Below are 127,865 nucleotides of genomic sequence, written 5' to 3' on the forward strand. Positions count from 1 at the left end.
GACGCAGCGTTTGTTCGAGTCTCCAGAAGAGAAATTGACATGCTGCGGTCTGCAGCATGTCAATTCACAGTGATCAAAATATAAAAAATTGTAAATAAAAAAAACCTTTATCCCTCCCCTTAGTTAGGGAAAAATAATAAAATAAAAATATATATTTATTTCCATTAGGGTTAGGCCGGCCTCACACTCAGCGTATAAAAATACGGTCCGTTTATTACGGCCGTAATACGCAGAAAAGTTCGTAAAATAGTGGTCCGTATGTCATCCGTAGGCAGGGTGTGTCAGCGTATTTTGCGCATGGCATCCTCCATATGTAATCCGTATGGCATCCGTACTGCGATATTTTCTCGCAGGCTTGCAAAACCGACATCTAATGGATTTATGTGCTCAAATGTTCATTAAAACATATATACAGTATATATATATATATATATATATATATATATCAGTGAGACACATATATATTCTGTATTTATATTTAATTCAGCGCGATATATGTGAAAAGCCGGTAATTCAATTGCCGGCTTTTAATTTCTCCTTCCCAAACCCGACATGATATGAGACATGGTTTACATACAGTAAACCATCTCATATCCCTTTTTTTTTGCATATTCCACACTACTAATGTTAGTAGCGTGTTTGTGCAAAATTTGGGCACTGTAGCTGCTAAAATAAAGGGTTAAATGGCGGAAAAAAACTGGCGTGGGCTCCCGCGCAATTTTCTCCGCCAGAGTGGTAAAGCCAGAGAAGAGAGTGGCCAAGTGCCAGAATAGACGCATCTTCCAGATGTGCCTTTTCTGGGGTGGCTGGGGGCAGATGTTTTTAGCCAGGGGGGCCAGTACGACGCTAGTGTGAAAGTAGCCTTATATTGATCCCCCAAAGTCACTTCAAATGTGAGGTACTCCCTAAAAAAATGGTTTTGTAAATTTTGTTGGAAAAATTAGAAATTGCTGGTCAACTTTTAAGTATTAAGTATTTTAATAATAATAATAATAATAATAATTTTATTTATATAGCGCCAACATATTCCGCAGCGCTTTACAACTTATAGAGGGGACTTATACAGACAACAGACATTACAGCATAACAGAAATCACAGTTCAAAACAGATACCAGGAGGAATGAGGGCCCTGCTGCTCGCAAGCTTACAATCTATGAGGAAAAGGGGAGACACAAGAGGTGGATGGTAACAATTGCTTTAGTTATTTGAACCAGCCATAGTGTAAGGCTCGGGTGTTCATGTAAAGCTGCATGAACCAGTTAACTGCCTAAGTATGTAACAGTACAGACACAGAGGCTATTAACTGCATAAAGTGTATGAGAACATGATGGAGGAACGTGATTATGTTGTTGTTTTTTATTAATAGGCCACACAGGGATAATTAGGTTAATGCGTTGAGGCGGTAGGCCAATCTGAACAAATGAGTTTTTAGTGCACGCTTAAAACTGTGGGGATTGGGGATTAATCGTATTAACCTAGGTAGTGCATTCCAAAGAATCGGCGCCGCACGTGTAAAGTCTTGGAGACGGGAGTGGGAGGTTCTGATTATTGAGGATGCTAACCTGAGGTCATTAGCAGAGCGGAGGGCACGGGTAGGTTGGTAGACTGAGACCAGAGAGGAGATGTAGGGTGGTGCTGAGCCATGGAATGCTTTGTGGATGAGGGTAGTAGTTTTGTACTGGATTCTGGATTGGATGGGTAGCCAGTGTAATGACTGGCACAAGGTAGAGGCATCGGTGTAACGGTTGGCGAGGAATATGATCCTGGCAGCAGCATTCAGGACAGATTGGAGCGGGGAGAGTCTGGTAAAAGGTAGGCCAATTAGTAGAGAGTTACAATAGTCCAGACGAGAATGAATAAGTGAGACAGTAAGAGTTTTTGCAGAGTCGAAAGTAAGACACCACTTGTGTGTGTGTGTGTGTGACACCACTCTCTGATTTAAGGGCATAAAAATTCAAAGTTTGAAAATTGCTAAATTTTCAAAATTTGCCATATTTCCATTTTTTTCATAAACAAACGCAAGTTATATTGAAGAAATTTTACCACTAACATAAAGTACAACATGTGATGAAAAAACATTCTCCGAATCAGTGGGATACATTGAAGCATTCCAGAGTTAAAACCACATAAATTAACAGTGGTCAGAAATGTAAAAATTGGCTTGGTCATTAAGCACAAAATTGGCTCTGTCACTAAGGGGTTAAGGCTCTTAGCTGAACCATGTCGGTTTGTCTCCTATGGATATCTTTTGGTGACCAGTGTCCATGATTTTTTAATCAACTTAAGGTTACTATCAGTATTTGGTCAGTTTTTCACATTAGTATTTGTTAGCCAAAACCAGGAGTGGGTGATAAATACAGACTTGGTGATGTGTTTCTATTATAGCTTTCCCCTCTGTTTGTTCCACTCCTGGTTTTGGCTTACAAATACTGATGTAAAATACTGACCACTAGGGTTGAGCGACTTTCATTTTTTTAAGATCGAGTCGGGTTTTGCGAAACCCGACTTTGTCCAAAGTCGAGTCGAGTGCAGTCGGCCAATTATCGCGAAAAGTCGGGGATCGACCGAAACACGAAACCCAATGCAAGTCAATGGGGAAGCATAGTCGGCAGTGAGTGGAGGCCAGGAAAACACCTACAGTGCCCATTTTAATGCCAAAAACATCCATTCTTGTTTCTGAAGCTTGTCAATCTTAATTAACTTTATAATAATAGTTGGGCATTGGAAATTGGGGGTCATTTGGCAAAAGTTGTGGGAGGTAGGGCTGGTTCAAGGTTTTAGTGGGCCCAGGAAACGTGGACTACGTCACGGCGGTGGAGCAGGGAGAGATAAGTATTTCAACGTTGCAAGTGCTGTGATCCTGAGCAAGCAGGGGGGGCCCACTCGTTCGCATTGGCACTGGCACAGGGCCCCTCAAAGTACAGCGGTGTGTTTGCACGGCGGGGGCGCCTCCCACCGGCAGCGACACTTTTGCGTACTCCGAGGGGCCCTGTGCCTGTGACGTCGCCAATGAGTATGCCCCCTACCTGTTAAAGAAACCTGCACTTTCATCTGCACCTTCCTCTTTGTCCCTGTGTAAGGTGGTATAGTATGCGGGAAGGGGAACGTGACTTTCAGCAGGGTCAGATTGTGGCTGTGTAGCGTGCAAGGGGAATGTAGTGGTCTGGGTCAAAGTACCACAAGACTCATGTAGCACCGGCTGGGCAATGGGCAGGATGAGGAGGAAACACTGATATAGGGCCAAATAATAAAGTGGGCTAAATGCAATTCAAAATTGGTAACAGGACTAACCAGGCAGCATTGCTTAGTTCAGTGGAGGACAACTGTAATGAGAGGCAGACACAGTTAGTAGGCCCAAATAATAAAGTGGTCAAAATAAAGTTCAAAATTGGTAACAGGAGTAAACAGGCGGCACTGCTTTGTTCAGTGGAGGAGAACACCTTTGAGCGGCAGACACCGTTAGTAGGCCCAACCCAACTAGTAGGCCCTATGCAGTTTAATATTACAAATGAAGGCCGAAAGCCTGAAGATTAAAGGTCAGGAAAATAACACAGGACAACACCAAGGTACGGCACACACCGTTAGTAGGCCCCAACCACCAAATTTTTAAAAAACAGCACTTAATGAGAGCCAGAAGGTTGAAGCTCAGATTTATACAGTGGAGGACAACACCAGGGAGCGGCAGACACCGTTAGTATGCCCCAACCACCAAATTTTTGTTAAAAAGCACTTAATGAGAGCCAGAAGGTTGAAGCTCAGATTTATACAGTGGAGGACAACACCAGGGAGCGGCAGACACCGTTAGTAGGCCCCAACCACCAAATTTTTGTTAAAAAGCACTTAATGAGAGCCAGAAGGTTGAAGCTCAGATTTATACAGTGGAGGACAACACCAGGGAGCGGCAGACACCGTTAGTAGGCCCCAACCACCAAATTTTTAAAAAACAGCACTTAATGAGAGCCAGAAGGTTGAAGCTCAGATTTATACAGTGGAGGACAACACCAGGGAGCGGCAGACACCGTTAGTATGCCCCAACCACCAAATTTTTGTTAAAAAGCACTTAATGAGAGCCAGAAGGTTGAAGCTCAGATTTATACAGTGGAGGACACCAGGGAGCGGCAGACACCGTTAGTAGGCCCCAACCACCAAATTTTAAAAAAACAGCACTTAATGAGAGCCAGAAGGTTGAAGCTCAGATTTATACAGCGGAGGACAACACCAGGGAGCGGCAGACACCGTTAGTATGCCCCAACCACCAAATTTTTGTTAAAAAGCACTTAATGAGAGCCAGAAGGTTGAAGCTCAGATTTATACAGTGGAGGACAACACCAGGGAGTGGCAGACACCGTTAGTAGGCCCCAACCACCAAATTTTTAAAAAACAGCACTTAATGAGAGCCAGAAGGTTGAAGCTCAGATTTATACAGTGGAGGACAATTTGAATTAGGGACTGCAGACAGACTTAGTAGGCTGTCCCCTGTGGACCATGCATCCACCACATTAACCCATTGCGCCGTAATGGACACGTAACCTTCCGTGGCCATGCCTACAGGTCCATGCGTCTGTTGTCAGGTGCACCTTTGTACTCACAGATTGCCAGAGTGCATGGACAATGCGGTCTTTTACATGCTGGTGGAGGGTTGGGATGGCTTTTCTCGCAAAAGAAGTGTCGACTGGTTAGCTTGTAGCGTGGTACAGCGTAGTCCATCATGGCTTTATTAATATTAAATAAAATATATAAATAGGCTCTATGAACTTTTAAATAGGTTCCAGGGGTACACGGGCAGCATTGGTGTGGTCAGCGGAGGACGATTGCAAGGAGGGACCGCAGACAGGCTTACTAGGCCTAAAATAAATAAAAATAGGCTCTATGCAGTTTTAAATAGGTTACATGGGTACACAGGCAGCATTGTTGTGGTCAGTGGAGGAGGATTGCAAGGAGGGACCGCAGACAGGCTTACTAGGCCTAAAATAAATAAAAATAGGCTCTATGCAGTTTTAAATAGGTTACATGGGTACACAGGCAGCATTGTTGTGGTCAGTGGAGGAGGATTGCAAGGAGGGACCGCAGACAGGCTTACTAGGCCTAAAATAACTAAAAATAGGCTCTATGCAGTTTTAAATAGGTTACATGGGTACACAGGCAGCATTGTTGTGGTCAGTGGAGGAGGATTGCAAGGAGGGACCGCAGACAGGCTTACTAGGCCTAAAATAAATAAAAATAGGCTCTATGCCATTTTAAATAGGTTACATGGGTACACAGGCAGCATTGTTGTGGTCAGTGGAGGAGGATTGCAAGGAGGGACCGCAGACAGGCTTACTAGGCCTAAAATAACTAAAAATAGGCTCAATGCAGTTTTAAATAGGTTACATGGGTACACAGGCAGCATTGTTGTGGTCAGTGGAGGAGGATTGCAAGGAGGGACCGCAGACAGGCTTACTAGGCCTAAAATAAATATAAATAGGCTCTATGCAGTTTTAAATAGGTTACATGGGTACACAGGCAGCATTGTTGTGGTCAGTGGAGGAGGATTGCAAGGAGGGACCGCAGACAGGCTTACTAGGCCTAAAATAAATAAAAAGAGGCTCAAGGCACTTAGAGTTATCTCGCAGGGGTACACAGGCAGCATTGGTGTGGTCAGCGGAGGACAATTGCAAGGAGTGTCTGACACAGTTAGTACTCACAAAAAATAAATAGATGTTAATGTCTCGCAAAACAACAACAACAAAAAAAAAAAAGTGTGGCATACTTAGGTACAGGGGTGGGCTCATCTGCTGAGTTTCTGACATAGTAATTTGGCAGTAAGTATTTACTGGTGTCAATATAGGACACTGACCCAGACTACTTTAACTAGCATCATAGATGTCAACAAATTGGTATTGTCAGTGCCAGGCATTGAATGATGTCAGCGCATAGACTAAACATTGGTGGAGCTGTGAGAGATAATTTTGCACGTGGTAGAGCAGTTTGAGCTGGGGGGGGGGGTGAACTCTCTTGTGGCCGGCGGTGCCGTCCCAGGGCCCCTCATGTTATAACGGTGTGTCTGACGATGGGTGCGCGCCACCACCGCCAGAGACACTTTATTGTACTATGAGGGACCCAGTGGCAGTGCCGTCGACCAAAAGCGGGCACACCCACCTCTTCAGACAAACGGCACTCTAACGGGTGCTTGCGCCAAGTGGCGAGACCACGGCCCCGTGGGGGGAGTTTTCCCATTGAGGGAGGTGTAAACATGTCGTATGCTGGACAAACAGCTGCTGCAAATTAAGAGATTGGAACACTCAGTAAGACCAGTCCACAAGCAAGACCTTTTTATAGGAAAGCTAGGTGTCAGCCGGGAAAGGTGGGGCAAAATAATTTGAAATCCAGGAGTGGTTCATTTTAATGAAGGTTAGATCATCCACATTTTGGGTAGCCAGACGAGTCCTTTTTTTGGTTAATATTGAACCAGCAGCACTGAATACTCTTTCTGATAGCACACTAGCTGCTGGGCAAGCAAGCTCCTGCAATGCATATTCTGCCAATTCAGGCCAGGTGTCTAATTTGGATGCCCAGTAATCAAATGGGAATGACGGTTGAGGGAGAACATCGATAAGGGATGAAAAATAGTTAGTAACCATACTGGACAAATGTTGTCTCCTATCACTTTGAATAGATGCTGCAGTACCTGTCCTGTCTGCGGTCATTGCGAAATCACTCCACAACCTGGTCAGAAAACCCCTCTGTCCAACGCCACTTCTGATTTGTGCACCTCTAACACCTCTGCCCTGTAGCCCCCTGCAGCTCGTGTGAGAACCATCACCGGCGCTGTGTGCTGGGAATGCCTGAATCAAACGGTCTACAAGAGTTGCTTGTTTGGTTGCTAATATTTGTTCGAGGTTCTCATGTGGCATAATATTTTGCAATTTGCCTTTATAGCGAGGGTCAAGGATGCAGGCCAACCAGTAATCGTCATCGCTCATCATTTTAATAATGCGTGGGTCCCTTTTGAGGATACGTAAGGCATAATCCGCCATTTGGGCCAAAGTTCCAGTTGTCAAATCTGCGGTTGTGCTGGTTTGAGGGGCAGTTACAGGCAAATCTACGTCACTTGTCTCCCTTAAAAAACCAGAACCCTGCCTTGCAACGCCACTAATTTCTGTTGGCCCAGGAGAAGCTTCCTCATTAAAAAAGTACTCATCCCCATCATCCTCCTCGTCCTCCTCATCCTCTTCGCCCGCTACCGCGTCCTCTACACGGCCCTGACCAGACAATGGCTGACTGTCATCAAGGCTTTCCTCTTCCTCGGCTGCAGACGCCTGCTCCTTTATGCGCGTCAAACTTTGCATCAGCAGACACATTAGGGGGATGCTCATGCTTATTATGGCGTTGTCTGCACTAACCAGCCGTGTGCATTCCTCAAAACACTGAAGGACTTGACACAGGTCTTGTAGCTTCGACCACTGCACACCTGACAACTCCATGTCTGCCATCCAACTGCCTGCCCGTGTATCCTCCCACAAATACATAACAGCACGCCTCTGTTCGCACAGTCTCTGAAGCATGTGCAGTGTGGAGTTCCACCTTGTTGCAACGTCGATGATTAGGCGATGCTGGGGAAGGTTCAAAGACCGCTGATAGTTCTGCATACGGCTGGAGTGTACGGGCGAACGGCGGATATGCGAGCAAAGTCTGCGCACTTTGAGGAGCAGGTCGGGTAACCCCGGATAACTTTTCAGGAAGCACTGCACCACCAGGTTTAAGGTGTGAGCCAGGCAAGGAATGTGTTTCAGTTGGGAAAGGGCTATGGCAGCCATGAAATTCCTTCCGTTATCACTCACTACCTTGCCTGCCTCAAGATGTACAGTGCGCAGTCATGACTGAGTTTCTTTCTGCAAGAACTCGGACAGAACTTCCGCGGTGTGTCTGTTGTCGCCCAAACACTTCATTGCCAATACAGCCTGCTGACGCTTGCCACTAGCTGTCCCATAATGGCACACCTGGTGTGCAACAGTGGCAGCTGCGGATGGAGTGGATGTGCGACTGCGGTCTGTGGACGAGCTCTCGCTTCTGCAGGAGGACGAGGAAGAGGAGGAGGGGGGGCAAACGCCTACAGCCAACTCTTTCCTTGACCGTGGGCTAGGCAGAACTGTCCCAATATTGCTGGCCCCTGTGGACCCTGCATCCACCACATTCACCCAGTGTGCCGTGATGGACACGTAACGTCCCTGGCCATGCCTACTGGTCCATGCATCTGTTGTCAGGTGCACCTTTGTAGTCACAGACTGCATGAGTGCATGGACGATGTGGTCTTTAACATGCTGTTGGAGGGCTGGGATGGCTTTTCTAGAAAAGAAGTGTCGACTGGGTAGCTCGTAGCGTGGTACAGAGTAGTCCATCAGCGCTTTGAAAGCTTCGCTTTCAACTAACCGGTAGGGCATCATCTCTAATGAGATTAGTCTAGCAATGTGGGCGTTCAAACCCTGTGTACGCGGATGCGAGGATGAGTACTTCCTTTTCCTATCAAGAGTCTCATGTAGGGTGAGCTGGACTGGAGAGCTGGAGATCGTGGAACTAGCGGTGGTGCCGGTGGACATGGCAGACTGAGAGAGGGTTGGAGATGGTATTCTTGCCGGTGCCCTACATGCAGTGTTTCCTACTACGAACCTGGTGATTCCCTGACTGCTTTGGCCTGGAGACAAAAGCTGCACAGATACTGCAGGTGTTGCGGGAAATGGTGGGCTTACAGTGAGGGAAGGGATGTAGCGTTGCTGACTACCTTCATTGGCCGAGGGTGCTGCAACCTTTAGGCACGTTTGGTAGTTAGTCCAGGCTTGCAAATGCATGGTGGATAAATGTCTATGCATGCAACTTGTATTTAGACTTTTAAGATTCTGACCTCTGCTTAAGGTAGTTGAACATTTTTGACAGATGACTTTGCGCTGATCATTTGGATGTTGTTTAAAAAAATGCCAGACTGCACTCTTTCTACTATCGGATACCTTTTCAGGCATTGCAAACTGAGCTTCTTTAACCGGATGGCCACGCTGTCCTCCAACTGGTTTTGGTTTTGCCACGCGTTTTTAGCCAGATACGGGCCCGGCAGATGGAACCTGTTGTGATGTTGATGCCTGCTGCGGTTCCTCCTCCTCCTCCACTTCAGAACTACTGCCGCCTGCACCCTGTTCTCCCAATGGCTGCCAATCGGGGTCAACAACTGGGTCATCTATGACCTCCTCTTCTATCTCGTGTGCAACTTCGTCTGTGTCACCGTGTAAGCCGGTGGTATAGCGTTCGTGACGGGGCACCATAGTCTCAGCTGGGTTTGATTCTGGCTCAGTACACTGCGAGGGCAATGTTCTGGTCTGAGTCAAAGGAACAGCATAGTAATCTGGCTGTGGCTGTGCATCAGTGCACTCCATGTCCGATTCAACTTCTAATGGGCATGGCCTGTTAACTGTTTCACTGTCTAACCCAGGAACGGTATGTGTAAAGAGCTCCATGGAGTAACCCGCTGTGTCTTCTGACGCATCCTTCTCTCTTGTTCTGGGTGAAGAAGACAAGGAAGCGACTTGTCCCTGACCATGAACATCCACTAGCGACGCGCTGCTTTTACATTTTGCACTTTCAGAAGAGGAGGCAAAAGAGCTAGAGGCTGAGTCAGCAAGGAAAGCCAAAAATTATTCTTGCTGCTCCGGCTTTAAAAGCGGTTTTCCTACTCCCAGAAAAGGGAGCGTTCGAGGCCTTTGGTAGCCAGACGACGAACCTGGCTCAACAACTCGAGACTTAGGTGCTGTACTGCTTTTACCACGACCACCTGATGCTCCACCACCACTACCATCATTACCAGCTGACAATGACCGCCCACGGCCACGACCTCTTCCACCAGACTTCCTCATTGTTTGCAAAACGTAACCAAAGTAACGGTATTTGTTACTGTAAAACAACTTATAAGGTGAACTCTAACTTCTGTAGGATTTATATACACCTTTATAGGTGGCTGACACTGAAAGGAAAACCAGGCCCAATGTTACACACTAGGTTTTCTGTGCCCCAATAATTTGAGACAGATGGCACACACACGACCGGCACTCAAGCAGAAATGCCAATCTTAAACTCCCACTATTTTTTTTTTTTTTCAGGGAGAATTAAAAAAAAAAAAAAAATGGCCCAGTATTACACACTAGGTTTTCTGTGGCACACAATGAGAGACAGATGCCACACACAGCACTGGCACAGAGGCAGACTTGCCAATCTTTATCTCCCACTATTTATTTATTTTCAGGGAGTATTTACAAAAAAAAAAAAAATGGCCCAGTATTACACACTGGTTTTCTGTGGCACACAATGAGAGACAGATGCCACACACAGCAATGACACAGAGGCAGACTTGCCAATCTTTATCTCCCACTATTTATTTTTTTTTTTTTCAGGGTGAATTTACAAAACAAAAAAAAATGGCCCAGTATTACACACTGGTTTTCTGTGGCACACAATGAGAGACAGATGCCACACACAGCAATGGCACAGAGGCAGACTTGCCAATCTTTATCTCCCTGCAGTAATCTCAGAAAAGTATGGCAGGCAGCTATAAAAAGGACTGCTGCACACAAAAGTGTGGACAAACAAACAAGATAGCTGTGCAGAAAGGAAGGAACAACAGGATTTGTGCTTTGAAAAAAGCAGTTGGTTTGCACAGCGGCGTACACACACAGCAACGCAGCTATCACGGAGCCTTCTAGGGCAGCCCAATGAGCTACAGCGCTGAGGAAAAAAAAATCTAGCCTCCACTGTCCCTGCAAACAAAAGGTGGTGTTGGACAGTGGAAATCGCTACAGCACAAGCGGTTTGGGGGTGAATGTACCCTGCCTAACACTATCCCTGCTTCTGACGAAGCGGCAGCAACCTCTCCCTACGCTCAGATCAGCAGCAGTAAGATGGCGGTCGGCGGGAACGCCCCTTTATAGCCCCTGTGACGCCGCAGAAAGCAAGCCAATCACTGCAATGCCCTTCTCTAAGATGGTGGGGACTGAGATCTATGTCATCACGCTGCCCACACTCTGCGTCCACCTTCATTGGCTGAGAAATGGCGCTTTTAGCGTCATTGAAACGCGACTTTGGCGCGAAAGTCGCGTACCGCATGGCCGACCCCACACAGGGATCGGGTCGGGTTTCATGAGACGCCGACTTTGCCAAAAGTCGGCGACTTATGAAAATGACCGATCCGTTTCGCTCAACCCTACTGACCACATACTGATAGTGTGACCGTAGCCTAATAAAGAACAAACTTTTTTAATACTACTTACCTTTAGGCTATGTACGCACATTGACTATTTGCTTGCAGAAATTTCTGCAAGGTTTCTGCATCTCTTGGCAGTAAAAACGTGTTTTTGCCGCTTTTTTTGTATGACTTTTTACATGCATTTTTGTACAGCAATGAAGGCTTTTTGAGCTAAATAAAGATATTTGAAAAAAAAGTTTTGTGATGTAAATTCTTGGTTCAACACCACCTTTTTCATGCTGATGCAGTGGCATCAGGGTAAAGGGATTAGGGCTTGGTGTCAGCAGCTGTAATTGAGACCAATCCCTAGGGTTATTAATAAAAAGGTGTCAGCCTCACCCTCATTAGTAAGTTGGTAAGTAAACACAAACACTGTAACCAACCTATGTTGTTAACAGAACAAACGTACATAGACTGTAACTAAACAGCAAATGTTAATTATAAAGAGAAAAAAAAAAGAAAAAAAAAAAAAACATTTCATGGGCTCCTGCATAATTTTCTAAAAAAAGCAAAGGGAAAGCAGAAGGCTGATGTTAAAAGAATCTGTCACCCCAAAAATTGTATATGAGATAAGGCCATGCTTATCTACAGCATTCTGTAATGCTGTAGATAAGCCCCTGATGTAACGTGAAAGGTAAGAAAAACAGGTTATATTATACCCGGGTCGGTCCCGCTGCGGTCCGGGTCCGATGGGCGTTGCAGTCCGTGTCCAGCACCTCCCATCTTTATGCGATGACGTCCTCTTCTTGTCTTCCTGCCGTGGCTCCGGCGCAGGCGTACTTTGTCTGCCCTGTTGAGGGCATAGCAAAGTACTGCAGTGCGCAGGCGCCGAGCCTCTTTGACCATTCCAAGCGCATAGGGCCCCCCTATAAAATGTAACCAGCAAAGGTTAGGCAGACAGCTGCAAGCTGATATTAATAGCCTAAGAAGGGGCCATGGATATTGGTTCCCTCCTAGAATAAAAATATCATCTCTCAGCCATAAGATGCGCCAAATCTGGTGCTTAGCCTAGCTCTTCCCACTTGCCCTGTAGCAGTGGCAAGTGGGGTTCATATTTGTGTGTGGGGTTGATGTCACCTTTGTATTATCAGGTGACATCAAGCCCACAGGCTAGTAATGGAGAGGCATCAATAAGACACCTATCCATTTATAACCCCATAGTGATATTGCATAAAAACACAGACACCCAGAATAAAGTCCTTCATTTGAAATAATGACACAGACTCCTTTAATAAATCTTAATTAACCCCTTCCCGACATCTGACGGTATAGTACGTCACATGTCGGGACCCCCGCTTTGATGTGTGCTCCGGCGGTGAGCGCACATCAAAGCCGGGACATGTCAGCTGTTTTGAACAGCTGACATGTGCCCGCAATAGGCGCGAGCAGAATCGCGATCTGCGCGCGCCTATTAACTAGTTAAATGCCGCTGTCAAACGCAGACAGCGCCATTTAACTACCGCATCCGGCCGTGCGGCCGGATATGAGCGCATCACCCGTCACATGATCGGGGGTCGGCGATGCTCCTCCATTGTAACCATAGAGGTCCTTGAGACCTCTATGGTTACTGATTGCCGGTGGCTGTGAGCGCCCCCCTGTGGTCGGCGCTCACAGCACACCTGCAAATCTGCTGTGTAGCAGCGATCTTATGATCACTGCTGCATAGCAGAGCCGATCGGGCTGTGCCTGCTTCTAGCCTCCCATGGAGGCTATAGAAGCATGGCAAAAGTAAAAAAAAAAAGTTTTTAAAAATGTGAAAAAAATAAAAAAAAATATAAAAGTTTAAATCACCCCCCTTTCGCCCCAATCAAAATAAATCAATTAAAAAAAACCCCAACCTACACACATTTGGTATCGCCGCGTTCAGAATCGCCCGATCTATCAATAAAAAAAAGCATTAACCTGATCGCTAAATGGCGTAATGAGAAAAAAATTCGAAACGCCAGATTTACGTTTTTTTGGTCGCCACGACATTGCATTAAAATGCAATAACGGGCGATCAAAAGAACGTATCTGCACCAAAATGCTATCATTAAAAACGCCAGCTCGGCACGCAAAAAATAAGCCCTCACCTGACCCCAGATCACGAAAAATGGAGACGCTACGAGTATCGGAAAATGGCGCAATTTTGTTTTGTTTTGTTTTTTGCAAAGTTTGGAATTTTTTTTCACCACTTAGGTGAAAAATAACCTAGTCATGTTAGGTGTCTATGAACTCGCAGTGACCTGGAGAATCATAATGGCAGGTCAGTTTTAGCATTTAGTGAACCTAGCAAAATAGGCAAGCAAAAAACAAGTGTGGGATTGCACTTTTTTTGCAATTTCACTGCACTTGGAATTTTTTTCCCGTTTTCTAGTACACGACATGCTAAAACCAATGATGTCGTTCAAAAGTACAACTCGTCCCGCAAAAAATAAGCCCTCACATGGCCAAATTGTCTGAAAAATAAAAAAATTATGGCTCTGGGAAGGAGGGGAGCGAAAAACGAAAACGGAAAAAGTGAAAAAGCTCCGGGGGTGAAGGGGTTAAACCATACTCACTGAATGCCTAATCCACTGACGCCAGCATCTCCTGCAACAAAAATAAAATAAACCACAATATTCCTCACCTGTCCGCCGAGAAGATAATCCATAATGCCCGAAGCTGATCAGCTGATGAACTCCGGTGAACTCTCTCACGGCAGCTCAGTTATACACTCGGGAGCGATTACCTTCTGTGGCCGGCGTCACACTCAGCGTATGAAAATACGGTCCGTATTTTACGGCCGTAATACGCAGAAATGTTCCCAAAATAGTGATCCGTATGTCATCCATAGGCAGGGTGTGGCAGCGTATTTTGCACATGGCATCCTCCGTATGTAATCCGTATGGCATCCGTACTGCGATATTTTCTCGCAGGCTTGCAAAACCGACATCTAATGGATTTTTCGGCTCAAATGTTAGTTAAAATATATATACAGTGTGTATATATATATATATATATATATATATATATATATATATATATATATATATAGCATTGAGACACACACACACACATTATATATATATATATATATATATATATATATATATATATATATATATATATATATATATATATATATATATATATATATATTATATGTGTGTGTGTGTGTGTGTGTGTGTGTCTCAATGATATATATATATATATATATATATATATACTGTATTTATATTTAATTCAGCGCTAGATATCCTAAAAGCCGGTAATTCAGATGTCCTCATATGAACTCGAGCCTGGGAAAAGTTCCCACGCTCGAGTTCATATGAGGACATCCAGCAGAGGGCGCATCACCACGAATCAAGGTAACTACAGGACATTCCCCCGCTCTCCATTCATTCACAACATTTTACAGACAGGAGCGGGTGCATTAGCACAGCTCCTGGCTGTAAAATGATTTAACCCCTTCAGATGGATTTACATCGTGGGACTGACGGAACGACGTAAGGTATGTAATATTGTTTTTTTGGTTTTTTTTTACTGTATTTCAGGTGACAAGGGTCTTCAGGTGGATTACCAGTATAATAAAATATTAAAACACCATGTGTCTTTATTTCATTAAAATACTTTTAAATAATGTGTGTGTGTTTTATTAACCATTTCGTACCATTGGATTAATAATGGATAGGTGTCATAATTGACGCCTCTCCATTATTAATCTGGCTTAATGTCGCCTTACAATAGCAAGGTGACATTAACCCTTCATTACCCCATATCCCGCCGCTACACGGGAGTGGGAAGAGAGTGGCCAAGTGCCAGAATAGGCGCATCTTCCAGATGTGCCTTTTCTGGGGTGGCTGGGGGCAGATGTTTTTAGCCAGGGGGGCCAGTAACCATGGTCCCTCTCTAGGCTATTAATATCTGCTCTCAGTCACTGGCTTTACCACTCTGGCGGAGAAAATTGCGCAGGAGCACACGCCAATTTTTTCCGCGATTTAACCCTTTATTTTACAAGCTACAGCGCCCAAATTTTGCACATACACACTACTAACATTAGTAGTGTGGAATATGCAAAAAAAAAAAGGGATATGAGATCTTTAAAGAGTCCATAATAACAGGGTCTGTACCACAGGACTGGCGTATAGCAAATGTGGTGCCAATATTTAAAAAGGGGACAAAAACTGAACTCGGAAATTATAGGCCAGTAAGCTTAACCTCTACTGTGGGTAAAATCCTGGAGGGCATTCTAAGGGATGCTATACTGGAGTATCTGAAGAGGAATAACCTCATGACCCAGTATCAGCACGGGTTTACTAGGGACCGTTCATGTCAGACTAATTTGATCAGCTTCTATGAAGAGGTAAGTTCCGGACTGGACCGAGGGAGCCCAGTGGATGTAGTGTATATGGACTTTTCAAAAGCTTTTGATACAGTGCCACACAAAAGGTTGATACATAAAATGAGAATAATGGGGATAGGGGAAAATATGTGCAAGTGGGTTGAGAGCTGGCTCAGGGATAGGAAACAAAGGGTGGTTATTAATGGAGCACACTCGGACTGGGTCGCGGTTAGCAGTGGGGTACCACAGGGGTCAGTATTGGGCCCTCTTCTTTTTAACATATTTATTAATGACCTTGTAGGGGGCATTCAGAGTAGAATTTCAATATTTGCAGATGACACTAAACTCTGCAGGGTAATCAAGACAGAGGAGGACAATTTTGTATTACAGGATGATTTATGTAAACTAGAACTGATAAATGGCAAATGAGCTTTAATGGGGATAAATGTAAGGTCATGCACTTGGGTAGAAGTAATAAGATGTATAACTATGTGCTTAATTCTAAAACTCTGGGTAAAACTGTCAATGAAAAGGACCTGGGTGTATGGGTGGATGACAAACTCATATTCAGTGGCCAGTGTCAGGCAGCTGCTACAAAGGCAAATAAAATAATGGGATGTATTAAAAGAGGCATAGATGCTCATGAGGAGAACATAATTTTACCTCTATACAAGTCACTAGTGCGACCACACTTAGAATACTGTGCACAGTTCTGGTCTCCGGTGTATAAGAAAGACATAGCTGAACTAGAGCGGGTGCAGAGAAGAGCGATCAAGGTTATTAGAGGACTGGGAGGTCTGCAATACCAAGATAGGTTATTACACTTGGGGCTATTTAGTTTGGAAAAACGAAGGCTAAGGGGTGATCTTATGTTAATGTATAAATATATGAGGGGACAGTACAAAGACCTTTCTGATGATCTTTTTAATCATAGACCGGTGACAGGGACAAGGGGGCATCCTCTACGTCTGGAGGAAAAAAGGTTTAAGCATAATAACAGACGCGGGTTCTTTACTGTAAGAGCAGTGAGACTATGGAACTCTCTGCCGTATGATGTTGTAATGAGTGATTAATTACTTAAATTTAAGAGGGGACTGGATACCTTTCTGGAAAAGTATAATGTTACAGGGTATATACACTAGATTCCTTGATAGGGCGTTGATCCAGGGAACTAGTCTGATTGCCGTATGTGGGGTCGGGAAGGAATTTTTTTCCCCATGGTGGAGCTTACTCTTACCACATGGGTTTTTTTTGCCTTCCCCTGGATCAACATGTTAGGGCATGTTAGCTTAGGCTATGGGTTGAACTAGATGGACTTAAAGTCTTCCTTCAACCTTAGTAACTATGTAACTATAGTTTACTGTATGTAAACCATGTCTCATATCATGTCAGGTTTGTGAAGGAGAAATGAAAAGCCGGCAATTGAATTACCGCCTATTCTATAGAACACCGCTGCGTATTTCTCGCAAGTCACACTGCTAGTCTGTGTGTAATCCGTATTTTTCTCGCCCCCATAGACTTTCATTGGCGATTTTTTTGTGCAATACGGTGACAAACGCAGCATGCTGCGATTTTCTACGGCTGTAGAAGACCGTATAATACGGATCCGTAAAATACGGCTGATAGGAGCTGGGCCATAGAGAATCATTGGGCCGTGTGTTATGCGTATTTTACGGATGTATTTTGTGCGCTCATACGTCCGTAAAACTCGCTAGTGTGACGCCGGCCTGTCAGTGTATCGTCGGTGGCTGGGTAGAGCAGTCACGTCTACCGATTTGACTGTTCTGTACGTGAGATCGCCGTGGGACACTCGGGATTATATGGACTACGGCGGACAGGTGAGTATATAGTGGCTTATTATTTTACATTTTTTCTAGGAGACGAGGGCATCGGGGATTTGGTGTTAGGTGAGTATGTTTTTTTTATTTGAATATGTATGTAATTATTTTTTTATTTTTTTTTAACTGTGAGCACAGGCGCCGGCTGATGAAACTATATCTCCCATCAGTGGCTCCCACCATCACTGTTATCAATGACAGCAGACGTAGCCCGATGGGAGCAGTAGTCTTATCAGCCCACGCCTGCTGACCTACGGTAAGCATTTTACCGCAGGTCACAGCTGCAGGTCACAGTATCTCTGCGGGGTCATGCTGACAACTGACAGCATGACCCTGCAGCGCTCTGACAGTCTCACTGGCGGTAGCATTACCGTGGGTCACAGTCTCACAGCTGCAGGGTCACGTTGACATCTGAGAGCATGACCCGCAAGGTTCTGACCGACGGTCTTACCAGCGGTAGCGTTACTGCCGGTAAAAACTACCACGCCAGTATTTCCCACGCTGTCACACATATGACAACGTAGGAAACACCATAGGAAATACGTGAAAAGGCAAATGAAAACTCAGCAAATCCACAAACATTTTTATACCTGCATTTTTGCTGTGGATTTTACTGACTCAATTGAAGTCAACGGGTGAAAAACGCTGCAGAGACACAAAATGAATTGTCATTCTACAGAAAAAAAACGCACTGCAAATGCTCAAAGAAAATTTACTGATTGTGTGCACAACACTGCAGAATTGTCATTGAATTAGCTTGCATAAGGATTCCATAGCATTTTTGGCCCATTTCCACTTGGAAAAAAACGCACAGCATGCACACAACCTAATACTAGTTTTCATTGCTGGAGGTTTTTGTCTTTCCTTCATTGCTGACATTCAAGACTGGGACAGCTCCGTGCGATTCTAGTTCTTCCAAGAATGTGCAACAAAATATGGTGAGCTGACTTTCTCATATTTTCCCTTCCCTCTCTTCTCTCATCCTCCACTCCCCGATGCATTACTCTGTTGTTTGTGTGAGTATATTTGTATGATTGGTATTTTTCTATATCCTTGTTTGCATTACCGTGTTAGTCTGGTTGGTTTATTACGGTACACTACTACTCTCCTCTTCCCTGGGTGGGGTAGGGCACAGACTGAAGGCGGATTCAGGAACGAAGGGAAGGTATCTGGCCTCAGTGTCTTCACCATCAGAAGTAATCCGGGGAACAGAATGAGCTAGGTTGCCCCAGTGTTAGGGACAGGGAATGCGTCCCTGGTCCCAGGCACCGGACAACAGAGTTGTAACACCACACCAGTAAAGCTCAAGAGACCAGATGTTGCCTGTCAAGAACCGAGGCCTAGTCCACACCGTTTCAATCCTGAGACTTCCGTCAACTGTCAAGCCGAGAAGATCCGTGAGGAGACTGCACCAGGCGGGACATGCCTGCGACTGGGCAGGACAGTGCATGTGAGCAGGGCCGTGACTTACAGATATCTTCTATGGTACTGGGGTTGGCTGGGATTAGGGTCTCGGGTTCGGAGGAGGCCGGTTGGTACGTGGGAGGCTTAATGGGCCTTGGCAGACTACGTCAGAGAGAGACTTGCGGCCTAGCAGGAAAACCAGGTGATCCCTGCTAGGGACAGATTTGCAGAGAGAGAACTTACGTGGTGGCTCCGACGACTGGGCGCACCTCTGTTGTAAACAGAACATTGATGTTACATAAAGCCTTCCTTTGCTTTTTCAAGTTTATTGTTATCTTAATTTGAATGTTAATCCCTTCACCCGAACCCTGTTTTCACCTTCCTGACCAAGCCAAATTTTACAATTCTGACCACTGTCACTTTATATGGTTATAACTCTAACGCTTCAATGGAATTCAGAAGAGGCAATTTGCATATTCAATGGATTCCAGTGATTCTGAGAATGTTTCCTTATGACATATTGTACTTCATGATAATGGTAACATTTGTTCAATGCGGCTTGTGTTTATTTGTGAAAATATTGGAAATTTGGCAAAAATTTACCAATTTTCAAACTTTTAATTTTTATGCCCTTAAACTCGAGTTACAGTATGTCACGCAACATAGTTAATAACATTTCCCACATGTCTACTTTACATCAGCGCAAATTTTGAAACAAATGTTTTTTTCCTCAGGAAGTTAGAAGGGTTAAAAGTTGATCATCGATTTCTCATTTTTCCAAAAAATTTACATAACCATTTTTTTAGAGACCACATTACATTCAAAGTGACTATGAGAGGCCTATATGACAGAAAATACCCAAAAGTGGCACGATTCTATAAATTGCACCCCTCAAGGTGTTCAAAACCACATTCAAGTAATGTATTAACTCCTCAGGTGCTTCACAAGAATTAATGGAATGTGGAAGAAAAAAAATTAATATTTAACTTTTTGTTCACAAAAATGTTAATTTAGACCCAATTTTTATTTTTTTTTTTACAATGGTAACTGGAGAAAATGGACCACAAAATTTGATGCGTAATTTCTCCTGAGTATGCTGATACCTAAAACATGGAGGAAAACTAATGTTTGTGCGCACGACGGGGCTCGAAAAGGAAGGAGCGCCATTTGACTTTTTTAATTCAAAATTTGCTGGAGTAATTAGCGGATGCCATGTCGAGTTTGGAGAGCCCCTGATGTGCCTAAAGAGTGGAAACCCCCACAAGTGACCCAATTTTAGGAACTAGACCACTCAAGAAACTTATATAGATGTGTGATCAGTACCTTGAATCCCCAGATGCTTAATAGAACTTTATAATGTTGAGTGGTGAAAATAAAAAAAATAAAATTTTCCCAATCAAAAAGTTTTTAGCCCCCAATTTTTTATTTTCCCCAGAATAACAAGGGAAAATGGACCGCAATTTTTCTCCTGAATACACCAATACCCCAATTGTGGACAAAAACTACTTTTGAGGCACAGTGCAAAGCTCAGAAGGGAAGAAGGAAGCGCTATATAAGGGTATGTGTCCACATTCAGGATTGCATCAGGATTTGGTCAGGATTTTATATCAGTATTTGTAAGCCAAAACCAGGAGTGGAACAATTAGAGGAAAAGTATAAGGGTATGTTTCCACGGTACGTAAGCGCTGCTTGTTTGACGCTGCAGCGTCAAACAAGCAGCGTCCAGATGTTCCAGCATAGTGGAGGGGATTTTATGAAATCCCGTCTCCACTATGCGTGGAAACCCGCACGCGGCGGCCCTGCGACTCCGGACATGCTGCGCGTCTTTTCAGAACGCAGCATGTCCGTACACCTTGCGGGGACGCAGCGTCCCCGCAAGGCATATCACAGGGCCCTATGGCGAGGGGTGCGATGATCCCGGATGTGTACTGTACACATCCGGCACCATCGCGTCCCATTAAGGGGGCGGGGCTTAGCGCCGAGCGGCTTCGCCGCTGCGGCGATCCCGCCGGCGAAACGGACCGTGGAGCCATACCCTAATAGAAACATATGCTCCACTTTTGCATTTATCACCCACTCCTGGTTTTGGCTTACAAATACTGATGAAAAATCCTGACCAAATCCTGATGCAATCCTGAACGTGGACAAATACCCTTAGGCCGGCCTCACACTAGCAAGTTTTACGGACGTATGAGCGCATAAACTACGTCCGCAAAATACGCATTACACACGGCCCAATGATTCTCTATGGCCCAGCTCCTATCTGCCGTATATTACGCATCCGTAATATACGGTCTTGTACGGCCGTAGGAAATCGCAGCATGCTGCGTTTGTCACCGTACTGCGCAAAAAAAAAAAAAAAAATCGCCAATGAAAGTCTATGGGGGCGAGAAAAATACGGATTCCACACGGACCAGAAGTGACTTGCGAGAAATACGCAGCGGTGTTAGTGAAAAGCCGGTAATTCAATTGCCGGCTTTTCATTTCTCCTTCACAAACCCGACAGGATATGAGACATGGTTTACATACAGTAAACCATCTCATATCCCCTTTTTTTTTGCATATTCCACACTACTAATGTTAGTAGTGTGTATGTGCAAAATTTGGGCGCTCTAGCTGCTAAAATAAAGGGTTAAATGGCGGAAAAAATTGGCGTGGGCTCCCGCGCAATTTTCTCCGCCAGAGTGTTAAAGCCAGGGACTGAGGGCAGATATTAATAGCCTAGAGAGGGTCCATGGTTATTGGCCCCCCCTGACTACAAACATCTGCCCCCAGCCACCCCAGAAAAGGCACATCTGGAAGATGCGCCTATTCTGGCACTTGGCCTCTCTTTTCCCACTCCCGTGTAGCGGCGGGATATGGGGTAATGAAGGGTTAATGTCACCTTGCTATTGTAAGGTGTCATTAAGCCAGATTAATAATGGAGAGGCGTCAATTATGACACCTATCCATTATTAATCCAATTGTATGAAAGGGTTTAAAAAAAACACACACACATTATCAAAAAAGTATTTTAATGAAATAAACACACAGGTTGTTTTAATATTTTATTGCTCTCTCAATCCACCTGAAGACCCTCGCTCTGAAAAATAATAAACCAACAATATACATACCTTCAGATGATCTGTCACGTCTCACAAAGTAAATCCATCTGAAGGGGTTAAATCATGACAACCAGGAGCTGTGCTAAAGCACTCGCTCGTGCCTGTAAACCCCGGGTGCTGATTGGAAAGCAGGATGATCTGTACTTACCTTGAGTTGCGGTGATGCACCCCCTGCTGGATGTCCTCATATGAACTCGAGCGTGGGAACTTTTCCAAGGCTCCAGTTCATGAGGACATCCAGCAGAGGGCGCCTCACCACAACTCAAGGTAAGTACAGATCATCCTGCTTTCCATTCAGCACCCGGGGTTTACAGGCACGAGCGAGTGCTTTAGCACAGCTCCTGGCTGTAAAATGATTTAACCCCTTCAGATGGATTTACTTCGTGGGATGTGACATATCATCTGAAGGTATGTATATTGTTGGTTTATTATTTTTCAGAGCGAGGGTCTTCAGGTGGATTGAGAGCAATAAAATATTAAAACAACCTGTGTGTTTATTTCATTAAAATACTTTTTAATAATGTGTGTGTTTCTTTTAACCCTTTCATACAATTGGATTAATGGATAGGTGTCATAATTGACGCCTCTCCATTATTAATCTGGCTTAATGACACCTTACAATAGCAAGGTGACATTAACCCTTCATTACCCCATTGTCACGGGAATACAAGGAGGGCAAGAGCTAATAACCCGGGCCCCTGCAATATCCCTCAGACTAGGGAAACCCTGTCTGACCCTCTACCTGAAGTTTACACTGAAGGTGTGCATGTTCAGGCCTCCACCCTCACCCTGACTTCTGATTCAGCCCTAGACTGAACACCACCGCCCACCACCCAGTGAATGCAATAGACCAATATCCACAGTTATAACAAACAAGGATAAAGGAAAATATACACCACACCGCATTCAATCAGGAATACTCTATAAAGGTGCAGGGAAAAATAAATACAAATATAGGAAGGAGTAAATAAGACAAAGGAAAATACACCACCAACAACGATTCTCCAACAACCAGCTCTCCACTCCGGACCGAGATAACTACGGATAAGACAGAAGCTATAATCGGCGACGCCCAAAGATCAGGAGAACCATTTAAAGGAAATGGGCATGGCCCAACTTCCAATCCGAGGATCAGATAAATTAACCCCGGAGCAGCCAGACGAAAACTAGCCGACACCAATGAGCAAACAGTGGTCAAACGCGGAATTACCGCTGTCTGTCAGATGACCTGGTCTGGACAGTTTCCGACATGACAGTACCCCGCCTTCTACGAGGGACCCCAGGGCCCTCACGGCTTATAGGACCCAGTTTGTCCGGATGGTGACGATGAAAACACCTGACCAGCCGATCCGCATGAATGTCCGAGGCTGGTACCCAGGACCTCTCCTCAGGCCCATAACCACGCCAGTGTACCAAATATTGTAAAGTGCGGCGCACCACACGAGAGTCAACCACCCTGGAGACTTCAAATTCTAGGTTACCATCCACCAAGACTGGAGGTGGCATAGGCGCCACGTCCACAGAACCCACCACCTTCTTAAGAAGAGACCTGTGGAACACGTGTATTTTATACACCGTAGGGAGCTCCAGTCGGTAAGCTACTGGATTAATGACGGCGGTGACCCTAAATGGACCAATAAACCGTGGACCCAATTTAAGGGATGGTATCTTGAGTCTTATGTTTTTTGTGGATAACCACACCCAGTCATCCACACTCAGGTCCGGACCTGGCACACGCCTACTGTCAGCCACACGTTTGTACCTAGCACCCACACTCAACAGGCGCTGTTTCACTCTCCTCCAGACTGATGACAATTGTGTTCCTAACTGGTCTTCCTCCGGAACGCTGGAGGAGCCTCTCTGACTCAACGTACAAAACTGAGGATGTAGCCCGTAGACACAAAAAAACGGAGACTCCCCAGACGACTCCTGGCGGTGATTATTGATGGCAAACTCAGCCAAAGGAAGAAAGGTAGACCACTCCTCCTGGTTATCAGAGACAAAGCAGCGCAAGTACTGCTCCAAATTTTGGTTCATACGCTCGGTCTGACCATTTGACTGGGGATGAAACGCAGACGAATGAGACAACTTGATCCCCAGCCGTGAGCAAAATGCTTTCCAAAATTTTGCTACAAACTGAGTACCCCTATCTGACACGATGTCATACGGAACTCCATGAAGCCTGACCACCTCCTGCACAAACACCTGAGCAAGAGTCTTAGCGTTAGGTAAAGAAGGCAAAGACACAAAGTGCGACATTTTTGAAAACCGATCCACAATCACCAAAATGACCGTGTTCCCAGCTGAGGGAGGCAAATCAGAGATGAAATCCATGGAGATTTCCGTCCATGGCTTACTAGGTACCTCCAGAGGAAGTAGTGTGCCAACAGGATGGGAGCGGGGCGTCTTCGCCCTAGCGCACGTGGTGCAAGCTGACACATATGAGACCACGTCCTGTCGGATTTTGGGCCACCAAAACCGACGTGACACCAACTCCAAAGTACCTCTAACCCCTGGGTGGCCAGCCAGGACAGTATCATGATGCTCCGCCAACACCTTTAGGCGGAGATGAAGCGGTACAAAAGATTTGTTGATGGGAAGCTCAGATGGTACCTCCTCCTGAGCCTCGGCAATCTCAGCCTCAACCTCGGTAGTGAGAGCCGAAACCACAACTCCCTTTTGGAGGATGGGTACTGGATCTTCCCGCGGTTCACCCCCCGGAAAACACCTGGACAGAGCATCCGCCTTAGTGTTTTTAGACCCTGGTCTGTAAGTGACAACAAAGTTGAACCGCGTGAAAAACAATGCCCAGCGAGCCTGCCTGGGAGACAGACGCTTGGCAGACTCCAAATACAGCAGATTCTTATGGTCGGTAATAACAGTGACTTGATGTACCGACCCCTCCAAGAAGTGTCGCCATTCCTCAAAGGCCAACTTAATAGCCAACAACTCCCTGTTGCCGATATCGTAGTTACGTTCAGCGGACGACAGTTTTTTGGAGAAATAGGCACACGGACGCAAACCACTCAAGGATGAGCCTTGAGATAGTACCGCCCCCACACCAACCTCAGACGCATCGACTTCCACGACAAAGGGTTTAGATACGTCTGGCTGCACAAGAATGGGGGCTGAAACAAAACGGTTCTTGAGAAATTCAAATGCGCGAACAGCAGCCTCAGGCCAAACGGAGAAATTGGTACCCTTTTTAGTCATGTCAGTTAGCGGTTTAGCAATGACAGAAAAGCATTAAGCTACTTACGGGTAGCTGCGTTTTTCGGAGGCCCATGACAGCACTACGAGAGAGGGGATCCGCCCTTCAGGAACAGGAAACCTACAGAGATACAAAAGGGCGGCACCTCTCCCTATGCATCAGTTGTATATTAGAGCCTGAGAGGACTACCGCGGTTAGTAGCACACAAATATTATATACAGTTTATATACAAAACTAATCCAATACAAATACCACACGTGAGATCTATATATATCTCATTATATACATTATAGGAAGTGCAACCCCCCGTGAATAGGGAGGGAACTAAGGGTGCTGTCATGGGCCTCCGAAAAACGCAGCTACCCGTAAGTAGCTTAATGCTTTATTCGGACTCCCATGACAGCACTACGAGAGAATTACAGAGATGTAAAACTACCTTAGGGAGGGACTATAGCCTGCAGCACCCTTAACCCGAAGGTGAGATCAGAGGAGCACCCCAAGTCCAACCGATAGTGCTTGAAAAAGGTGGAAGGGGACGACCACGTAGCTGCCTTACATATCTGGTCGATTGATACTCCAGATCTTTCCGCCCAGGATGTAGCCATGGCCCTGGTGGAATGCGCCCTCAGATTCTGCGGAGCCGGACCTCCACCTGCAGTATAAGCCAGAGAGATAGCCTCCCTAATCCACTTCGCTAGTGTGAACTTCGAAACTCTAAGCCCTTTCCTAGGACCTTGGAAGGATAAAAATAACGCATCCTCTCTCTTCCAAGCGTTAGTGACTGTGATGTATTCTAACAGGCATCTCCTAACATCTAATGTATGGAGTAGTTCTTCTTTGGCGTTAGAGGGGTTAGGGAGAAATGATGGTAACACTATCTCCTGTGATCTGTGAAAATGTGAGGCGACTTTTGGCAAATAGGCGGGGTCCGGTTTTAGGACTACTCTGTCCTGTAAAAACTCTGTATATGGGGAGAGTCTAGAGAGCGCTTGAATGTCCCCTACTCTACGAGCAGATGTTATCGCTACCAAGAACGCTGTCTTGAGGGACAATAATTTAATTGAAGCAGAATGTAAGGGCTCAAACGGTTCTCTAGTCAAAGCTGACAGGACTAGGTTGACATCCCAAGGTACCGACCTGTTCTTGTGTATAGGTCTAGCTCTACTAGAAGCTTTTATAAACCTTGATACCCAATAGTTATTAGCAACGTTACAAGAAAACAGGGCCCCCAGGGCTGAGACTTGTACTTTTAGTGTACTCGTGGATAGGTTTAACTCTAACCCTTTCTGCAGGAATTCTAAAATTTGGTTAATTGGTAACCCTTCTTCAATTCTGAAATCTGAAGAGGCCAAGAACTTCCTCCAGGTTCTAGAGTAGATCTTTGTTGTTATATTTTTTCTACTCTTCATAAGGGTATCAATTAAGTTTGGGGAAAAACCTCTGTTTTTTAATAATGACCTCTCAAACACCATGCCGTCAAATGGAGCCCCTTCACCTGCGGATGGGTGATCGGACCTTGATGGAGTAAATTGGGAATGTCCGGAGGTACCCAGGGGTCTTCCACCGACATGGTCCTGAGCCACGCGAACCAAGCTCTCTTGGGCCAGAAAGGGGCGACCAGTATGACCCTTGCTCGGTCCTCCCTTATTTTCCTGACCACAAGAGGTAATAGGCCCAGCGGGGGAAACGCACAAGCCAAACGGAAGTCCCATTTGATCAAGAAGGCGTCCACTGCCAACGGATTCTCCCTGGGATTCAGAGAACAGAATTTTTTTGTTTTTCTGTTGTCCCTGGTGGCAAACAGGTCCACGTCTGGATGACCCCACATGTGGACAATCTGACCGAAGATGTCTCTGTTCAGGGACCATTCCCCTTGTTTTAACGTGTTGTGGCTTAGAAAGTCCGCTTTTATGTTTTCTTTCCCTTTTAAATGTAGAGCAGTTAAAGATAGTAAATTGCTCTCTGCTGTCTGGAGAAGGCGGTCTGCTACTTCCATCAGAGATTCGGAGTGTGTTCCACCCTGGTGGTTTACGTAGGCTACTGCCACCTGGTTGTCGGAGAGGATCTTGACATGGTGACCCTGTAGATACACGAGGAGTTTTTTAACTGCTAGCTCAATAGCCATTAACTCTCTCTGATTGGAGGAAGCTGATGTTTGAGGGTCCCATAGCCCTTGAACTACGATGTCACCCATGTGCGCCCCCCATCCCGTAGGGCTGGCGTCAGTTGTTATTACACGAGTCACATGTGTCACCCAGGGAACTCCTGCCGACAGATTGCCTTCTACTAGCCACCATCTGAGAGATCTAAGTACTACTGGACTTAACGTCACCTGACCCTGCAAGGACCCCTGTAAGGCTCTATCATTGTCCAGAACCTCAAACTGTAAAGGTCTGGTATGGAATTGGGCCCAACGGACGGCAGGAATGCACGAAGTTAGGGATCCTAACAGTGACATAGCCTGTCTAAGGGTCATGGATGGTTTATTAATCGCCTTCAACACCTGTTGTTGAATGTGGAGTAATTTATCAGGCGGCAAACAGCATTGTTGGGTCTCTGAATTTAATAACAGTCCGAGGAATCTCTGAATTTTTAGGGGCTGTAAACGGGATTTGTCATAATTTATAATCCAGCCCAGATGTTCTAGTTTGGCTATGGCTGTCATTGCTTGCGAAAGGCAATGATCTGCTGAATTCCCCACAATAAGGAAATCATCCAGATAAGGTATTATGAGGATATCGGATTCTCGCAAATATGCCATAACCTCAGCGACTACCTTGGTAAATACCCTAGGAGCTGCAGAAATGCCGAAGGGAAGGGCTCGATATTGAAAATGACGAACAATTCCCTCTATAGACACCGCCACCCTCAGGAACCTCTGGAAGTTCTCATGGATAGGAACATGATAGTATGCGTCCTTAAGATCTACAACTACCATAAAGCAGTGTTTGAACAACATCTTTATTGTAGTACTGATAGACTCCATTTTGAAGGTTTTATTAACCAGGAATTCATTAAGAGATTTAAGATTAATGATGGTCCTAAATGACTTATCTGGTTTTTGAATCAGAAATAGAGGAGAGTAGAACCCTCTTCCTCTTTCTGAATCTGGGATCTCAATCAGCACCTTTTTAAGACATAAATTGGTGACTTCAGCTTCCAAAGCCGTTTGTTCAATAGAGGAGGAACGTAAGGGGGTTAATTTGAACTTATCCCGAGGCCAATGGTCAAACTCCAGTCTCAGGCCGTCTGATACAATGCCTCGGACCCAGTCACTATTAGTGATGTCAGACCATGCGGAAGAGAAGGCTGCCAATCTCCCTCCCACAGGGATTGCTAGTCATTGGTCTGACTTTTTACGTTCTTTTGAGGAACGGCGGAACATATAGCCCGTACCTCTCTTGCGTCTATCCTCCCATCTGAAATTATCTCTCGAGGGTGAGGACGCGCGTTTCCTTCCGCGACCAAACCTCCTTCTGTTGAAGGGGCGACGGTAAGATGCTGATGCCAGATTAGGGAACTTCTTCTTATCATCACCTGCTTTTTCAAGCAAGTCATCCAGAGTTGGTCCGAAGAGATATTCCCCTTTACATGGGATAGCGCAGAGCTTGGATCTTGATTGGATGTCACCGGACCCACATTTTAACCATAAGGCTCTACGAGCCGCGTTGGAAAGACCTGCTGCTCTGGCCGCCATCTTGACAGAATCCAATGAAGCGTCCGACAGGAAGGCCGCAGCATCTTGAATTACTGGGAGCGCATTCAGGATTGTATTCCTGGACGCACCTTCCTTAAGTTGTGACTCCAGCTGATTCAGCCAGACCATTAAGGATCTTCCTGTACACGTTGCGGCCACCGCTGGTCTCAGAGATCCAGCCGCCATCTCCCAGGTACCTTTAAGAAAGGTGTCTGCCTTCCTATCAAGCGGATCTTTAAGGGACCCCATATCCTCAAAGGGTAATGCGGCTTTTTTGGACGCTTTTGCCACCGCAGCATCTAGCTTAGGGGCCTTGTCCCAGGTATCAACCGCTGCATCCTCAAAGGGATACCTGCGTTTTAAAGCTGGTGGTAACGAGCCTTTTTTCTCCGGTTTCTTCCACTCTCGGAGAATTAACTCTTGAACTTTATCTATCACCGGAAAAGATCTGCGTTTCTTATGGTCTAATCCGCTGAACATTAATTCCTGCCTGGAAGGTTGAGTTTTTGGCTCTTCCAGGCCCATCGTACCCCTGACCGATTTAACTAGTTTATCAACTCGGTCCAGCGGCAGACAAAAACGGCCAGAGTCCTCTTCCGATGACAAGGAAGAGGGAATAGAGCCATAGGAACCTTCCTCTCTTTCTTCCTCCGAAGACTCAGAGATTAAGGGAGTTCTAGGTTTTGAACTTCCCGCCTGGGATAGAGACCGCAGGGATTCCCTTACTTCCAGACGGATCATCTCATTTAAGTTAGCCGTAGTTGCAGATTCTTCCGCTACCTAGGGGAGGACAATAAGGTGATACCATCTATCCGACCTGATGTCCCTTAACCCCTACCACACCTGTAGACCTCACCGTCTGCTGTATACAGGGGGCACATAACTTTTTGGGATAAGAATCTGGTAAGGGGATTCCACATAGGGCGCACTCCTTATGTTTCGTCTTTGCACTTTTCTTCCCCTAGAATGACAAAGTATAAGGGGGCCCGCGTCACTGAGTGAACATTCACGTAGATCACTTACCAGCGTACGCCAAGAAAGGTACCGGAACACGAGGGGGTTCTTTCCCAGTCGACGCTCTCGATCCCTGCTTGGACGAGCTTTTGCGGCTGGACTGGTCACTCCTGACATGCTCCTTCTCCAAGGGCTTCTGTCGCACCTCCAGTAGCTGAGGCTGCTCACCATCACTCTCCATGATGGAAGTGTGACCAAAAGCAGGGCTCTAAGTCCGACACCTGCTTAAATCCCCCTGGGTTCCGGTCAGCAGGCCGCCTGGCGTCATCCCATTGGTTTCTGCTTACCAGACCGCAGCTGGGAGGTCAGCGGTAGTTAGTGGGGAATCCGGTGTCCAGGATCGATGGGCGCCGCCATCTTGGATAGACTGCGCATGCGCAGCCATCCAGTAACCCGGAAGCGCCTGCCGACTCCGCCCCCGGCGTCACAGCACTCCGGAAACGCTCCTGAGAGCGGTGCAGGACGCCGGAGATGTGCGACAGCGCTCCGGTCGGCGCCGCTCTCCCGTCACCGCTACCCCACTCCACCGCCGCACAGCATCGCTGCAAGAACCAAGGGGGGGATATACTTACCAACGCCGGCATAGAATGGAGATCAGGCAATCCTCCGGACCCTGCTCCCTGCTGCCATACGCCACCGACGTGCAGTCCAGCCAGGACCACCGTGGCGCCTCCAGGGACATCCGCACCGGCCGAGGTAGGAGACCCCCCCGCTACCAGATTCGGCCGGCCGGCCTGGGATCCACTACGGAGATTTTCATCTGTAGGATCCTGTCCCTCCAGGAACAGGAAACCAACTGATGCATAGGGAGAGGTGCCGCCCTTTTGTATCTCTGTAGGTTTCCTTTTCCTGAAGGGCGGATCCCCTCTCTCGTAGTGCTGTCATGGGAGTCCGAATAAAATCCTTAATAAATTTCCTATAGTAGTTAGAAAACCCAAGGAACCGCTGAAGTGCTTTCAGGTTATCAGGACGTTCCCAATGCAGCACCACTTGCACCTTAGCGGCGTCCATTTTAAAACCAGAAGCAGACACAATATAACCCAAGAACGGCAACTCTTGAGCAAAAAATACACATTTCTCAAGTTTAGCATACAGCTTATTCTCTCTGAGAAGCTGTAACACCTGCCTGACATGATCTAAATGAGCATCACGGTCGCAAGAATATATGAGGATGTCATCTAGGTACACGATAACGAATTTCCCCAAAACATGCGAGAACACATCATTGATGAAATGTTGGAACACTGCAGGTGCGTTAGTTAACCCAAAAGGCATCACCAAATTTTCAAAATGACCCTCAGGGGTATTAAAAGCCGTCTTCCACTCATCACCTTGACGGACTCTTATGAGGTTGTACGCCCCCCTGAGGTCAAGCTTGGTAAACCACTTAGCACCTGCCACCTGGTTGAACAAGTCAGGTATCAGTGGCATAGGGTATGGATCACGAACCGTAATCTGGTTCAACTCCCTGAAATCCAAACACGGGCGTAATCCGCCATCTTTCTTCTTCACGAAGAAGAACCCTGCTGCCACCGGCGAGGATGACGGCCTGATGTGCCCTTTGCTCAAACTTTCAGAAATGTAATCCTTGAGCGCTTGTCTCTCCGGACCGGAGATGTTGAACATCCTTGCTTTAGGCAACTTGGCCCCTGGTTTAAACCTGATTGAACAGTCATAGGAGCGGTGTGGCGGCAACTCTGAACAACCCTCCTCAGAGAACACATCCGCATAATCCTGAAGTGACTCAGGAACGCTTGAAGTCACAGCGGACACACATGTGGCCAGGTAATTCTCCTGACAGAAATCACTCCACTGGATTATGTCCTGAGTTTTCCAGTCAATCACCGGGTTGTGTGTAGACAACCATGGAAAACCCAGAACCAATTGTGCCGGAAGACTCTTGAGCACCTTACATGTGACCTGCTCGAAATGAAGAACCCCAATGTGGAATTTAACCTCAGCCACGAACTCAGTAATCTCCCCCTGTGGAAGAGGAGCAGAATTGATGGTGACCACACGGATAGGACGAGGCAGTTTTTCAATCTTAAAACCAGCAGTGCGCGCAAACTCCTCATCAATGAGATTTGTGGCGGAACCACTATCCACAAAAATAGTGATTGGTATCTCTCTGCCAGCGACAACAACTTTGGCAGGGAGCATGCACTGAGAAATCATCATGGAGGATATACATAATCTCAGATTGGACTCCTCCACACCCTCTGAGTTCAGAAGTTTTCCGCCGTTGCGTTTTTCTTTAACAGCAGAGGACAGATATTAATAAAATGACCAGTTTTACCGCAGAAAAAACAGGCTCCCTGCTTCCTGAGTACAGGGGTACGATTCTTAACATGTGACACCCCTGCGATTTGCATAGATTCTGTGGGCTCACCTGCAGCAACCTCACGTGAAACTAAACCTTCACCCACAGGCGGCGTCTCATGATTCCCCTGACGCAAACGGCGTTCAATGCGGACAACAAGACTCATAGCGGAATCTAGTGAAGCAGGAGTCTCGTACATCAGGAGGGCTTTTTTAACCCTATTAGAAACTCCATGAATAAAGTGACTCCGCAATGCTGGCTCATTCCACTGAGTGTCAACCGCCCAGCGGCAAAATTCAGAACAGTAATCCTCTGCAACACGCTCCCCCTGGCAAATAGTGCGCAACTTAGATACTGCTAGAGCCATTCTGTCTGGATCGTCGTAAATGTGTCCTAGACCAGAAAAGAAACTCTCCACTGAGTTAAATGCAACAGAATCAGACGGCAACGAAAATGCCCATGCTTGGGGATCCCCGCTCAATAATGACAACATCAGGCCCACACGTTGAGCCTCATTACCAGAGGAGATCGGGCGCATACGGAAATACAGTTTGCAAGCTTTACGAAAAGAAACAAATTTACTGCATTCCCCAGCAAATTTTTAGGCAAAGGAAACTTGGGCTCATTAACTCCTCCTGTCGCTCCAGCCTGTATATTAGATACTGCTAGTCCCTGTTGCTGCACTGCTCCCTTCAACTCAGTGACCTGTAGGGACAGCGCCTCCAACTGGCGGGTTATGGAAGTCATGGGATCCATGACAAAACACAGAGAAGAGAAAAAAAAAAAAAAGGAACCCCTTTTTTTTTTTTTTTTTTTGTTAGCCCGATTATAATGTCACGGGGATACAAGGAGGGCGAGAGCTAATAACCCGGGCCCCTGCAATATCCCTCAGACTAGGGAAACCCTGTCTGACCCTCTACCTGAAGTTTACACTGAAGGTGTGCATGTTCAGGCCTCTACCCTCACCCTGACTCCTAATTCAGCCCTAGACTGAACACCACCGCCCACCACCCAGTGAATGCAATAGACCAATACCCACAGTTATAACAAACAAGGATAAAGGAAAATATACACCACGCCGCATTCAATCAGGAATACACTATAAAGGTGCAGGGAAAAATAAATACAAATATAGGAAGGAGTAAATAAGACAAAGGAAAATACACCACCACCAACGATTCTCCAACAACCAGCTCTCCACTCCGGACCGAGATAACTACGGATAAGACAGAAGCTATAATCGGCGACACCCAAAGATCAGGAGAACCATTTAAAGGAAATGGGCATGGCCCAGCTTCCAATCCGAGGATCAGATAAATTAACCCCGGAGCAGCCAGACGAAAACTAGCCGACGCCAATGAGCAAACAGTGGTCAAACACGGAATTACCGCTGTCTGTCAGACGACCTGGTCTGGACAGTGTCCGACATGACACCCATATCCCACCGCTACACGGGAGTGGGAAGAGAGAGGCCAAGTGCCAGAATAGGCGCATCTTCCAGATGTGCCTTTTCTGGGGTGGCTGGGGGCAGATGTTTGTAGCCAGGGGGGCCAATAACCATGGACCCTCTCCTGGCTATTAATATCTGCCCTCAGTCACTGGCTTTACCACTCTGGCAGAGAAAATTGCGCGGGAGCCCACGCCAATTTTTTCCGCCATTTAACCCTTTATTTTAGCAGCTACAGCGCCCAAATTTTGCACATACACACTACTAACATTAGTAGTGTGGAATATGCAAAAAAAAAGGGGATATGAGATGGTTTACTGTATGTAAACCATGTCTCATATCCTGTCGGGTTTGGGAAGGAGAAATTAAAAGCCGGCAATTGAATTACCGGCTTTTCACATATATCGCGCTGAATTAAATATAAATACAGAATATATATATGTCTCAATGATATATATATATATATATATATATATACATATACTGTATATATGTTTTTCCGAACATTTGAGCACATAAATCCATTAGATGTCGGTTTTGCAAGCCTGCGAGAAAAAATCGCAGTACGGATGCCATACAGATTACATACGGAGGATGCCATGCGCAAAATACGCTGACACACCCTGCCTACGGATGACATACGGATCACTATTTTGGGGACTTTTCTGCGTATTACGGCCGTAAAAAACGGACCATATTTACATACGCTGAGTGTGAGGCCGGCCTTAGAGTTCAGATTTTGCTGGACTGTTGTGAGGGTGCCATGTCACATTGGTAGAGCCACTGAAGTGCCAGAACAGCAGATACCCCCCATATATGACCTCATTTTACAAACTACACCCCCCCAATTCATTCATCTAGGGGTGCAGTGATCATATTGACACCACAAGTGGCTCAGAGAATTTTATACCATTGAGCAGTGAAGAAAGAATAAATTACATTTTGACCACTAAAATGTTATTTTAGCCACAAGTTTTTAATTTTTCAAGCGCTAATAAGAATTTTTTTTTACAACAATTTTTTCCTGAATGCGCCAATACCCTACATGATAATAATGATGATAATACGGTCACTTATTTTACAAACTACACCTCCTCAATGAATCTATGAGTGCAGTGATCATATTGACACCATGGGTGTGTCACAGAATTTTATACTATTTTATACTATTGGGTAGTGAAGAAAAAATTTATTTTTACCACCAAGATTTTGTTTTAGCCCCAGATTTTACATTTTCACACTGGGAAATGGGTACAAAATGGCATCAAAATTTGTCCCACAATTTCTGCTAAATGTAGAAATACCCCATATGTGGCTGTACAGTATTGATGAGCCATACAGCAAGACTCAGGAGGGATGGAGCACTATTTTCCTCTTGGAGCACAGATTTTGCTGGAATAGTTTGTGGACTCCATATACAGAGTCCCTAAGTGCTAGAAGGCTTCTGAACTGGAGTATTTCCTTTTCTTACAGGATCTTGTCCATTTAAGTAGAGATCTTTTTTTTTTTTTTTCGTCCTCCTAAATGCTGCAAATTTGGAACTATTGTCTAGAAATATAAAAGAAGTCATTGTATTTTTTTCATTATATATACCTCTCTAATCGTTTGAATTGTTAATTGTGTGTTATCATTGAACTTTGACACTGAGTCATCTGACCTGTTGGCGCCCTTTTTTTTTTTTTTTTGTAACCTAGCAAAACTATTTATACCTGTGATGCCCATATATTCTGTGTGGTATCCTGATGAAGGGGGCATGAGACCCCTGAAACGCATTGAATAAAACCACTGTGAATCAACTATACTCTCCTGAAATTCATCTTAGCGGCAGCGCAGAATTTTAACTGCAAATCTCCCTTTGAAGACATTATTTTCTCTGGTCGGTGAAGACCTGTGGATCTGCAGCAGCCGCTATCTATATGCTCTAATCTCATCCTAACTAGCTGAGCAAATTTGGTGTATATTCTCCTCCGTGTAACGTGGATAAGACCCTATTGCGCTCTTTGTCTCCCCATTGTTTTGCAATAAGTGCTAGACGAGCAGAATCCCCCTTCAAGTGATCCCATTTTGGAAATTACACCCCTTTGTGAATTTATCTACAGATGTAGTGTCAATTTTGACTCCATGATTGGTTTCCAAAAACAAGCAGTAGTGGATGTTGCTGAGTGAAAATTGCAAACTGCCATTGTAGTGACCAGGACGTTGTGGTGACCAGATCATGCTTCTGGATGCATGCACCTGTAAGTCATGCAGGCTGTCATCACTACAGAAATGCCAAACCTGTGGAAACTCAGGCTACGTTCACACGATCCTTTTTTCACTGCGGATTTTTCAGGTCCTTTTTCGGGAAAATCCGCAGTGAAAAACGGCGGTGCTTCTCTCTGTGTCCTGTGTCCTTTTGTGTCCTTTTTCTACTGCGGATTCCACTGCGGGTTTCCAACTGCAGTTTCCTATTGGTGCTGTTGGAAACCCGCAGCGGAATCCGCAGAAAGAATTGACATGGTACTTTTTTTCTGCAGGCAAATCCGCGCGGATTTGCCGGCGAAAAAAAGGATCGTCGACACAGCGGTTTCTGTTTTCCATAGGGTAACATTGTACTGTACCCTGCATGGAAAACTGCTGCGGATCCGCAGCTGCAATTCCGCTGCGGATCCGCAGAAAAAACCGCATCGTGTGAACATAGCCTAAATGTGGTTTAGGCACACTGTGAGGTTCAGAATGGAGGGGGCATTTGGGAGCGCAGAAGTTCCTGTTTTTTGTTGTCTTTTTTTATGGAGAGCTAGGAGCTATAGCGCTTTCCTTTGTACCACCAATAATGTAAAAGCCCCTACTTTTCCTTTAGCAGAAGACAGACCAGGAATTGCTCTTTTTGTGTTTTGAGTTGAAGCTTTTAATGGGAATATTTTACATAACATTTGGATCACATTTATCCGGCGCTCTACGCTGAGCACTTATATTGGGGTTTTCACCTACTGTAAATCTCTAAGTAACGTGATTCAGATGAGACCCCCGAGGGATCCATTCACTAAAATGAGGCAGCCAAGTTACTCTAGACTCCGCCTGGCCTATGGTCAGCGGTCTTCTTCTTTTCAAAGGTGCACAAAACTATGATCAACCGCACTTTTATGCACGCCTAAAAAGTTATTAACGGTGCTGAGGTAAAGGTACCGTCACATTAAGCGACGCTGCAGCGATATCGACAACGATGCCGATCGCTGCAGCGTCGCTGTGTGGTCGCTGGAGAGCTGTCACACAGACAGCTCTCCAGCGACCAACGATGCCGAGGTCCCCGGGTAACCAGGGTAAACATTGGGTTACTAAGCGCAGGGCCGCGCTTAGTAACCCGATGTTTACCCTGGTTACCAGTGTAAATGTAAAAAAAAAACAGTACATACTCACCTTCTGATGTCCGTCAGGTCCCTGGCCGTCTGCTTCCCGCACTGACTGTGAGTGCCGGCCGTAAAGTAAAAGCAGAGCACAGCGGTGACGTCACCGCTGTGCTGTGCTTTACGGCCGGCCGGCGCTCACAGTCAGTGCGGGAAGCAGACGGCCAGGGACCTGACGGACATCAGAAGGTGAGTATGTACTGTTTTTTTTTTACATTTACACTGGTAACCAGGGTAAACATCGGGTTACTAAGCGCGGCCCTGCGCTTAGTAACCCGATATTTACCCTGGTTACCATTGTAAAACATTGCTGGCATCGTTGCTTTTGCTGTCAAACACGACGATACATGCCGATCTGACGACCAAATAAAGTTCTGGACTTTCAGCAACGACCAGCGATATCACAGCAGGATCCAGATCGCTGCTGCGTGTCAAACACAACGATATCGCTATCCAGGACGCTGCAACGTCACGGATCGCTATCGTTGCAAAGTCGTTTAGTGTGAAGGTACCTTAAAAGTGTATAGCATCCCCCAGAGTCAGAATTTCTCCAGGATCTTGGCTGCCGGGGGTAGCCGAGACCCAAGAGAACATGATTCAGGTCAGTTTTTACCGATCCCGGGGTTGCGACCGCAAAAAAGCCCAAAACGATTTCCCGTTTAATTTCTCTCATCTCTGATGTTATTGCACATCAGAGGAGAGAGAAATAGAGTTTTTCAGTACCTCCCGGTGTCCTTGGGCCCTCCGGCTTCCCTCCACGACCGCCAATGTCTTCTTCCAGTAATAAAGTGGTGGGCGCATGCACAGTGCGCCTGCCGAGATCTGCCGGCCGGCAACAATAGATTTTCCTATTGGTTCATTTTGATCACTGTGATAGGGTCTATCACAGTGATCAAAATAAAAAAAAATTGTAAATCAAATCCCCCTTTATCACCCCCTTAAATAGGGAAAAATAATAAAATAAAAAAGTATTTATTTCCCTTTTCCCATTAGGGTTAGAGTTGGGGCTAAAGTTAGGGTTAGGGTTGGGGCTAAAGTGAGTCGACAGGCCACCGTCCCTGGGTGACCCCACGGCCATCTTTTGTCCTGGGGTCACCATGAAGACCATTGGCAGAACACAATCGCATTGCGTTGTTCTGATGGGAGCAAAGCAGGAGCGCCCTCCCTCTGCGATGCCCTGCAATGTCGCTGTCACTATTTACAGCGGCATCACAGGTGTTAAACGCCCGCGATCGGGCTCACATAGAGCTGACACCCGCACTTGATTGCGGCAGCGCATAGCGTGAGCCTGCGCTATCACGGTGCTGTTTATATAAGGCTGTATGTGGGAACGCAGCTCTTGCGGTGCCATATGTATACCGCACATGTCAGGAAGGGTTAATCTGCCTAGTTACTAACACTAATTGTTTAGTTACTTTAAATCAATGTATTTAAATAGAATTACAACTATCCCTGACTCTTTCTGCCTCCTGCCTCTGGGCATTGCGTCCAGACACCTGCATTACACAGAAAAGGGCCACCAAGTGCTTTGTTTCCCTAGCTGTAGCTAATGTATTCCAGTCTCTGGTCACAACTGTTTGCCACTAGCCTCCTGGATTGGGTTTCCAGTCTGAGGAGTCATAAATAGCCCTGTGATCATCACGTGCAATGCCAATGTTAGCTAGAGAAATGCGAAACACACACGGGCGTAGCTTGAAGCTCAAGGGGCCCAAAGCAAAAGCTCCAATGGTGCCCCCAATTATTGCAAGTCTAACAGTATTGGTATTTTCATATATTGTAGAGCAAAGGACTTTTGGGGCCCCTTAGGCTCCAGGGCCCTGGTGCAATTGCATCTTCTGCACCATTGGCGTAACGATCTCCGTTGCAGAGGTTGCGGCTGGGCTAGTACGGGTGACGCCATAGGTGCCGGTGCTACCCGTGCAAAATACAGACAGCCCTCATATGTGACGTCTGAATGAGACATGGCCTCGAATGTCGTGTGAATGAGCGCGGGTACAGCTCTTGGGCAGAGGCAATACATTTCAGTATCAAAAGTAATTAAAAAAAAACTCTTTAATTGATCTTGAACCTGATGCGCTTGATGTACTTCCTCTACAGATCCCTTTATAATCCAGAAATTAGAGCATTTTTATGGACTGCTAATTCTAAAGGTGGAAACTTTAAAATAAGTTTATACAGCCATTCTGACTGGGATTTTCAAAGTAAGTACACCGGCCTCGTCCAGTCTCGAATATTTAATAACGCCTGCAGTGTTTAGTGTGGAATCTAGCGACAGATCCCCGTCACGGTGTGATGACCTTTGATCTCTGTACACTGATCAGGCAAGTGTCTGGTTTGGGGGTCGCTGTTTCATTTCTGGTTCAGCACAGAGTCCCTGGTGGGCGTTTCTGTGGTCACTTGATCTCTTCCTAGGTTGCAATGGTTGCAATGGCGAGTGTCCGTTCTGCTGGTCACACTGCAGGCCGGCTGTGGTGATGCTTACACGTAATGCGTTTCTTATTACTTTATATCCAGGAAGGAGCGATCGCGTTATATGACCTTCCTAAAATGGCCGCGGTATAGCGACCTTCCCAAGATGGCGGCTCTTTCCCTGCCACCCCTCATCACGCAATGTGTAGGTCACACAATGGGGGAAGGGTTAAATCTGCGCAGGCGCACTGAGGCCAGAGCGAAGAGTGAGAGGGACAGAGTGAGAGCCGGGGGGAGAACGAGAGGTGACGGCTCGGACAGCTGTGCTGCTCCCTCCTGTCGGGTGTCGTCGGTTCCTGTAGTCCGCCGCGCTGCTCACATCGCCTCAGTATGACGGAGCCGCAGTCGGCGCTCCTGCTGCGGAGGCAGCTCGCAGGTAACGTGCGCCCTCCCCGGGGTAAGAAGGGAGGGGGCAGCCTGTGTCGGTGTGGGAGCTGGCGGGATGTCCTGTGCCCTCACAGCAGAGGGGCAGATGGCGGAGCTGTGAGGAGGGGGAGGGGGCTGCTGCCTGTAGGTCCGACTGCAGGACCTGGTTATGGGGGCACTCATGTCCCATAGTGTTGTCATAGCTGGAGTAATGCAGTATGGAGCGCCCTGTGTGGGGGTAGGTTGTGCCCCTAGAGCCTGTCGTGGGGCAGGGGGGAGGGGTAGGTTGTGCCCCCAAAGCCTGCCGTGGCGGAGGGGGGGGGTAGATTGTGCCCCTAGAGCCTGCCGGGGGGGGGTAGATTGTGCCCCTAGAGCCTGCCGGGGGGGGGGGGGGGTAGATTGTGCCCCTAGAGCCTGCCGGGGGGGGGTAGATTGTGCCCCTAGAGCCTGCCGGGGGGGTAGATTGCGCCCCTAGAGCCTGCCGGGGGGGGGGGGTAGATTGTGCCCCTAGAGCCTGCCGGGGGGGGGGGGGGTAGATTGCGCCCCTAGAGCCTGCCGGGGGGGGGGGGGGTAGATTGCGCCCCTAGAGCCTGCCGGGGGGGGGGGGTAGATTGCGCCCCTAGAGCCTGCCGGGGGGGGGGGTAGATTGCGCCCCTAGAGCCTGCCGGGGGGGGGGGGTAGATTGTGCCCCTAGAGCCTGCCGGGGGGGGGGGGTAGATTGTGCCCCTAGAGCCTGCCGGGGGGGGGGGGTAGATTGTGCCCCTAGAGCCTGCCGGGGGGGGGGGTAGATTGTGCCCCTAGAGCCTGCCGGGGGGGTAAATTGTGCCCCTAGAGCTTGCCGTGGGGGGGAAGGGAGAGGGGTAGGTTGTGCCCCTAGAGCTTGCCGTGGGGGGGAAGGGAGAGGGGTAGGTTGTGCCCCTAGAGCCTGCTGTGGGGGGGGGGGTAGGTTGTGCCCCTAGAGCCTGCTGTGGGGGGGGGGTAGGTTGTGCTCCTAGAGCCTGCCGTGGGGGGAGGGGAGGTAGGTTGTGCCCCTAGAGTCTGCCGTGGGGGGAGAGACCCTAGAGCTTGCCGTGGGGGGGGGGGGGGGGTAGGTTGTGCCCCTAGAGCCTGCCGTGTGTGTGTGGGGGGTTTGGTTGCGCTCCAAGATCCTGCCATTTGGGGGATTCGCTGCCAGTGATCGGCAGTCTGGCTCCACTCACCAAAACGACTGCTCTTTTGGATAGTATATGGATCCCTATTAAATATGTGAGATTTTTTTTAACCCCTTAGTGACCGAGCCAATTTTTTAAAATCTGTCCAGTGTCACTTTGTGTTAATAACTCTGGAGCGCTTCAACATATCCCGTTGATTTTGAGATTTTTTCGTGACATACTGTACATTATGGTAAAAGGTAAATTTATGTTTTTTGAATTTATTTATAAAATATCAGAAATTTCACTAAAATGTAACAAAAATTAGCAATTTTTGAAATGTGAATGATTATCCATTTAATCCAGATAGTCATACCACAAAAAAAAATAATAAATAACATTTCACTTATGTCGGCTTTACATCAGCACCATTTGTAAAATATCGTCTTATTTTGTTAGAATTTTAGAAGGTTTAAAAATGTAGCAGTAATTTTTCCAAGGAAATTTACAACTTCTTTTTTTTTTTTTTTTTTTTTTAAGGGACCTATTAAGTTTTTAAGTTACTTTGGGGGTCCTATATATTGGAACCCCCCAAAAGTGACACTATTTTAAAAACAGCACCCTTAACATACTGAAAACTGCTGTCAGTTCATTAACTTTTCAGGTGCTTTTCAGGAATTGATGCAAAGTGGAATAATATATATATATATATATATATATATATATATATATATATATATATATATATATATATATATATATATATATATATATATATATATATATATATATATATATATATCAGAAATTATGTTTAATTTTTTTTTTACCACCTAAATGTTTCTAACTTCTGAACAGGCTGCTGTAGCTGGAAGACTTTATGGCCGTTATTTGTCCATGAATTGCCATTGCAAACATCAGGACCACACGATCAAGAGCTCAGGGTGCCGATGGGGTTAAAGAGGAAGCCCCCACACTCTGTTAACCATCTACATGCTGTAGTAATTAACAGCAGCATTTAAGGGGTTAAACAGATACGGACGGTACCAACACTGATTATGGCTGATGCAGCAAGTTGTCAGCTATAGCATACTAGTCTCTTATATCGCAGTTCAGTAAAAATGTCGGTGGTCACCAAGGGGTTAAGATTATATTAATGCGTCTGAAACGCCACCTACTTAGTTAGCCAATTAAAGTGATTAGTGGAAGGAGTTTGGGTGGGCGGACTTGCGTTCACAGAATGACCCATCACTATTCCCTGCACCCTGATGGGTCGCCATGTGGGTGGGGATGCACTGCGCCCTGATAGGCCGCCGTGTGGAAGTAGGTTCCCTGCGCCTCGGAAGGTCACCAACATGAGTGTGGGAAGGGGTTTGCTGCGTGCCGATAGGCTGCCGTGTGGGAAGGAGTTCGCTGCGCGTTGGTAGGCGCAGCATGGGAGGGAGTTCGCTGCGCCCCAGTAGGCCGCTGTGTGGACGGAGGTTCGTTGTACCTTGGAAGGCCAACCGATGTGTGTGGTGGAGGGGATACGCTGCGCCCCATGAGACCACCTTGTTTGGGGGAGGGGTTACGCTATGCCCCGGAAGGCCGCTGTGTTGGAGAGCTGTGGCATCCACTCTGGGGTGCAGCTCTCTGGCACTGACAGGATGGCGCTGTAGTCAGAGTGGTGTGCTCAGTGACATAACCCCAGGTAAAGTTTGATGTTGTGTACAGGCGCAACCTCCCCTTTGTATCAGCTTCTATCAGCCCCAGTCATCTGCTGTTGCTGGTGCACAGGGCTCTGACCTCTCTCATTGGGGTCTCACAATGCATCTTACATGTGCTGCGAGATTTAAAGCGATAGGAGCCCTTTGCCTGTCATAGGGGCTGCCACCAAATTTCAAGGGTGTGGGAGTGAGGAGACAGCAGAGCTGGTACAAATGAGATAAGGAGAACCGAGTTGGTGATAATGTAGTTTGACATTCTGGAAAGTGTGTTCTTTTTTTAACTTCAGTGACAGTCCTGATATAATAATAATCCAACATCAAATGATATTTGCTAAAGAAAAATAGAAAAAGTCATTAAGTTTATTAGCGTGCACCCCAAGTGGTGCTTTCTCTGTTGGAGTTGGGGGTTGGGAAAGAAGGGACAACAGGGCGCTGTTTTGTATAGTTTAGCATTTTCTGTCACTCTTTCTTCGTATTTGGACACAGCCGTTCACTTGATTATTCTGAGCCGTCAGAATCTAACAATTACACTTTTTTATTCTCCATCAGGATTTGTAAACAACTTATTAGGCCGGCGTCACACTGGCGAGTTTTACGGACGTAAGAGCGCAGAAACTACGTCCGTAAAACTCGCATAACATACGGCACAATTATTCTCAATGGGGCTGCTCCTATCAGCCGTATATTACGGTTCAGTATTATACGGCTTTCTACGGCCGTACAAAATCGCAGCATGCTGCGTTTGTCAGCGTACTGCGCAAAAAAATCGCCAATGAAAGTCTATGGGGGCGAGAAAAATACGGATTCCACACGGACCAGCAGTGTGACTTGCGAGAAATACGCAGCGGTGTTAGTGAAAAGTCGGGAATTCAATTGCCGGCTTTTCATTTCTCCTGCACAAACCCGACAGGATATGAGACATGGTTTGCATACAGTAAACCATCTCATATCCCCCTTTTTTTTGCATATTCCACACTACTAATGTTAGTAGTGTGTATGTGCAAAATTTCAGCGCTGTAGCTGCTAAAATAAAGGGTTAAATGGCGGAAAAAATTGGCGTGGGCTCCCGCGCAATTTTCTCCGCCAGAGCGGTAAAGCCAGTGACTGAGGGCAGATATTAATAGCCAGGAGAGGGTCCATGGTTATTGGCCCCCCCGTGGCTAAAAACATCTGCCCCCAGCCACCCCAGAAAAGGCACATCTGGAAGATGCGCCTATTCTGGCACTTGGCCACTCTCTTCCCACTCCCTGTAGCGGTGGGATATGGGGTAATGAAGGGTTAATGCCACCTTGCTATTGGAAGGTGACATTAAGCCAGATTAATAATGGAGAGGCGTCAATTATGTCACCTATCCATTATTAATCCAATTGTTGGAAAGGGTTAATAAACACACACACACATGATTAAAAAGTATTTTAATGAAATAAACACAGCGGTTGTTGTAATAATTTATTGTTCTCTCAAATCCATTTGCAGTCCCTCGCTTGGCAACATAATAAACGCACAAGATACATACCTTCTGATGTACTGTCAGGTCCAACGATGTAATCCATCTGAAGGGGTTAACTAATATTACAGGCAGGAGCCCTGCTATAATGCAGCTGTGCTCCGTGCTTGTAATTCCCCTGCGAATGAATGAAATGTAGGTCATTGACCTACATTTCCTTCAGTCGCGGTGATGCGCCCCCTGGTGGATGTCCTCATGACCTGGAGCGTGGGAAAAAGTTCCCAGGCTGCAGTTCATGAGAACATCCACCAGAGGGCGCCTCACCGCGACTGAAGGAAATGTAGGTCAATGACCTACATTTCATTCATTCGCAGGGGAATTACAAGCACGGAGCACAGCTGCATTATAGCAGGGCTCCTGCCTGTAATATTAGTTAACCCCTTCAGATGGATTACATCGTTGGACCTGACAGTACATCAGAAGGTATGTATCTTGTGCGTTTATTATGTTGCCAAGCGAGGGACTGCAAATGGATTTGAGAGAACAATAAATTATTACAACAACCGCTGTGTTTATTTCATTAAAATACTTTTCAATCGTGTGTGTGTGTTTTTTAACCCTTTCCTACAATTGGATTAATATGGATAGGTGTCATAATTGACGCCTCTCCATCATTAATCTGGCTTAATGTCACCTTCCAATAGCAAGGTGGCATTAACCCTTCATTACCCCATATCCCACCGCTACAGGGAGTGGGAAGAGAGTGGCCAAGTGCCAGAATAGGCGCATCTTCCAGATGTGCCTTTTCTGGGGTGGCTGGGGGCAGATGTTTGTAGCCAGGGGGGCCAATAACCATGGACCCTCTCCTGGCTATTAATATCTGCCCTCAGTCACTGGCTTTACCGCTCTGGCGGAGAAAATTGCGCGGGAGCCCACGCCAATTTTTTCCGCCATTTAACCCTTTATTTCAGCAGCTACAGCGCTGAAATTTTGCACATACACACTACTAACATTAGTAGTGTGGAATATGCAAAAAAAAGGGGATATGAGATGGTTTACTGTATGTAAACCATGTCTCATATCCTGTCGGGTTTGTGCAGGAGAAATGAAAAGCCGGCAAATGAATTACCGGCTGTTCACAGATATCGCGCTGATTGAAATCTAAATACAGAATATATATATATGTGTCACAATGATATATATATATATATATACTGTATATATGTTTTCCCGAACATTTGAGCACATAAATCCATTAGATGTCGGTTTTGCAAGCCTGCGCGAAAATCTCGCAGTACGGATGCCATACGGATTACATACGGAGGATGCCATGCGCAAAATACGCTGAAACACCCTGACTACGGATCACTATTTTGGGAACATTTCTCCGTATTACGGCCGTAGTACGGACGTATAATACGTGGCGTATTGTCTTACGCCAAGTGTGACGCCGGCCTTAGTGTCAAGATCATGGAAGTGCAGATCTATCATTGTGCTTCTTTCCTGTTTATGGGCGTACAACTAGTGATGCAATGTACTGCCTGAATTCTACTGTTAAGGACTTCAACGGGTTTTCTTGCGCGACTGGAATCCCCACCCCCTTTAAGTGATTCAGTTTGTTTATTAGGACCTAAAGGCTCATTCATTATTTATTTTTTTGCGTACAAGTGCTATTCATCCTTTACACGGATAGCACTTGTACCTATACTAGTGAATGGGCCGTTCACACGTCTTACTTTTCGGGGACTGAGTGGTCCACACAAAATCGTAGAGACTTTTCTGATATTGAGCCACGTGTCAGATCAAAATTGTTAGGGCTCATACCCATGAAATAAAAAAAAAAAAAAGTTCCGATATCAGGACCTAAAAATGGTGCGAGTGTCACACCTAGCATCCGAATTACATGTGAATGCAGTGCGATTACTATCCGACTGCAATGCGATTTTTAACATGAGTTTTTACATAGAGAAATTCTGTCATTTACAGTTTTCAGAGGAAATATTCTTAAACGCATAGAAAATGTATGTGTGTATATATGTATATGTAGATAGATAGCTAGCCTGGGAAGGGGGTAATACCCATGGAGCTTCCCATGCTATTACTATTATTCTTTACTGGCTATTAAAATGGGAGACCCTAAAAAAAAAAAAAAATAACTTGGGGTCCCCCTATAATTACCAGCAAAGGCTATGCAGACAGCTGCGGGCTGATATTAATAGCCTAGGAAGGGGCCATGGATACTGCCCTCCTCTTCCCAGGCTAATAAATCAGCTCTCAGCTGCCCCAGAAAGGGTTCATCTCTAAGATGTGCCAATTCTGGTACTTAGCCTCGCTCTTCCCACTTGCCCTGTGGCGGTGGCAAGTGGGGTAATAGTTGGGGGGGGGGGGGGGGTTGATGTCACATTTGTATTGTCAGGTGACATAAAGCCCCGAGGTTAGTAATGGAGAGGTGTCAATAAGACACCCCCCCCTACTAACCTCATAGTCATGTTGTATAAAAACACACACACAGAAAACTCATTTACTTGAAAGAATGACAGACTCCTTTAATAAATTAAACCATGTTTACGACCTCGCCCATTCCACCGACTTATTTGTCTTCTGCAGAAGTTAAAAAAAACCCCAAAAAACAGAAAACTATATTCCTCACCTTTTTCGTAGAGCTGATAACACAGGTCAACAAAAAAAAAATTTTTTTCTGGTGTCCAAAATATTTTAATGAATTTGGGGTATTTTTGGGGTGCTGATTCTGAATATGCTATCAGTTTTGCCAGATTGGCTCAAGTTTTTGACATTTTTGGTATCTTATTTATAGCACTTGTTGGTAAATGCGACGCATCATCTCATTAATTTCTTTGGATTAGTACTTGAACTGAGCAGTTCTCAATATAGTTTTGTGTTAATTAGTGTTCTAAAAGTTTGTTCATAGCTTGATTTTTGCACTAACTTTATGTTGTTGTCTGTTTTCCAGAGAAAAGCATGAACTCATCAAGAAGAAGTTGTCTTAACGATCCAGACTCATTCTGTTACATTTGTGGTGAATACACACTGCCAAAACATAGAAGAAACATAACAGACTTCGTAAAAAAAGTGTATTTTGCCTATTTTGGGGTTATGCTTGGGGACCAAGACAAGTTTTGGGCACCACACATAGTGTGCAAAGCATGTATCGAATTATTACGAAAATGGAGCAAAGGACAAAGAAAAAGCTTCAAATTTGGTGTTCCAATGGTGTGGAGAGAGCCAAAAAATCATCATGATGACTGTTATTTCTGTGCAGTGCAAGTGCAAGGATTCAATAAGCATAAGAAACGAAAATGGGAGTAACATGGAATCTGCAAGAAGGCCTGTCCCTCATTGTGAAGATGTGCCTGTACCTGTGTTTACCACAAATAACAGTCATCATGATGATTTTTTGGCTCTCTCCACACCATTGGAACACCAAATTTGAAGCTTTTTCTTTGTCCTTTGCTCCATTTTCGTAATAATTCGATACATGCTTTGCACACTATGTGTGGTGCCCAAAACTTGTCTTGGTCCCCAAGCATAACCCCAAAATAGGCAAAATACACTTTTTTTACGAAGTCTATGTTTCTTCTATGTTTTGGCAGTGTGTATTCACCAAAAATGTAACAGAATGAGTCTGGATCGTTAAGACAACTTCTTCTTGATGAGTTCATGCTTTTCACTGGAAAACAGACAACAACATAAAGTTAGTGCAAAAATCAAGCTATGAACAAACTTTTAGAACACTAATTAACACAAAACTATATTGAGAACTGCTCAGTTCAAGTACTAATCCAAAGAAATTAATGAGATGATGCGTCGCATTTACCAACAAGTGCTATAAATAAGATCCCAAAAATCTCAAAAACTTGAGCCAATCTGGCAAAACTGATGACATATTCAGAATCAGCACCCCAAAAATACCCTAAATTCGATGAAATATCTTTGGCACCAAAAATGCTGTTGACCAGTGTAATCCATCTGTCCCATGACGGGTCTAGCTCTGCTATATCTAGATGGCAGGCTGCATGGTTGCATTATGCAACCATACAGCCTATCATTTCAGAGACACAGACCAGCATATACCCAGTATCTCCCTGTGAACTCCTATTACCTGTCTGACAGCACCGCGAGCGTGAGAAAGTTCTCCTGCTCATGGTGCCGTCAGACAGGTCCTGAGAGTTCACAGCCAATGAAGTAATTTCACCTGTGTGACGTCAGCGCGAGTGTGGAGGGAAGTTTACCAACGGTGCTTGCGCTGACATCAGAAAGGTGAAGTGAATTCATTAGCTGTGAACTCTCAGGACCTGTCTGACGGCACCATGAGCAGGAGAACTTTCTCACGCTCGTGGTGCTGTCAGACAGGTAATAGGAGCTCACAGGGATATACTTGGCACATGTTGCTCAGTGTCTCTGCTGGATGACAGGCTGTATGGTTGCATCATGCAACCTTGCAGCCTGCCATCTAGATATAGCAGAGCTACACCCATCGTGGGACAGATGGATTATCATCGCTACAAAAAAGTGAGGAAAATATATTTATTTTTTGTTAACTTTTGCAGAAGACAAGAGTCGGTGGAATGGGTGAGGTCGTGAGTATGGTTTAAGATTTATTAAAGGAGTCTGTCACTCTTTCAATTAAATTACTTATCTGGGTGTGTGCATTTTTATACAACATGACTATGGGATTAGTAATGGGATATTGACGCCTCTCCATTAGTAACCTCGGGACTTGATGTCTCCTGACAATACAAAGGTGACATCAAACCCCCCCCCCCCCCCAACTATCACCCCACTTGCCACTGCTACAGGGCAAGTGGGAAGTACGAGGCTAAGTGCCAGAATTGATACATCTTAGAGATGTGCCTTTTCTGGGGCGGCTGAGAGCAGATGGTTTTTAGCCCTTCCTAGGCTATTAAAATCATTCCGCTGCTGTCTGCATAGCCTTGGCTGGTTATTAATTATAGGGGGACCCTACGTTATTTATTTATTTTTTTAGGGTCCTCATTTTAATAGCCAGTAAAGGCTAAGAATACAGTTGTTAGCGGATATTAATAGTCTGGGAAGCTCCATGGGTATTACCCCCTTCCCAAGCTATAAACATCTGCTGTCAGCTTTCCCTCTGCTGGTTAAAAAAAAATAACAAGGAGCCCACGTCAGGTTTTTTTTTTTTTTTCAGAAAAATAATCTTTTATTACATGTACAGTAAGCTGCACACACTGTTTAATTAAGTCACTGACATCTATATGTGTATTTACTGTATGTAATCCACCTATTCTACCCTGTCGGGTCCCGATGCAATTTTACATTACGCGGCTGCTGAATTGCCGACTCTTCATCTATCTATTATGAATACATATATATGTGTGTGTGTGTCACTGATGTGTGTTTATATCTATTCTATTCTTTTTTTTTTTTTTAACCTATCACTGATTTTACTGTATGCGGCTTTTCAAAGGACATCGGTGCGTAAAAAATTGGGACAGCACTCGCATGGTCAGAGTACTGTGAGATTTTTTTTCTTTTTTTTTCTCCCTCCGTTTGATTTCAGCAGAAAAAAAATTGCAGATGAGATGTAACCCATTGAATAACATTGGTCAGAGTGCAATACGTTTTTTTTTTTTTTCACTATTTTTAAAATCGGATTGCATTCGTCCTTTTTTTTCTCGCAAATGAAAATGAGCCCTTAATGCAAGTCTATGGGCCTGTGAAAAAAAAAGACATTTTTTCACGGACTGTTGCATTTGAAAAGGTGTAGAAACCTCGTTTTTGTTTTTCCACATACGAGGAAAAACTGATGAAACTTGGTCTGTTTTCTCGTACATAATAAAACCTGATGTCTGAATGAGCCCTTAGGGTAAGGCAAGATGGAGCTGCCAAATGCCCTAAAAGAAATCGTCTTGATTTAATACGAAATTTGATTTGTAGGGTTATAGCTGATCAACCATCAAAAGCATGTTGCTTGTGTTGCCGTGGTCTATCCACTTTTTCCTGATCCCTCAAAGAGAACCGAACACCAGGTTTGACTGATAAATGATACGGCCATCACCTTTCAGGGCTGAAATACATTCAATAATGTATATCTGCCCCCAACCCGACCTGTAAGAGAAGAAAAATAACTTTTATTATACTCCCCTGTTGGGCGGTCCAATCCGATGGGTGTCGCTGGTCTTGGTCCGGCGCCTCCCATCTTCTTACGATCCCCGTCCTCCTGCTTGCTTTGTGTGGATGACTCGTCCCATCGTCATCCACACAGCCTCCTCTGCACAGCGCTCCTGCACAGGTGCACTTCTCTGCCCTGTCGAGGGCAGAGCAAAGTACTGCAGTGTACATGCATCGGGGCTTTTTGACCTTTTCCGGCACCTGCGCACCTCAGGACTTAGCTCTGCCCTCAACAGGGCAGTGTAGTGCACCTGCTCAGGAGCACGATGCCGAGGAGACGCGTCATCCACGCGAAGCAAGCAGGAGAACGGCATTGCAAGAAGAAGGGAGGCGGCGGACCAAGAAGAGCGACACTCATCGACACCGCCCCGCAGGTGAGTATAAGTTATTTTTCTTCTCTTGCAGGTCGGGTTGGGGATACGTATACATCATTATAGAATGCTGCATATTAGACCTGAAAGGTGATGGCCGTATTTCTTATCAGCCCAACCTGGTGTCAGGTTCCCTTTAATCTTACAGGAAAAAGCTGTTTCACCTGCATTGTAACGGCCCCACGGTTTTGCATGTGAAATGACTTTCCCTGGAAGAAAGTGATTGTGCAAGGAAACAGTGGTAAGATGGTGTAAGCAAAGGCTTACTGTGGTTTTCACCTGCTTCATGTGAATGCAGCCAAAACAGCAGAATTTAATTGTCACTCCATTTTTCATCCACTTTGTGGCCACTCGTTCTACATTTTCCTTCCAAGTTTCCCAGGAGAAGAAAACACTTGATTGTCATATACAGTATATGGCATCTGGTTTTTAAATGACCAATTTAATACATAATGGACTCCTTAGTGTAAACCCTTCATGACATATACAGGACAAGCCAGAAGCGGGTGTATGGAGCAGGTTGACAGGGTGAGCCCACCCCATGCGTTACAGCCAGCACCTGCCTGCAACAGTCGTGGGTGGCACTTAGCGCCGCTCACAGTTGTTAACCTGTAAAATGCCGCTGTCACTGACATTGGCATTAACAATGCGCCGCCTGGGGGGCATGTCATTCTATGCTCCCATAACGTGATCGTGGGTTGCTACAACAGTAGGGGGTCTGAAGACCTCTGCTTATCATGAAAAAGCCCCCTTGAAACCTTGCCCATGGTCGAGCCTCAAAGGAGGCAATTATTTTCACAATATGCAGCAATACTGTAGTATTACTGTATATAGCACAAGTGATCAGACAAACTAAAAAGTGCAGTGAAAAGTGTGGAAGAAAACAAACAAAATCAACCAAAAGTTCAAATCCCCTCCCCCCTCCCTTTTTAACTTCATTATTCATGTTGTACTGAAGCATTCAGAAAAGTTCGAGCCATCAAACACTGTAAAAGGAAAAAATTCAAAATTACCGAGGGTTTTTTCTTTTTTTGGTCCATGCAATGCCACAAAAAATGCTGTAACAAGCGATCATCATATCTATCCCAAAATGTTATCAAAAATGTTTCGCCATGCAAAAAATAAGCAGTCAAATAGCTCCATCGACCAAATAATGAAAACGCTACGGGTCTCGGAAAATGTCAACACCACCCAAAAAAATTCTGTTTTCAAACTTCTGACTTGATTTTTTTTTTTGCCACTCAAATAATAAAAAAACCACAAAACTGTACATACTTGGTATTGCTATTATCGTACTAATGAGGAGAATTGTGGTATGTTGCAAAGTAATTTTTTCTACAAAAGGTACACCGTAAGCAGTTTACGGTAAAATGAATGGTGTCATTCAAAAGTACAACTTGTCCTGTAAAAAACAGAGTTATGGCTCTGGGAAGAATGTGGGGGGAAAAGACACACAAATGGAAACTGGCTCATCATGAAGGGGTTAAAACTGATCTGTTTTTTTGCGCAACCATTGACTTATGGTTTAATGTAATCTGAAATACGGATTAAGGTAGTGTATACTGCATATTTTAATTTTTTCTCTAAGACAATCGGTTTGTGTAGAAACTTTTGTGAACGATCACGTTTCCCTGCATTGGTCAGTGCTCTGTACCTGTTTTGCATAGGGATATTTAATACTCATCTGAAGGAGCCCTGAGACTACTTGTGGACAGCAGTTGGAGGCATTCTGTTCTTTACCATAAATTGCAGATTGTAGCCCGCGGCTTGGACAGCTGAGGCACCTTCATGAATAGACACAAAGTGGCTTTCCGTAAATAAAGTTTTTGGATTTGGTCTAGCTAATTGCTGGAGGCCTTGAATGAGACCCCCACATTTTACAGCTGGCCATACACATTTGGATCTGTCAGCTGTACCCCACCACTTCAAATTGGTTCTGAATGTGGGCTTCAGGAGTTGGGTGGACCCCCCCCGGTCCACAGCAAGAATTGATATTGACATATACTTAAGGTAGGAACTTAATTTATTTTGAACAAGATTATACGCTTGGACTTTTGGCTCCGTATTCTTCCCAATGTGCTGTCTTTTTTTCTTTTTCTGTACTTCGTGTATTTGCCAACTTTGTTTCTGTATGGAAATCCTACTTGCATAGAAAAATAGAAGTTAAATGGTCATTTCTACACTTTTTGGGATGCTCAGTGATCATGCTTGGGGCACAAAGTACTCAGTGTACATGGAGTTTTTTTGACCATTTCTTCCTTCATTTCTAAGGCTGTGTGCCCACGGTCAGGAATAGCATTGTTTTGGCCCCAGCACGCACACACTTGATTCAGAACGCTGCGTTGTACAGTACAAGCACATTTAATGGGATTTATCGAAATCTCAGGCCCACTGTGCTGTTATTTGATGCTGCGTAAAGTCACCCGCAGTGCGGATTTATCAGCCGCAGCATGTTAATTTCTGTTGCAGAGACTAGCTAGTCTCCGCAACAGAAATGTTCGCTATAGATTGTATTGGATGATGTAAATCTGCACGGTTCAGTGTACACCTGGGGATTTACCTGCATGATTAGAACACGGCGCTTTGGATGCAGTGGAAGTATGATGCATTCAAAGCGCTGCCAATTCCTGATTATGGGAATGTAACCTAAAGGTACCTTCACACTGAACAACTTAACAACGATATCGCTAGCGATCCGTGACGTTGCAGCGTCCTGGATAGCGATATCGTTGTGTTTGACACGCAGCAGCGATCTGGATCCTGCTGTGATGTCGTTGGTCGGAGCTAGAAGGCCAGCTCCTTATTTCGTCACTGGATCACCCGCAGACATCGCTGGATCGGTGTGTGTGTGACACCGATCCAGCGATGTCTTCACTGGTAACCAGGGTAAACATCGGGTTACTAAGCGCAGGGCCGCGCTTAGTAACCAGATATTTACCTTGGTTACCAGCGTAAAAGTAAAAAAAACAATCACTACATACTCACATTCCGCTGACGTCACCGCTCTGCTTTCAGGCCGCTGTGCTTACACAGTGCAGAGAAGCAGAACACCGGGGGACAGACACCGGAATGTAAGTATGTAGTGTTTGTTTTTTTTACTTTTACGCTGGTAACCAGGGTAAACATCGGGTTACTAAGCGTGGCCCTGCGCTTAGTAACCCGATGTTTACCCTGGTTACCCGGGGACCTCGGCATCGTTGGTCGCTGGAGAGCTGTCTGTGTGACAGCTCTCCAGCGACCAAACAGCGACGCTGCAGCGATCAGGATCGTTGTCTGGATCGCTGCAGCGTCGCTAAATGTGACGGTACCTTAAGGGCCTGTCTGTCGTTACCATAGAAATAAGGAGCGGTGGTCATTCATGTGTTATACTACACCATTCAAATAGGGATCCTTATTGTCAGATTGTGGAGATCCCAGTGATCCTGCCTGTGGAAATCATAAGTTTATCACCTGTGCCTCAAATAGATGATCAATGTATTTAGTTGAAAAACCCTTTAACTATTTAATTATAGAGGTACAGTACCAATGAAGATGGGAATTATACCTCCAATCTGTTCTATAGAAATCCCCATTGTGTGTTTGTGAAATGGCAAAAAACAAGATCCTTACACAAAGCAGCCTTTTATGGCATGTAGCATATGTTTTTTTTTCTTTCCTTTGTAGTGCAGCTTGGATTATGCTTATGTGAAATTGGTATCTAGTCACCGTGGTCAGAGCTGTTCCAGCACTGAGGCATGTGCATGTTATTTGCACCTTAGAAGGAAATTGTAGTCCTTGAGCTTACGAATGCGAAGGAACAGATGGCAGTTCAGTATGTGCGTATGGTGTTCGTAGAAATCAATAGGATATGTAATTCAGAAATTGTAATTGATCTCATCAGTGCAGTTCTCAGTTTAGTTTCAGAATATTACTGGTCTTTTCCAGCTTGTCTGTGCCGGCTCTGTAGAAGTACGTTATGTGAGATAGTTGTGAATAATCAACACTTTATTTTTATTTTCTTAGCTCAAAATGAATCTTTAAATGCGTATCTTCTTTTTCCTTGTGCACTGGGTCATGGTGGGAGGGGAGGCGAGAAATGCCTTTTCTTGTGAAGTGACAGTAATGAGCTCAGTATTAATATGTATGGTGCAGCCTGGAGTGACATGCATGGTGTGTGGTGAGGAAGATCTGCTGGTAATGGTCCTCTCTACTAATTTAAACATTCTGAAGAAAAAACATCAAGGCTGATTGTCACAAGCTTTTTCCATATGACTGATCTGTCAAAGATGAGATCTCAATAGCCTTTAGCTCACATTCGGGAAGAGTGTAGGCCTGTAGACACGGCGATCAGTTTTAACCCCTTAATGACCGCCAATACGTCTTTTAAAGGGAACCTGTCACCCCATTTTTTCTGTATGAGATAAAAATACTGTTAAATAGGGCCTGAGCTGTGCATTACAATAGTGTATTTTGTGGACCCCGATTCCCCACCTATGCTGCCGAAATACTTTACCAAAGTAGCCGTTTTTGCCTGTCAATCAGGCTGGTCTGGTCAGATGGGCGTGGTGTCTTCCCCCAGATCTTGCTTATTTTTCCGTTGGTGGCGTAGTGGTTTGCGCATGCCCAAGTCCAGAATCCACTGCACAGGGGAGGGAAAAGAGCGTGATCTGCGCTATTCCCCTGGTGATCGGTGGGGGCGGCCATCTTCCTGTGGCCGCGCGTGCGCAGATGGAGCGCTCTGCTGCCCGGGGCTTCAGGAAAATGGCCACGGGATGCCACGCGTGCGCAGATGGAGATCGTGGCGGCCATTTTCCTGAAGCCGCGAAGAGTTCCTGAAGAGTTCGCATCTCTGCTTCAGGAAAATGGCTGCCGCGATCTCCATCTGCGCACGCGCGGCATCCCGCGGCCATTTTCCTGAAGCCCTGGGCAGCAGTGCGCTCCATCTGCGCACGTGCGGCCACAGGAAGATGGCCGCCCCCACCGATCACCAGGGGAATAGCGCAGATCGCGCTCTTTTCCCTCCCCTGTGCAGTGGATTCTGGACTTGGGCATGCGCAAACCACTACGCCACCAACGGAAAACTAAGCAAGATCTGGGGGAAGACACCACGCCCATCTGACCAGACCAGCCTGATTGACAGGCGAAAACGGCTACTTTGGTAACGTATTTCGGCAGCATAGGTGGGGAATCGGGTCCACAAAATACACTATTGTAATGCACAGCTCAGGCCCTATTTAACAGCATTTTTATCTCATACGGAAAAAACGGGGTGACAGGTTCCCTTTAACTGACCTGAGGTATAAGAGAATGGCCTCCCCATACAGGTGACAATCCAGCAGCTGTCGGCTGTGTGCTATAGCTGACAACTTGCTGCATTAGCCATGGTCAGTGTTTGCACCGCCCAAATCTGTTTAACCCCTTAGATGCTGCTGTCAATAGTGACTACATCATTTAAATGGTTAACTGTGGGGGCTCCCTCTTTATCCATACTGGTGCCCTCAGATCATGATTTTGTGGTCCTGATGTTTGCCATGGCAGTTCACGACCAAATAGCAGCCTTAGGCCGGCGTCACACTGGCGAGTTTTACGGACGTAAGAGCGCAGAAACTACGTCCGTAAAACTCGCATTACATACGGCACAATTATTCTCAATGGGGCTGCTCCTATTAGCCGTATATTACGGTTCAGTATTATACGGCTTTCTACGGCCGTACAAAATCGCAGCATGCTGCGTTTGTCAGCGTATTGCGCAAAAAAATCGCTAATGAAAGTCTATGGGGGCGAGAAAAATACGGATTCCACACAGACCTGCAGTGTGACTTGCGAGAAATACGCAGCGCTGTTAGTGAAAAGTCGGTAATTCAATTGCCGGCTTTTCATTTCTCCTGCACAAACCCGACAGGATATGAGACATGGTTTACATACAGTAAACCATCTCATATCCCCTTTTTTTTTTTTTGCATATTCCACACTACTAATGTTAGTAGTGTGTATGTGCAAAATTTCAGCGCTGTAGCTGCTGAAATAAAGGGTTAAATGGCGGAAAAAATTGGCGTGGGCTCCCGCGCAATTTTCTCCGCCAGAATGGTAAAGTAAGTGACTGAGGGCAGATATTAATAGCCAGGAGAGGGTCCATGGTTATTGGCCCCCCCGTGGCTAAAAACATCTGCCCCCAGCCACCCCAGAAAAGGCACATCTGGAAGATGTGCCTATTCTGGCACTTGGCCACTCTCTTCCCACTCCCTGTAGCGGTGGGATATGGGGTAATGAAGGGTTAATGCCACCTTGCTATTGGAAGGTGACATTAAGCCAGATTAATAATGGAGAGGCGTCAATTATGACACCTATCCATTATTAATCCAATTGTTGGAAAGGGTTAAAAAACACACATGATTTAAAAGTAGTTTAATGAAATAAACACAGCGGTTGTTGTAATAATTTATTGTTCTCTCAATCCATCAGGAACACCCTCGCTTGGAAAAATAATAAACGCACAAGATACATACCTTCTGATGTCAGATCACGTCCCACGAAGTAATCCATCTGAAGGGGTTAACTAATATTACAGGCAGGCGCCCTGCTAATGCAGCTGTGCTCCGTGCCTGTAATCCCCGGCGAATGAATGAAATGTAGGTCACTGACCTACATTTCCTTCAGTCGCGGTGATGCGCCCCCTGGTGGATGTCCTCCTATGACCTGGAGCGTGGGAAAAAGTTCCCAGGCTGCAGTTCATGAGAACATCCACCAGAGGGCGCCTCACCGCGACTCAATGTAAGTACAGATCCTGCTTTCCTTTCAGCACCCGGGGATTACAGGCACGAGCGAGTGGTTTATCGCAGCTCGTGCCTGTAATATTAGTTAACCCCTTCAGATGGATTACTTCGTGGGACGAGACGGTTCACCAGAAGGTACCGTATATACTCGAGTATAAGCCGACCCGAGTATCAGCCGACCCCCCTAATTTTGCCACAAAAAACTGGGAAAACTTATTGACTCGAGTATAAGCCTAGGGTGGAAAATGCAACAGCTACCGGTGAATTTCAAAAATAAAAATAGATGCTCCATACTGTTCATTATGGCCCCATAGCTGTGCCATATAGTGCTCTGCACCATTATTGCCCCATAGCTGTGCCATATAGTGCTCTGCACCATTATTGCCCCATAGCTGTGCCATATAGTGCTCTGCACCATTATTGCCCCATAGCTGTGCCATACAGTGCTCTGCACCATTACTGCCCCATAGCTGTGCCATATAGTGCTCTGCACCATTATTGCCCCATAGCTGTGCCATACAGTGCTCTGCACCATTACTGCCCCATAGCTGTGCCATATAGTGCTCTGCACCATTATTGCCCCATAGCTGTGCCATACAGTGCTCTGCACCATTACTGCCCCATAGCTGTGCCATATAGTGCTCTGCACCATTATTGCCCCATAGCTGTGCCATACAGTGCTCTGCACCATTACTGCCCCATAGCTGTGCCATATAGTGCTCTGCACCATTACTGCCCCATAGCTGTGCCATATAGTGCTCTGCACCATTATTGCCCCATAGCTGTGCCATACAGTGCTCTGCACCATTACTGCCCCATAGCTGTGCCATATAGTGCTCTGCACCATTATTGCCCCATAGCTGTGCCATACAGTGCTCTGCACCATTACTGCCCCATAGCTGTGCCATATAGTGCTCTGCACCATTACTGCCCCATAGCTGTGCCATACAGTGCTCTGCACCATTACTGCCCCATAGCTGTGCCATATAGTGCTCTGCACCATTACTGCCCCATAGCTGTGCCATACAGTGCTCTGCACCATTACTGCCCCATAGCTGTGCCATACAGTGCTCTGCACCATTACTGCCCCATAGCTGTGCCATATAGTGCTCTGCACCATTACTGCCCCATAGCTGTGCCATACAGTGCTCTGCACCATTGCCCCATAGCTCTGCCATATAGTGCTCTGCACCGTCCATTATTGCCCCATAGCTGTGCTGCTGCTGCTGCAATAAAAATAATAAAACACATACTCACCTGTCTTGCTTGCAGCATCTCGGCGCCATCTTCCCGGCGTCTCCCTGCACTGACTGATCAGGCAGAGGGCGGCGCGCACACTATATGCGTCATCGCGCCCTCTGCCTGCAGTCAGTGAGGAGAGAGAGACGCCGGGAAGATGGAGACAGCGCCCGGCGTGTGGAACGCGGACAGGTGAATATGACATACTTACCTGCTCCCGGCATCCCGCTCCTTCCCCCTGCCTGTGTTCGGTGCCGCAGCCTCTTCCTCTGTCAGCGGTCACCGGCACCGCTTCATTAGAGAAATGAATAGGCGGCTCCGCCCCTATGGGAGGTGGAGCAGCCTATTCATTTCTCTAATGAGCGGTCCCACGTGACCGCTCAGGGGAAGAGGCTGCTGCACCCGGAGACCGTGGGACGGGCAGGGGGAGTGACAGGATCGCCGGGACTAGGTAAGTATGCCTCAGCGCCCTCTCCCCCTCACCCGCCGACCCTGCCACAGACCGTGACTCGAGTATAAGCCGAGGGGGCACTTTCAGCCCAAAAATTTGGGCTGAAAATCTCGGCTTATACTCGAGTATATACGGTATGTATCTTGTGCGTTTATTATTTTTCAAAGCGAGGGTGTTCCTGATGGATTGAGAGAACAATAAATTATTACAACAACCGCTGTGTTTATTTCATTAAACTACTTTTAAATCGTGTGTGTGTGTGTTTTTTAACCCTTTCCAACAATTGGATTAATAATGGATAGGTGTCATAATTGACCCCTCTCCATTATTAATCTGGCTTAATGTCACCTTCCAATAGCAAGGTGGCATTAACCCTTCATTACCCCATATCCCACCGCTACAGGGAGTGGGAAGAGAGTGGCCAAGTGCCAGAATAGGCGCATCTTCCAGATGTGCCTTTTCTGGGGTGGCTGGGGGCAGATGTTTTTAGCCACGGGGGGGCCAATAACCATGGACCCTCTCCTGGCTATTAATATCTGCCCTCAGTCACTGGCTTTACCATTCTGGCGGAGAAAATTGCGCGGGAGCCCACGCCAATTTTTTCCGCCATTTAACCCTTTATTTCAGCAGCTACAGCGCTGAAATTTTGCACATACACACTACTAACATTAGTAGTGTGGAATATGCAAAAAAAAAGGGGATATGAGATGGTTTACTGTATGTAATCCATGTCTCATATCCTGTTGGGTTTGTGCAGGAGAAATGAAAAGCCGGCAATTGAATTTCCGGCTGTTCACAGATATCGCGCTGAATGAAATCTAAATACAGAATATATATATATATACACTCACTGGCCACTTTATTAGGTACACCTGTCCAACTTCTTGTTAACACTTAATTTCTAATCAGCCAATCACATGGCGGCAACTCAGTGCATTTAGGCATGTAGACATGGTCAAGACAATCTCCTGCAGTTCAAACCGAGCATCAGTATGGGGAAGAAAGGTGATTTGAGTGCCTTTGAACGTGGCATGGTTGTTGGTGCCAGAAGGGCTGGTCTGAGTATTTCAGAAACTGCTGATCTACTGGGATTTTCACGCACAACCATCTCTAGGGTTTACAGAGAATGGTCCGAAAAAGAAAAAAAATCCAGTGAGCGGCAGTTCTGTGGGCGGAAATGCCTTGTTGATGCCAGAGGTCAGAGGAGAATGGGCAGACTGGTTCGAGCTGATAGAAAGGCAACAGTGACTCAAATCGCCACCCGTTACAACCAAGGTAGGCCTAAGAGCATCTCTGAACGCACAGTGCGTCGAACTTTGAGGCAGATGGGCTACAGCAGCAGAAGACCACACCGGGTACCACTCCTTTCAGCTAAGAACAGGAAACTGAGGCTACAATTTGTACAAGCTCATCGAAATTGGACAGTAGAAGATTGGAAAAACGTTGCTTGGTCTGATGAGTCTCGATTTCTGCTGCGACATTCGGATGGTAGGGTCAGAATTTGGCGTAAACAACATGAAAGCATGGATCCATCCTGCCTTGTATGGAGCATCTTTGGGATGTGCAGCCGACAAATCTGCGGCAACTGTGTGATACCATCATGTCAATATGGACCAAAATCTCTGAGGAATGCTTCCAGCACCTTGTTGAATCTATGCCACGAAGAATTGAGGCAGTTCTGAAGGCAAAAGGGGGTCCAACCCGTTACTAGCATGGTGTACCTAATAAAGTGGCCGGTGAGTGTGTGAGTGTGTATGTATGTATGTATATGTATATATATATATATATATATATATATATATATATATATATATATATATATATATATATATATATATATATATATATATATATATATATATATGTATATGTTTTCCCGAACATTTGAGCACATAAATCCATTAGATGTCGGTTTTGCAAGCCTGCGCGAAAATCTCGCAGTACGGATGCCATACGGATTACATACGGAGGATGCCATGCGCAAAATACGCTGACACACCCTGACTACGGATCACTATTTTGGGAACATTTCTCTGTATTACGGCCGTAGTACGGACGTATAATACGTGGCGTATTGTCTTACGCCAAGTGTGACGCCGGCCTTAGTCTGTCGGCTGTAGTAATCTGCTCAGAAGATAGCGGCATTAAGGTGGTAAAAATACACATTTTAATGTCATACCACTTTGCTTTAATTCCTGTAAAGCTCCTGAAGAGTTTTCAATATGTCAAGGGTGCTGTTTTTAAAATGGTATCACGTTTGGGGGTTTCCCAATATACGAGACCCCTAAAGTCACTTCAAACATGGATAAGTCCCTAAAAAAATAAATTTTGTAAAGTTCCTTGAAAAAATGAAAAATTGCTGCTACATTTTAAAACCTCCTAAAATGCTAACAAAATAAAATATTTTACACATAGTGCTGATGTAAAGCAGACATGTGGGAAATGTTATTTATTAATGGTTTGCTGTGGTATAAATATCTGGATTAAAGGGATAATCATAATTTTCAAAATTATACATTTTTTTTAAATATTTTTCTCAAATTTTAGATTTTTTTTTTTTTGTAAATAAACAAAACATATTTACCTAAATTTCCCATTATCATAATGTATAATGTGTCACGGAAAAACGTTCTCAAAATCACTGGGATCTGTTGAAGCGTTGCAGAGTTATTACCACATAAAGTGACACTGGTCAGATTTCAAAAATTTGGCTCCGTCACTAAGGGGTTAAAGGAGTCATCTGACCTTTGGAAAAAATGGTAGATGCTGTATACATTTGTTTTTATTTATTTACCCCCTCCGATGCTGAAGTGCGGAGCCTTCGGCAGTCTCCCCTAGTCTTTGTTTCCAAGAGGTTAGCATGTGACCGCTGCAGCCAACGGGCATGTTCTGTTATACTGGTTATAGATGTTCCGCAATGACTGCTGAAGCTACTGACTGGCTGCAGATAGCATGGGCTGGATGTTTGTAATCGGAGGCCGGGGAGACTACCTGAGCTTCGGCAATGCATCAGTGCAGTCCCCAAAGATCACATAACCCCGTTAGCTAGGTTGGCGCACAAGAGACATTTATGGCATATCTACAGGCAGGGCTGTGTTGGAGTCTGTAAGCCAAACCTTCCACTCTTTCATGGCTCATGTTTGTGATACATTTACTGTAGTAAGATGGTAACATCAGGCTTTTCATCACCATTATGATACAATAATCAAGCTATTTATCTAGAACATGAAATGTATTTATTGTAATACAACAGAACATGAAATATAATGTAATACAACGTTAGAACACAACCTGTAATAAATTGTAAATCAACAATACTATACAGTAAGTGGGGGGAAAACATTTACAACCAAAACTTTCTGAATAACATTTGTCCAGTATATGAATTTGTTCTGAGAAATAGTATCGCCTCCATCAGATCCTCCACCATAGATGACCTGAAATCTGATTTAATTATATTAGAGCTCGAGAACAACCTCTCTAAACTATCTTGGGTTGGTGGCAAATCGGTGACCACATGGGCAACATCTCTAACAATTTCAGGGTATAAAGGAATTGCCTGATGCAGTCAGTTTTGATGAATGTTTGAACTCTTCTACTTTCAGAGCAAGTGAAATTATGTTGCGGAAATATGGTCAGTCTGTCTGCTGTGGGAGTAGAATCTTTTTCTCTGTGGCGACGCTTTGCCTGCTCCATGTCGCCCAAATAGTTTTTAAAATGAAACTCCTCATCTGAGGCTGAAGATATGGTAGAAGTGGCACTGGCATGACCAGAGTCTTTCTATCCTCCTTCTCCTAGTCGCTGGAGACATCTCTCCAAACCCCGGCCCCCCATGTTATAGCCAGTCAAACCTCCCAATTGCTACACCCAGAAACCCCTCTAACCTTATTAATATTCCATGCATGCCTTCTGTCTCTTTGAATTGTGCCCTTTGGAATTCTCGCTCTGTGTGTAATAAACTCTCCTTCATTCATGACTTCTTCCTTTCTAATTCTCTTAATCTCCTGGCTCTTACTGAAACCTGGATCCAGCAGTCAGACACCACCGCTGCTGCTGCTCTTTCATATGGTGGACTACACTTTTCTCATACCCCAAGATTGGACAACAGAGCAGGTGGAGGCGTTGGTCTGCTCCTTTCACCCAAATGTACCTTCCAAGTTATCCCCCAAGTAGCTTCACTTGTATTCCCTTCCTTTGAGGTCCATGCTGTCAGACTCTACGTCCCCTTCTCCATGCGAGTGGCGGTGGTGTATCGTCCTCCCGGCCCCTCTCATCAGTTCCTGGATCATTTTGCCACCTGGCTTCCCCATTTCTCCTGTGACACCCCCACCCTCATCATGGGTGATTTCAACATCCCCATTGCTTCTCCCCTCTCCCCATCTGCTTCTCACCTTTTATCTCTAACCTCCTTTCTCCAGTCACCTTCCACGACAGCAGTATCGGAGGATGTCTGCCTGCCCTAATAGGGGACAGGAACAAAGAGGTTAAATACCCCTCCCCTTCCTGCAACCACCAGTGTTTTTCCTGTCCCCTATGGGGCATGAAGAGGTCCTCTGATAGTGCTGCCGTGGCCGGCGATCGGGAGCACTGTTACCTTTAGCCGGGCAGTCGAGGTCGGGGGCTCCGCTCTCCTCCTCCATCCAGACTGCTCCCATCTCCGTGTCCCTTCACGTGACTTGGGACCCCTGCCCGCCCTACCTGCGCCTCTTTCGGGAGGCAAAGCGGTGCGGTGCTCCGGGGTCCTTCTCAAGCTCCCCGGCTTCCTCCTCCCTCCACGCTGCTGCTGGAGCTGGCGCGCGCGCACCGGAAGTGACGTTCTGCCGAACTTCCGTTTTTTTCGCCGGCTCCTTGCGCCGCAGCTCCCGCGCGCGCCGTACAGCGTCCTGACCCAGGACTTGCAGCGGCGGCATGGACGGGGCATTCCTGACCCCCCCCCCATCAAATGGACACCACGAGGGGGAGGAGCACCACTAATCTCGCTGGGAGCCTCGGTAACAACCTATTTATTCCTGGCTAAGGAAGCCTCCAGGTAAGACCTCCTGTCTATACTCCCTATAGTCAGATCTCTGATATGGATGGCGACAAAACCCTTCACTCTGCTTCTGCAGAGCCCAGCGCTCACCCCCCTGCCGTAAGTAGTGGGATGATGTCCCTTGCTGTCCATTTTTTCTAGAATTCATTTGACTTAGTCCGTCTTTCTCTCTCTTTTAGGGAGACAAAGTTTCTGCCTCTAAGAAGGTGCCCAGTCGCAAGTGTGTTGCATGTGCGTCCAAGCTTCCCCCCACACATAAAAAGAAGCTCTGCCAGCCATGCACAGACGAGGTTCTGCGTGCTGAACAGCCCTCTCTTATGGACAGCATCAGGACTCTCATCAGGCAGGAAGTTCAATCTTCCATGGCGACCTTCTCCCAACCCCCGACACCACAGCCTCCTCCTGCTAAGAAAAGGAAAATAGCCCCTGTAGTCTCTGACTCTGACTCAGGAGAAGTGCATACTTCTGACTCAGGGGACCGTTGGGAGAATGAGAGTTCTGCCTCTACCTCTGCTCCCAAATCTGACAACAAAAAATACCTCTTTTCCTCCGAGGATTTGGAGGAATTAGTGTCTATGGTGAGGGGCACCATGGGGGTGGAGGAGGAGGTGGAGGGCCATTCTGTACAGGATGACATGTTCGGGGGGTTAAAGCCCAAAACTGTAAAGGGATTCCCCATACACGAGAATATAGAAAGCCTCATCCTCCATGAGTGGGGCCTTCCAGAGAAAGGGTTAAACGTCCCATCTGAACTCAAAAACCGTTTTCCATTGGAGGGAGACTGTTCTCTTTTCGAAATGCCCAAGGTTGATGTCCAGGTTTCAAGGGTAACCAAAAAAACGGCTCTGCCCTTTGAAGATTCCTCCCAGCTAAAAGATCCCATGGATTGCAAAACTGAAAGTTTATTAAGAAAATCCTGGGAGACTTCAACTAACCTACTGAGGTCCAACATGGCATCAACCTGTGTAGCCAGATCCCTGTTCCTCTGGCTGCGTACATTGGAAAATCACCTGGTACAGGGTACACCCAGAGAGGAGATTCTTAATTCTCTTCCTCTGCTCCAAAGAGCAACTGGATTCCTCGCGGACGCCTCCGCAGAATCAGTACGGGTTGCCGCTAAATCAGCGGTTCTCACTAATTCTGCTAGAAGAGCTTTGTGGCTTAAATCCTGGGGAGGTGATATTACCTCAAAGTCTAAGCTTTGTGGTATACCTTTCCAGGGTCATTATGTATTTGGGCCGGTCCTGGACGAGATCTTGGACAAAGCTTCGGATAAAAAGAAGGTCCTTCCGGAACAAAAGAACCCTAAGAAGCGTTTTTTTCGTCCCCCCCCCCCCCCCCCTGTGACCAAACCCCCCAGCAGAATTACAGGGGTAAGGGCAAATCAGGACGATGGAGTTACCCCAAGGGAGGAAAGGCCAGAAACATCCTGGTCCCCCAACCGACCCAGGCCTCTGAAAAACAATGACTGCCCTCCGGTCGGGGGTCGACTCTCGGGATTCCTCTCCCAGTGGCAGGTGATTACCACAAACCAGTGGGTCCTACGTACCATTCGGGAGGGACTAAGATTGGAGTTCGAGAGTCCTCCTCCCCATCGTCTGTCTATCACTTCCCTACAATCCCCAGGACTTCGGGAAATTTTGATGCCGGATATCCTAGACCTGCTTCGAGCGAAGGTGATCTCCCATGTACCACATCGGGAAATAGGAGAAGGTCACTATTCCCACCTCTTCGTGGTGAAAAAACCCTCAGGGAAACATCGCATTATTATCAACCTGAAACCTCTGAATCAAGTAATAAAATACCGAAGATTCAAAATGGAATCAATCAGATCAGCAATCCCGCTGATCGGTCAGAACTGGGTGATGGCAACGCTGGACCTGAGGGACGCATATTATCATGTGCCAATACACCCAGACCACAGAAGATTCCTCAGGTTCGCGATCTCCCAAAACAAACGGGTCAGCCATTACCAATTCAACGTCCTCCCGTTCGGAGTCTCGTCGGCTCCACGAGTGTTCTCCAAAATCATGACAGAAGCGGTAATCTTTATCCGTCAACAGGGGATCTGTGTCATACCATACCTGGACGATTTTCTTATCATCGCTCCATCCGCTTCACGTCTCAATCAGGATGTGACAAGAGTCCTCGACATTCTGGAATCTCTCGGGTGGATCCCGAACCTGGAGAAGTCAGACCTCCAACCTTCGCCACGGAAGAAATTCCTAGGAATCCTTCTGGATTCAGAGAAGAGAATGTCTTTTTCTACCCGAGGACCGTCAGACCGATCTTGTTCGCAGGATCTCCAGGTTCAGAGATCAAAGAGCCCCGACTCTAAGAGACTCTATGTCAGTCCTGGGTTCTTTGACATCCTGCATTCAAGCAGTCTCCTGGGCGCAAGCCCATACGAGAATACTTCAGTCACACATCCTGGCATACTCAAGAGGACATCAGATGGCCTTAACCAGGAAGATTCCCCTTCCCTCGCATGTGAGATCCTCTCTGTTATGGTGGCTGAACCCCCAGAATCTACACCGGGGAGTCAGCTGGGATCAGCTTCCCCTCAGAGTCCTCACAACAGACGCAAGTCAGAGAGGTTGGGGTGCCGTGATAGAAGGCTTCCACTTCCAGGGGTTGTGGGCCCCAGATGTGAGACGCAGTTCCTCAAATCTAAGGGAATTGAAAGCGGTGGAAGAGGCGCTAAAAGCCGCATCTGCCATCATCCAGGGCTACCATGTCCGGGTGATGTCCGACAATATGACCACCGTGGCATATCTCCGACACCAAGGGGGCACAGGACACTCGAACCTGAAGCTGACTGCTGGAAGGATTTTTTCCTGGGCAGAAAACCACCTGATGTCAATCTCGGCAGTTCATATAAGGGGATTGGACAATTCCCAGGCGGACTCTCTCAGCCGGAGAGACTTCCATCCAGGGGAATGGTCTCTAAACCAGGAGGTATTCCTAGCCCTGGTCCAGAGGTGGGGAACTCCCGATGTGGACCTTTTTGCCAGCATTCAGAACAAGAAATCAGACACCTTCTTCTCCCTGACCCCCTCAAGCGGGACACTAGGACTGGACGCGTTCTCCCACCCCTGGGAGTTTACCCTGGCATACGCTTTTCCACCAATACCATTGCTACTCAGGACGTTGCAGAAGATCCGGACGGATCAGGTCACAACGATTTTGGTGGCCCCATTATGGCCAGGAAGGAGCTGGTTCAGCGCTCTAACAAGCATGTGTCTAGAAGGCCCGTTTCCACTTCCACAGAGACTCGACCTTCTTCAACAGGGTCCCCTGATCCATCCAGACTTACACAAACTAAAATTGACAGCCTGGTTACTGAAGCCGAGATCCTGAGAGCCAGAGGACTCTCGCAGGAGGTAATCGAGACCCTACAAAAAAGTAGGAAACCAATAACAAACGCCATTTATGGCAAGATATGGAAGAGATTTTCGTCCTGGTGTGCCCCGAACAGACCGGATCCCTTTAACCCAAATATGGCACAGATTCTTCAATTCCTACAAAAGGGCTTGGAGCTGGGTCTGTCACCTAGTACCCTAAAGGTTCAGGTGTCAGCTCTTGGTGCTTTCTTTGACCAGGATCTAGCATGTCATCGATGGGTGAAACGTTTCATATCATCGGCAACCAGAATCCGTCCAAGACTCCAGATCCATACCCCTCCTTGGGACTTAAACCTGGTGCTAAAAGGTCTGACCGGGGAACCCTTTGAACCCCTTTCAACATCTAGCTTAAAAATCTTAACCCTCAAAACGGTCTTTCTGGTAGCTATCACTACTGCCAGGCGTATAGGGGAATTACAGGCCTTATCAATTCAGGAACCATTCCTGACTGTAACTACGGATAGTATAATTCTCAAATTAGACCCGTCCTTTACACCTAAGGTAGCTTCAAGCTTTCACAGAGATCAGGACATCATATTACCTTCTTTCTGCCCCAATCCCTCTAATCCTAAAGAGGAAGCCTTTCACACCCTGGACGTCCGCAGGGTAGTCCTGTTCTACCTCCAACAAACGGAAGATTGGAGATTGGACCAAAACATGTTCATCCTGTGGTCGGGGCGTAATAAGGGCAAGAAGGCAGCCAAAAGCACAATCGCTAATTGGATTAAGCAGGCCATTAGCTTAGCATACTCCTCTCAGAAGCTCTCACCTCCAGCTTCACTGAAGGCCCATTCTACCCGCTCAGTCTCAACCTCCTGGGCAGGAAGGGGAAGCGCATCAGCAGAGCAGATTTGCAGAGCCGCCACCTGGTCGTCAATACACACGTTCACCAGGCACTACAGGCTCAACTTCAACAGGGATCTAACGTTCGGCAGACGTGTTCTGCAGGCGGTTGTCCCTCCCTAAAGAAATTAGCGGTTGGTATCACTCCGATACTGCTGTCGTGGAAGGTGACTGGAGAAAATAGAATTAGTTCTTACCGGTAATTCGGTTTCTAGGAACCTTCCACGACAGCACTAATTTCCCTCCCTATCTGTTTTATAAATTTATGATTCCTGCACTTAAATGGTAACTATACATGCTACTGTGTCCAGAAAAAACACTGGTGGTTGCAGGAAGGGGAGGGGTATTTAACCTCTTTGTTCCTGTCCCCTATTAGGGCGGGGAGACATCCTCCAATACTGCTGTCGTGGAAGGTTCCTAGAAACCGAATTACCAGTAAGAACTAATTCTATTTTCAGCCTCTCGCAGCATACTAACTCTCCAACGCATGAAGATGGAAACTCCCTTGACTTGGTCTTCTCCCGGCTTTGCTCACTGGATGATTTCACAAACTCCCCTCTCCCGCTCTCTGACCACAACCTTCTTTCATTCTCTATCAAGAACTGCCATCCCGCTCAGGTCACCCCGACTTTCCACACTTATAGAAACATACAGGCCATTAACACCCAGAAACTTATGAAGAACTTGCAGTCCTCATTGGCCCCAATCTTCTCCATCTCATGTCCTGATTCTGCTCTGAAGCATTACAATGAAACCCTGCAAAGTGCCCTGGATGAAGCTGCACCTCCTATACATAGAACAACTTGGCACAGACGGCGACAACCGTGGCACACGCTGCAAACACGTTTGCTGCAAACACGTTTCCTGCAGCGGTGCTCCAGGTGCGCCGAACGTCTGTGGAGAAAATCTAATTACCTGAAGATTTCATCCATTATAAGTTCATGCTAAAAACATACAACTGCCCTTCACCTCTCCAAACAAACTTATTTCAACACCCTCATCACTTCGCTGTCCAATAACCCTAAACGTCTCTTTGACACTTTCCAGTCCCTACTCAACCCAAGAGAGCAGGCCCCAACCACAGATCTCCGCGCTGACGATCTGGCCAATTACTTCAAATAAAAAATTGACCACATTCGACAGGAAATCATCTCCCAATCTCTTCATACCATGCACTGTCCTCCCTCCCCCACTGCATCTAGTTCACTCTCTAACTTTGAACCAGTTACAGAAGAAGTAGTAAGCAGGCTCCTTGCATCTTCTCGCCCGACCACTTGCACCAGTGACCCCATTCCGTCACATCTCCTCCAGTCCCTTTCCCCGGCTGTCACCTCTCACCTAACAAAAATATTCAACCTTTCCCTCACTTCTGGTATTTTTCCCTCCTCATTTAAGCATGCCATCATACATCCATTACTTAAAAAACCCTCCCTCGACCAAAATTGTGCCGCTAATTATAGACCTGTCTCTAATCTTCCCTTCATCTCTAAACTCCTCGAACGCCTGGTCCACTCCAGTCTTACCCGCTATCTCTCAGATAACTCTCTTCTCAACCGTCTTCAATCTGGCTTCCGCTCTTTACACTCTACTGAAACTGCCCTCACTAAAGTCTCTAATGACCTACTAACAGCTAAATCTAATGGTTACTACTCCATGCTAATTCTCTTGGATCTCTCCGCAGCATTCGACACTGTGGATCATCAGCTCCCTTCTCACTGTGCTCCGCTCCATCGGCCTCAAGGACACCGTTCTCTCTTGGTTCTCCTATCTCTGACCGATCCTTCACTGTATGTTTTGCTGGTTCCTCCTCCTCTCACCTTCCTCTTACTGCTGGGGTTCCTCAAGAATCACTCCTAGGCCCCCTCCTCTTCTTTGTATACTGCCCCTATTGGACAAACAATCAGTAGATTTGGTTTCCAGTACCATCTCTATGCTGACGACACCCAATTATACACCTCTTCTCCTGCTTTCACGCCTACCTTCTTAGAAAACACCAGTGATTGTCTTGCCGCTGTCTCTAACATCATGTCCTCCCTCTATCTGAAACTGAACCTGTCAAAATCTGAACTCCTCGTGTTCTCTCCCTCTTCATTCTCGTCTGGGCTATTGTAACTCTCTACTAATCGGCCTCCCTCTTACCAAACTCTCCCCGCTCCAGTCTGTCCTGAATGCTGCTGCCAGGATCATATTCCTCACCAACCGTTACACCGATGCCTCTACCCTGTGCCAGTCATTACACTGGCTACCCATCCACTCCAGAATCCAGTACCATACTACTACCCTCATCCACAAAGCACTCCATGGCTCAGCACCACCCTACATCTCCTCCCTGGTCTCAGTCTACCACTCTACCCGTGCCCTCCGCTAATGACCTAAGGTTAGCATCCTCAATAATCAGCACCTCCCACTCCCGTCTCCAAGACTTTACACGTGCTGCGCCGATTCTTTGGAATGCACTACCTAGGTTAATACGATTAATCCCCAATTCCCACAGTTTTAAGCGTGCCCTAAAAATTCATTTGTTCAGACTGGCCTACCGCCTCAACGCATTAACCGAACTATCTGTGTGGCCTATTTAAAAAAAAAAACAAAAAACAAAAAAAACATAATCAGGTTCCTCGCATCATGTTCTCATACACTTCATGCCGTTAATAGCCTCTTTGTCTGTACTGCTACATACTTAGGCAGTTAACTGGTTCATGCAGCTTTACATGAACACCCGAGCCTTACACTATGGCTGGTCCAAATAACTAAAGCAATTGTTACCATCCACCTCTCGTGTCTCCCCTTTTCCTCGTAGGTTGTAAGCTTGCAAGCAGGGCCCTCATTCCTCCTGGTATCTGTTTTGAACTGTGATTTCTGTTATGCTGTAATGTCTATTGTCTGTACAAGTCCCCTTTATAAGTTGTAAAGCGCTGCGGAATATGTTGGCGCTATACAAATAAAAATTATTATTATTATTATAGTCCTCTTGCTCTTGGCCGTCCTGTAGTCCACTTCTCCTGACTGCTAGTTCAGTCAGAGCTTCTTTTCCTTTAGTAAGCTGTTGCTCATCCAGCTATATGACTTGGGACCATATAAACAGCTGCCAGAAGAATTTTATTTTCTAATTGCAATGTCTTGCCATTTCATTGATGCAGCAATGTCATCTGTGAATAAACCTCTTCTTTGGGACAAGCAAAACTGCAAGTTCTTCCATTCCTTTTATGAAAATGCCAGGTGTTAACCCCTTTCTGACATCGGACATACTATCCCGTTGAGGTGGGGTGGGCCCGTATGACCACCGACGGGATAGTACGTCATATGCGATCGGCCACGCTCACGGGGGGAGCGCGGCCGAGTGTCAGCTGACTATCGCAGCTGACATCCGGCACTATGTGCCAGGAGCGGTCACGGACCGCCCCTGGCACATTAACCCCTGGCACACTGCGATCAAACATGATCGCAGTGTTCCGGCGGTATAGGGAAGCATCGCGTAGGGAGGGGGCTCCCTGCGTGCTTCCCTGAAACCCCCGGAGCAACGCGATGTGATCGCATGAAAATCAGCGCGGATTTTCAACTGCGTTTTCTGCCAAGATAGGAAGAATCTGCGCAGAAAATTCCACAGGCAAATCTGCAATATGTGCACATACCCTTAGGTGTTTCTTGGGGTACAGCTCAGTAAATGCTTCAGTCTATGAAGAGGGGAGGAAGCAAGTTTGTGCTGAATTATACCCCAGAAAGAAACTGAAACTGCTAGCAGAGCTAATAGCATGAAGAACATCAGATCAACTAACTTCTCCGGGCTTGTTTTTTTTGAGGGACGAGTTGTACTTTTGAACTACACCATTCGTTTTAACATATCGTGTACTGGAAATAAATTCCAAGTGCGATGAGCTTGCAAAAAAAAGTGCAATCCCACAGTGTTTTTGTTTCTCCTTTTTTTTTTTTTTTACCGTATTCACTAAATGGTAAAACTGACCTGCCATTATGATTCTCCAGGTCATTACGAGTTCATAGACACCAAACATGTCTAGGCTCTTTTTTTTTTTATGTAATTGGTGAAAAAAAAATTCCAAAGTGTTTTTTTTTTTTTTTTTTTTAAGAGGTCTGCTGGAGACCTCGGGTCATGCCAACCCATCGGTGACCCGCGATCACGTGACGGGGGTCACCGATGGGCTGGCTTAGTGACGCACTTCAGGAAAGCATGAGTTAAATGCCTCTGTCAGAGATTGACAGCTGCATTTAACTAGATAACAGCTGCAGGTGGATTGTGATTCCTGCAGCCGTTGCGGGCACATGTCAGCTGTATATATATTATCTGTCATGTGCCCGGAAAGGCGCGGGCTCAGCGCTGTAGTGCACAAAACTGGGAGTCCGACATCTATTACGCCTGATGTCAGAAAGGGGTTAAAGTCCCCATGGGTGGGGTGGGTTGGAAATCTGTGCCCAATAATAGACTAATACTCCTACAGACATCTGCACTCCCAAATTAAATTTCTCCTGTCCGTATAGAACCCCACAGCGTGCCTAAATCACACTTATCCTCCACATGTTTAGCCTTTCTATAGCGATGAGAGCCTGCCTGATTTATGGATGCATGTCTACGGGGGCCCAAGCTAGACGTACTGTAGTTGACTGGGTGCTAGAATGGCCGATTTGCAATTTTCACTGGGCACAGTGTACTGCAACTTGTTTTTCGAAGCCATGGAGTCAAAATCATCACTTCACCTGAAAGTTGCTAGTGGGGTGTAATTTCCAAAATGAGGCCACTAGAGAGGGGATTCAGCTCCTCTGGCACCTAGAGGTTCTGTATATGGAGGCCACAAACTATTCTATGATTTGTTCTGAGTCGTATAGCGCTACGTCCCTCCCGAGTCTGTGTGGCTACGGCTACTTTCACACTTGCGTATCGACGCAAGTCATGACGTATCGACGGACGTCATGAAAATAGTGAATAATGTGTGCGACGGATTCTGTAAAATGACGGATGCGTTGTTAGTATTTGTCAATGGAAAAATTTCTGGAATTGAAATGTCTGGGGACGAGAGAGAGATATCTTCCGGGCATGCTCAGAAGGGAAAAACTGTATCCGTCGCTGGATTCCTGTGTGTGACGGTCAGCAACGGATCCTGCGTCCATAGGCTTCCATTGTAGCCGACGACTGGCAGCTCAGGATGCGTCGCTGACCGATTTTCCGACGTGCACAAAAAACGTTCCTATGAACGTTTTCTCTGCACCACGGACTGCTATTTTTTAGGATCCTGCATTCACAAAAAACGACAGATTCAAAAAAACGCAAGTGTGAAAGTAGCCTAAGCAGTACAGCCACAAATGGAGTATTGCCACCAGAAATTGTGTAACCAAATTTGGTACCATTTAACCCATTTTCCCTTGTGAAATATGGGGATAATTTTTTATTTTTTTTCATTTTTTCTTCACTGCCCAATGGTATAAAATTGTGACACGCCCATACATTTTGGGGTCCATTTTCTCCTGCTTTAACCTTCTGAAAATAATTGAAAAAATGGTTTAAGGTTAAATATTTGTAAAAAAAAATAAATAAAAAAAATAAATACATAAATGTCAACGTTCATAATTTTTTTTTACTTCCACATTCCATTAGTTCCTGTGAAGCACCTGAAGGGTTAATACACTTCTTGAATGGTTGTCTGAGCACCTTGAAGGGTGCAGTTTTTAGAAGTGTCACTTTTTTTTTTTTTTTTTTTGTCACAGAGGATCCTCAGTCACTTTAAGGGTATGTGCACACGATGCAGATTTAGTGCAGAACTGCAGCAGATTTTTCTTCTGCAGAACTGCACTGTGAATACAGTACATTACACTACAATGTAAATCAATGTTAAAAAAAAAAAAAAAAAAAAGCTGTGCACATGGTGCAGAAAAATCTGCGCAGAAACGCTGTAGATATCAAAGAAGTGTATGTCACTACTTTTGTGCGTTTCTGCACCCCTCCATTAATAGAAATCTGCAGTGGTAAAATCTGCACAAAACCGCAGAAATAACGCACCTGCGGATTCTGCCAGGAGATGCAAATTTAGTGCAGAAAATTCTGCACCACATTTCCTACGTGTGCGCATAGCCTAAATGTCGTGAGATCCCTAAAAAAAAAAAAAAGCCTAACTTTTATTTTATTATTTTTTCCCCACAAAAAATGCAAGTCTTATCGAACAAATTTACCACTAACATGAAGTACAATATGTTTCGAAAAAAGTCTCAGAATCAGTGGGATCTGTTGAAGCGTTCCAGAGCTATAACCTCTATAAAGCATAAAGTGACAGTGGTCAGAATTGTAAAAATTGGCCTGGTCATGAAGATAACAGACTTGGGGTGAAGGGATTCATTATTTTGTGTAAAATAACTGTCTGGTTTAAGGGCATAAAAATTAAGTTTGAAAATTGTGACCTTCTAAACATTTTTGCCAAAATTCCAGTATTTTCACGAAGTTAAAAAATTTCAACCTAAATTTATCACTGTCATGGCGTATAATATGTCACGAATGGTGATGAGCGAATGTAACTTTTTTTTTTTCCTGAGTATGCTCGGGTGTCATCCAAGCATCTGGGCGTGCTTGTATATTTGTGGCTATTATCCTCAACACATGTGGGGATTCCCTAACAGGCAATCCCCACATGTGTTGTGTCTTGTCTAATAACCAGAAATCATGCTGCTGTGGGGACTCGAACATAATATATGATCACGCCCAGGAGCTCAGATGACCCCCGAGCATGCTCGGATAAGACTTTAGCAGAGCACTTTTGCCCATCACTAGTCACTGACCAAATCAGTGGGAACTGCTGAGGCTATGTGCACACACTGCGGATCCGCAGCAGTTTTCCATGAGTTTACAGTACCATGTAAACCTATGGAAAACAAAATCCGCAGTGCACATGCGGGAAAAAACGCGCGTAAACGCTGCGTTGTTTGTTCCGCAGCATATCAATTCTTTGTGCGGATTCCACAGCAGTTTACACCTGCTCCTCAATAGGAATCCACAGGTGTAAAACCGCAGGTGGAATCTGCACAAAAACCACGGTAAATCCGCAGTGCGGATTTACAAAAATCAGTGCGGAAAAATCCGCACAACATTCCGCAACATGTGCACATACCCTGAAGCGTTCCGGAATTATTACTACATAAAGTTACAGGAAAGATATACCGTATATCTTTGTACTGTGTTAGCCAGTAGATGAAGAGACCCAATTAGTCGCGAAAGCTTGCAATTTACTATCTTGTCAGTTAGCCATTAAAAGGAATCAACCACTGAGGACTCTCAATTCTACATATTTTTCTACCACATAAAGTGACATTGGTCAGAATTGTAAAACTTGGCCTGATCAAAAAAATGAAAACTGGTTTGGGGATGAAGAGGTTAATGAGCTGTAATTCCTAAACCCTTATTCCAATTAGGATGTGAATGCCCTCAAATTAAAGCTGAAAGTCTGCACTTTAAGGGTACGTGTCCACGTTCAGGATGGCTGGCACTTTGGACGGAGCGGAAAACCCGCCCCGCCCTCTTCTGTAGACGCGAAGATGCCGGATGTGTTCATTGCACACATCCGGAATCATCACACCCCACACATAGGGCCATGTGTTTTATCTTGCGGCAGCGCCGCCGGGTGCGTGGTACCACGCATAGTGGAGATGGGATTTCATAAAATCCCCTCCACTATGCTGTAACATCTGGATGCTGCGTGTTTGATGCTGCGGCTCTACGCAGCGTCAAACACACAGCGTTTCCTGAACGTGGACACGTACCCTAAGCCTACATACGGTAGTTATATAATCAATATCTTGATTGTTTTGGTAAACGGCTAAAATGTGGAAACTTGTTACTTTCCAAATATTTCTAGTCTTAACGGTAGTAAGCCAAATAGGAGCAATTTGGAGAGTACGAAGTTGTTAATATTTCAGGATACATGTCTCTAGTCATGCTACAAGACTGTTTGAAGAACAAGTCTCTCCTACCTTTTCCTTACATTACGGCACCTTACTTTGGTGATGTGATACTAGCTGAACTTCAAGCACTTGCATTCATGATCGAAGAGTTGAGAATTGGAGCTTGTTTGTACGGTCATCTGTGTTGTGTAATGCGCTCTATGTTGCTTTGTGGTGTTGAATTCCTAGGTTAATGTTTTATAGTTGACCTCCGTTGCTTTGAGTTGCTCAGGTGCTAGTTTGCTAAGGCCCTATTCACATTATGCTACAGTCATACATGCTAGAGCTTTTTGGCATTCATATGTCTCTATTTACCATTCTTGGGCAAAATGTCCGCATTACTTACGCTCAGACTGAAATATATATATATATATATATACCTAGTTGTTTTTTCATTTTTATTAAAGTGAACTGGTCACCATGAAAATGCAGTACAATCTGCAGTCACCATGTCATAGAGCAGGAAGAGTGTCGTAGATTGATCTATAGTTTTATGCTAAATTTTTAGTGTAACCCGTGACTTAAAAGGAAGGTGCCACCAGTTTTCTTGTTATTTTGTTTTGTTTTTTTTTTGTGTGAAATTAAGCTTAAAATAGTACCGGTAATTAAAATGTATCAATGCACTGTTGCAAACATTTCTATATGAAAAATTATATATTTTCTTACAAATATAAATACACTGCTCACAAAATAAAGGAAACACTAAAATACCACATCCTAGATATCACTGAATGAAATATTTCAGTTGCAAATCTTTATTCATTACATAGTTGAAGTGCTTCAAGACAAGGAAATGATGTTCAGTTTTGCATGTTGCCTCCACGTGCTTGTATGACCTCCCAACAACGCCTGGGCATGCTCCTGATGAGGCGGCTGATGGTCTCCTGAGGATCTCCTCCCAGACCTGGACTAAAGCATCTGCCAACTCCTGGATAGAATATTATCAAAAAGTTAATTTATTTCAGTTCTTCAATACAACAAGTGAAACTCGTATTATAGAGTCATTACAAACAGAGTGATCTATTTCAAGTGTTTTCTGTTCATGTTGGTGATTATGGCTTACAGCCAATGAAATCTCAAGTCATTATCTCAAATTAGAATAGTTAACAAGAAATACATGCAAAGGCTTCCTAAGCCTTTAAAAAGGTCACTTAGTCTGTTTCAGTAGGCTCCACAATCATGGGGAAGGCTGCTGATTTGGCAGATGTCCAGAAGGCAGTCTGACACACTCCACAAGGAAAATAAATTTTGCATTTAATTCGGAGTTCAATGTCCCAGAGTCTAGGAAGAGAGGAGAGGCACACAATCCAAGCTGCTTGAGATCTAATGTGAAGTTTCCACAATCAGTGATGGTTTGGGGAGCAAGGTCATCTGCAGGTGTAGGGCCACTGTGTTTTATCAAGAATACAGCTGAAAAAGGGGCAGCACCGCCTACCTGCCCAGGTCTCTGAACGAAGGCACTACAGGATGCAGCCAGCTACATGGTCTGGCTGCATCCTGTAGTGTCTTTGTCCAGAGACCTGGCAGGTAGGCGGTGCTGACCATTTGTCAGCTGAATTTTTGGAGGATTTTCAGTCCTCTTTTGCGGCTTTGCTACTAGTTTAGTGTTTTATCAAGACCAAAGTCAGCGCAGCCTTGTACCCTCTGCCGACAAGCTATTTGGAAATGGAAATCATTCTCCAGCAGGACTTGGCACCTGTCCACACTCCCAAAAGTACCAATACCTGGTTTACAAACAACAGTATCACTGTGCTTGATTGGCCAGCAAACTCGCCTGACCTTAGGGTACCGTCACAGTACCATTTACATCGCTACGACGGCACGATTCGTGACGTCGTAGCATCGTACGATTATCGCTCCAGCGTCGTAGACTGCGGTCACACGTTGCAATCACGGCGCTGGAGCGATGCCGAAGTCCTCGGGTAACTAAGCGCAGGGCCGCGCTTAGTAACCCGATGTTTACCCAGGTTACCAGCGTAAACGTAAAAAAACAAACAAACCGTACATACTTGCATTCCGGTGTCTGTCCCCGGCGTTCTGCTTCTCTCCACTGTGTAAGCGCCATAGCCGGAAAGCACAGCGGTGACGTCACCGCTGTGCTCGCTTTCCGGCTGGCAGGCGCTCACAGTGCAGAGAAGCTGAGACGCCGGAGGACAGACACCGGAATGTGAGTATGTACGGTTTGTTTTTTTTACTTTTACGCTGGTAACCACGGTAAACATCGGGTTACTAAGCGCGGCCCTGCGCTTAGTTACCCGATGTTTACCCTGGTTACAAGCGAACACATCGCTGGATCGCTGTCACACACAACGATCCAGCGATGTCAGCGGGAGATCCAGCAACGAAAGAAAGTTCCATACGATCTGCTACGACGTACGATTCTCAGCAGGATCCCTGATCGCTGGTGCGTGTCAGACACAGCGATATCGTATGGATATCGCTGGAACGTCACGGATCGTACGGTCGTAGCGATCAAAGTGTGACTGTGTGACGGTACCCTTACCCTATGGGTATTGTCAAGAGGAAGATGAGACACCAGACCCCACAATGCAGACAAGCTGAAGTCTTCTATCAAAGCAACCTAACACCTCAGCAGTTCCACAGGCTGATCGCCTCCATGACATGCTGCGTTGATGCAGTAACTGATGCAAAAGGAGTCCTGACGAAGTATTGAGTGCGTTTAATGAACATACATTTCAGTAGGCCAACATTTCAGAATTTAAAATAATTTTTCAAGCTGGTGTTATAAAGTATTCTAATTTACTGAGATAATGACTTTGGGTTTTCCCCAGCATGCTCGGGTGACCTCTGAGTATTTATGACTGCTCGGAGATTGTTTTCATCTCAGCAGCTGAATGATTTACAGCTATTAGCCAGGCTGAGTACATGTGGGGTTGCCTGGTTGCTACAGAATCCCCACATGTAATCAAGCAGGCTAGTTGCTTTAAATCATTCAGCTGCAGCGATGAAAACTAAATCTCCGAGCAGTCATAAATATTCGGGCACCCGAGTGCTCGGGAAAACCCGAGCAACGAGTACACTCGCTCATCACTAGCTGTAAGCCATAATCATCAGCATTAACAGAAATAAACATTTGAAATAGATCACACTACTTGTAATGACTACGGTATATAATGACTTTCACTTTTTGTTTTAATTTATTTTAGTACTTCAACTTCTTGATATTCTAATTTTGTGAGAAGCATCTGTATGTAACTGAACAAAGTGGCTGCTTAATAAGCGGTAGATCAAAACCAGGTGTTTAGGACATGTTTGACTGGTTGGTGCTTAAAATGATTGAATGCTTTTCAGGAAATTGTTATTACAGTTCCTTTAAGTTTTTCCAAACTGAAGGTTATAGGGATGGTCCTTAGGTAGGTCGGTGGTGGAGATTAGACACTAAACAGTTTGAGGCTGTAGTGTTTTGCTCTGTGTGCCGTAGCTGATCAAAGATCTGATATTGATGACCTATCCACCTAAAGGTACCTTCACACTGACCAACTTTCCAACGATAACGATAGCGATCCGTGACGTTGCAGCGTCCTGGATAGCGATATCGTTGTGTTTGACACGCAGCAGCGATCTGGATCCTGCTGTGATATCGTTGGTCGGAGCTTAACCCCTTTCTGCCATTGGACGTACTATTCCGTCCATGTGGGGTGGGCCCTAATTCCCAAGGACGGAATAGTACGTCCAGCACGATTGGCCGCTCTCACGGGGGGATCGCGGCCGGGTGTCAGCTGCCTATCGCAGCTGACATCCGGCACTATGTGCCAGGAGCGGTCACGGACCGCCCCCGGCACATTAACCCCCGGCACACCGCGATCAAACATGATCGCGGTACAGGGAAGCATCGCGCAGGGAGGGGGCTCCCTGTGGGCTTCCCTGAGACCCCCGGAGCAACGCGATGTGATCGCGTTGCTGTGAGGGTCTCCTACCTCCTATCCCTGCAGGCCCCGGATCCAAAATGGCCGCGGGGCTGCATCCGGGTCCTGCAGGGATTACTTCCGGGTGCCGTGCAGGCTGCAGATGAAAGCTGCAGATGAAAGCTGCAGCCTGCACGGCTGTAAGTGAGATCGGTGATCTGACAGAGTGCTGTGCACACTGTCAGATCAACGATCTGTAATGTCCCCCCTGGGACAAAGTAAAAAAGTTAAAAAAAAAAAATTCCCACATGTGTAAAAAAAAAAATAAAAAAAAAAAAAAAATCCTAAATAAAGAAGAAAAAAATATATATATTATTCCCATAAATACATTCCTTTATCTAAATAAAAAAAATCAAACAATAAAAGTACACATATTTAGTATCGCCGCGTCCGTAACGACCCCACCTATAAAACTATATCACTAGTTAACCCCTTCAGTGAACACCGTAAAAAAAGAGGCAAAAAAACAACGCTTTATTCTCATACCGCCAAACAAAAAGTAGAATAACACGCGATCAAAAAGACGGATATAAATAACCATGGTACCGCTGAAAATGTCATCTTGCCCCGCAAAAAACGAGCCGCCATATAGCATCTTCAGCGAAAAAATAAAAAAGTTATAGTCCTCAGAATAAAGCGATGTCAAAATAATTATTTTTTCTATAAAATAGTTTTTATCGTATAAAAGCGCCAAAACATAAAAAAATGATATAAATGAGGTATCGCTGTAATCGTACTGACCCGAAGAATAAAACTGCTTTATCAATTTTACCAAACGCGGAACGGTATAAACGCCTCCCCCAAAAGAAATTCATGAATAGCTGGTTTTTGGTCATTCTGCCTCACAAAAATCGGAATAAAAAGCGATCAAAAAATCTCCCGTGCCCGAGCATGTTACCAATAAAAACGTCAACTCGTTCCGCAAAAAACAAGACCTCACATGACTCTGTGGACTCAAATATGGAAAAAATAGCTCTCAAAATGTGGTAACGCAAAAAATATTTTTTGCAATAAAAAGCTTCTTTCAGTGTGTGACGGCTGCCAATCATAAAAATCAGCTAAAAAACCCGCTATAAAAGTAAATCAAACCCCCCTTCATCACCCCCTTAGTTAGGGGAAAAATAAAAAAATTTAAAAATGTATTTATTTCCATTTTACCGTTAGGGCTAGGGTTGGGGCTAGGGTTGGGGTTAGGGTTAAGGCTACAGTTAGGGTTGGGGCTAAAGTTAGGGTTGGGGTTTGGATTACATCTACGGTTGGGAATAGGGTTTGGATTAGGGTTAGGGGTGTGTCTGGGTTAGAGGTGTGGTTAGGGTTACCATTGGGATTAGGGTTAGGGGTGTGTTTGGATTAGGGTTTCAGTTATAATTGGGGGGTTTCCACTGTTTAGGCACATCAGGGGCTCTCCAAATGCGACATGGCGTCCAATCTCAATTTCAGCCAATTTTGCGTTAAAAAAGTAAAACCGTGCTCCTTCCCTTCCAAGCTCTCCCGTGCGCCCAAACAGGGGTTTACCCCAACATATGGGGTATCAGCGTACTCGGAACACATTGGAGAACAACTTTTGGGGTCCAATTTCTCCTGTTACCCTTGGGAAAATACAGAACTGGGGGCTAAAAAATAATTTTGGGGGGAAATTTTTTTTTTTTATTTTCACGGCTATGCGTTATAAACTGTAGTGAAACACTTGAGGGTTCAAAACTCTCACAACACAACTGAGTTGCTTAGGGGGTCTACTTTCCAAAATGGTGTCACTTGTGTTTTTTTTTTACTGTTTAGGTACATTAGGGCTCTGCAAACGCAATGTGACGCCTGCAGACCATTCCATCTAAGTCTACATTCAAAATGGCTCTCCATCCCTTCCGAGCCCTCCCATGCGCCCAAACAGTGGTTCCCCCCCCCACATATGGGGTATCAGCGTACTCAGGACAAATTGGGGTCCAATTTCTTCTCTTACCCTTGGGAAAATAAAAAATTGGGGGCGAATTGATCATTTTTGTGAAAAAATATGATTTTTTTATTTTTACGGTTCTGCATTATAAACTTCTGTGAAGCACTTGGTGAGTCAAAGTGCTCACCACACCTCTAGATAAGCTCCTTAGGGGGTCTACTTTCCAAAATGGTGTCACTTGTGGGGGGTTTCAATGTTTAGGCATATCAGGGGCTCTCCAAACGCAACATGGCGTCCCATCCCAATTCCAGTCAATTTTGCATTGAAAAGTAAAATGGCGCTCCTTCGCTTCCGAGCTCTGTCATGCGCCCAAACAGTGGTTTACCCCCACATATGGGGTATCAGCGTACTCAGGACAAATTGTACAACATCTTTTGGGGTCCATTTTCTCCTGTTACCCTTGGTAAAATAAAACAAATTGGAGCTGAAGTAAATTTTGTGTGAAAAAAAAGTTAAATGCTCATTTTTATTTAAACATTCCAAAAATTCCTGTGAAACACATAAAGGGTTAATAAACTTCTTGAATGTGGTTTTGAGCACCTTGAGGGGTGCAGTTTTTAGAATGGTGTCACACTTGGGTATTTTCTATCATATAGACCCCTCAAAATGACTTCAAATGAGATGTGGTCCCTAAAAAAAAATGGTGTTGTGAAAATGAGAAATTGCTGGTCAAATTTTAACCCTTATAACTCCCTAACAAAAAAAATTTTGGTTCCAAAATTGTGCTGATGTAAAGTAGACATGTGGGAAATGTTACTTATTAAGTATTTTGTGTGACATATCACTGTGATTTAATTGCATAAAAATTCAAAGTTGGAAAATTGCGAAATTTTCAAAATTTTCGCCAAATTTCCCTTTTTTTCACAAATAAACGCAGGTAATATCAAAGAAATTTTACCACTATCATGAAGTACAATATGTCATGAGAAAACAGTGTCAGAATCACCGGGTTCCGTTGAAGCGTTCCAGAGTTATAACCTCATAAATGGACAGTGGTCAGAATTGTAAAAATTGGCCCGGTCCATAACGTGCAAACCACCCTTGGGGGTGAAGGGGTTAAAGTCCAGAACTTTATTTGGTCGTCAGATCGGCGTGTATCGTTGTGTTTGACAGCAAAAACAACGATGCCAGTAATGTTTTACAATGGTAACCAGGGTAAATATCGGGTTACTAAGCGCAGGGCCGCGCTTAGTAACCCGATATTTACCCTGGTTACCATTGTAAAAGTTAAAAAAAAAAACACTACATACTCACCTTCTGATGTCTGTCACATCCCCCGGCGTCCGCGCTGCTGCTCAGAGCTTCCTGCACTGAATGTGTGAGTGCTGGCCGTAAAGCAGAGCACAGCGGTGACGTCACCGCTGTGCTTTAGGGCCGGCGCTTACACAGTGCAGGGAAGCGGACGCCGGGGGACGCGACAGGCACCGAAATGTAAGTATGTAGTGTTTTTTGTTTTTTTTTTGCATTTACGCTGGTATCCCGGGTAAACATCGGGTTACTAAGCGCGGCCCTGCTCTTAGTAACCCGATGTTTACCCTGGTTACCCGGGGACTTCGGCATCGTTGGTTGCTGGAGAGCTGTCTGTGTGACCGCTCTCCAGCTACCACACAACGATGAAACAGCGACGCTGCAGCGATCGGCATCGTTGTCTATATCGCTGCAGCGTCGCTTAAAGGTCACCTCGTTTTTTCAGCATGAGATAAAAATACTGTTAAATAGGGCCTGAGCTGTGCATTACAACAGTGTATTTTGTGGACCCCGATTCCCCACCTATGCTGCCAAAATACGTTACCAAAGTAGCCGTTTTCGCCTGTCAATCAGGCTGGTCTGGTCAAAAGGGCGTGGTGTCTTCCCCCAGATCTTGCTTAGTTTTGCGTTGGTGGCGTAGTGGTTTGCGCATGCCCAAGGTCCCGAATCCACTGCACAGGGGAGTTAAAAGAGCACGATGTGCACTATTTCATTGGTGATCGGTGGGGGCGGCCATCTTCCTTTGGCCGCGCGTGCGCAGAAGCGGCGCTCTGCTGGCCGCGGCTTCAGGAAAATGGCCACGGGATGCCGCGCGTGCGCAGATGGAGATCGCGGCGGCCATTTTCCTGAAGCAGAGTTCGCATCTCGGCACAAAGTACGCTTTGTGCCCACATGTTTGACATTTCTGTGGTGATGAAAGACAGCCTAATTTACAGGTGTGTGTCTTCAAAAATATGAGCTGGGCATAATGTACTGGTCACTACAATGGCAGTTTACAGTTTTTCACTCGGCAACATCCACTGCTGCTTGTTTCTGGAAAACGCCCATGGAGTCAAAATTGTTTCTACACATGTAGATAAATTCCCAAAGGGTTATAATTTCCAAAATGGGGTCACTTGAGGGGGATTCTGCTTTTCTAGCACTTAGGGGCTCTTTTTATATGGAAAGTGCAAACTATTCTAGGAAAATCTATGTTTCAGGAGGCAAATAGCGCTCCTTTCCTCCTAAGTCTCGCCATATGGCTTAGTAGTACTATACATCCACATATGGACTATTTTTACATTCAGCAGAAACTGTGGGACAAATTTTGGTGCCATTTTTACCCATTTCCCAGTATGAAAAATGTAAAATTTGGGGCCAACACACAATCTTGGTGGTGAATTTTTGTTTTTTCTTCACTGCCCAATGGTATAAAATTCTGTGACACACCTGTGTGGTGTCAGTATAATCACTGCACCCCTAGATGAATTCATTGAGAGATTAAGTTTGTATAATGGGGCCACTTATGGGGGTTCTGGCTCTGTCAATGTGACATGGCACCCTCAAACGAGCACAGCAAAATCTGCACTGTAATATGGCAATCCTTCACTTCTGAGCATTGTGCTGTGCCCCAAAAGTAGTTTTTGACCACGTATAGGGTATCGGTGAACTCGGGAGAAATTGCACAACACGTTTTTGGAGTCCATTTTCTCCTGTTACCCTTGTGAAAATACAAGTTTAGAACTAGAAATGTTTTCTAGGAAAAATGTGATTTCCCCACCCCCCTCCACTGCTCAACGTTTATAAACTTCTGTGAAGCACCTGGAGGTTCAAGGTGGTCAATACACATCTAGATACGTTCCCTAAGGGGTCTAGTTTCTAAAATGGTGTCAATTGTGTTTCCTATCTTTAGGCACATGAGGGAGATCTCAAACATGACATGGCATCCGCTAATTACTGCTTTAACTGACCATGGAAACGGACCCTTAGGGTATGTGCACACGTTGCGGATCCGCAGCGTTTTTTGCAGGGCAGAAACGCTGCAGATCCGCAATTGATTTACAGTACAATGTAAATCAATGAGAATAAAAAAATGCTGTGCACACTTTGTGGAAAATCCGCTGCGGAAACGCTGCGGTTTAAAAGTAGCATGTCACTTCTTTTTTTGTGAATCTGCAGCGTTTTTGTACCCCTTCCATTATAGAAAACCGCAGGGGTAAAAAACGCAGCAAATCCGCAAGAAAACCGCAGCAAAAACGCACAAAAAAGCTGCAGAACCGCACAAAAAAAACCGCAGGTGCGTTTTCTGTCAGGAGAGACAGAATCTGCACCAGAAATTCCTAAGCCTAATCCGCAACGTGTGCACATAGCCTTATAGTGTTGTATTAATAAACTCCATGTCAGTCTGAGAAACTGCTGCTGAATTTCTTAGGCTATGTGCACACGTTGCAGATAGCAGCGGATTTTCCGCAAAGTGTGCACAGCATTTTTTTATTCTCATTGATTTACATTGTACTGTAAATCAATTGCGGATCTGCAGCGTTTCTGCACCTCAAAAAACGCTGCGGATCCGCAGCAAATCCGCAACGTGTGCACATAGCCTTAGAGGCAGTCTCTCCTGGTCTGCAGTTTTCGACTGCCAAGTAGACTATTGCTGCCTGCTTGTTTTGCTTCTTGTTGGAAGTCTCTGCTTCATTGATGCTACTATCCCATTGTCTAGAACATGCTATCGCATCTAGTGATTCCGGCTGGTCACAAATATTTCCAAATGAGTTGCAGGCAGCTCGCTTGACATGCACTGCATTAAAAGTCGCAAACTACATGCAACTTGCTGCAACTTTTATCTTACAGTGAAGTAGTTCTAAAATGGATGCATTACAAGTTAAATATCTTATTTTACAGTTTCTCTGAGAATTGTTGTTTGTGTAGCCCTAGTCTAAATACAAGCAAGGGATGTTTAAGTCTGGTTTTATACTTAGGAAGCTTGCTTTCCTGTAGGACTTCCTATCTGCTCAGGAAGTCAAGAAAGCAGTAACTACAAAGGTGACGCAAAGTTTCCAGGTTACCTTACTAGTAACACTCTTGGTAACGTTTTTTTTTTTTGTTTTTTTTTTACTTCCGCTAAATATTTCACGAATATATATATATATATATATATATATATATATATATATATATATATATATATATATATATATATATATATATATATACACACACTCAAAAAAAGGAAAAGCAGCACAAAATAATTGAAAAAAAGTGGACTTTAATGCCTGAACGGCGTGGCAACGTTTCGGATGTGTTATCCTTTGTCAAGGCTTGACAAAGGATAACACATCCGAAACGTTGCCACGCCGTTCAGGCATTAAAGTCCACTTTTTTCAATTATTTTGTGCTGCTTTTCCTTTTTTTGAGTTTATTACTTTTTGACCATTGGATTGCTGGTCGGAAGAGCTCTGCATGCCTTGTAAGGTAGTAATTTGGTGCTGTTCCAATTTTTTCACGAACTATATATATATATATATATATATATATATATATATATATATATATATATATATATATATATATATATATATATATATATATATATATATATATATATATATATATATATATATATATATATATATATATATATATACACTTGTATTTCCCTAGTCTTTTCTTTAGCTGCATTGATATCTGAATATTCTTATTTGGAGTACATATGGTGGCAGTGAAGGGGCCAGCTTGGTACCTCTGTGTCTAAGCACAACATTCAGATTCAAAGGAGACAGCTGCTTTTAAAAACATGGGTATTTACCAAAAAACTATAAAAGAAATATTATACAAATTGAAATAGTAATACCGTAGATTTGAAATAAGATAAATGGTTCAAGCGGCGAAGAAAAATCACAAACATCACAAAAGATTTTTCTTTTTAGAACGGTATTCCTTGGTGATGTTCACAGGCTGCATTAATGCCAGTCAAATTACGGTATACCTTGTGGCTGACGTACAGGTTAACATTTTGGACTTTTTTGTCACACTGCTTCCTTGTTGTTTGTACTTATTTCACATCTTATTAGATATACCGTAGATTCTATGAAACGATGTCCATGGATCTCAGTTCGATCATGGACTGCAGCGCACAGACTGGCAGCGGGTCCCCTGAGAAGAGTAGACGGCCTTGTAGAAATATAGGAAACTGTCATGCTCCAGTCAGGAGAACTGTGGCCAGTTTGTGCATTGCTGTCCTTGATCGGACCGAAATCCACGGACGTCCGCATGAGCCCTACCACTGTAAATGTCATGTGTTTTCAGATCGGCTGTATTCCCAGTAACATAAAGCAAACTCGCTGGACCCATTATGCAATGCACATGGTGTTCCCTACATCAGATTACTATGCTGCGCCAGGTTTAAAGGGAATCTGTCAAGTATTTAATTTACAATCCTTAATTAGATTTACAGTTGTAGATGATAAATGTCCTTTTTTTAAAAAAAAACAAAAAAAAAAACGTAATTTTTCTATTAATGAACCGTGTCAGGAACTGCCATATTGGTACTTTCCTTCCAGTGTTTCCTGTATAGACAGTGCTGAAGGATGGGAGTGCTTTAAGGCAGCTGCAACAACTGTAGACAGAAAAGAGTAATATTCCTCTCCCGTAATACAGCCCTCTCTTCTACCAACAGGGTGAAGCATAGAGAGCCTGGTCTGCTGCTGTGCTCTCCTACAGGTAGCCAGAAGTACAACGCAGTTGTCATTAAAGATTATGCGCAACTGTTGGAACCATTTTTGATTTTTAAATTGTCTCTATTTATCCTCCCCTTGCAGGGTCAAGTTTTGTTTTGCCTTCTCCTTTTTCCAAAAGTCATAACTTTATTTTTCCGTCAACATACCCATGTGTTGGACCAGTTGTTGTTTTGAGTAACACCATACTTTATAGCTGCTGGTGACAAAATGTAGTGTCTATGTTCTTTTGCTTTTAAGTATTTTACTGCAGGGTTAAATAATCTTATACTTTGGTAGATGTGGAAGTGGTGATATGTTGAAACCAACTCTTTTATTTACATTTTTTTTTTAAGGGGGGGTGATTTTTTTATTTTTTTGTTTAATTTTTACCTTTCACTTTCCTGTTAGTCCCCCAGTGATTAGAACCTTCAAGTCCTGATTTGTGCTATATACTGTAATATTTAAATATTGCAATATAAAGTGAATTTACCTATCCCCCATGAAGGGTGGGGGCAGATGGCAACTGTCAAACCATCAGGATTGTGCAACTTAATTGCCGCTGTGAGTGTTTACCATTTATGTGGTTAAACATGAACAATCAAGGTAAGCTCTGGTCACTGAACTCACCAGGTTTATAGGGGTCACTGAATACACCTCCCCCCAACATGCATGGATGTTTACACAGTGTTTTCATTTGATTTTTCCGTTCTTTATCAGTCATATCTACACATATGCCCCTTTAGTATAAGGCTATGTGCACACGTTCAGGATTTCTTGCAGAAATTTCCTGAGCAAAACCGGACATTTTCTGCAAGAAATCCGCATGCGTTGTTTTTTGTTTTTTTTTTTTTGCGTTTTTGACACTTTTTTTTTCCCGGAGCTTCCCAATGCATTAAATAGCGGGAAAAACGCAAAAAATCTGCAAAATTAATGAACATGCTGCATTTTTTACCGCGATGCGATGGTAAATTGCAGAATGCATTCTAAATGATAGGCCGCATAATGTATGCGTTTTTATAGCGAATAACGCAACAAAAACGCAACGTGTGCACACAGCCTAAGAAAGTGGGTGATATCTCTGACGTCCTGTGACCTATATGATGGCAATCGCCTATCAAGTCCCTCCTGAAAGCTGACTCCTCCCTGTAGGTCTTGACATGCATCGAATGGTGCTGTAGAATCATAGAGCTGCTTGAATTTTGTATACTGCTTTTGAAAAATGAGATCTGTGCTGTAAATGGTTACTATGGGATATGAGTTGTGGTGGCTTTTTTTTTTCATACATGTGACCTATTATGTATTATTTATATAATAGAACAGTGATCTAATAGGTGAAGCAGGTGCAAGTCGCATCATATCAAAAGCATGGAGACTGTGTCGCGTGCTCGCTGGCCGCACTGAGACTGTGTCGCGTGCTCGCTGGCCGCACTGAGACTGTGTCGCGTGCTCGCTGGCCGCACTGAGACTGTGTCGCGTGCTCGCTGGCCGCACTGAGACTGTGTCGCGTGCTCGCTGGCCGCACTGAGACTGTGTCGCGTGCTCGCTGGCCGCACTGAGACTGTGTCGCGTGCTCGCTGGCCGCACTGAGACTGTGTCGCGTGCTCGCTGGCCGCACTGAGACTGTGTCGCGTGCTCGCTGGCCGCACTGAGACTGTGTCGCGTGCTCGCTGGCCGCACTGAGACTGTGTCGCGTGCTCGCTGGCCGCACTGAGACTGTGTCGCGTGCTCGCTGGCCGCACTGAGACTGTGTCGCGTGCTCGCTGGCCGCACTGAGACTGTGTCGCGTGCTCGCTGGCCGCACTGAGACTGTGTCGCGTGCTCGCTGGCCGCACTGAGACTGTGTCGCGTGCTCGCTGGCCGCACTGAGACTGTGTCGCGTGCTCGCTGGCCGCACTGAGACTGTCGCGTGCTCGCTGGCCGCACTGAGACTGTGTCGCGTGCTCGCCGGCCGCACTGAGACTGTGTCGCGTGCTCGCCGGCCGCACTGAGACTGTGTCGCGTGCTCGCCGGCCGCACTGAGACTGTGTCGCGTGCTCGCCGGCCGCACTGAGACTGTGTCGCGTGCTCGCCGGCCGCACTGAGACTGTGTCGCGTGCTCGCCGGCCGCACTGAGACTGTGTCGCGTGCTCGCCGGCCGCACTGAGACTGTGTCGCGTGCTCGCCGGCCGCACTGAGACTGTGTCGCGTGCTCGCCGGCCGCACTGAGACTGTGTCGCGTGCTCGCCGGCCGCACTGAGACTGTGTCGCGTGCTCGCCGGCCGCACTGAGACTGTGTCGCGTGCTCGCCGGCCGCACTGAGACTGTGTCGCGTGCTCGCCGGCCGCACTGAGACTGTGTCGCGTGCTCGCCGGCCGCACTGAGACTGTGTCGCGTGCTCGCCGGCCGCACTGAGACTGTGTCGCGTGCTCGCCGGCCGCACTGAGACTGTGTCGCGTGCTCGCCGGCCGCACTGAGACTGTGTCGCGTGCTCGCCTTCGCTGGCCGCACTGTGTGTGCCCTATGATATATCCATTTCTAGCCAGAATAGGAGAAATGAAATGCGATTCTGGCACATGATAGACTAGTTTGATATTAACCCCTTAGTGACAGGGCTAATTTTTTTAAATCTGATCATTGTTACTTTATGTAGTAATAACTCATCCCATTAATTTTGAGACTTTTTTTTCATGACATACTATAATTTCTGATAATGGTGAATTTGTTTTGCTTGAATTTATTAAAATGTCAGAAATTTGACACGTGGCAAAAAATGGCAATTTTTAATCTGTGACTGTTTATCACTTAGGCTACTTTCACACTAGCGTTAACTGCATTACGTCGCAAATCCGTTTTTTGCCGAAAAAACGGATGCGTCAAAAAAAGTGAAAAACGTATGCAACGCATACAGCATTTCGACGGATCCGTCGCAAATCCGCTAAACGTTTCCGTCGAAAATACTGGATGCGTTGCATACGTTGCATCCGTTTTTACCATCCGTTGCATCCGTTTTTACGACGGATCCGTTTTTAAAATGGGAGGCTCCCAAATTTGATTGGCTACTGGAAAATATGGAAAACTATATAGTTACTGTTTTTACAGCCCATCTTTGAGGGTTTTAGTTTTGTGGCAGCGATGGAAGGTGTTCTTGTGAGGATTGCACTTAAATACGTGGCACTGAAATACGTGGCACTTATATACGTGATACGTGGCACTTAAATACGTGGCACTGAAATACGTGATATGTGGCACTGAAATACGTGGCACTGAAATACGTGGCACTGAAATACGTGGCACTTAAATACGTGGCACTTAAATACGTGGCACTTATATACGTGGCACTTATATACGTGGCACTTAAATACGTGGCACTTATATACGTGGCACTTAAATACGTGATACGTGGCACTGAAATACGTGGCAATTAAATACGTGGCACTGAAATACGTGGCACTGAAATACGTGGCACTGAAATACGTGGCACTTATATACGTGGCACTTAAATACGTGGCACTTAAATACGTGGCACTTATATACGTGGCACTTAAATACGTGGCACTTAAATACGTGGCACTTAAATACGTGGCACGTATATACGTGGCACGTATATACGTGCCACGTATATACGTGGCACGTATATACGTGCCACGTATTTAAGTGCCACGTATATAAGTGCCACGTATATAAGTGCCACGTATATAAGTGCCACGTATATAAGTGCCACGTATATAAGTGCCACGTATATAAGTGCCACGTATATAAGTGCCACGTATATAAGTGCCACGTATATAAGTGCCACGTATATAAGTGCCACGTATATAAGTGCCACGTATATAAGTGCCACGTATATAAGTGCCACGTATATAAGTGCCACGTATATAAGTGCCACGTATATAAGTGCCACGTATATAAGTGCCACGTATATAAGTGCCACGTATATAAGTGCCACGTATATAAGTGCCACGTATATAAGTGCCACGTATATAAGTGCCACGTATATAAGTGCCACGTATATAAGTGCCACGTATATAAGTGCCACGTATATAAGTGCCACGTATATAAGTGCCACGTATATAAGTGCCACGTATATAAGTGCCACGTATATAAGTGCCACGTATATAAGTGCCACGTATATAAGTGCCACGTATATAAGTGCCACGTATATAAGTGCCACGTATATAAGTGCCACGTATATAAGTGCCACGTATATAAGTGCCACGTATATAAGTGCCACGTATATAAGTGCCACGTATATAAGTGCCACGTATATAAGTGCCACGTATTACGTATTTAAGTGCCACGTATATAAGTGCCACGTATATACGTGGCCATATATGTGGGGTTGAAGGCCCAGGCCAGGTTTATATAGATTTGGGGGTGTCTGGCCAATTGGCAACAAAATCCAGCTTCTGAGCATGCTCAGTGTAAAAAAACGTATTGCAGCGCTGCATTGCGTCGTACGACGTGTCCCGACGCATCCGTCGCTCATAGGCTTCCATTGTAGCCAACGACGCATGCCGCAGGATGCGTCGCGACACGTTTTTTAGGCGGAGACAAAAAACGCTACAAGCAACGTTTTTTGCCGACGACGTATCGCCAAATTTCGACGCATCCGTCGTAAAACGTACACGACGTATGTCAATCCGTCGCAATACGTCGCCAATACAAGTCTATGGGGAAAAAACGCATCCAGCAAAAACTTTTGCTGGATGCGTTTTTTCAGAAAAAAGACGTTTTGAGACGTAATGCAGTTAACGCTAGTGTGAAAGTAGCCTTAGTTATACCACCAAAAGCCTTAATAACATTTCCCTCATGTCTGCTTTACATCAGCATCATTTGTATAATGTTTTATTTTGTGAGCATTTTAGAAGATTTAAAAATGTAGAAGTAATTTTTCATTATTTTTCAAGGAAACTTTACAAAACTTATTTTTATTGGGACCAGTTCCGTTTTGAAGTGACTTTGGGGGTTCTATATATTGGAAGTCACCAAATGTGATACCATTTTAAAAAACGGCACCCCTCAATGTATTCAAAATTGGTTTTGGGTACTTTAACCCTTCGGGTGCTTTTCAGGAATTAATGCAAAGTGGCATGACAGGAATGAAAGTTTATTTTTACCACCTAAATGTTTATAACTTCAGAACAAGCTGCTATAACCTGCAGACTAAGGCTTTTTGGCCATGAACTGCCGTAGCATACATCAGGACCACACGATCAAGATCTGAAGGGTGCTGATGGAGTTGAAGAGGAAGCTCCCTCATTCTCTTACCCATTTAGATGCTGTAGTCACTATTGACAGCAGCATTTAATGGATTAAACTATGGTCGATGCCAACACTGATTGTGGCTAATGCAGAAAGTTGCCAGCTATAATGGACAGTCGACAGCTGCTGGATTGTCACCTGTATGGGGAGGCTATTCTCTTATATCTCAGGTCAGTAAAAAGACGTATTGGCGGTCACAAAGGGGTTAAATGGTCTACATGGTAACCATTTACAGCTCAAATGCATAATAACAGATGTAAGTAGCAAGTTGCTTCAATTTTCAATTGTGACTGGCAGCCATTGGCTCCTCATCCTGTGACTGTGTACAGTAGTACTGTACACCAAAGCTGTTGTGTGCTACAGAGAGGCAGCATCTGCTTATTGTGACTTTTCTTGTGGCGAGTGTTGAAGACTCCCACTTGCTAGTCATGAAAGTAGGTTCTGAGCCAACTAAGAATATTTAGTTTATCATTTGTTTAGAGCAAACTTACACTTTACAGGGGACATGTGGAGCGCCCACCAGGGCCGTGGGGGTACTCGGGCCAGGTCCGATGGTTCTTTGGGGGTTGTCACGGCAGCAGTGACCTGGTCCGTGGTCCTGGGTGTCCAATAAAATTGAAATGTAAGGGGAATAAAATTTATAGGGGGTTAGTTCGTGACGCCACCTGTGGTGTTTGGCAATAAGAAAATGGCGGTTCAGGTCCACTGGGGCAGTTGGTGACGCAGCAGAGGTGTTGCAGCTCTCCATGGGTAGAGCTAGGCCCCAGGGCAGTTGGTGTTAAAATCAGTGATGGACTGTTGTAGTGCAGGGCAGGTGATGCAGTAATAATTCTGAGGACACAGCAGGGTGCAGTTTTCACATTTTACCCGGTTGGTTACAGTCTCCAGCTGGGTGCTGTGTCCTCTGGATCTGTGGTCCAGCCAGCTCAGGCAGTTTGGGTGCACCTTCCCGAGACTCCCTTCCTGTGTAACTTTCTAGGCTGTCTCTCTGCGCTGGCTTTGCCCTCTTGCCCTACACCTCACACAGTGTCCCAAGCCAGCAGCCTCCGGTCCTGTCGAGGGACGCTCTTCTAGTCCCTACGACCCTATATGGCTGCCTTTTCAGTTAATGGGTGTGGATTTGGCCAAGACACATACAGATACCACAGCCTCCGGTTTGCTAGCTAAGACTTGCAGTTCCTCCACTTGCCTTGGGTGGTCCGAGCCCCCCCCGCGACCTGGTCCTTCCACCCGACTACAGTCAGTGTGGATTCTGGCGCCACGGGTGGATTCTTCACTTCCTTGGTCCTAGGTGGCGACTGGACCCTCAGGGACATTGCAGAGTAACGCTAGTCGGATACCAAAAGGAGTGAGGGCTCAGATCGCAAGCTTACCATCTAGTTGAAAGATTTTAGCTTAGACAACGGTATATGGTTTTATATCTGATTAACAGAGTATAATCTTGTTGTTGAACTTCTTATGCATGTTAAACGGTTTGTCCAGGAGTTGTAACTTTGATGGCTTAAGAATATAGATGGGTAAGGATCTGACTGTCAGCATCTCCACCAACCACTGATCACTTGTTTGCTGCTCCCCCACTGCAAGTTGTGTTCAGAGCCAGAACAACATGGCTTCGCTCACTGAGTACATCCGGCAGGAGCTACAAACCGCTAATCAGTGGGTGTGCTAGGTGTTAAAGTATGTGCACACGTTGCGGATTTGCCTGTTGAATTTTCTGTGTGGATTCTGCATCTCTTAGCAGAAAACGCAGGTCAAAATTCGTTTTTTGTTTTTTTTTAATTTATGCAGATTCTGTCCGTTTTTGTTGTGAATTTACTGCAGATTTTGTGTGGATTTCATGCGTTTTTAGCCCTGCGGATTTCTATTATGGAATGGGTGCAGAAACGCTGCAGATCCGCACAAAGAAATGACATGCTCCTTCTTTTAATCCGCAGCGTTTTCCATGCGGAATTTTCCGCACCATTAGCACAGCACTTTTTTTTTTTTTTCAATTGATTTACATTGTACTGTAAATCACTTGCGGATCTGCAGCGTTTCTGCGCGGAAAAAAAGGTTTCGGATCCGCAGGAAATTGCAACGTGTGCACATAGCCTTAGACTCTCGCCAATACTGAGTTCAATGTGTTTCTTTGGCAAGTTCTCTAAGTTTATATGTATAATGAACAGGTGCTCTAATATGCCCAACACCAGGGAACTGTAGATGCCGGGGGTCGGGATTGATTTTACAGACTGGTGGGCACACATTAATTGGCCAATTTATGCACCAAGTGTTTTCAATTTAAAAGTATATTTTATATAGCAGTAGTGCAGTTTAAATTCCATATAGTCAGTTTTTCTACACTTTAGCACAGTGTTATTGGGTATTTTGTTTGTATATTTACATATAGAATAGGCATTTGAGCAAGCCCACAGCTCGGGAAAGTGAGAGCAATGATTAAGTGAACTGCTCAGGACAAATCACTGCCGAAAATATTTCTTATATAATGCTCAAAAATCATTTTGCCCCAACGAGTGTTCTGCTTGTTCATCAGGTGATCAGCAGGCTGCTTACACTTTGAGTTAACGCTTGTTCACGATTATCCTTCAGTGTAACTGACCCTTATTACTAATGTTAATCACATTTTCAATCACTGACAATAGATGTGTGCACTTAAAAATAATTACCTCCAGGTTACAAGGAGTATTAGATAGACCAGGTCAAATTTGCAAGCTGACAATTTGGTCTGTATGTACTTTTAATAAAAATAAATATACAATATATGCCACTATATAATTTTACCATTTCTAAAACTTCTGAACCAACAAGCAGCAGTCTTGTGGTCTAAAAAGGAACTTGTCAGGTGGAATTAGGTTAGTGGTTATGTAGGTGCTCAGATGTGTTACTAAACCTAATCTGTTCTCTTTAAGGCCGGCGTCACACTCAGCGTATGTAAATACGGTCAGTTTATTACGGCCGTAATACTCAGAAATGTTCCCAAAATAGTGATCCGTATGTCCTCCGTAGGCAGGGTGTGGCAGCGTATTTTGCGCATGGCATCCTCCGTATGTAATCCGTATGGCAGCCGTACTGCGAGATTTTCTCGCAGGCTTGCAAAACCGACATCTAATGGATTTATCTGCTCAAATGTTCGTTAAAACATATATACAGTATGTATATATGTCGTTGAGACAAATATATATATATATATATATATATGTATGTATGTCACAAAAGCAGGCAGCACTCCATATTCTTAGAGGTAATTTGCAGGTCTTTATTGAGCCCACATCTTTTTTTGTGACTTATATGGACTGAAAGCAACCAAGGGACGGGTTGTTTGGGCCTTGCACCCGAAGATAAGTAAAGGATTTGTGCTGTTCCAATTCTTTCTAATAAAAAAAAAAAAAAAAAATATATATATATATATATATATATATATATATATATATATATATATATATATATATATATATATATATATATATATACACTGTATTTATATTTAATTCAGCGCGAGTTATGTGAAAAGCCGGTAATTCAATTGCCGGCTTTTCATTTCTCCTTCACAAACCCGACATGATATGAGACATGGTTTACATACAATAAACCATCTCATATCCTTTTTTTTTTTTTTTTTTTTTGCATATTCCACACTACTAATGTTAGTAGTGTGTATGTGCTAAATTTGGGCGCTGTAGCTTGTAAAATAAAGGGTTAAATCGCGGAAAAAATTGGCGTGGGCTCCCGCGCAATTTTCTCCGCCAGAGTGGGAAAGCCAGTGACTGAGGGCAGATATTAATAGCCTAGAGAGGGACCATGGTTATTGGCCCCCCTTGGCTACAAACATCTGCCCCCAGCCACCCCAGAAAAGGCACATCTGGAAGATGCGCCTATTCTGGCACTTGGCCACTCTCTTCCCATTCCCGTGTAGCGGTGGGATATGGGGTAATGAAGGGTTAATGTCACCTTGCTATTGTAAGGTGACATTAAGCCAGATTAATAATGGAGAGGCGTCAATTATGACACCTATCCATTATTAATCCAATAGTACTAAATGGTTAATAAAACACACACACATTATTACAAAGTATTTTAATGAAATAAAGACACATGTTGTTGTAATATTTTGTTAGACTCTTAATCCACCTGAAGACCATCGTCCAAGTTAAAAAAACAAACAACAATATTCCATACCTTCCGTCGTTATGTCCCACGATGTAAATCCATCTGAAGGGGTTAAATCATTTTACAGCCAGGAGCTGTGCTAATGCACTCGCTCCTGCCTGTAAACCCCAGGTACTGAATGGAAAGCTGAGTGATCTGTAGTTACCTTGAGTTACGGTGCTGCGCCCTCTGCTGGATGTCCTCATGAACTGGAGCCTTGGAAAAGTTCCCACGCTCGAGTTCATATGAGGACATCCAATTGTTTTTTTAACTTTGTTTCATGACGATTGTCTTCAGGTGGATTAAGAGTCTAATAAAATATTACAACAACATGTCTTTATTTCATTAAAATACTTTGTAATGTGTGTGTGTTTTATTAACCATTTGGTACTATTGGATTAATAATGGATAGGTGTCCTAATTGACGCCTCTCCATTATTAACCTGGCTTAATGTCACCTTACAATAGCAAGCCAAGCCAAGTGCGCCTATTTTGGCATCTTCCAGATGTGCCTTTTCTGGGGTGGCTGGGGGCAGATGTTTGTAGCCAGGGGGGGCCAATAACCATGGACCCTCTCCTGGCTATTAATATCTGCCCTCAGTCACTGGCTTTCCCACTCTGGTGCAGAAAGTTGCGCGGGAGCCCACGCCAATTTTTTCCGCGATTTAACCCTTTATTTTACAAGCTACAGCGCCCAAATTTTGCACATACACACTACTAACATTAGTAGTGTGGAATATGCAAAAAAAAAAAAAGGGATATGAGATGGTTTACTGTATGAAAACCATGTCTCATATCCTGTCGGGTTTGTGAAGGAGAAATGAAAAGCCGGCAATTGAATTACCGGCTTTTCACTAACACCGCTGCGTATTTCTCGCAAGTCACACTGCTGGTCCATGTGGAATCTGTATTTTTCTAGCCCCCATAGACTTTCATTGGCGATTTTTTTTTTTTTTTTTTTGCGCAATACGGTGACAAACGCAGCATGCTGCAATTTTCTATGGCCGTACAAGACCATATATTACGGATGCGTAATATACGGCAGATAGGAGCTGGGCCATAGAGATTCATTGGGCCGCGTGTTATGCGTATTTTACGGACGTAGTTTATGCGCTCATACGTCAGTAAAACTCGCTAGTGTGACGCCGGCCTAATAATTGTATGGGTATATGTTACCAGGTCTCTGGCAGAAAAAAAATCCTGCATGTGTATTTATGATAATTGTCATTGCAACAGTCAGTCACACTTGAGACTTGCACACAACTTATTGTTTTTCTCCTTCATTGATTAGTATTTGGTGTATGGCTTTATGCAGCTATGTAGTGTGGATGTCTGTTTTTGTATCCCGAGCTTTGGAAGGACTGGTGTAATAACTATAGATGGTGATTTGCTACAGTACGACTGTGTATGGTGTTTGGCTGAGAACTATAAAAAAAAAACATTTACAAACAGTTGAGAATCTTAATGTTCCATGGAGCAGAAAAAAGAAAACGGCACTCGCTAAATCCTTTAGGTAAGTCCTTTATTCCAACTGATTTGGAGACAAGTTGTCCATCCTTCTCCCTTCACCTAGCTCCCCTGCACTGCTGCATGTCGCCAAACTCCTGTCCTAATCAGTAGGCATAAAGGACTTTCACCTTAACGACTGGGTGAATGCGATTTTTCTTTTTTTCTGCTCCATGGAACATGCAAATATTCATTGTGAACCGCCTTAATATATCCTTAAGCTGCAATTGTCAGCATTTATTCTATACAGCGTGGGATTTTGGTGCCTAGTTTTCTCTTGGCACATGTTGACAATCTTAACCACATTAGCACTAACTTACCACTTTCTTGAGGGGCATTTATACGCACTGATAAATGTGGACGTGGTGGGAGCAGTTGGGACACATGTGAACCCCATTTTGTTGTGGTCATCTGAACAAGCTGGGCACACATGCCTCAGCAGTGACAGGGGCTTCAGAGCGAACCTTTCTGTGGGTTTGCCTGCCCCTGCTGATTGAACATCAGACGCAAACTGGAGCTGATCCTTCCTGGCTTATGGTATTGAGTTAGGCTACGTTCACATTTGCGTTGTGCGCCGCAGCGTCGGCGCCGCAGCGCACAACGCAAACAAAAACGCAGCAAAACGCATGCACAACGCTGCGTTTTGCGCCGCATGCGTCGTTTTTTTCATTGAATTTGGACGCAGCAAAAATGCAACTTGCTGCGTCCTCTGCGCCTGGACGCGGGCGCCGCAGCGACGCATGCGGCGCAAAACGCAAGTGCGCCGCATGTCCATGCGCCCCCATGTTAAATATAGGGGCGCATGACGCATGCGGCGCCGCTGCGGCGCCCGACGCTGCGGCGCTGGCCGCAAATGTGAACGTAGCCTTACTGATGCTTGCTCTAGGAGGGTATGTTACTTTTGTTACGTGTGCACTACTTACAGTTTGTGGACTCATGACGCTGATGTGCTGTAGATCTGTTTTGTTCTGTCATTCATGAAACTATTTTTTTTTTTTTTTCATTTATAATCAATATTGAAGAGAGATATGAGAGCGAGAAGTTCCCCTCCAATAATGTTAATTGTAGATACGGTAATTAACAGTGCCACACCTTGCATGGAGAGAGGATGTGGACTAGATAGAAAAAGACCAAACAAAATTAGTGTGCACACCTGATGCAATACAGTAGAAAAGATGTATACACAAATGGCTTTATTGGAAACTGACATACAAAAATAAGGCATTAAAAACTTCTAAAAACATGTATGTTACATGGTAGTCATCCAACACCCCCGAACAATATGGATATGGGACAACTGACATGTGGAGCTCCACTAACCAGTAAACGGAAGACAAATAATAAAGGTATATGTAATGAATCCATCTATTACAGGGTTACAAAGGATAGGGTTAAGATAATTTTTAATGCCTTATTTTTGTATGTCTGAGTTTTCAGGTGTGCACACCAATTTGGTCTGTTTCTCTCAAGTCTATAGATCTCTATATCTATTCCCATAATACTTAATTCTCCCATGATCCTGTGTTGCACATCTTTTATTTTTGCATGTGGTCAACTCCTTTATCAGTTTACAAGAGTTTGCCATGCCGTCCCTTACTGATTGGTGAGACTCCTGGGATCCTAGCCAATCCTGAGAATGATGGGGCTGCAGAGCTAGCGGGGAGCTGCAACATGTCCCCATTTAAGTCAATGGTGCTGGCTCCTGTTCCTGCACAGCCAGAATATGCAGTCACTTTAATTAATGGGGTAGGTGGTTCTTGCCTTCTGGGACTACCTAATGATCCAGATGCGCTTCATCACCTTTTTAATTTTTTTTTTTTCTCCCCCCTGGAAGCAGTTGTGCAGGAAATGACTAGGTAAAGCAGTTTTTCTAGGTATCTGGGGTACTGACAGCATAAGCTCCCAATAATGTATTGCTATCATATATTACACTTGCCAATTCATAGCTACTATTGACAGAGCATTTGATTCACTTTTATGATGAATGTATTTTATTAATCCTAGGAAAGTAAAGGACTTTTTCAAGCGCATATATTATAATTTTATTTTTTTCCACATAACTTTAGCGATACTCCCTCCAGACATTTGCAATACATAGCACAAACAAGGCTGGCGTTAGTGTTTTGCAGAGACGTACAGCCACAGCCCTTTCCTGATTTTCAGGCTTGCATGAGATGTGTGTTGTTTCCATTAGATCAAATGTTTGGCTGGTGACTATTAGCACAAACTTTCCAAGTTTGGATGCCGCTCATAGCTCCTGTATTTGGCCAGAGGGCTTTTTCTGCTTAGTCATGATATAATAGCTGAGCTGTTTTATTTTGCTAAATGCCTGTAGAGACAAGCAGAGCGGCTGCAGAAATCTGAAGATCCATAAACTCCAGCCTTATGTTATGCCGCCTGTTCCCCAATCATTCCAGAGAAACGTAGGCTGCAGCGCTTGTGCTGATCTCTCCAGCTCACTCCGGCAGCTATTGTGTAGGGGCGAGTGTAGTTTTCATGGCTCACAATGGGAGCACTTGTCAACTGCAGGCACGGAGTCCTCTTATAATGCAGAACTGGAACTGCTTTGCTATCTGTCTTAAGTTTAGGTTATTTCCTAAAAAGCATTTGTATTCATTGTGCTGTGACTAAAATTGCTATTTTAGAGGAATATCAATCCTTGCAACTATTGAATTGTTCCAGCGGCTCTGAAATGGACACTTCACAAACATACGGTAAGTTAGTTTGGGTATGTGCACACGATAAGTAAACGCTGTGGGTTGGACAGCGTCCAGCCCGCAGTGTCGAGATGTTACAGCACAGTGGATGGGATTTTTTGAAATCCCATGCTCACTATGCACCCAGAGATGCCCGCAGCTTCCCTGAGGAGATTAACATGCGGCACGGCTCCCCAGACCGCAGCATGTCTATCTTGCAGAGACGCTAGTCTCCGCAATATGAATCTCACCCTTGCTATGTATTGGTGATTCCGCACCGTTCAGTGAACACATACGGATTCACCTGTGTTCAATAGCCAGCGGCGCTTTGGACATGTGCTGCATCCAAAGCACTGCCTAAGGGTATGTGCACACGTTGCGGATTTGCTGCGGATCCGCAGTGTTTTTTGAGGTGCAGAAACGCTGCAGATCCGCAATTGATTTACAGTACAATCTAAGTCAATGGAAAAAAAAAAAGCTGTGCACACTTTGCGGAAAATCCGTTGCGGAAACGCTGCGGTTTAAAAAAAAAAAAAAATAGCATGTCAATTATTTTTTGAGAATCTGCAGCGTTTTTGTACCCACTCCATTATAGAAAACCGCAGGGGTAAAAGCCGCAGCAAATCCACAAGAAAACCGCAGCGAAAACGCACAAGAAAAGCTGCGGAACCGCTCAAAAAACCGCAGGTGCGTTTTCTGCCAGGAGAGGCAGAATCCGCACCAGAAATTCCTAAGCCTAATCCGCAACGTGTGCACATAGCCTTATACTGACTGTGGGTGGAGGCAAAGATGGCTAGACAGGAAAACACATGTAAAAATGAGTGTTTGGTCAGCCTATATGTTATGGGTACCTTTTTTTAGGCTTGTGCTACAGTTGCTTTGACTATGGAAGATTGTAGCACTGGCGCCCATTCTCAATGAGATTAAAAGCAAGGATAAATTGCCGTTTTTCGACATATTTCAGATTATATTTTCCCAAACATTGAACTTGGGGATGATTTGAGTTTCTGCTTCTGTATTTTATATGACCTAGGTTATTTGTCCTCTAGTTCTGATTCTGTTGTGCATCGCTACCACATTTTTACTTGTGTTTGCATGTGATGCCATCCAATACTTCAGATAGTTAGTGTGATGAATATAAATTAAAGTTGATCTCACTGCGAACAAGACTTGACATATGGCATGTAATGCACCTGTCACCTTCTATGCGCAATGTATATAATTGCATAGTGTATCTGGTTACCGGTCAGCTGGAGTTAGGCACTGTGACATCTCAAGCTTCAAAACTGAAATGGCAGCAAGTGGTCATCTTCATTCCAGATGGGATTTCTTCTTTTGTTTCCATAGAAAGTGACTATCCATAAATATCATTCTTGGCCAAGAAGATCATTTAATGGAAGGTTACCCACCTCTATGTTGCTGTCTACTGAAACTTAGAAATTCAATACTGTTTTGCATGATTTCTTAAGAAAACGTCCCCTCCATTATCAGATTTAATGCTTGCGTTTGGATAATTGAATCATTTTATATAGATAAATCTAATATATAAAGCTGAATGTGTGTATGTCCGGGATTGGCATCTGAACCGTCGCAGCTACAGCCACAAAATTTTGCACAGTCACACGTCTGGACCCTGAGAGCGTCAAAGCTATGTTGTGAGGTGAAATTTTAACCCCGCGCTTTCCAATTCACCAAACAATTTTGCCCCTATCTACATAATGGGGAAAAATTGAAAGGAAAAGTGTTGGAGGCAAATTAACAGCTGCCAGATGTGAACAAGGGGGACTTAAAGAATGAGAGCGATGGCGCCAAAGAGTATATACTGTACAGTTGCTAAGGTGGGGCCCCGACATGGGATAATCACCACACCACCACGGGGATATGAACACGCACACAAAATGCGCCACACACTACCACGTGCTCGAACACATATACCACCCTCAGCGCACATTTCACCACACATACACCAACCTCGCCACATAAAAGTCGAAACACAAAAGTCGCCGCTCAAAACTCGCCACGCGCAAAACTTTCCACATGCAAAACTCGCCACACGTGCAAAACTCACCTCATGGAAAACTCGCCACACGCATAACTTGCACACGCGGAAAAATTGCCACATGCACAAAAGTTGCAACACATGCAAAAGTTGCCTCACACAAAACTTGCACATACTCAAAAGGCACCACACATAAAACTCGCCATGCGCAAAACTCGCCATGCGCAAAACTTGCTGCACACAACTTGCTACACAAACCTGTCACATGCAACTCGACACACAAAAAGTTGCTACACGCATGTCGCCACACAACTCATCTCACAAAAGTCGCTACATGCATGTCGCCACACGCAACTCAACACACAACTTGACACACGAAACTCGCCCTAAAACACACACACAAGTCTGGTATTATCCTTCAAAAATAAAAATCTGATTAATAAACAGACAAACTACAAGAGCAACAAATGTACCATATAGGAATCCGGCAGCTGTCAGTCACATGACCAGTCTATTATGTGTATGTGTGAGCTAATATATACTGCCAGGGGGTGGGCTTACTGTTGGCTGGGGATTTATCAGGCTGCCAATTTAGCTTACAAATACTGAGGTAAAAATACTGACCAAATAACATGTGAACGAGGTCTAATACAGGAGGAGATGACATACAGATATATACTATATACAGGAGGAGATGACACACAGGTATATACTATTTACAGGGGAGATGACACACAAGTATATACTATATACAGGAGGAGATGACACACAGATATATACTATATACAGGAGAGATGACACACGGGTATATACTATATAGAGGAGATGACATACAGGTACATACTACATACAGGAGGAGATGACATACAGGTATATACTATATACAGGAGGAGATGACATACAGGTATATACTATATACAGGAGGAGATGACACACAGGTATATACTATATACAGGAGCAGATTACCTACAGGTATATAGTATATACAGGAGGAGATGACATACAGGTATATGCTATGTATAGGAGGAGATGACATACAGGTATATACTATATACAGGAGGAGATGACACACAGATATATACTATATATAGGTGAGATGACACACAGGTATATACTATATATAGGAGGAGATGACATACAGGTATATACTATATAGAGGGGAGATGACACACAGCAGGTATATACTATATACAGGGGAGATGACATACAGGTATATACTATATACAGGAGATGACATACAGGTGTATACTATATATAAGGGAGATGACAAACATGTACCGTATTTTGCGGACTATAAGACGCACCGGACCATAAGACGCACCCCAAATTTGGGGTGAAAATTGCAGAAAAAAAGATTTTTTATAAGATGGGGGTCCGTCTTATTGTCCGAATTTACAGTATCTTACCTGTGGGCTGGTGGTGGCAGAGCAGGGTCACAGGAGGCATGGTGTCGGCAGAGGTGGGGTGAGGCGGTACGGCGTGCACCTGAGCAAGGTCCCTTCCTGCTTAGGTGGGCGACGCCACGGCCTGGTGTCCATGGGAGGGTGGCAGCAGTGGTTACCGGCAGAGGTGTTGGGATGAGGAGGCACAGTGAGAGGTATGGCGTTAGAGGGGTCCCTTTCCCCGGTGAGGTGATGCAGCAGCCCGGTAATGCAGCAGAGCAGGGTGAATCCTGTTACCGTGGTGGCAGAGGTGTGGAGATGAGGAGGCGCAGTGAGCGGGGTCCCTTTCCCCGGTGAGGTGATGCAGCAGCCCCGGTAATGCAGCAGGGCCGGGTGAATCCTGTTATCGGTGCGCGCGGCCATCTTCCTGAGGCCGCGCGTTCGCAGATGGAGCTCTGCTGCCCAGGGCTTCAGGAAAATGGCCGCCGCGATCCCCATCTGCGCACGCGCGGCATCCCGCGGCCATTTTCCTGAAGCCCCGGGCAGCAGAGCTCCATCTGCGAACGCGCGGCCTCAGGAAGATGGCCGCGCGCACCGATAACAGGATTCACCCGGCTCTGCTGCATTACCGGGGCTGCTGCATCACCTCACCGGGGAAAGGGACCCCGCTCACTGCGCCTCCTCATCTCCACACCTCTGCCGCCGCACCTCTGCCGCCACGGTCCACGGTAAGCCTGCATTGCGAATATAAGACGCACCCCCCATTTTCCCCCCTTTTTTGGGGGGGAAAAAGTGTGTCTTATATGCCAAAAAATACGGTATATACTGAGGTAAAATTGAGAGGTGTGAGGTGAAAATGAAAAGGTGTGAGTGCAAAATGAGAGGAGTGAGGGAAAATAGTGGAGTGATCGGAAAATGACAGATGTGAGGTCGAAATGACAAGTGTTAGGGGGGAATGAGAGGAGTGAGGGGGAAAATGAGAGGTGTGAGGGAGAAAATGAGAGATGTGAGGGGGAAAATGAGAGGCATGATGGGAAAATAAGAGAAGTGAGGTGCTATAACTAAACCACAGATATTTACTATGCCCAGGCAACGCCGGGCTCTTCAGCTAGTATATTATAAATTTCAATGGGGTTATTCAATCCCACGGTTTCCCTTGTACCCAGGCGTATTTTTTTTTTTTTTTTTGAGCCATTTAAGTTTATTAAAGTGTTTCAAACTGTTTGAATCAAGTAACGAGTGATTTTGGGGATATTTTCGGTTTTGTCCCATACTCACTGTTACATCGTTATTACCTTATATATATTTTCTGTATCATGTAATTGTAAGCTTGCGAGCAGGGCCCTCATTCCTCTTGATATCTGTTTTGATCTGTGTTTATTGTTATGCTGTAATGTCTATTGTATGTACAAGTCCCCTCTAAAATGTAAAGTGCTGTGGAATATGTGGGCGCTATATAAATAAAAATTATGTAATCACAAAAATGCTCCTCTGTTCAGATGTTGTTTTAACCCCTTAAAGACCGCCAATACCCTTAATTGCGGCCGTTAAAAGGCGCGTTTATCCTTCAGGGCCCCTTTTTAACAGCACTGAGAAAGAAGGGTGTAGCGCCCCCATAGCTGAGGCCCCAGAGAACATGATTCGGGTTTCTTTTTACCGTTCCCAGTGTTGCGATAACCATTAACGGAATAATGGCGACTGCAAAAACAAAGTCAGATTTCCCATTTAATTTCTCTCTCCTCTGATGGGATAGGACATCATAAGAGAGCGAAATCTGGTACCTCGATCCTTCCCCAGTAACTCCAGTGTCCCTGCATCCCCCCCGTGAAGTCCCCATGCCAGCGACATTTTCTTCCGGGAAGAAAATGGCGGGCACATGCGCAGTGTTCACACCGAGATCTGCCAGAAATTTTTCCTACTGGTCCATTTTGATCACTATAAAAGACCCCATCACAGTGATCAAAATAAAAAAAAAATAGTAAATCAAACCCCCTTTATCACTCCCTTAGGTAAAATTAATAAAATAAAAAAATATATATATTCCCATTTTTCCATTAGGGTTGAGGAGGGTTCCACTGTTTAAGTACATCAGAGGGTCTTCAAACGAGACATGGCACCACCATTGATTCCAGCCAATTTTGTGTTCAAAAAGTCAAACTGTGCTCCCTCCCTTCTGAGCCCTGCCATGCGCTCAAACAGTGGTTTACCCCCACATATGGTGTATCAGCGTACTCAGGAAAAATTGCACAACGAATTTTGTGGTCTATTTTCTCCTGATACCCTTGTGAAAATTAAAAAAAAATGGTTCCAAAATTAATTTTTTGTGAAAAAAGTAAAATGTTCAATTTTTCCTTCCACATTGCTTTAGTTTTCATGCAGTACCTGAAGGGTTAATAAACTTCTTGAATATAGTTTTGTGCACCTAGATGGGTGCAGTTTTTAGAATGGTGTCACTTTTGGGTTTTTTCTATCATATACACCCCCCCCTTCCAAACTCGCTTCAATTGTGAGGTGGTCCCTAAAAATTGTGTTTTTTTTTTTTTTAAATTTTGGTTTAAAGATGAGAAATCGCTGGTCAACTTTTAACTCTTATAACGTCCTAACAAAAAAAAAAAATTGGGTTCCAAAATTGTGCTTATGTAAAGTAGACATGTGGGAAATGTTATCTATTAACTATTTTGTGACACCACTCTGAACATTTTGCAATTTTCAAACTTAATTTTTGTACCCTTAAATCCAAGTTTTTGCCAAGCCTGTTGTTTTTCATAAATAAAATCAAGTTATATAGAAGAAATTTTGCCACTAACATGAAGAACAATATGTCACGAGAAAACAATCTCATAGCTCTAGAACGCTTCAACATATCCCACTGATTCTAACTTCATAAAGTGACCGTGGTCAGAATTGTAAAAAATGGCTTGGTCATTTAAGTACCAAATTGGCTCTGTCACTAAGGGATTAAATAGTTATGCTACAACAAGATTTTTCTTTGTCTCCCAAATGTCTGGCTGTGTCACATGCAGGTGGCGATTGGTCTGCACAATAGCAGGAATTGTTTAGATCTTTTATACGTGGATTGCTGTTTGCATTGCGTTACCTTTTTAGCACTGCACTACTAAGATATTTATTAAACTGAGGTTTTCTGGGCACACAGGTTTACATGGCTAAAATGGATATTAAAAATATTTAATCCCAAAATTATTTACTTGCAGTCATGTGACCTCCAGCTCCCCATTTCCTGTTATGTTTTACATTCAAGCACAGACTACAGCTATTTGCTTCCTGTGCTTTGAATGGCACAGAACCAGTCACTCATGTATGAGGCAGACCTAAACCCGCAGCTCTCTGAGCGCTCCATTCTGAATATGGATATCGTGAAGGGGCATATCTTATGTACTCTGGCTAGTTGTGATTGACATATCGAACATTGAGGTCCACAGGTGGGAGTGCGTTGTGAGGACAGACCAATCTGTGGCTGGTAGAAAAGCCAGATTGCAATGCGTCTTGGAACTTGTAGTCTAGAGGCAGAGAGGAGCCTCAAAATTAAAAAGAAAAAAAAAAGTGCCAAGATAGTTTGTCGGGCAAATTACAAGTACTGAAAGATGCTTATTTTTCTTCAGTGGAATAAACCCTTTAAAATGGCCTTTAACTGTATGACTTGAATCGGGTGTAAGCCGAGCACTGACAATTTGAGGGACGATTGTACCCTATATGACTTCTTATATTTTAGCCAACTATATTGTGTAATTTTAAACTTTTTCTCAATTTTCAGAACTAAATAAAAACCCAGTAGAAGGCTTCTCGGCGGGCTTAATAGACGACAATGACCTATACCGATGGGAAGTTCTTATTATAGGTCCTCCAGACACATTATAGTAAGTATTCTGTTACTTGGATACATTGTTGGTTGATATACACTACACAAGTAATTACCTCATGATTAATGTAAGTTTTTCACGCGCTTCCACAATAAAATTGATTTCTATAGCTCTTAAAGGGGACTTATGTCCCAAAATGCTATTAACCTGCAGATATAGGGTAAATTTGCAGGTTAATAGTGTTCCAAAGCTGCCTGGTCACTGTGCTGAAACCCCGGCTGCCAGAAGCAGATTAATTGTATTCCTCCTGGCAGCTTTGGGCTTTCAGTCATATAGGCGTGATTTCAGTTACAGCTCACTAGTTCTTCTGACTTCTAGAGGGCAACAGTTACTTAGAAATTTGTCAGTGATCAAATGAATGCAGGTTACATCACTGCTTTTGTGGTATGGTATGATGTGATACCATAATGTGTACATTTTCTTTGCTCCATAGTGAGGGTGGTGTATTCAAAGCGCATCTTACGTTTCCAAGGGATTATCCCCTAAGGCCGCCTAAAATGAAATTCATAACCGAGATATGGCACCCGAATGGTGAGTAGTCTTTTTATAAAATGTCTTACATGAAAATGAATTAAAAAAAAAAAGCACCCTAAATAACAATTAGTGCATTTGCAATGCTAACAATACTAAGCTAACTGCATCTGAGTCCAAGAAGAAGGGAAAAAATGTAATGCTGGATCCTTGAGATAAAAATATCCTTGTTTTTATTTGATAACTATTTTAAAAATCCATAACTGGTTGACGCGTTTCGGCAAAAGCCTCAGTCGTAACACTAAGGCTCTTGCTGAAATGCGTCAACCAGTTACGGACTACCCAGTGAATTTTTTTTTTTTTTTATGATTTTCAAATAAAAACAAGGATGTTTTTATCTCAAGGATCCAGCATTACTTTTTTTTTCTTATTCTTCTTGGACTTAATCATACACCCAGCCAACAGGTGACTGTGTTGCTTAACCACATGGATCGGTCAGGTCAAAGGATTTTCTGGTGAGCAACATACCCTCTACTGACGTTAACTGCATCTGAGTGTTCGCCTCCAGTACTAGTACATGCCCAAAAATGATGTACGATGGAGCACACGTTCATTCTGCGGGCACCATTATAGGCTGTGGCCCCATTGGCACGGACACCCAAATCCCGTTTTGTGGCGGAGTTCAGCTGTAATCCCCAACTGGACCAACGAATGGGTACTGGAACATAGTGTGAAATCTACCTTGGGGTTACTAATGTATGTCTTTACTTTTATCAGTAAGTTTTTAATTTTTCTTTTTGCAGTTGATAAGAATGGTGATGTGTGCATTTCTATTCTTCACGAGCCTGGGGAGGATAAATATGGCTATGAAAAACCAGAAGAGCGCTGGCTTCCTATCCATACGGTGGAGACTATAATGATCAGTGTCATTTCTATGCTAGCAGACCCTAATGGAGACTCCCCGGCCAATGTAGATGCAGCAGTAGGTTCACATATAATATTTTGTGATAACATAAATACATTATTAAGCCATGAATATTTGCTTAGAAATGCAAACTGTAGTAAATTACCACTTCCATTTACTTTTCTAGTGTTCCATTTTGGCTGTGTTCACATCTAACAGAATTGCAAATGTTTTAGAATCCCATTAGGGCCTGTTTCACAGCTCTAGGAAGCGTGGACCATGCCCAGATCAGAGGATCCTGATTTTGCTCCTGATTTTCGCTAACTGCTGCTCTATATATTCCTATATAAGGCTGTGTTTTCTGATCCCAACCATGGTCCATCTGTCACTGACTAGTGAAACCAACGTAAAGCGGAGATTAGATATATTTAACTGTAGCTTTCTAGATTTTCCAGAAATTCTTCTTTTCCAGTCTGCTTGTGTGATGGACACAAAGTTCTTATGATGTTGGAGATACTGTCAGCTTCTCCAGGCCTCCCAAACCAACACCTTGTACAGTCTTGGCCAAAAGTGATACTATTGAAATTGCTGCAGAAAATGAAGCATTTCTCCTAGAACATTATTGCAATTACACGTTTTGTTATACACATGTTTATTTCCTTTGTGTATTGGAACACAAAACTGAGGCAAAGTTTGATATAATTTTACACACAACCCCAAAAATGAGCAAAAATTTGTTGGCACCCTCAACTTAACCCCTTTCTGCCATTAGACGTACTATTCCGTCCATATGGGGTGGGCCCTACTTCCCAAGGACGGATTAGTACGTCCAGAGCGACCGGGTGTCAGCTGATTATTGCAGCTGACATCCGGCACTATGTGCCAGGAGCGGTCACGGACCGCCCCCGGCACATTAACCCCCAGCACAGCGGTATAGGGAAGCATCGCGCAGGGAGGGGGCTCCCTGCGTGTTTCCCTGAGACCCCCGGAGCAACGCTATGTGATCGAGTTGCTGTGAGGGTCTCTTACCTCCTTTTCCCTGCAGGCCCGGATCCAAAATGGCCGCTGGGCTGCATCCGGGTCCTGCAGGGAGGTGGCTTCACAGCGCTTGTTCAAAGCAGGGGCTGGGAAGCCTCCCTGCTGTGCACAGCAAAGTGTCAGATCAGCGACACTGATTAAAAAAAATTACGTGTGACAAAAAAAAAATCCTAAATAAATTATAAAAAAAAAAAAATATTGTTCTAATAAATACATTCCTTTATCTAAATAAAAAAACAATAAAAGAACACATTTAGTATTGCCGCGTCTGTAATGACCCGACCTATAAAACTGTCCCACTAGTTAACCCCTTCAGTGAACACCGTAAAAAAAAGGCAAAAAACAATGCTTTATCATTCCACTGAACAAAAAGTGGAATAACACGCAATCAAAAAGACGGACATAAATAACCATGGTACCGCTGAAAACGTCATCTTGTCCCGCAAAAAACGAGCCGCCATACAGCATCATCAGCGAAAAAATAAAAAAGTTATAGTCCTCAGAATAAAGCGATGCAAAATAATTATTTTTTCTATAAAATAGTTTTTATCGTATAAAAGCGTCAAAACATAAAAATATGATATAAATGAGGTATCGCTGTAATCGTACTGACCCGAAGAATAAAACTGCTTTATCCATTTTACCAAATGCAGAACTGTATAAACGCCCATCCCCCCCCAAACGAAATTCATGAATAGCTGGTTTTTCGTCATTCTGCCTCACAAAAATAATAAAAAGCGATCAAACAAGTCACGTGCCCGAAAATGTTACCAATAAAAACGCCAACTCGTCCCGCAAAAAACAAGACCTCACATGACTCTATGGACCAAAATATGGAAAAATTATAGCTCTCAAAATGTGGTAACGCAAAAAATGGGTTTTTTTTTTTGCAATAAAAAGCGGTTTTTAGTGTGACTGCTGCCAATCATAAAAATCCGCTAAAAAACCCACTATTAAGTAAATCAAACCCCCCTTAATCACCCCCTTAGTTAGGGAAAAATAAAAAAAATTTAAAAACGTATTTATTTCCATTTTCCCATTAGGGCTAGGGTTAAGGCTACAGTTAAGGTTAGGGTTGGGGCTAAAGTTAGGGTTAGGGTTTGGATTACATTTACGGTTGGGATTAGGGTTAGGGGTCTGGTTAGGGTTACTGTTGAGATCAGGGTTAGGGGTGTGTTTGGATTAGGGTTTCAGTTATAATTGGGGGGGTTTCCATTGTTTAGGCACATCAGGGGCTCTCCAAACGCGACATGGTGTCCGATCTCAATTCCAGCCAATTCTGCTTTGAAAAAGTAAAACAGTGCTCCTTCCCTTCTGAGCTCTCCCGTGTGCCCAAACAGGGGTTTACCCCAACATATGGGGTATCAGCGTACTCAGGACAAATTGGACAACAACTTCTCGGGTCCAATTTTTCCTGTTACCCTTGGAAAAATACAAAACTGGGGGCTAAAAATAATTTTTGTGGAAAAGAAAAAAAGATTTTTTTTTATCTTCACGGCTCTGCGTTATAAACTGTAGTGAAACACTTGGGGGTTCAAAGTTCTCACAACACATCTAGATAAGTTCCTTGGGGGGTCTAGTTTCCAATATGGGGTCACTTGTGGGTTTCTACTGTTTAGGTACATTAGGGGCTCTGCAAACGCAATGTGATGCCTGCAGACCATTCCATCTAAGTCTGCATTCCAAATGGCGCTCCTTCCCTTCCGAGCTCTCCCATGCGCCCAAACGGTGGTTCCACCCACATATGGGGTATCAGCGTACTCAGGACAAATTGGAAAACAACTTTTGGGGTCCAATTTCTCCTGTTGCCCTTGGGAAAATTCTAAACTGGGGGCTAAGAAATAAATAATTTTTGTGGGAATTTTCTATTTTTTATTTTACAGCTCTACATTATAAACTTCTGTGAAGCACTTGGTGGGTCAAAGTGCTCACTACACATCTAGATAAGTTCCTTAGGGGGTTTACTTTCCAAAATGGTGTCACTTGTGGGGGGTTTCAATGTTTAGGCACATCAGGGGCTCTCCAAACGCAACATGGTGTCCCATCTCCATTCCAGTCAATTTTGCATTGAAAAGTCAAATGGCGCTCCTTCCCTTCCGAGCTCTGCCATGCGCCCAAACAGTGGTTTACCCCCACATATGGGGTATCGGCGTACTCGGGACAAATTGTACAACAACTTTTGGGGTCCATTTTCTCCTGTTACCCTTGGTAAAATAAAACAAATTAAAGCTGAAGTAAATTTTTTGTGAAGAAGAGGAGAGAAAAAAAAAAAAAAAGTAAAAGTATGTTCATTTTTATTTAAACATTCCAAAAATTCCTGTAACACCTGAAGGGTTAATAAACTCCTTGAATGTAGTTTTGAGCACCTTGAGGGGTGCAGTTTTTAGAATGTTGTCACACTTGGTTATTTTCTATCATATAGACCCCTAAAAAGTACTTCAAATGACGTGGTTCCTAAAAAAAAAAAAAAAAAAAAAAAAAGGTGGTGTTGTAAAAATGAGAAATTGCTGGTTAACTTTTAACCCTTATAACTCCCTAACAAAAAAAAAGTGTGGTTCCAAAATTGTGCTGATGTAAAGTAGACATGTGGGAAATGTTACTTATTAAGTATTTTGTGTGACATATCTCTGTGATTTAATTGCATAAAAATGGAAAGTTGGAAAATTGCGAAATTTTCGCCAAATTTCCGTTTTTTCACAAATAAACGCAGGTAATACCAAATAAATTTTACCACTATCATGAAGTACAATATGTCACGAGAAAACAGTGTCAGAATCACCGGGACCCGTTGAAGCGTTCCAGAGTTATAACCTCATAAAGGGACAGTGGTCAGAATTGTAAAAATTGGCCCGGTCATTAACATGCAAACCACCCTTGGGGGTAAAGGGGTTAATATTTGGTTTCACAAGCTTTGGAATAAATAACTGCAACCAACCACTTTCTATAACCATCACCAAGCTGCTTTCGCCTCTCAACTGGAATATTGGACAACTCTTATTTTTGCAAACTGCTCCAGGTCTCTCATATTTGAAGGGTGCCTTCGTCCAACTGCAATTTTAACCCCTTTACGACCTTGGACATAGCCATACTTCCAGGTTGGCTGGTACTTAATGAACTTGGACGTATGGATGTCATGGCACTTTTGTGCACACAGAGGCTGTCACTGATGACCACTTCAGAACTCATGACCTAGGATGCAAACCCAGCTTTCTGACACTGGTCACTACTTTGACCCAAAATCCCTTAATCTACAGATTTTATGATGCCTCGCACACAGTCAAGGAACCTCGTGCCAGAGGCAGCAAGACACCCCCCCCCCCCCCCCCCCCCGTTCCCAAAACCTCTTTGAACCTCTGCCATATTTGATTGTAGGCAGGAGTTTGACACTGACAGCTTGGGTTTCCTGTCCAAGAAATATATTTGGACACCCCTCCACGGCATGCCGCTTATGATGAGGTCAATCTGGCCATGGGACCCCTTGGAGCCTTGTGCTCGGAGCAACAAGCCGGATTTCTCTCATCACCACTTTGCAAGCCGGGGCGTACATAGATTTGAGGGCACCATAGCAAAAGTTCTATTTGGGCCTCTCCACACCTAAAAAAAATATATTGTTTTTAATTTTTTTTTTTACAGAGATGGGAGATTTATATCTGTTAAAATGAAGTTCTGCTGAGCCCAACCATGTATATATTAAATAATATGTCTGGTATGTGATAATGGGCTAATCCCCAAATAAATCAAGTTATCCTCAATCCTGATTAGTGTTGAGCATTCCGATACTGCAAATATCGGGTATCGGCCGATATTTGCGGTATCTGAATTCCGATACAGAGTTCTGATATTTTTGCGAAATCTGAATCGGAAGTGTGCGGTGCGTATGGTTCCCAGGGTCTGGAGGAGAGGAGACTCTCCTTCAGGCCCTGGGATCCATAATCATGTAAAAAATAAATAATAAAAATTAAAAAATATTGATATACTCACCCCTCCGGCGGACCCTGGCTCTTAGTGGTGCCTCCGTTCCTAAGAATGCAGGGAGTAAAGGACCTTTGACGTCGCGGCTTGTGAGTGGTCGCGTGACCGCTCATGCGACCAATCACAAGCCGCGACGTCATCGAAGGTCCTTCACTCTGCATTCTTAGGAACGGAGGCAGATGCTTGGACCGGTGAGAGCAGGGGCCGTCGGAGGTCAATATTTTTTATTTTTATTCTTTATTTTATACATGAATATGGATCCCAGGGCCTGAAGGAGTTTCCTCTCCTTCAGACCCTGGGAACCATTCCGATATTTTGTGTCCCATTGATATGCATTGGTATCGGGTATCGGTGATATCCGATATTTTTTGGATATCGGCCGATCCAATCCGATACCGATACCTTTGCATATCGGAAGGTATCGCTCAACACTAATCCTGATGATAAAGAATAACTTACTGACTTTTGGGGGACTGACATCTGGGAGCACTAGCAATCCTGAGAATAAGACCATTCAGCTCAGCCATGAATGGATTGGAGGGGTGCATGCTTGATTTCTAATGAAGAGCAGAGGCCAAGCATGCACAACTCTGCTCCATTTAAGACAAGACTGCAGAACCCTGTTCTCCGAAAATTGAGGGGAGGAGGTGGTTGGATCCTATCGATCGGAGAGAACTTGATTATTTGGTGAACAATCCTTTAAAGAGCCAGGTTGATTTTCCTATTTTTTTACAATTACAGTATCAAAAACAAATATGTTCACACATGCATACACTGATATACAGACACATGCATAAACGCATGCATGTATGTGGGCCCCTTTAACACATACCACGATTCACAGGGCACAAATACAGCAAATAAATATTGGTGTAGTATATTGTCAGATTTCACTTCTTACATTACATGAGTGATATCAATTGTAAATTCTACAATACAGGAGAAGGGATTCAGGTGATCGAGGGTCCACAGGTTTTAGGGTTTCAGTACCTGTAGTATGAGATAAATGGAACCTACCAGTAGAATCTGTCCTCGGCAGTATAACCTTTACAAAAGTCAGTTTCCTCCTATATAGTCCTCCAAACAGTATAATGGACCCCATATATTACTCCATATAGTGTGGGCCCCATATAGTGGCCCATACAGTAGTGGGCCCCCATATATAGTGGCCCATACATAAAGCAAATCAAATACTTACCTCTCCCTCTTTCCGCCACATGGCCGGTCTGCTCACCGACTTTTGCCTTTATGCAGTGCTCAGGACAGAGGGCGCGTGGTAGTGACGTCATCGCCCCCTCTGCCCTGAGACATCAGTCAGAAGACGTAGAAGAGACAAGACCTGTGGAGGGAGAGGTAAGGATATCAAACTGTTTAAAGCACGGGCCCTCCCCCCGACTCACAAGCCCCATAGCATGCCAGTACACCAGGTGGTGGTGCAGGCCCTGCCTGCAAGGGCCCCGATGCAACTGCAGCGGCAGTATGTCTGCCCCTGACTGCAGGTACTGTTTTCATTTTCAGTAGACCGAATCATGTGCTTTACAAAAGCGCTCTTGGTTTCATCTATCCACAAGACGCTTTCCCAGAAGGATTTTGGTTTAATCATATGTCTTGGCAAACTGCAGTCTGGTTTTGTCCGTCAGCCGTGGGGTTCTCCTGGGTCTGCTTCTATATCATTTCATTTCATTCAAATGTTGACAAATAATTTGCGCTGACACTGATGTATCCTCAGCCTGCTGGACAGTTTGAATTTCATTGGAACTTGGTTGCTTTCCACCATCCGGACCATCCTGCATTGCAACCTTTCATTTATTTTTATTTTTTTTTTTTTTCCTCTGCCATCCAGAGTGATTGGCTACAGTTTCATTGGTTGTTAACTTCTTGATTATGTTGCGCACTGTGAACAAAGGAAGATTGAAATTGTTGATATTGTTCAACAATTTTGGTTCTCAAGTCCTCAGACGGTTCTCTTCTTTCTGTTCTCCATGCTTGGTGTGGCGCACTATGACACACACACAATGCAAAGTTTAAATCAACTTTTATTATCTGGTTTGAGGTGTGATTTTTTTTTTTTTTTTTCATATTGCCCACATGTTGCTTCCCACAGGTGAGTTTGAACAAGCATCACAAGCTTGAAACAAAGTTGTTCACCCACAATTGTGGAAAAGTGGCAACAATTTTGTCCAGACCATTTTTTGGGGGGTTAGGAAATTATGTCCAATTTGCCTTTTTTTTTTAATATTTTATTTTTGCTTTCCAATACACGCATAGGAAATGGTGTATAACAAAACGTGTAATTGGAAGAAATGCATAATTTTCTGGAACAATTTCAAGGGTGCCAACACTTTTTTGGCCATGATTGTATTTAATAATCCCTTTTATACTATTCCTAATAAGCGCCTTTTTAGTGGCTCATTCATTTTTACATATGGCTAAAAAATGTGGGTGCAATATGCAAATTAGTAGGTGACTAGCTGGGGGAGTGTTGTTTTCCCTGGAGTAATCGTCCCACTAATCATGTCATCCCCGCCGTCCCCTCCTCACATGGGTATGTGTCCTGATTTGCAAGAGCAGCATCACCGTCTGCTCTTTGCAAATTTCTACCTCTGGCAATGTGCAGCAAAGCCGGGTGTAAGCACCCCAACTACATCACTGCATGTCCAGGGACGTGTTGTCACCAGTTCTGCAAATTTTGTGGCTGCTTGTGTCCTTATCACTTCTGCCTTAATGGGCATGCGCAGTGTGCCGCTGAAGCTGGGGAGTGTATACCAGGCTTTACTGCGCACTGTCGGGGAAGCAAAGATTTGCAAAGAATCGTGGTTGATTCCATTAGGCAATTCTGTACCTCTCTAACGTTATCATGGGTATGTGTTCTATCTGTGAAAAACACAGAACACGTGTGTGAAAAACGATGTCTGAGTGAGGCCCAATCTCCAGCAATCTTGGTTATGTGAACTAATTTGAGGCCAATCTAGCTTAGATTAATCCACGAAATGAAATGTTTTACATATGACCCTGGTCTCCACAGAGATTGTCATTTCTAGCAGTGGCCCCCGATGCACCTCTCATCAACAAGGGTATTTCTAGCAACATTCTACAACTTGTTAGATTGTATTTTATTTGATCAAATTACCGTATTTGCTGTCTTTTTTATTCTATTTTTTTCACCTCTTCATAGAAAGAGTGGAGGGAAGATCGAAATGGTGAATTTAAGAGGAAAGTTGCCCGCTGTGTAAGAAAAAGCCAAGAGACTGCTTTTGAGTGACATTTATGCAGCAGCTAGTAGCTTCACAATTTCAGGGTAAATTTTGCCTTTTACATTTTTCCTTTCAGACACATTTATAATATGTTGGTGTTTGGGAGATCATAAATACAGTGTTTCTTTGAGACTAGTGATGAGCGGTCATGATAAATTTCTGCCACATGATCACTACTTTTAATCTTAGTGGATCTAGTGTTAGCTGATGGGTATCGATCTCTCTCTAATGCATTCTGTCTGACTTGTCAATAAAAATAAATATAATGCTGCACCCCCTTCTCTCTTCCCCATTATCCCGTAGATTGTAAGTCCGCAAGGACAGGGTTCTCTCCCCTCTGTACTAGTCCGCCATTGTAAATTTGTGTACTGTAAACGATATCTATAACCCTGTATGTAACCCCTTTCTCATGTACAGCACCATGGAATTAATGCATAATAATGCAATCTATTTTACTACATTATACGTCACTGTGGTTAGAACAGCAACTGGGATAATATATGGTATATATTCTAATGTATTGTCTCTTCCCACACAGGTCTCCATTTGAGAAACAAGGCACTGTATTTCCTGCACTCTACCCACCTTTTGCTGGACTTTTTGTTGTAATTAGTTGGCAAACACTGGCTGGCACCGGGGTTGCAATAAGACATGCCAGTTATCAATGCTGACAAGAGCCTAAAAAGTGCCAACTTGAAGGTGATTTTCGCATTTCAAAAATCTAAAGAACTGCTTTAAACTTCAGGAAGAATTGTACAGACCTGTACATAGCACAACATGATCCGGATAATATATATAATGTTCATGTACATCCATAAATACACATTGTACCAAATAATGCTTTCTTGTTAGGAAAACCATTATGTAAAGTCTGAGAATGGAAACCGAGCAAGGAATGAAGGAAGAGTGTTTGTACTTGGGGGTTTGCCAGTCATCTGTTCAGCCCATTCTCCAGATAATTTTTTTCCCTCTCTTGCTCCTTCTAGGTTGTAATAGGGAGTCGGACAGTTTTGAAGACGTGCAGGGTTGTTCTTCTGTCCTGGAGAGCGCTAATGAAGTCATACAATTGCTCTCCAAACTGAACCAGTCCTTTCTATGCAGAAAAGTACTTTAGTGGTATTGTGGGTAAAACTGTGTTGATTTTAACTTCCCATGCAGCAGGATTTTATAATGCCCCCTCCTCCAAATGTTCCCACCCAATAATCTTTTGGCTTCACCTGCTTATAAAGTTTTTGTTTTTTTTTTCATTTGTTTGTTTTTTCGGAATATTTGGTCACTGCAGGAGTTTGGTTACCTTTTTTGTGATAATCCATATTTAACCCCTAAGGGAGTATGGTAATTAAACTTCTGAAGTGCCTTATATCCAGCAGATGTTATGTACCCTCTGGTTCTACTGAGTTGACCTAAACACGTGCTGCTCATCCTGGCTGTACTAATACTTTGCTCTTAAAGCCCTGCTGCTTTTTAATGAAGCAACCAGTGAATTAGTAATTTCAATTTCCTGTACAATACTTTTCCTTAATTGCCTGGTCTTGAACTTGAAAGAAGGAAAGCATGCATACGTGTCAGTTTTCTTAAATAATCTTCAGGGTTTGACATAATGTTGCATTATTTTCTTTTTCCTTTCTCTCAATGTGTCTTTCTTAGCTCTCCTATCATCCTTTTCTCCTTTTCAGCAGTTTTTCCTCACCCATTGTACAAAGAAAATTGCGATGTATATTTTCATGTAATTTGATTTTGGAATTCTGTCACCTACTGTAGTGCATTCTTCCAAAATATAATTTTTTTTCCAATAATTCTTTGTTGTCTGTGTGGATGTATTACTCTTACACTGGAGATTTATGCAAATGGCTTGAATACAATACTCCCGTCTCATTAAGACTCTGGCCCTTATCCTTCAAAGCGATAATTCTTCCATAATTTGCTTTAAAAAGTCAATAATTTGTTGTGCAACTTGGAGTCGCACAAACATTTTGCTGCTTTTGAGGTTTTCATGCCAGTTGGGGGCGTGATGCCACAGCTTGCATACTTCATGATCAGCTGTGACGTTACTTGCACCAGAAATCTTACATCGGTGAAGTTTCTGGCGTGGTGCAATGAATCAGGATTGTCTGTCTGCTACATGCCCCCTCATCAAAATCAGTGAGAAAATTGCCATCTTTGATACATTTGGGCCTTGATGTGATGTCAGAATAGTGCAGTTTTTAGTCATTAACGCTAATAAAATGTAATATCTTCAGAGTTCACAAGTACAGGAAGTTATTATTTCATAAAGGAAAGAATTGTCTGATTTCTTTCTTTGGGTGATTAGAAGTACTATGATGTGGACTGCAATTCAAGGTCTCATCAGTTCCCATCTTCCAGGCTGGAAGGTGTGCAAGTAGATAAAAGCTATACACGTAAATGGATTTGGAAGATCTCACATAGCTCAAATGTAAGGGTACCGTCACACATTGAAATTTCCATCGCTACGACGTTACGATTCGTGACGTTCTAGCGATATCGTTACGATATCGCTGTGTCTGACACGCTACTGCGATCAGACACCCTGCTGAGAATCGTACGTCGTAGCAGATCGTTTGGAACTTTCTTTCGTCGCTTGATCACCCGCTGACATCGCTGGATCGTTGTGTGTGACAGCGATCCAGCGATGTCTTCGCTTGTAACCAGGGTAAACATCGGGTAACTAAGCGCAGGGCCGCGCTTAGTAACCCGATGTTTACCCTGGTTACAAGCGTAAACGTAAAAAAACAAACCGTACATGCTCACCCGTCGGTGTCCTTCAGGTCCCTTGCCGTCTGCTTCCTGCTCTGAGTGCCGGCCGGAAAGTGAGAGCAGAGCGCAGCGGTGCTGCGCTCTGCTCTCACTGTACGGCTGCACTCAGAGCAGGAAGCAGACGGCAAGGGACCTGAAGGACACCGACGGGTGAGTATGTACTGTTTGTTTTTTTACGTTTACGCTGGTAACCAGGGTAAACATCGGGTTACTAAGCGCGGCCCTGCGCTTAGTTACCCGATGTTTACCCTGGTTACCCGGGGACTTCGGCATCGCTCCAGCGCCGTGATTGCAACGTGTGACCGCAGTCTACGACGCTGGAGCGATGATTATACGACGCTGCGACGTCACGAATCGTGCCGTCGCAGCGATGAAAATTTCAATGTGTGACGGTACCCTAAGAAACTGCTCCAAGCTGCTCTTTGCTTACACTACACCGACACCTATGGCATTAGTAAACTGCCGATGCAGGAGAAATTGGAGGCTGTCTAGAAAGGAACACAGCATTCATTACTATAATAGAATTAACACCCGCTGGCGAAGCCATCTGATGTGTTATGGCAGGCATTTTACAAAGTCTGTTCTATGTCTTGGAAGGTATACAGCTGCTTTAAGAGTCTTAAGACCCCCATACAGTTTAGGCGTGACTGGTCTGCTGGACCCAGTGTTTTCAATGTGTTTTGTCAATAGAAAAGTTAAACAATTGTGTACCCCCAACATTTATGTAAAGGTGGTCTTACAGGGTTTCAGACTTTATATTTTTTTATTATTTAGGATGAGGGGGGCGGTGTAGGGTAAAGGAAGGCATGCGTGGAGTGGGTAGGGAGTATGAAGTACAGTATCTACAAAAGTATTTGCTGATGGTGAAAGATGCCCATTGCTTACTACTGGGGTTCATGCAGACCCTATGCACGGACTGACAGCGAGTCTCCCAACTGGAGCATGATGGCTTCATGTATTTCTATAAGGCTGTTTTTTTTTTTTTTAGTTCTTTATTTTTCCACCTGAAAATGTTTTTTTCAGATGAACAGAACAGATTATATTAGGTGGCAAAAGTTCCAAAATGATTTTTCTTAAGATTTTTTTTACATAAAAACGTGCCATTTTAACAGGTGTATATCCTACAAAGAACCACAGTTATAGTCCAAAAAATATTAAAATAAGTTTCAGTAATAAGGCATGATGACAAAAATATGTATACGATACAAGTCAGACAGAAAAAGGCTCAGGTGTGAGGGCCATCACATCACAATAATTGAACAGGGTCAGAACCTGTAGTTTTGTGCCAAAAATTGCTGGGCATACAAATTTTGTATGAGCCACAATCCTCAGAGAAAAAGACTTTGAAAAAGTAGTTTTTTGTGAGGCCGGTGGTGTCAAAATGGAAAATGGGCAAGGACAAAAAAAAAAGTCCTGGAAAACGGCAAACACGGACGTTGATCAGTGATTTTTGCATCACAGATCAACACTTGACAGCTGCAGGATGTACAAACAAGAAAAAACTGCAAAAAATTGAGTGATCAAGTACTGACAGGCCCTTGGCGGCAGAAGGGGGGCTGGGGGAAACTTTGGTTGATTAGGAAAGATCAGGAACTCTCCTTTCTTCCATTAGTAGCAGAACACAGGCAGCAACAGGCAGAAATGTGATGGCACAGGCTTCCGTTGGCACCACAAGGCCCAGCACAGTGCACAGAGTGACCGCCCTGTACAAATCCGAAGCAACGAATCGGCACAAATTGAAATCTAAAATTTACACACGTATTTGGGGATTTTGTTTATTTTTGATAGTTTTCATAACTAGCCTACAGCTTATTAGTAAACTCCATTCCTCAAAGAATTTGGGCATCATAAAGGTAAAGTTTGCATTTTTCAAGACTAGTTTCCCGTCCCTAAACAATTAACACAAACCACCTCCATTAGCAGCTTGCAGTGTCTATTTTAAATGGGAAGAAAAAAAAATCGGATGTACATTCAGATACGCAAACATGTTAACAACACATTGTATAGGAAGTGTAAATTACATCGACACAGGACAATGATTGACCAAATATTGTGTAATTGCTGTTAACATTGACATAACTATTTTTCACCTCCATAACTGTTGTTTTTGTCCTTTGATCAATAATAGAATTAATACAAATGATGTCTTTCTGTTGGCAAAGGTTTATGTACCATCTTTCAGAGCAGATGTCCCAGAATCGCAAAAAAAATTATAAATTCTGCTTTCTGTAAAGCTTTTCAGCGCACCTCCCCCCACATGCTAATTCGGTTTTTGTTCACATACTAATTGGTAATAATAATGGTTCTTTGCTTTGTTAGGTCATATTTGAGTCTGCTTTCTTTCCCCATTTTCATCATATACAACATCCTTCAAATTACCAGTTTCTGAATGGTGTTTTCTGGTAAGCAGACAAAATGTGTTGCTTGACAGTTGGTTAGTAGCCAGACACAATAGACTTGCCTACACTAAGAAAGATACGCGCTGCTTGGCTTCCAGCTGGGCAGGACTCTGAGCGGCTGCCAGCTGGCAACCAGTCACATTAGAAAAGATGTTTCTTGTCTGCAGTGTTTCGGTAATTCAGTTAAATGTGAGAGGAGGTAAAGTAGTGCACTAGTAAAATATTTTATACATTTAAGGCTATGTGCCCACGTTGCGGAATTGCCTGTGGAATTTCTGGTGCGGATTCTACATCTCTTGGCAGAAAACGCAGATGTGGATTTGATGTGTTTTTTTATGCAGATTTTGTGCAGATTTACTGCTAATTTTGTGCGGATTTCTTGCAGTTTTTTTTTACCCCTGCGGATTTCTATAATGGAATGGGTACAAAAACGCTGCAGATCCGCAAAAAAGTGACATGCTACTTCTTTTAATCCGCAGCGTTTCCGCCCGGAATTTTGCGCACCATTAGCAGTGTTTTTTTTTTTTTTCCTCATTGACTTACATTGTACTGTAAATCACTCGTGGATCTGCAGCGTTTCTGCACGGTAAACACTGCGGATCTGCAGGAAATCTGCAACGTATGCACATAGCCTAAATGTGGTTGTTTCCTACAACTCGACAGTTAATTATTTTTTTATAATACAAATGTCAGTTTGAAGTAGGCCTGTTACTGACAAAAATTGTTTTATTTGCAAAATATGATCAATTGAAGTTTTGTATACTCTAGGTAAGTGTGCAAATTTAATGTAACTGATAGATGACAGGACAGTTCAAATAACAGTAGGTGAGCAGTCGGGAGATTGGATTGTCCAAAGAGTCACACAATAGAGCATGCAAGCCAATCCTGGCCTATAGTATAATTATTTGGCCAGTGTCTACTAGAGCTGGCTTGTGGGTAGACTGCACATGCTAATACTAAAAATCCATAACCCACGTCCCCCTACTCGATCACACTCTGCCATTGACACTATTGTTGCAGCCTCCACCGCTCCCACGGCAATGACTCATGGTGTCGCCTGTATACTCCTCTAACACTACATGTCACTCCCTTGATGAGGCAGCACCAAGAGCACTCCCCAGTCCCAGAGCCTGCAGAGCCTTATGGCTCTTCCTATAGCTAAGCCTCTATTTTGAGTACCTGCTGTTATACCCATTCTGCCTTGCAAAGATGTATAGTTTATTCCTCTTACATACTGTTCCACCTTCACTGGGCCTCACCACTGGTCTTATCCTGACTTTCTCTAGAAGTTAGCCCTTCATCTAGATAAATTTCTTGGGGTCAAGTTTCCAAAATGGGGTCACTTGTTGGGGGTTTCCACTGTTTAGGCACATCAGGGGCTCTCCATGCGACATTGTGTCCTCGCTCGATTCCAGACAATTTTGAGTACAAAAAGTGAAACTGTGCACCTTCCCTTCCGAGCCCTGCTGTGTGACGAAACAGTGGTGTGGAAAAATGAGAAATCTATGGTCAACTTTTAGGGTATGTGCACACGTTGCGGATTTTGCTGCGGATCCGCAGCGTTTCTGCAGCTGCGGGTCCACAGCAGTTTCCCATGAGTTTACAGTTCAATGTTAACCCATGGGAAACCGAAAACGCTGTGCACATGCTGCGGAAAAAAACCGCGCGGGAACGCAGTGGTTTACAATCTGCAGCATGTCACTTCTTTGTGCGGAATCGCGGCGATTCTGCACACATAGAAATGCATTGATCCCCTTACTTCCCGCTATGCTATGCCTATGCAGCATCAATAGTAAAAGAATGTTTAAAAGTAATAAAAAAAAAAATGGTTATACTCACCTGCAGACAGCCGATCTCCTCAGCGGCGTCCGTTCCTATAGATGATGTGTGTGTGCAGGACCTTCGATGACGTCGCGGTCACATGACCGGTCTCGCGACCAATCACAAGACCGCGACGTCATCTCGGGTCCTTCACCACACACCAGCTATAGGAACCGAAGCGGCAGCATGCACCTGAGAGGCGGGAAGACTGCGGGGGCCATCGAAGGTGAGTATATCACTATTTTTTATTTTAATTCTTTTTTTTTTTTTTTTTTTTTTTTACCATTATATGGTGCCCAGTCCGTGGAGGAGAGTCTCCTCTCCTCCACCCTGGGTACCAACCGCACATAATCTGCTTACTTCCTGCATGGTGTGCACAGCCCCGTGCGGGAAGTAAGCAGATCAATGCATTCCTAGGTGTGCGGAACCCCGCAATTCCGCAAATTTAATGAACATGTTGCTTTTTTTTCCCGCGATGCGATTTTTTTTTTTTTTTTTTGCGGAAAAAAATGCAACATTTGCACACAAAATGCGGAATACCCTGAAAATAATGGGAGGCATATGTTAGCGTTTTTTTCGTGTTTTTATCGCGAAAAATACTGGACGTGTGCACATGGCCTATAAGTTAGGAAGGTACTGGGAGGAGGGTGTTGCCCAGACAAACCATTGAAAATAGAGAAATGAAACTAAGTGAGCTGTGCCTGTCAGATCAGTTGCCCCTGACGGAGGGTTAAAGTCACATTCATCATCTGCACTATGTATGCCAATCACGAACTCATAGTTTGTGTATCCACACATTGTACATGCACTAGTAAGTGATTATCATGGACCAAATCTCCATCCCAGCACTAGATCTACTGTATTATGGTGGGGGTGTATAACGATCATGTGCAAACATCCAAGGAGTTAGAGGTATACTACTAAGGTGAATATCACACCAGACTGCGGAAATTTCATCCAGTATGTTCACCATATGTTGCCTATCAATTGGTGTATCCATGGGAATAGCACATTGTATATCCTAGACATTCATAACTGATGCTGTGCTAGTGAGTAACCACACCACACTACACAGCACATGGTATCGCATAGATCAATAAATCTGCTCAATGGAAGCATTCAATATTTAGTAAAAAATGTAATATATTCAGAATATTTGCTGGGGGAAGCCAAGCCAGATTGGTCACAGGGAGTCAGGGGGGAAAAAACAGAGGTGAAAAAAAGGTTACAATGAATTCTCCAGGAGCAGTTCCCCACCTTTGTCTCCCCAAGAACAAGAAAAAAAATTATGTAGCTATATAAATATAAAATAATTCATTAATCAACAGTTGTAAATATTTAGGTGGGCCTCATATACTATGGGTAGTGTCCAGAAGAGTAACACCACCAAGGAGCTGGAAAGTCCACACCGGTCTATTAACCTCTTCACCCCCAGCCTGTTTGCACCTTCATGAATAGGCCAAATTTTACTATTATGTGAATTAGGTTACTTGCTTTTTCATTGCCTTTTTGTGTGCATTTTTTTACCATGTTTTCTTAACGCGTTTTTGATGCTGTATTTTTTTTTTAGGAGAGTTTTTTTGTGCTGTGTAAATGCACTAAAAACGCATGTGGGTTTTTTGCTGTGGATTTTCTGCATCAAATGTAAGTCTATGGGGAAAACCTACACCAAAAGCTCAGCATACCTACAAGAGAAAAATTGACATGCTGTGGATTTGAAAAATGCACCGTGGGTGTGTTTACGCTGCGTTAAAAGAAGCACAGTGGGCATGGGATTTCTATAAATCACAAACACTTTGCTAAAACTGTAATAAGCTGCTGTTTTGTTTTTTTTAAGAGACCACATCCCATTTGAATTGACGTTGAGGGCTTGTGTAAAGGCTATAAACATAAGGATGAATGACCTCGGGGAGATCAAAACATCCAACACCGCGGAGACACCATCACGTGTTTCTCAACGCAAGCAATGAAAAGCCAGGTCTTTCACCGATGGGGGCAGTGTTCTGGATCACTGCGTTGGATACCATGTTTTGGCATAGGTGGTTTTCCTTTATTGGATGCTGCCCTTCCCGTGGTTGTTCCTTCCTGGTGAAAGACCTGGCTATTCATTGCTTGCGTTGAGAAACACATGATGGTGTCTCCGCGGCTTTTCTACATGCAGTTGAGGGCTTGTGTGACATAAAATCCCCTGAAGTGACATTTTAGAAAATGCACCCCTCAAAGTGCTCAAAACCAGATTCAATAAGTGTATTAACCCTTCAGGCATTTCATA

General features: G+C 44.5%; 1 protein-coding gene across 2 annotated transcripts; it reads left to right on the top strand.

The window, feature by feature from the left end:
• Positions 1–39,517: 39,517 nt before the first annotated feature.
• UBE2G1 (ubiquitin conjugating enzyme E2 G1) lies at positions 39,518–120,394 on the top strand. Of its 2 annotated transcripts, none has more exons than XM_077296486.1 (6): positions 39,518–39,827; positions 108,854–108,956; positions 109,393–109,490; positions 110,234–110,412; positions 118,520–118,642; positions 119,137–120,394. In XM_077296486.1, exons 1-5 carry the CDS (start codon positions 39,782–39,784, stop codon positions 118,604–118,606), a joined length of 513 nt encoding a protein of 170 aa, XP_077152601.1. In that variant the 5' UTR covers positions 39,518–39,781; the 3' UTR covers positions 118,607–118,642; positions 119,137–120,394. The 2 variants fall into 2 exon arrangements, with proteins under 2 accessions (XP_077152601.1, XP_077152602.1); XM_077296487.1 differs by lacking the exon at positions 39,518–39,827 and adding an exon at positions 101,682–101,718.
• The last annotated feature ends 7,471 nt before the right edge of the window (positions 120,395–127,865 follow it).

Source organism: Ranitomeya variabilis, chromosome 3, assembly GCF_051348905.1.
Source record: "Ranitomeya variabilis isolate aRanVar5 chromosome 3, aRanVar5.hap1, whole genome shotgun sequence".
NCBI lineage: Eukaryota > Metazoa > Chordata > Amphibia > Anura > Dendrobatidae > Ranitomeya > Ranitomeya variabilis.

Bases quoted from the DNA above. Each gene is read 5' to 3' on its own strand.
- UBE2G1 (XM_077296486.1), top strand. From the start codon at position 39,782: ATGACGGAGCCGCAGTCGGCGCTCCTGCTGCGGAGGCAGCTCGCAG. The intron at 109,491-110,233 runs GTGAGTAGTCTT...TTCTTTTTGCAG, and splicing joins CGAGATATGGCACCCGAATG to TTGATAAGAATGGTGATGTG. The intron at 110,413-118,519 runs GTAGGTTCACAT...ACCTCTTCATAG, and splicing joins CGGCCAATGTAGATGCAGCA to AAAGAGTGGAGGGAAGATCG.